General features: G+C 41.3%; 3 protein-coding genes and 1 pseudogene across 4 annotated transcripts in view; 2 read left to right on the plus strand and 2 right to left on the minus strand.

Moving 5' to 3' along the window:
- The first annotated feature begins 41,263 nt into the window (after positions 1-41,263).
- LOC124884013 lies at positions 41,264-65,351 on the plus strand (annotated as a pseudogene).
- akap1b (A kinase (PRKA) anchor protein 1b) lies at positions 55,784-115,363 on the plus strand. Of its 2 annotated transcripts, XM_047391661.1 has the most exons (11): positions 55,784-55,915; positions 69,539-71,054; positions 72,415-72,539; positions 78,918-79,044; positions 79,186-79,304; positions 79,458-79,635; positions 79,969-80,119; positions 101,966-102,033; positions 113,792-113,865; positions 113,943-114,008; positions 114,935-115,363. In XM_047391661.1, the coding sequence occupies exons 2-11, from the start codon at positions 69,560-69,562 to the stop codon at positions 114,995-114,997; spliced, it is 2,466 nt and encodes an 821-aa protein (XP_047247617.1). In that variant the 5' UTR covers positions 55,784-55,915; positions 69,539-69,559; the 3' UTR covers positions 114,998-115,363. The 2 variants fall into 2 exon arrangements, 1 of the variants encoding a protein (XP_047247617.1); XR_007042381.1 differs by lacking the exons at positions 113,943-114,008; positions 114,935-115,363 and adding an exon at positions 88,791-88,917 and having other exon boundaries at positions 113,792-113,842.
- A 14,937-nt stretch (positions 115,364-130,300) lies between these two features.
- Positions 130,301-134,533, minus strand: LOC124884063. The gene is made up of 3 exons (XM_047391662.1): positions 134,440-134,533; positions 134,073-134,345; positions 130,301-133,991 (listed from the first exon to the last, which is right to left on the minus strand). The coding sequence occupies exon 3, from the start codon at positions 133,226-133,228 to the stop codon at positions 131,219-131,221; it is 2,010 nt and encodes a 669-aa protein (XP_047247618.1). The 5' UTR covers positions 133,229-133,991; positions 134,073-134,345; positions 134,440-134,533; the 3' UTR covers positions 130,301-131,218.
- A 6,797-nt stretch (positions 134,534-141,330) lies between these two features.
- LOC124884419 overlaps positions 141,331-144,179 on the minus strand; it is a 4,233-nt gene continuing 1,384 nt past the window's right edge. The window contains exon 3 of the mRNA XM_047392341.1: positions 141,331-144,179. This exon is cut by the window's right edge and continues 842 nt beyond it. Within this exon, the coding sequence (XP_047248297.1) occupies positions 142,249-144,179 (1,931 nt within the window). The 3' untranslated portion in view covers positions 141,331-142,248.

Genomic DNA, 144,179 nt, shown 5'->3' on the forward strand with positions numbered 1-144,179 from the left:
GCCGATTCACACTCGGCTGCAAACCGCCCCAGCGCATGCTGTAGGCCAGAGGGGGCCAGCAGGACCACGTCATCTGCAAAAAGAAGAGATGAAATTCACTGGTCCCAAAACCAGACCCCCTCCGGCCCTTGGCTGCGTCTAGAAATCCTGTCCATAAAAGTTATGAACAGGACCGGTGACAAAGGACAGACGTGCCAGAGTCCAACATGCACCGGGAACAGGTCCGACTTAGTGCCGGCAATGCGTACCAAACTCCTGCTCCGCTTGTACAGGGACCGGATGGCCCCTAATAAAGGGCCCCCGATTCCATACTCCTGCAGCACCCCCCACAGGGCATCACGAGGGACACAGTCGAATGCTTTCTCCAGGTCCAGAAAACACATGTGGACCGGTTGGGTAAACTCCCATGAACCCTCAAGTACCCTATAGAGGGTATAGAGCTGGTCCAGTGTTCCACGGCCGGGACGAAAATCACTGCTCCTCCTGAAGCCGAGGTTTGACTATCGGCCAGACTCTCCTCTCTAATACCCTGGCATAGGCCTTACCAGGGAGGCTCAGGAGTGTGATCCCCCTGTAGTTGGAACACATCCTCTGGTCACCCTTCTTATGTAGGGGGACCACCACCCCAGTCTGCCAGTCCAGAGGCACTGTCCCCGACCGCCACGCAATGTTGAAGAGGCGTGTCAACCATGACAGCCCCACAACATCCAAAGACTTGAGGTATTCAGGGTGGATATAATCCACCCCCGAAGCCCTGCCACCACGGAGCTTTTTAACCACCTCGGTGACTTCAGCCTGGGTGATGAAAGAGTCCAACCCCAAGTACCCAGCCTCTGTTTCCACCAGGGAATGCTTGATGGCAGGATTGAGGAGATCCTCGAAGTACTCCTTCCACTGCCCGATAGTGTCCCCAGTCGAGGTCAGCATCTACGCACCTCCACTGTAAACAGTGTTGGTGAAGCACTGCTTCCCCCTGCTGAGACGCCAGACTGTTCAAGTGGAATGTCATGCCATTTCGGTTGCTTCCGCCTCTCTGCCTGCTCAGACGCTTTTCTCCTAAGCTCCCTGCTGGCTTGCATTCTTTTACGCCTAACTTTTTATCTCTTAGCCAAAATTACAGAAATATTGGACTAAAACAACTTCTTACCAGCGACTCCCAAGGATTATTATTATTATTATTATTGTTGTTTTTTTTAAAGGACTTTGATGTTTTTATAATCGAACTCGAAAGCAGGACAAGTTGATGCCAGCTAATCAGCACAAAATGCCTCCCTTCACCACAGAGAACTTCGACAAACATTTACAGAAATTGGCTGTTTTGGAGATGAAAATCCACTGACTAGAAGTGAATGTGGAGGTGAATATGGGGTACAACGATGATTCAACTCTGCCTGTGATCCCAAACAGTGACAGCCAGCTCAACAACTCAGCCGGCAATCAGAACACTGAGAATAAACCTACCGGCAGACCCCCTGGTATGTTTTAGGGGCATGCCCAAAAAATCAAGGTGGACGACTCACTGGAAGATCTCAGCAATTAAATAAATTAGAATGGCCAGAATTACAGAGAAATGTCACTGTTTCCCCTGGGAAACGCCCCACCAGACCAAGAACCCTAATAGTGGGCAACACAGCTGTGGATGGGATTAAAAACTTCTGCAACAAGAAAAACACAGAAGTTATGATTGGTACCAGTAACGTGGTCTCTGATATCTCAGAGAATATTCTTACAAACACAGAAAAGCGCCCGTCTATAGAAAACCTTATTATACACTGTGGAGCCATGGATGACATGGGTAAGAAAAAATCAAAAAGACTGAAGGAGGATTTCACTCGTATTCTGAATATTGTTGGAGGTCTCTATATCAAGGTGTTTCTCAGCGGACCCTTTTGCACTGATTTTCTGTGGAGATTAGATTTTTTCCAGACTTCTGATGATTCATAAGTGGTTGGAAAAAACATGTGCCACCACACCTGTGAACTTCATCAACAATGATATCAACAACAATGATAACGCTGCCTCCAACAGCTCCAGCAGAAACAATCAGCCAGTTGGCTGAGAAAGAGAGGTAATCACAAAAGGTCTCCCCGTCGAAATCCACAGGAGAAGTGGACCCCCCCATTATACCCCCATCCCCCCAAACCCAGACCCAGACCGACAACCCCGGTAAACCCCCTCACCCCAGACCCCGACCCAGACCGCACAGAACTTTCCCATCTCCCCACTGAGCCCGCTTTTTGCTTTACTGTATTGGAAATATGAATCTGAAAATATTATTAATATTTAATATTAATATTTTTAATATTAATATTTTACCAAATAATATTCCGGTCTGTTAAGGATTGTCCTGTGAATACCAGCCCCATTAAGGCGATAGTATTAGGACAGAATAGAAAGGTGTGAGACGAGCTCTGGCATTATTGAACAGCATAAACTCTGCACACATATGGAATGAATTCACACAATTTCTTAAAATACAAGAATTTATTAACAAAAATAAGTCAACTCGAAGTCAAACATATTTCAATCAACAAACTCTTTACTATGCTAAAACAATCCAACTAAACTACCAAGCAGAATTAAAGAATAATGAAGACTAATGGGCTATGTACAATATAAACAAGTTAGCTTCCCGCTAACTTCCTCAGTTTCTTCCGATCAGAAGGTGCGTTCGTTCTGTGAACAAAGGTTAGCTTCCCGCTAACCTCCAGCTGGGGATGAAGAACGAACGTTGTCCGCTGCGGTCTCTGCCGTCTTCGGGGCTTCTCTTGAACAGTTTTGCTTCTGTGGGGCCTCGAAGAGAAAATGTAATCAACTCTTACACCTTAATTTCCCCGTTCATGAATGAAAATACCGGATACACAGATAGTATTTCATTCTACTTAACTTTGCATATGATCGGTGATCGGTCCTTGGATCCAGTTGAATTTATGTCTTTTTACCAGCAAAAGACATCAGCGCGCTGTGTTTCTCTCCTATCCGGTACCTCTGGAAGGCCGTGTGGAAGAGAAAGTCTTGTGGAAAGGTGGGGCCTTTTATTTGGGTATTGGCGCCACAGGAAGTCCGCAGTTACCCCCTTTCCTGGCTGTGCTGGAAGAAGGTTAATGCACTTTATTTTGAAATGTTCCAGGAAAGTATGTACCGGAGTTTTAGTGTTGAAACCCTTGGCTGTATGGTCCCAACAACTGGATTCTGATAACATGAAAGGAGCTCTTAAAATCGAGACCCAAATGGCTCTGACATCTTTTCCATTCAACACCCCCCGTGGCCGAGGTCCTGCTACTAAACCAACATCTTCCAAATGCCGCAGACCTCCACCACTTCCTAATGTATCTCCTCCTAATCAGGACCTTCAAATCACTTCTCTGTGATACAGTCTGGGCCCCAGTGGTAACTCTATCAGAAATGAGCATGTCCAGGAAAAACTTGGGCCCCTAAAAGGAGATAGTTGTAAAATGTCTGTGCTTTTACGTGACAGAAAGAACAAAGCCAAAAGGATAAGAGACAATAATAAACAACCAACAAAAGCCATAAACTGTCAGGTACAACCAGACACAGAGTTAATATCATTAACTAAGTCATATAAACTGGCTTTACAGAACATTAGATCTCTGTCAGGAAAATCATTTTTAATCAATGACTTCATTACTGACCGCGATCTTGATGTTATGTTTTTAACAGAAACATGGTTACATGAATTTAATGAAGCTCCCATTCTGATAGAGGCGATGCCTCTGAACTACAATTTTCTTTGTTAGAGCAGACGGCAAAGAAAAGGTGGAGGCGTGGCCACTTTGTTTAAAGATTTATTAGGGTGTAAAAAAGTATTTCTGGGCAAATTTGACTGTTTTGAATATTTGGCTCTCCAGGTAAAGAGCCCAGTCCGAACCATGTTCTTGAATATTTACAGGCCTCCTAAGTCCAAAACAAACTTTATCAGGGATTTTAATGACTTTTTATCTGTGATTTGTGTTGATTATGACTGTTTAATTATTGTGAGAGACTTCAACATTCACATGGACAATCCTGAAGACAGAAGTGCAATAGATCTATATGACACTCTTAGAAATGTTGATTTGACTCAACATGTTAAACAGCAAACGCACAAACAGGGACATATTTTGGACTTGATCATCACTAAGGGTCTAAACATTTCCAAGGTGTCTGTAACTGATGTTGATCTATCTGACCACTTTTCTGTTATTTTTGAAAGCATAATCTGCAATGACTCAGTTTGCCAAAGAGACATGATAAGAAAACGCATCTTTAAGGATGGTGCTGCTGAAACCTTTAACCAGATTTACTCTTCTACCTCCACTTTGCCCTGTAACACTGTAGATGAGCTGGTAGATAACTTCTTTACTAAAAAAACCCAAAAGATCAGAGGGTCAGTCAGCACATCCACATCAACTCCAGTACCATTGTTGTCTCCAACGAGAACTGATTTTGACTACATTTCCCAATTTCACCAAATAAACTGCAAAATCTTAGAATAAATAGTACAGCAACTAAGCTCTTCTCTCTGCTGTCTCGATCTTTTACCCACAGCTTTCCTTAAGAAAGCTTTGCCTGTAATAACATCTGATTTAACACAAATAATAAACATGTCCCTTTTGTCAGGTGTTTTCCCCCAGGCCCTAAAAACAGCAATTATCAAACCTCAATTGAAAAAGAGCAACTTGGACAAGCTGCTACTACAGAACTACAGGCCTATATCAAACCTCCCCTTCATCAGTAAGATAATTGAAAAAGCTGCGTTTCAGCAGTTAAACAACTTCCTAACAATGACCAACCGCTTCGATGTCTTCCAGTCAGGCTTCCGTGCTCACCACAGTACAGAGACTGCTCTTGTCAAGGTGTTCAATGACATCCCTATAAATGCAGACTGTGGAAGAACCACAGTGCTGGTATTATTGGACCTTAGTGCAGCATTCGACACTGTTGATCACTCCATTTTATTAGAGCGCCTGGAAAACTGGGTCGGCCTTTCTGGTACAGCACTCAACTGGTTTAAATCCTACTTGAAGGACGGGGACTTTTTTGTGTCAGTAGGTAACTTTACATCAGAGAGCACAAAAATCACATGTGGCGTTCCCCAAGGGTCCATCTTAGGGCCCCTCCTATTCAATATCTACATGCTCCCCCTAACTCAGATTTTAATAAACAACAACGTAAGTTATCATAACTATGCAGACGACACACAGCTATAAGTTACAATGTCACCAGGTGGCCATGAACCCATTCAAGCGCTGGGTAAATGCTTAGAAGAAATCAATGCATGGATGGGCCTAAATTTTCTTCAGCTGAATCAAAACAAAACTGAAGTAATAATCTTTGGACCAAAGGAAGAGCGTTTAAAAGTTAGCACGCAGCTTCAGTTAATACAGATAGAAGCCACCAGTCAGGCTCAAAACCTGGGTGTAGTGATGTAGCCAGACCTGAACCTTCAGAGGCACATAGAGGTAGTAACTAGGTCGGCCTTCTATCACCTAAAGAACATCTCCAGGATTAAAGGACTAATGTCTCAGCAGGACCTTGAAAAACTAATTCATGCGTTCATCTTTAGTAGAATTGATTGCTGCAATGGTGTCTTCACAGGCCTGCCTAGAAAGTCGATCAGACAGCTGCAGTTGATCCAGAATGCTGCTGCCCGCGTCCTCACTAGAACTAAGAAAGCCATCATCATGGATCAATGCTGAACATGTTGCCACAGTCAATTGACGACATTATTGTAGCCCCTCCCACTAACTAGCTAGTGAGTGCAGCTTTCATTGGGAAGGTTGTATTTCAACCAAATTTTGAACAGTTCTTGCCAGAGCAGAATTGAACATTATCAAATAAGGTATAAAAGGTGGCTCGCAGCGCCACCTAGTGGGAACATGCGGAATTGATCGGCGGGCTCCTCGGTGGCGTGGAGGAGGCGGTGCAAGGCTCCCGCGGTGGCTGCACAGGCCAAGTGGCGCTTGGCTGCGAGGGCCGCACAATGCTGCTTGCAGCTTTCATTAGGCCCGAGCAGGAAAACTGCAAGGGCCTATTGTAATCGCTCGAATTCTTATTAGGCCCAAGCAGCAAAGCGCTGCGAAGGCCTATTGTAATCGCTCCGTTTCTTATTATTATTATTCATCCGGGAAATGAATTGCCTTTTTGCAGGCCTTAACATATTCAAAAACTCACCAAACTTCACAGAAAGTTGTCCCCCAATGGAAATTTTCGTATTCTAATGGATTTGAAAATGGGCGTGGCCAAACGCCTCTACAGCGCCCCCTAAAGTGAGATAGGCCAACTGGTAAGTTCTACAGAGTTGAAATTTGCGACATAGGTAGATCCCCTCAAATCATGAAAAAAAAAGTCTCTTAAAGTCTCTAAAACCAACAGGAAGTCGGCTATTTTGGGTCAAAGAGTCATTTTTAGCCCTTTTTCACTTTTCATACATGTCGAACTTTAACGAACTCCTAGGGATTTTAAGCTACCGGCTTCATATTTGCCCAATATGCAGTTACGGCATGCGGGATTAAAAGTTATCAAAATTGTGACTTTTCGTGTATGTTGAAGGGGCGAGACCAGGCCTCAAAGTTCGCCTTCATACCACAAATTTCAAACAGCAATAACTTTCACATAAATTGCCTGAAATACACCAAACCTGGTATTATTGATCCCTCTCAGATGAACAATAATCATATGTGCTCAAATGATAACATCATCAAAGCCACGAGCCCCTCAGAACAGGAAGTCACTTCTTTCACTTGGAAAGGTGCCTCTCTGACCCTCTTGACCCAATCAACTTGAAAGTGTGTCAAAAGACAGATAACTGGTGGGTCTAACTTTGTTTGAAGCACAGTGACTTTTCATAAAAGGGCGTGGCAGTGGCGGCGTGGCGAAGTCCGACGTCACGCCATGGCCATACGTTTGGCTCTAAATTCCACATATATTGTCTGATCACCACCAAAATCAATATGATTCATCCTTGTCCAGTCCCCAACAGAGATCTGATGACATATTTGGTGGGCGTGACTTAAATTCTCCACAGCGCCCCCTACAAAACTTTAAAAAATCCGCCCCAAGCCATGCTTTGACCGAGGATTGTGAAATTTGGTACACATATGTAACTTCTCAGGACCTACAGAAAAGTCTCTTGGAGCACTGTTCAAACCCCACAGGAAGTTGGCCATTTTGGATTTAAGTTGCCATTTTGACCCTCTTCTGGGCGTTTCTAGCCCGCATATCTGAGCGAACTCCTCCTACAGCTTTTGACTTAGAGACTTCAAAATCTCTCAGTATACTCTTAAGGCATTGGGGATTAAAAGTTATCAAAAGCTTTTTGATACATGAAAGCGTGTGGGACTGGCCACGCCTCAAAATATGACTTCTCGGCATAAAACACTAAATTGACATAGCTCCTACAAGGAAAGTCACAGACACATGAAACCTTCTGGGATTGATCTGCCTCTAGGCCTGAACAATATTCACTGATGACATGGTGACATCATCGAAGTCCCGCCCCCGGAGAACAGGAAGTGTCCCGTTTTCCTTTAGACGGTCAGCGTTTGATGTTCTTCACCTTATCAATGTTAAACTGTCCCAAGTAACAGATAACATGATGGTCTTAGACAGTCGCCAGTACTGACTGCTTTAGCTGGAGAGTGTGGCAAAGAGGGAGTGGCGAATTCTGATGTCACGCCACGGCCATACGTTTGCCTCTAAATTACACATGCATGGTCCGATTCACTCCAAACTGAATATTCTTGATCTTTGTCAGCCCCTACACAGCTCTATTACATTACATTGGAATTTGGATCAACAGCGCCACCTAGGACATTTCAACTATTCTATCTCCCTCATACATCATCGGATCCACTTCAAATGTAGTATACATGATCATGTGTTAATGATGGACATTTTGACACAGTCAATAGATGACATCACGTTAGCCCCGCCCACTAATAACTAAATGACTGTAGCTTCCATATGGAAGGTCTGATTCACTCCAAACTGAATATGGTTGATCTTTCTCACCCCCTAAACAGCTCTATTGGATTACATTTAAATTTGGATCAACAGCGCCCCCTAGGACACTTCAAGGGCTATATCTCCCTCACACATCATCGGATCCACTTGAAATGTAGTATACATGATCATGACTTAATGATGGACATGTTGACACAGTCAATTGATGATGTCGTTTCAGCCCCACCCACAAACAAACAAGTGAGGGCAGCTTCCATCTGGAAGGTCCGATTTACTCGAAATTTTGAATGCTTTTTGCCAGACTGAAACTTTGCATGACCGAAGATCATATGACATGTTGCTCAAAGTGCCACCTAGTGGCGACGTGTTGAAGTGACGCGGTGTCATCGTATGTGGCATGTAGGAGGCGATGCCAGGCTCCCGCGGTCGCTGCGCTGAGGTGCGAGGGCCTTCAACGCTGCTTGCAGCTTTAATTATTATTATTATTATTCTCCTTCTGACTCCTTGGGATACATTATTTCGCTTTCTGCACCTTCCAACGTTATGAATCATGTCATTTGATGACAACATGTTCTGCGCATCTTCTGGTCTTGTGTTTTTGGCATAATTTTCTACAGGACTGTTCCGTAGATACCGTCTCTTATTGTACATATACTGTCTGTCCATAAGACAGTTCTTTATTGCAGTGTTCACAAATTCGCTGAGGTCTTTGCTTCTTAGTCAACTTAGGGACTTCCATCTTCTCCTCTCTTATTGCTACTTGTGTGGGGGTTTAATTTTAACTTCACCTAGCCTCCACAAGACCTTTTCCGTGTGGCAAAACGTCGCCTGTGATTGGACAAAAGCGTTCACATTCAAGGCCATGGTGACTCGAAGAATTCACAAGACAAGAACATATAAATACAGATGGTCTCCTTCCATCTACGTATTTCATCTTGTGTCTGCATCGTTTATAGATAATAAGATGGCTGGACGTCGTATGCAGTTCACCCCTGAAACTCGTCAGGGAAATGTGCCTCTCCAACCAGCTTCAGCCAGTCCCGCTATTGACGAAAAGACACTGATTACTGTGATGAATGGGTTGTCTCGTCAGATGACTCAGTTTTCTACCAAGGTCAACCAGCAGTTGGTGCGGATCCGCGACGATTTGGCGACTTGTAATGAGAGACTGAGTCATTTAGACTCCCAGGCCTCGTGCTCCAAAGAGCTGTAGAGGAAAAGGCGACAAAACCCGAAAATTGCGGTAAGACTTGGTCATTTCTAAATCGAAAACGCAAAGAGTCACAGTGAGATTACAATAAATTCACCGAGCAACTTTATTTTTTTTCCACCTTTTCTCACAGGAGGCTGTCTGCCACACTTCTAATTCAAATTTCAGCCGCTATGACCCACGACAAGGGTAAGAATAACAAACTGTGTTGGCAGGGGCTCTATTTTATTTTCACTCTCATTTTATTATGCGATTGTTTTTACAGACTTTGTTCGCCTTACAACATGGGGGTCACATCTGCATTGGCTGGGGTTCTGAAGTCAAGTCCAGAGTTACATGGAGTGGATTATGCTTCCATTGTGTGTAAGTATCTATCAGTGTGGTGTGTGTGTGTGTATGTGTGGTTCTGTTTTTTTTTTGCTTGAATATAGTTATTGGTCACACTATGTATTTACAACGTAAAATGTTTTCCAGCTGGATGTAAGACGCAATGCGAAACGTGTGCCAGAACTTCCAGTACAGCCAGCCAGATCATGCAGAGAAGGTGGCAGCTATTAAGAAGTATGCTCGGTGCCGGTCAAGAAGGAAGCGGGTAAGATTATTTGGATGATATTTCTGTCATAAAAAAATTGACTCGTCATTGCATAACGAGGTTCGATTACATAGTTACCACGTCGTCACACATCATGTACTCTATGGAGGCTCTCTCAATGTATTTCTAAAGAAAGCAATGTTTATTATACTATTACAACTACTTATTATTATTATTACATTTTTATATATTTGTAATGCACCATTTCTGTTTAAGCTTTATTTATGCAGTTGATCTCAATTTTTAAACTCGATAACAATAAAAGTAATTCAAATAATTGTACCGGGTAAATAAACGAATAAAGTATGAGCTAAAACTTACATCTTTATAATTACATTAAAATTACTTAATAATTACAAAATGGCATTGGAACATTTATCTACCCATTTCAGGGACTGCTCTGGCACAACCTCAAACATAAATATATTTTATAGGAATTTAATGTGAAAGGCCAAAAAACAAAGTGGTATACAATTGTGAAGTAGAAAGAAAATTATACATGATTTGAAAGATTTTACATAATTGTACAAATATATATGTGCTGCTACTTTTTACTTTTACTGTTACAAGGGTCTTTTTTTATTTCTGTCTGCATATTATGTGCATTCTAACCGAAGTGTCTTCCAAAAAAGTTAATAATGGTTTACACTGACAAAGATTCGTTATTCTTTGATGCATAGATAATGACTGTCTGTTCTGTGTTTTCAGCTGCTGGAGGCGAGGTAGAGTGTGCTTGAAGCAGAGGAGCTTGCATTTTGGAAAGGGGTCACCATTGATTTCATGTCAGATGAGGAAGATGGCAGCTTTGAGGAGGCGTCTGGTTGGATTGTGCGGCCCCCAAGTTTCTGCAGCCAGGAGCTCAGTGACCCAGGGGAACCACCCAGCAGCGACAGTGCAGAAGCCCCAGGGAGCCGCAGCGACGAGTCCACAGGCCCCGCCGGCAGCCGTCCACGCCCGAGCAGATCCAGCCATGGACCCTGAGGCCCAAGACCCCGGGACACACCACCCCCCAAGCAGAGGCCCGACAGAGCCCAGGGGGCAAGCAGCCACCGGGAGTGAGCCAGCCCCCACCAAAGCACCCAGCAGCGGACACTGAGAACCACAAGTACACCAGCGGGCAGAGACTCCAACCACCGGCAGGCGGTGTGGCGGGGAGGAAGCTGATCCAGGAGAGGGAGCAGATCAAGACCCAACCTGTCGCAAAAACAAAAAACAGGCACACACCGTCACAATCACCCACTCCCACCCTCATGCATACACATAAAATCACTCACACCCAATGTAAGCTTAGATAAACAACAATGGACGTCATACACTCACTCACACTCCCCATGCATACTCTATACTCCCGGGTCCAGGCGCCGGTACCCCCTCGGGGCAACCAGCCCCTGGACCCAGGAGGTGGTCCCCTTCCCTCCTGGGGCAGAGGCAGGCAGACAGCACCGGTACTGCCCAGACCCAGGTGACCCCGGCCCAGCCCCCGCCCCCGCCCCCCTGCCCCGAACCCAGTCCCCAACAACCCCCATCCACCTCCAGAAAGGCGGCTATGTACAAAAGAGGGGTCCTCATGGCCCAAAGCAACCCGCCAACCGGAGCTGCCCCAGGACAGAGCAGTCCCGACCCCCCAACGAGCTCCGATCCCAACCCCATGAGTCTCCCACCCCCAGTGAACCCCAACAAGAACCTCCCCACAGGGCCACCCCCAACAAGGACACCGATATCGGACACATCCCCACGAACCCAAACGCCACATCATCAAAGTTGCCCAACAAGCAAAGTGAAGGGGAAGGTGAAATATTACATCTCAGACACTTTGATAAGTCTTCACATATCAGGCACCAGAACCTCTGAATGGGTGTACATAACCATAGTGCATAATTATCTGGTATATTGCTTGTGCAGTGTAAGCAAGTATTAGAAGGTGCCAAGCCCATCCTGAACATTCGTTGACCTATAGTATACTCTATGAAGGATTTTATATTGTATTAATTGCAAACTTGTCAGTTTAAAAGTTCTGGAACATATCTGAGACCAGAATGTTTGGTCAAAGTTAAGTGATAAGTCCACCTCCCATTTTGTAATAGGAAGGGAAATTGATTCATCTATATTAGACAGTGTCCTGTATATTTTAGGCATTCATTTGGGGGGGTTGAGTTTTAGGAACTCTAGTACACTTGATGGCATTTGTAACCCAATGTTAAGTCTAAATTTATTTTTTATTATAGATGTAATTTGTTGATATTCTAAAAATGTATTCTTGTCCATCCCGTATTGTACAATTAATCTGTTAAATGGGATGAACTGAATTCCTTCAAATATATGTTCCAGGTATTCAATTCCTTTACTCTTCCAATATGGAAAATTTATCATATTATTTTTTTGTAGGATGTCAGGTTTGTTCCAGATGGGTGTACGTCTGCATGGGATTAGTGAAGACCCTGTCATTTTTAGATATTCCCACCATGCTGTCAGAGAGGTGCTGACGTTGAGGCTTTTGAAGCATACATGCCATTTTATATTTGAGCTAATAAATGGTAGATCGGAAATCTTTATATTATTGCATAATGTCTGTTCTACGTCTAGCCAGGGTTCATCTAGAGGACTGTGTTTAAACCATTTTGAGATGTAATGTAGCCTGTTAGCTAAGAAGTAAAGATGAAAGTTAGGCAGATCTAGTCCTCCTTTATCTTTGGTCATTTGTAGTGTTTTTAGGCTAATACGTGGGGGCTTATCTTTCCAGAGAAATTTAGTGATTGAGGAGTCCAGAGCTCATCACCCTCTCCCAGCCGCCTCACCCTCTGCCACCTTTCTACAGACCAAACAAATCGATCCAGACTAATCCAGAAATTAGTTTTGAGTAAGGGCTGTATTTTTTATATATTATGTTATTATAATTCATATGGGAGGGGTTAACCGAGTCCTGTAAAAAGGCTCAGGGTGTCCAATAGGGACAGATCTACCTACAATATGACAGCCAATCACATGTGATTAGTGATCGATGATGTCAGCTGATTCATCCAATGACTGAGTAGCCATGTGGGTTGATCAATTACTTGTTAGCACAAATAGCACAAACATAACAATTGCTTGTTATTTTTAATAAAGTGGTTGTAAAGTATAATTTAGAGTTTATCTTGTCCTTTACTTCTGTTTGGCTCAAGACATTCACTACATTCCCACATGAAGTTTACCCAGACCTGTTGTCTCATTTCATTAGGGACTTGAAAAGCTCTGTGCGTCTCCTGTTAGCATGGTTACTCTTTGCAGCTTGTTAAAAGGGAAATACAGCAGACATTATTTGAGGAATGCAATGAAAGCTGAGTAATAAGTATTTGAAAAGCAGTCTATTTCACAAGAAAAATGTACAGCATAAAGACAGTGTACAATATTCCATGGGAGCTATTCCCACTAGCTGCTCACTTGTGCACAGTATTCTACAATGCAATTCTTTTCTAATCATAGTGAGAATTCTATGAACACAACATCCTGCTCATAAATTGTAAATCTCTAAATGATTTAGGTGCTGTCTCTTCAGAAGAGTGAGTGAAGAAACAGCTAAATGGAAAGACCATGTCTTACTGACAGGCGATCAAAAAAATGGACTATCCTCAAAATAAAATCATACAGAAAGGCAATATTGCTGTGGGCATCTGGGCTTACACAAGCAGCACTCAATATGGCTAAAGCTTTTGCAGAGAACAATAGCAGCCCCCCTTTCACAATAATGGATCATTCCAGCACAAACAGGCAAGGAAAGAGCCTTGATGTAGAAGTGAATCCATAGAAACCCCCACACTCTTTCTCTTAAACAAACAGAGAGCAAGAAGGAGGGAGGAGCCTGCAGGGTGATGGAACTTGGAACAAACATGCAAAGAAAACCCTGGGGACTTGAGAAATGGGGGGGCTGACATCTATGGACGATTGCCTTCAGTGCAGCAGCTCTTCTGCAAAAACTCCTGCATGTAATGTGCAGCCAAGTGGTCACAATCCAGAATTCAACCTCGTGAAGGTCAAACCACAAAGCTAAGGAATTTATCAGACAAAAATAAAACTGACATAAAAATCTGTGTTATAAGTGCATAAATGATGTAACTGGAATCATACCTGTCGTTTTCATAAATCTTCTAATGATCATAAATAAATATAGAGATTATTAGAACTATCATTAAAATGAAGTACACCACCTACTACTTCTAGGATTTTTCACATTGTGTGTGCATCTAGAGTTTTAAATGGTTTTCCCACAAGCTTACCATTTTGTCTTCTTCTTAGATTAAAAAGTAATTGCATGCTGGAATCTGTGGTATGTGGTTTGGTACATTTAAGATTAGATTGAATTAGTTTTTGGTACTTTTAATTATAACATTTTAACAATGTGAGCCCATAATATTTTGTGTGATGTTATCATACTGTAAGAATTTAATACCAGCCCATGCCTATTTCTCATCTTTTTCTCCCTAAACAAGAACCAGAATGGTGTTGTTCAACTCAAAACCCAGAGACAAACATGAACACTTTCCCATTCAACTACTCATTTTCATTGTAGTGGGAGCATTCTATAGGTGCACTTGCCTAATGCACTTTGCAGTAGGCAAATACAAGACTAGCACTGTAGTAAGACAGAGTAATGCTTGCACAAGTAGAGGTAAATCTAAGTACTATTGTCCAATAGTTTACTCTCTAAAAAACTAGATAGTAGATAGTAATTCAATTGCAAGAAGTCATTCATGTTACTACATTGGTATGTTGCTGATATTTCAAAATGACTGAAACAGAGAAGAGACAAGTGAAGTAAAAATACTGTTACTCAAGTTGTTTAACTATCCCAGGGTTAGTAACTGCAAAACAAACAAATAACCAACAGCAAGAACATCACCCTCCAACCCTTGTATGGATGTTCAAAAAACATCAACTTAAATAAACCAGCTTCTCTTACACAAGTGCCGGTAAGTGTCTACTGAAGAAAGTTCAAGAAAGGGACATTTTACAGTAGTCCATTATTTATTCAGTTCCCAGGAACATCTTTATACATTGCAGCTTCATCTGACACAAGGTTTCTGGAGGTATTGTTGTTAAAATCAATGATGTCAATCTGTACTCTGTTCTCTCAAGTTTTTGTCAGTTTGTTGACCCCTGAACCCTAGACTCTCTGCAGTCAAATAATAAACAGAAGATGGTCCACATTTTTAAGGCTCATTGTTGATGTCAGATTTACAAATGGAAAGAGGAAGACAGTGTTCCTTCCGAGAACACTTAACATTCTCTGAGGCTTGAAACCCTAATCATCTAGGAAATCGAGTATGTGTTGAAATGTATCTAAATAGACCTCAAGTTTATGATGTTATGTTTTCATTGTTTGTTTTCTGCACTCCCATATATATATTGCATTTATACAAAGCTAATGATGCTAGATTCCACAGTCGTCTTTCACTACTTGCTAGACCTAAAGAAAGTACCAAATTGCCTGTTCAGAACAGTGTAAAGAAAAGTGTTGGAAGACAAACAATATGAAAAAGTGATACATCATTCAAGATGGCGCCGACGACGGCAGCCTCGGAGCTTCGCTCTCTTTGTTTTTGTATTTTGTGTGTTTTTATGTTTTTCGAGCCACAGTTCTGTGGTGTCGGGCCACAATCCTGTGGTCTCATTCAGTAGAGAGGAACTTCTCAACATCAGAAAGTCCTCTCTTGGGTTTTTTTCACCATCTTTCATTGATCCGAGGTTCACCGAGCTCCTGGCGAGTGGAGCTGCGGCTCTATATGGGATTCTGCGCCGAAAGCGTCGAAGGGGAAAGCGTGCTGGTAAAGCTCTGCAAAAGAGGTCTTCGCACACCACTGCCTTCAATCCACCTGGCAAATGTCCGCTCTCTCAACAACAAGATAGACGAGCTGCTTCTTCTCACTGGTAAAAACACGGACCTCCGCAGATCAGCGGTTCTCTGCTTTACCGAGACATGGCTGAGTGAAAACATCACGGACCGCGCACTGCTGATGTCGGACTTCCAGTTGTTCAGAGCGGATTGCAGCGTGGAGCTATCGGGGAAGAAGCGAGGTGGCGGAATCTGCTTTTATATAAATGAAAGTTGGTGCAGAGACGTAAAGTTGCTGGGAAAAACATGTAGCCCGGATCTGGAGTCATTTTCCATTATCTGTAAGCCGTTTTATTCACCGAGAGAGTTTTCCTCGTTTATAATAATCGGCTCATATTTTCCACCGCATGGCTGCACTTCTGCCGCGGAAAAACATCTTGCTGAGCTGATTACAGACGTGGAGAAAAAATACACGGACTCTTTCATCATAATACTGGGAGATTTTAACAGCGCAAACCTCTCAAATGAACTCCCCAAATACAGACAGCATATTAAGTGTCCAACCACAGACAAAAACACACTGGACCATTGTTACACAGCTTTAAAGGACTCATATCATGCTGTTACCAGGGCTGCTCTGGGTTTTTCGGGTCATTATCTAATCCACCTCATCCCAACCTACAGACAGAGACTAAGAGCTTCCAAACCCAAGGTTCACACTGTTAAGAAGTGGACTGAGGAATCAAAGCAGATGCTACAGGCCTGCTTTGAATGCACAGACTGGACTGTTTTTGAAACCTCAGCCACTGACTTAAACCAACTAACTGATGTGGTGACGTCATACATCAGTTTCTGTGAAGACATGTGTGTGCAGACCAAGACCTTCTGCATCTTTGGGAACAATAAGCCATGGTTTACTCCACACCTCAGGAATCTGCGCAGGGAAAAGGAAGAAGCTCACAGCAGTGGAGATTGGGCGCGGTACAGGCAGGCCAGGAACAAACTAACAAAAGAGATCAAAGCAGCCAAGAGAAGCTACAGTGAGAAGCTTAAGAACAGCCTTTCTACTGGTGATGCTTCGGCTGTATGGACTGGTCTGAGAAACCTGACTGCCTACAAGAGCCCCTCCATCCATCCTGAACAGAGTCGTCTCCTGGCCAACCGTCTGAATGGCTTCTACTGCAGACATGACAAGAAGCCATTCACACCTCAAATCATCCCTCTACATCCCATTCAGGAACAAATTCCTCCCATAAAGCAACCAATCCCCCACCATCAAATCCTCTGCCTGCACTAAAGATCTCCGAGGAAGAGGTAAACAGGCTCTTTCAGTGCATGAAAACAAAGAAAGCTGGAGGACCTGATAACGTCTCCCCATCATGCCTGAAAGCCTTCACAAGGATCTTCAACAAGTCACTGGAGAAATGTGAGGTCCCCTCCTGCCTCAAACGATCCACCATCATACCGGTTCCCAAGAAACCTACCATCGTAGGATTAAATGACTACAGGCCTGTAGCCCTGACGTCTGTGGTCATGAAATCCTTTGAGCGGCTGGTGCTGAAGCACCTGAAAGACATCACAGGCCCCCTGCTGGACCCCCTGAAATTTGTTTACCGAGCAAACAGGTCGGCAGATGATGCTGTTAACTTAGGTCTACACTTCATCCTGCAACACCTCGACCACCCAGGGATGTATGCCAGGATCCTGTTTGTAGACTTCAGCTCAGCCTTCGCACATAGACAATGTTCGAAAGAAGGCCCAGCAGAGACTGTACTTCCTGAGGCAACTCAAGAACTTCAACCTTCCACAGGAGCTTTTGGTCATATTCTACACTGCCATCATTCAGTCTGTCCTGTCTTCATCCATCTCAGTGTGGTTTGGCTCATCCACAAAACAGGACAGGTCCAGACAGCAACGAATAATCAGGACTGCAGAGAGAATAATCAGAGCTGACCTTCCCTCCATCCAGGACTTATACAGGTCTAGGGTCAAGAAAAGAGCTGCCAAAATCTCCGCAGACCCCACACACCCTGCACATAAACTGTTTAGAGTTTTACCTTCAGTCCGTCGCTACAGAGCACTGTTTACTAAAACCAGCCGCCACAAAGACAGTTTCTTCCCCCAGGCTGTTTCTCTGATGAACATTCAATAGAGTACAGAACAACAGCATACAGATGTTGCAAATGCACCTTTTCTATTAGATATGTGTATATTGTACATTGTAAATTGTATATTCTGTAATGCAGAATATTGCATTGTACATTGTATATTGTACATTGTAAATTGTAAATTTGTATATTCTGTAATGCAAAAACAGAACAAAACAGCAAAGTGTACCGGAGTCAAATTCCTTGTTTGTATGCACGAACTTAAATAATAATAAAGCTGATTCTGATTCTGATAAAGGAGAGGCAGATGTGTTGGATAATTGTGTGCGGGAGCACAGGCCCCTACAGTAAGTGAAAGGACAGCTGTATGGTGTTTGGCTGGCTGTCTGCCGCTGAAAGGTGGGAGCAGAAGGCTCTCCTTTACTCTCTTACAAAAGCACACAAGTAGCAGCATATATTTTGAGAGCTGTTTTTTGTCTTCTTTGCCTAGGAGTACACAGAGTTAGGCCTTAGAATGCTGCCTGCACCCCTAATGGCTTTTGCAGATATCTCACAATGGGAAAATAAATGCAGTCATTTCTGATCAAATCAGTGCTATCATCTGAGGTGCATCTCCCTTATAACCCATCTCCATGCAAAGTTATGTTTCACATTCATGTATCGTCACCAAAGTCCGTTTGGACCACTGCCTGATATTTCTTCCATCTCTCACAACAAGCATCTGATCTGTGATTTACAACATGACTCAACAGACACTGCTACCACATTAAGCCAGTGACTCTTCAGTAACATGATAAATCAATCAAGCAATAAATGAAGCATTTATAGTAAGTGATTACTGGCCCTGAATAGGACTGGATTTCACTAGAGTGTATAATTGTACTGAGCTACAATTCCAGCTCTGACAGGGAGATGTCCTCCACTAGGCCAATGTGATGGAGATTAACAGAAAGGCGCAGTAGGGGATATGCCTGCTTTTGCCCCTTCTTTTCCTTCTTTTACAGCAAATAATAAAGCAGCTTTATCTCTGTCTACTGTATTGTCAATATCAAAAGGATGTACCAGACCCCATCAAAAATAAACAATAAAAGAATGAAGCATCACATTTTTGTGCACTTGATAACTTACCTGTTTGTCTCCAGTAGCCTTGTGTGAGAATTTAAGAAAAAGCCAGATTCGGTCCGAGTGGAATTTTGGCTTGTCCGAAGCAGCTCAATATAGCCCAATATTCTTTAGCTGTGGTCGCCCTTCACACTATTTCTCGCGGTTTCCCACAGCTAGCGCAGAGAACAAGTCCATAGTATTAGCCAGCAGAATATGCTTCATGGCTCACGTCTGACTCTTATTTTTGAAAAAAGGCTTGTTCGCATTATCGCGTAAGCAGAGGCACGCCTCTTAATATACAGTTGGTTTGTAACTAGGTCTCCGAAAGTCTACCGAATTTACTCGACCATGCAGCCGAAAAGCATGATAAAGTTGTCCGCAGGAATCGGTACCGTCCACACTAATAAAGAAGTATTGGGAGACGTTTGCAGGATCCCCTCAATGCTTCCCTGCTCCGCCTCTGATGTTGCTCAGAAAATGGTCGTAAATATGCATAAAGGCGCAAACAGCGCAGCCTGCCGGAATGTTTTTCATGAAGTTCAGATATTTTTTTTTTAAGGTGCTGTTACATTGGCGCTCAAGAGCTCACAGTGCTCTAAGAAAACCATTTCCAACACCTTGTAGGCTTGCATCAAGCAAAACCGGGTTGACTGAAGAGTCATGACAGTGTCCTTCAAATGGCCATTTATGTATCCACCCAGATTCAGTTATCACTCAGTCACACTTGTGTCTATTTACCAGCGGTGGAACAAGTCATTGTTTTTTAAGTCACAATTCATATGAAGTTTTTCTATCCAAGCATCAAGTGAAGTTATTCGATCAAATAACCAATTTAATTACAAACTAATAATACATTTCTAAACAAAATTATACATTCTTCTAAAAAAGTGTATTTGTTTGCCAGAACATCAAGAGGAAATTAACTTAAAAAGACTTGAGCTGATGTTGCTTTTTGCATTATTTTAACTATTAATATAAAACAGTTGAAACCAAGTCTTTAAATTGACAAAATAACAAGCAAAAACTGAATTTCTTTATAAAATTAAATTAACTGTATAAAAGTGAACTTGATAAAGTTTATTTCATTAGACATGATTATAGTCCATCTGCCAGCGCTTGGATGCACTGACTGTTTGTGGTTCAGGCTGAAAGCAGAGAGACTGGATGCGCAAACATAATAAGAGGAAATCTTTCAATTTGAATGTTGGAAATACTTGTAATGTTACCATGCAGCTTCACTATTACAAGGTTAACAGACTGGACTGCTAAATGTTTTGACTAATAGCCAATTTGTTGTCTTTTTCGGTTTATATCTGAGTCAGAACCTGCAACACTTATACGTTTTACATGTAGTGCAAAGTATTTTAAAGGGCTGAAACTGAACAAAAAAGATTTGAAATAATCTTTCAGTAGTGTTTGAATTGTCTAATGTTATCTTGTACTCGTCGTCTTCTGCTTATCCGGGACCGGGTCGCAGGGGTAGCAGACTCAGCAGAGACACCCAGATGTCCCTCTCCCCAGACACCTCCTCCAGCTCCTCCGGGGGGAGCCCAAGGGGTTCCCAGGCCAGCTGAGAGACATAGTCCCTCCAGCGTGTCCTGGGCCGTCCCCTGGGCCTCCTCCTGGTGGAACGTGCCTGGAACACCTCCCAAGTAATGCGTCCAGGAGGCATCCGGTATAGATGCCTGAGTCACCTCAAATGGCTCCTCTCAACGTGGAGGAGCAGCGGCTCTACTCCGAGCCCCTCCCGGATGGCCGAGCTCCTCACCCTATCTCTAAGGGAGTGCCCGGCCACCCTACAGAGAAAGCTCATTTCAGTCGCGTGTATCCGGGATCTCGTTCTTTCGGTCATGACCCAAAGTTCATGGCCATAGGTGAGGGTAGGAACGTAGACCGACCGGTAAATTGAGAGCTTCACTTTTCGGCTCAGCTCTCTCTTCAACACAACGGACCGGCACAGTGCCCCCATTACTGTGGCAGCTGCACCCAACCGTCTCTCGATCTCCCGCTCCATTCTTCCCTCACTCGTGAACAAGACCCCGAGATACTTGAATTCCTCCACTTGAGTCAGGAACTCCCATGCAACCTGAAGAGGACAAGCCACCCTTTCCCGGTCAAGTACCATGACCTCTGACTTGGAGGAGCTGACCTTCATCCCAGCCGATTCACACTCGGCTGCAAACCGCCCCAGCGCATGCTGTAGGCCAGAGGGGGCCAGCAGGACCACGTCATCTGCAAAAAGAAGAGATGAAATTCACTGGTCCCAAAACCAGACCCCCTCCGGCCCTTGGCTGCGTCTAGAAATCCTGTCCATAAAAGTTATGAACAGGACCGGTGACAAAGGACAGACATGCCAGAGTCCAACATGCACCGGGAACAGGTCCGACTTAGTGCCGGCAATGCGTACCAAACTCCTGCTCCGCTTGTACAGGGACCGGATGGCCCCTAATAAAGGGCCCCCGATTCCATACTCCTGCAGCACCCCCCACAGGGCATCACGAGGGACACAGTCGAATGCTTTCTCCAGGTCCACAAAACACATGCGGACCGGTTGGGTAAACTCCCATGAACCCTCAAGTACCCTATAGAGGGTATAGAGCTGGTCCAGTGTTCCACGGCCGGGACGAAAATCACTGCTCCTCCTGAAGCCGAGGTTTGACTATCGGCCGGACTCTCCTCTCTAATACCCTGGCATAGGCCTTACCAGGGAGGCTCAGGAGTGTGATCCCCCTGTAGTTGGAACACATCCTCTGGTCACCCTTCTTATGTAGGGGGACCACCACCCCAGTCTGCCAGTCCAGAGGCACTGTCCCCGACCGCCACGCAATGTTGAAGAGGCGTGTCAACCATGACAGCCCCACAACATCCAAAGACTTGAGGTATTCAGGGTGGATATAATCCACCCCCGAAGCCCTGCCACCACGGAGCTTTTTAACCACCTCGGTGACTTCAGCCTGGGTGATGAAAGAGTCCAACCCCAAGTACCCAGCCTCTGTTTCCACTAGGGAATGCGTGATGGCAGGATTGAGGAGATCCTCGAAGTACTCCTTCCACTGCCCGATAGTGTCCCCAGTCGAGGTCAGCATCTACGCACCCCCACTGTAAACAGTGTTGGTGAAGCACTGCTTCCCCCTGCTGAGACGCCAGACTGTTCAAGTGGAATGTCATGCCATTTCGGTTGCTTCCGCCTCTCTGCCTGCTCAGACGCTTTTCTCCTAAGCTCCCTGCTGGCTTGCATTCTTTTACGCCTAACTTTTTATCTCTTAGCCAAAATTACAGAAATATTGGACTAAAACAACTTCTTACCAGCGACTCCCAAGGATTATTATTATTATTATTATTGTTGTTTTTTTTAAAGGACTTTGATGTTTTTATAATCGAACTCGAAAGCAGGACAAGTTGATGCCAGCTAATCAGCACAAAATGCCTCCCTTCACCACAGAGAACTTCGACAAACGTTTACAGAAATTGGCTGTTTTGGAGATGAAAATCCACTGACTAGAAGTGAATGTGGAGGTGAATATGGGGTACAACGATGATTCAACTCTGCCTGTGATCCCAAACAGTGACAGCCAGCTCAACAACTCAGCCGGCAATCAGAACACTGAGAATAAACCTACCGGCAGACCCCCTGGTATGTTTTAGGGGCATGCCCAAAAAATCAAGGTGGACGACTCACTGGAAGATCTCAGCAATTAAATAAATTAGAATGGCCAGAATTACAGAGAAATGTCACTGTTTCCCCTGGGAAACGCCCCACCAGACCAAGAACCTTAATAGTGGGCAACACAGCTGTGGATGGGATTAAAAACTTCTGCAACAAGAAAAACACAGAAGTTATGATTGGTACCAGTAACGTGGTCTCTGATATCTCAGAGAATATTCTTACAAACACAGAAAAGCGCCCGTCTATAGAAAACCTTATTATACACTGTGGAGCCATGGATGACATGGGTAAGAAAAAATCAAAAAGACTGAAGGAGGATTTCACTCGTATTCTGAATATTGTTGGAGGTCTCTATATCAAGGTGTTTCTCAGCGGACCCTTTTGCACTGATTTTCTGTGGAGATTAGATTTTTTCCAGACTTCTGATGATTCATAAGTGGTTGGAAAAAACATGTGCCACCACACCTGTGAACTTCATCAACAATGATATCAACAACAATGATAACGCTGCCTCCAACAGCTCCAGCAGAAACAATCAGCCAGTTGGCTGAGAAAGAGAGGTAATCACAAAAGGTCTCCCCGTCGAAATCCACAGGAGAAGTGGACCCCCCCATTATACCCCCATCCCCCCAAACCCAGACCCAGACCGACAACCCCAGTAAACCCCCTCACCCCAGACCCCGACCCAGACCGCACAGAACTTTCCCATCTCCCCACTGAGCCCACTTTTTGCTTTACTGTATTGGAAATATGAATCTGAGAATAATATTAATATTTTTAATATTAATATTTTACCAAATCCACAGGAAAAGTGGACCTCCCCATTATACCCCCATCCCCCCAAACCCAGACCCAGACCGACACCCCCGGTAAATCCCTGGTAAACCCCCTCACCCCAGACCCTGACCCAGACCGCACAGAACTCTCCCATCTCCCCACTGAGCCCGCTTTTTGCTTTACTGGATTCTAATAACATGAAAGGAGTTCTTAAAATCGAGACCCAAATGGCTCTGACATCTTTTCCATTCAACACCCCCCGTGGCCGAGGTCCTGCTACTAAACCAACATCTTCCAAATGCCGCAGACCTCCACCACCTCCTAATGTATCTCCTCCTAATCAGGACCTTCAAATCACTTCTCTGTGATACAGTCTGGGCCCCAGTGGTAACTCTATCAGAAATGAGCTTGTCCAGGAAAAACTTGGGCCCCTAAAAGGAGATAGTTGTAAAATGTCTGTGCTTTTACGTGACAGAAAGAACAAAGCCAAAAGGATAAGAGACAATAATAAACAACCAACAAAAGCCATAAACTGTCAGGTACAACCAGACACAGAGTTAATATCATTAACTAAGTCATATAAACTGGCTTTACAGAACATTAGATCTCTGTCAGGAAAATCATTTTTAATCAATGACTTCATTACTGACCGCGACCTTGATGTTATGTTTTTAACAGAAACATGGTTACATGAATTTAATGAAGCTCCCATTCTGATAGAGGCGATGCCTCTGAACTACAATTTTCTTTGTTAGAGCAGACAGCAAAGAAAAGGTGGAGGCGTGGCCACTTTGTTTAAAGATTTATTAAAGTGTAAAAAAGTATTTCTGGGCAAATGTGACTGTTTTGAATATTTGGCTCTCCTGGTAAAGAGCCCAGTCCGAACCATGTTCTTGAATATTTACAGGCCTCCTAAGTCCAAAACAAACTTTATCAGTGATTTTAATGACTTTTTATCTGTGATTTGTGTTGATTATGACTGTTTAATTATTGTGAGAGACTTCAACATTCACATGGACAATCCTGAAGACAGAAGTGCAATAGATCTGTATGACACTCTTAGAAATGTTGGTTTGACTCAACATGTTAAACAGCAAATGCACAAACAGGGACATATTTTGGACATGATCATCACTAAGGGTCTAAACATTTCCAAGGTGTCTGTAACTGATGTTGATCTATCTGACCACTTTTCTTTTGTTTTTGAAAGCATCATCTGCAATGACTCAGTTTGCCAAAGAGACATGATAAGAAAACGCATCTTTAAGGATGGTGCTGCTGAAACCTTTAACCAGATTTACTCTTCTACCTCCACTTTGCCCTGTAACACTGTAGATGAGCTGGTAGATAACTTCTTTACTAAAAAAACCCAAAAGATCAGAGGGTCAATCAGCACATCCACATCAACTCCAGTACCATTGTTGTCTCCAACGAGAACTGATTTTGACTACATTTCCCAATTTCACCAAATAAACTGCAAAATCTTAGAAGAAATCGTACAGCAACTAAGCTCTTCTTTCTGCTGTCTCAATCTTTTACCCACAGCTTTCCTTAAGAAAGCTTTGCCTGTAATAACATCTGATTTAACACAAATAATAAACATGTCCCTTTTTTCAGGTGTTTTCCCCCAGGCCCTAAAAACAGCAATTATCAAACCTCAATTGAAAAAGAGCAACTTGGACAAGCTGCTACTACAGAACTACAGGCCTATATCAAACCTCCCCTTCATCAGTAAGATAATTGAAAAAGCTGCATTTCAGCAGTTAAACAACTTCCTAACAATGACCAACCGCTTCGATGTATTTCAGTCAGGCTTCCGTGCTCACCACAGTACAGAGACTGCTCTTGTCAAGGTGTTCAATGACATCCCTATAAATGCAGACTGTGGAAGAACCACAGTGCTGGTATTATTGGACCTTAGTGCAGCATTCGACACTGTTGATCACTCCATTTTATTAGAGCGCCTGGAAAACTGGGTCGGCCTTTCTGGTACAGCACTCAACTGGTTTAAATCCTACTTGAAGGACGGGGACTTTTTTGTCTCAGTAGGTAACTTTACATCAGAGAGCACAAAAATCACATGTGGCGTTCCCCAAGGGTCCATCTTAGGGCCCCTCCTATTCAATATCTACATGCTCCTCCTAACTCAGATTTTAATAAACAACAACGTAAGTTATCATAACTATGCAGACGACACACAGCTATCCAGAATGCTGCTGCCCGCGTCCTCACTAGAACTAAGAAAGCCATCATCATGGATCAATGCTGAACATGTTGCCACAGTCAATTGACGACATTATTGTAGCCCCGCCCACTAACTAGCTAGTGAGTGCAGCTTTCATTGGGAAGGTTGTATTTCACCCAAATTTTGAACATTTCTTGCCAGAGCAGAATTTAACATTATCAAAGAAGGTATAAAAGGTGGCTCGCAGCGCCACCTAGTGGGAACATGCGGAATTGATCGGCGGGCTCCTCGGTGGCGTGGAGGAGGCGGTGCAAGGCTCACTTTTTTCACTTGGAAAGGTGCCTCTCTGACCCTCTTGACCCAATCAACTTGAAAGTGTGTCACAAGACAGATAACTACTGGGTCTAACTTCGTTTGAAGCACAGTGACTTTTCATAAAAGGGCGTGGGAGTGGCGGCGCGGCGAAGTCCGACGTCACGCCGTGGCCATACGTTTGGCTCTAAATTCCACATATATTGTCTGATCGCCACCAAAATCAATATGATTCATCCTTGTCCAGTCCCCAACAGAGATCTGATGACATATTTGGTCTATGGGCTATATCTCCTTCATACATCATCGGATCCACTTGAAATGTAGTATACATGATCATGACCTAATGATGGACATGGATATGACATGTTGCTCAAAGTGTAACCTACTGGCGACGTGTTGAAGTGACGCGGTGTCATCCTATGTGACATGTAGGAGGCCCCACGGTCGCTGCGCTGAGGTGCGAGGGCCTCCAACTCTGCTTGCAGCTGTAATTAGGCCTGAGCAGCAAAGCAGCTGCAAAGGCCTATTGTAATTCGAATGTTTCTTATTAGGCCCGAGCAGGAAAACTGCAGGGGCCTATTGTAATCGCTCGAATTCTTCTTATTATTATTCCGTTACGTCTTTGCGGGGCAATATGGGGACTTTGCCATGCCCCAAAACTCACCAAACTTCACCCAAAATTCTCCCCCGCGTGAAATTCTTGATCCTTAATGTTGTCGTCAGTGGGCGTGGCCAAACCACTTAGCCACGCCCCCAAACGTGAGATAGCCCAAACCATAAGTCGTAGAGATCTGAAATTATCGGTTTCATATTTGGCCAATATGCTGATAAGGCATGAGGGATTAAAAGTTATCAAAATCCTGAGTTTTCGGCCATGTTTAGGGGGCGTGGCCGGGACACGAACTTCGTGATCGTGCCTAAACTAAAAAAATGCAATAACTTTGCCAGACAAATTCCAAATCACACCAAAGTTGGCATGAAGGAGGACCATCGGGTTCCCGACGATCCTATGGGGTCATATGCTGACATCATCAAAGCCACGCCCCCTCAAAACAGGAACTCACTTTTTTCACTTGGAAAGGTGCCTCTCTGACCCTCTTCACCCAATCAACTTGAAAGTGTGTCAGAAGACAGATAACTACTGGGTCTAACTTCGTTTGAAGCACAGTAACTTTTCATAAAAGGACGTGGCCATGGTGGCGCGGCAAAGTTGGACATCACGCCATGTCCATACGTTTGGCTTTAATTTCCACATACATCATCTGATCTACACCAAATTCTATGTGATTGATTCTAGTCCAGTCCCCAAAAGAGAACTGATGCCATATTTGGTGGGCTAATGCGTCAACAGCGCCCCCTAGAAAATTTTAAAAAATCAGCCCCAAGCCATGCTTTGACCGAGGATTCTGAAATATGGGGCACATATGTAACTTCTCAGAACCTACAAAAAACTCTAATGGAGCATTGGTCCAAACCCAACAGGAAGTCATCGGATCCACTTGAAATGTAGTATACATGATCATGACTTCATGATGGACATGTTGAAACAGTCAATTGATTATGTCGTTTTAGCCCCACCCACAAACAAACAAGTGAGTGCAGCTTCCTTCTGGAAGGTCCGATTTACTCCAAATTTTGAATGCTTTTTGTCAGACCGAAACTCTGCATGACCGAAGATCATATGACATGTTGCTCAAAGTGCCACCTACTGGCGACGTGTTGAAGTGACGCGGTGTCATCGTATGTGGCGTGTATGAGGTGATGCCAGGTTCCTGCGGTCGCTCAACAGCCCAAGTTGCGCTGAGGGGTGCGAGGGCCTTCAAAGCTGCTTGCAGGTTTCTAGTTATTATTAGGTCCGAGCAGCAAAGCAGCTGCGAAGGCCTATTGTAATTCGAATGTTTCTTATTAGGCCTGAGCAAGAAAACTGCAAGGGCCTATTGTAATTGCCCGAATTCTTATTAGGCCCGAGCAGGAAAACTGCAAGGGCCTATTGTAATCGCTCGAATTCTTATTCTTTTTTCCGTTTCGTCTTTGCGGGGCAATATGTGGACTTTGCCAAGCACCTAGATGCACACGCTTTTACCCAAAATTGTCCCCCAATGAAAATTCTTGATCCTTAATGATGTTGTCAGTGAGATAGCCCGAACCGTAAGTCGTAGAGATCTGAAATCTGGCACAATGCTAGAGCACCTCAAAACAATAAAAAAAAGTCTCTTGGGGGTATGCCCTAAAATGCACAGGAAGTCGGCCATTTTGGGTCAAAGGCCCATTTTTGCCCGTTTTTCACTTTTACTCACCTCGAACTTTAACGAACTCCTCCTAGGGATTTTGAGCTATCGGGTTCATATTTGGTCAACATGCAGTTAAGGGATGGGGGATTAAAAGTTATCAAAATCGTGAGTTTTTGGCCATGTTTAGGGGCCGGGCCACGAACTTGGCTTTCGCGCCGAAAGTGAACAATTGCAATAACTTTCCCAAAAAAATTCCAAATCACACCAAAGTTGGCATGAAGGAGGACATTTGAGTTCCCGACAATCCTATGGAGTCATATGCTGACATCATCAAAGCCACGCCCCCTCAGAACCGGAAGTCACTTTTTTCACTTGGAAAGGTGCCTCTCTGACCCTCTTGACCCAATCAACTTGAAAGTGTGTCAGAACACAGATAACTAGTGGGTCTAACTTCGTTTGAAGCACAGTAACTTTTCATAAAAGGGCGTGGCCGTGGCGGTGCCGCGAAGTCAGACGTCACGCAATGGCCATACGTTTGGCTCTAATTTCCACATAGATCATCTGATCTGCACCAAATTCAATGTGATTGATCCTTGTCCAGTCCCCAACAGAGATCTGATGACATATTCGGTCTAATTCCTACACAGCCCCCCCTACAAAAGTTAAACAAATCAGCCCCAAGCCATGCTTTCACCAAGGAATCTGAAATTCGGTACACATATCTAACTTCACAGGACCTACAAAAAAGTCTCTTGGAGCATTGGTCCAAACTCCACAGGAAGTCGGCCATTTTGGATTGAAGTTGCCATTTTGACCTTGTTTTGCCCGTTTCTAACCCGCATATCTGAGCGAACTCCTCCTACAGCTTTTGACTTAGAGACTTGAAAATCACTCACTATACTCTTAAGGGATTGGGGATCAAAAGTTATCAAAATCTTTTTCATACATGAAAGCGTGTGGGCGAGGCCACGCCTCAAAATATGACTTCTCGCCATAAAACACTAAATTGATATAGCTCCTACAAGGAAAGTCACAGACAAATGAAACCTTCTGGGATTGATCTGCCTCTAGGCCTCAACAATATTCACTGATCAGATGCTGACATCATCGAAGCCCCAATCCCTGAGAACAGGAAGTATCACGTTTTCCTGTACAGAGTCAATGTTTGATGTTCTTCACCTAATCAATGTGAAATTGTCCCAAGTAACAGATAACATGATGGTCTTAGACAGTCGCCAGTACGGACTGCTACGCCACGGCCATACGTTTGCCTCTAAATTACACATGCATGGTCCCATTCACTCCAAACTGAATATGCTTGATCTTTGTCAGCCCCTAAACAGCTCTATTGGATTACATTTAAATTTGGATCAATAGCGCCCCCTAGGACACTTCAAGGGCTATATCTCCCTCATTCATCATCGGATCCACTTGAAATGTAGTATACATGATCATGAGTTAATGATGGACATTTTGACACAGTCAATTGATGATGTTGTTTTAGCCCCGCCCACAAACAAACAAGCGACTGCAGCGTCCTTCTGGAAGGTCCGAATTACTCGAAATTTTGAATGCTTTTTGCCAGACCGAAACTCTGCATGACCGAAGATCATATGACATGTTGCTCACAGTACCACTTAGTGACGACGTGTTGAAGTGAAGCGGTGTCATCGTCGGTGGCGTGTATGAGGTGATGCCAGGCTCCTGCAGTCGCTCAACAGCCCGAGTTGCGCTGAGGGGTGCAAGGGCTTTCAAAGCTGCTTGCAGGTTTTTAGTTATTATTATTCCGTTGCCTGTTTGCGGGGCAATATGGCGACTTTGCCATACCCCAAAACTCACCAAACTTCACCCAAAATTGTCCCCCGCATGAAATTCTTGATCCTTAATGTCGTCATCAGTGGGCGTGACCAAACCACTTAGCCACGCACCCAAATGTGAGATAGCCCGAATCGTAAGTCGTAGAGATCTGAAATTCGACACAATGCTAGAACACCTCAAAACAAGAAAAAAAGTCTCTTGGGGTATGCCCTAAAATGCACAGGAAGTCGGCCATTTTGGGTCAAAGGCCGATTTGTGCCTGTTTTTCACTTTTACTCACCTCGAACTTTAACGAACTCCTCCTAGGGATTTTGAGCTATCGGGTTCATATTTGGTCTACATGCAGATAAGGGATGGGGGATTAAAAGTTATCAAAATCGTGAGTTTTTGGCCATGTTTAGGGGGCGTGGCCGGGTCACGAACTTGGCATTCGCGCCAAAAGTGAAAAATTGCAATAACTTTCCCAAAAAAATTCCAAATCACACCAAACTTGGCATGAAGGAGGACCTTCGGGATCCCGACAATCGTATGGGGTCATATGCTGACATCATCAAAGCCACGCCCCCTCAGAACAGGAAGTCACTTTTTTCTCTTGGAAAGGTGCCTCTCTGACCCTCTTGACCCAATCAACTTGAAAGTGTGTCAGAAGACAGATAACTAGTGGGTCTAACTTCGTTTGAGGCACAGTGACTTTTCATAAAAGGGCGTGGCCATGGCGGCACGGCGAAGTCAGACGTCACGCCATGTCCATACATTTACCTCTAATTTCCACATAGATCATCTGATCTGCACCAAATTCAATGTGATTGATCCTAGTCTAGTCCCCAACAGAAAACTGATGCCATATTTGGTGTGCGTGGCCTCATTCATACACAGCGCCCCCTAGAACATTTCAAAAAATCAGCACCAAGCCATGCTTTCACCGAGGAATCTGAAATTCGGTACACATATCTAACTTCGCAGTACCTACAAAAAAGTCTCTTGGAGCATTGGTCCAAACCCCACAGGAAGTCGGCCATTTTGGATTTAAGTTGCCATTTTGACCCTGTTTTGGCCGTTTTTAACCCGCATATCTGAGCAAACTCCTCCTACAGCTTTTGACTTAGAGACTTGAAAATCACTCAATATACTCTTAAGGGATTGGGGATCAAAAGTTATCAAAAGCTTTTTGATACATGAAAGCGTGTGGGCGTGGCCACGCATCAAAATATGACTTCTCGCCATAAAACACTAAATTGATATAGCTCCTACAAGGAAAGTCACAGACAACTGAAATCTTCTGGGATTGATCTGCCTCTAGGCCTCAACAATATTCACTGATCAGATGCTGACATAATCGAAGTCCCGCCCCCTGACAACAGGAAGTATCACGTTTTCCTTTACAGAGTCAATGTTTGATGTTCTTCACCTAATCAATGTGAAACTGTCCCAAGTAACAGATAACATGATGCTCTTAGACAGTCGACAGTACTTACTGCTTTAGCTGGAGGGTGTGAATATGATGGCGTGGCGAATTCTGATGTCACGCCATGGCCATACGTTTGGCTCTAAATTACACATGCATTTACTCAAAACTGAATATGCTTGATCTTTGTCAGCCCCCAAAGAGCTCTATTGGATTACATTTAAATTTGGATCAACAGCGCCCCCTAGGACACTTCAAGGGCTATATCTCCCTCATACATCCTCGGATCCATTTGTGATGTAGTATACATGATCATGTGTTAATGATGGACATTTTGACACAGTCAATAGATGACATCACTTTAGCCCCGCCCACTAATAACTAAATGACTGTAGCTTCCATATGGACAGTCTGATTCACTCCAAACTGATTATGGTTGATCTTTGTCAGCCCCCAAACAGCTCTATTGGATTACATTGGAATTTGGATCAACAGTGCCCCCTAGGACGCTTCAAGGGCTATATCTCCCTCATACGTCATTGGATCCACTTGAAATATAATATAATACATCATGGATTAATTCTGAACATGTTAACAAAAACTCAGTTGATGAGATCACTTTAGCTCACTCACTAATAGCCAAGTGAGAGCAGCTTCCTTCAGGAAGGTTGGATTTCATCCACATTTTCAATGCTTTCCGCTGGAGAGGATCCCTGCATGACTCAAGATGGTATGAAAGGTTGCTCACTGTGCAGTCTACTCTTACTCTTACCCGCTATAAAACTTTGATTGGTCTGTCTTTAACATAGAATGCCAGATTCAAAACAAACTTGCTGTTAATGCTCCATGTTGGGTTGCTTACCATATTATTTGATTATATGCTTGGATCCAAAAAGCTCAACCCCCCAGCAATAGGAAGAATGATGTTTCTATGTTTTATGTACTTTAAACAGTATTACAAGTTCAAAAGACTGCCTCATTACACAAAAGACAGGTCCTTCACACAGTTCACTTCAAGTCATACAAATGATACTTTTAAGTATTTCACTGACCTCTCACATGTGAATGGCCTTTCAAACTTTGTCATACATAATTTTGCTTAACTCTGTCCTTGTTCTTTTCACTTATTTTCAATGTTAATTGAGTTTACTTGTGAAGCAATTTGTGGTTTAATCTCATAAATAACAGAATTAGTACTTTCAAATACTCTTTGTTGATACATAACATGATCAGGAAGCCTACTGATAACTTTTGCCAGGAGCAACTTCTGATTCCTATACAATGTGTACAATTCAAAGTGTGTTTATTTACATAACACTAATTCACAACCTATGTAATTTCAGGTTAATTTATTCCAATCATAAAAATTTAAGTCGAGGACAAATTTTCCACTTGATCATACATACATTACATCCCACAATGAGGTCAAGTTCAGTTTTTTATTCTACTTCTTCAGATGTTTTCTATGTAAAAGACCCCAGCAGCTTGCATCGAATCATTGACTTGCAGTGTTCACTCTTCCTGGATCAGCATGTAGCCAATGGATGGTTGATCGCAGTGTCCTTGACTTGGCAGTCATCCCTCATACTGGGCACGCATGTAGCCACAGTGGACAGGATAAAGTCTTCTTTAGCATGAACACAAACATCTACTGTAACCAGTACCAGACTCCCTGAGAGGCCATCTGACATGACTGACTGGGGGTTTGACAACACAGAGTACACACAAAAGAACACAGAAGCACAGTACCTTCAACAGAGACAAAAATTACACAGGTTAAAAAGGTGTTAACAGCAATTACAATATTTTAGGGTTTGTCATTTATTTTATAATATAGTCATTGTCAACACAACCAGCAAGGCACCACAGGGAGTTGAACCCTGTCCCAAAATTGAGAGTACCACTACCAGTGCCTTTTGCTTTTTTGGGTACCATGACAAGGTAAAGCAAAACCTCCATCAAGGACAGCATATTCAATGTTACATTTCCAATTACATTCAAAACATTTTTATAACCCAGTACAATTATTAATAAAGCATGTCGGATTCATAACATGCTCAACTTTTGTCAATTTGTTTGGCAATAAATGCTGTCTTAATGGAGGAAACGAAACCTTAATAAATTACAAACATTTTCTACTCGTACTCGTACTCGTCGTCTTCCGCTTATCCGGGACCGGGTCGCGGGGGCAGCAGACTCAACAGAGACGCCCAGACGTCCCTCTCTCCAGACACCTCCTCCAGTTCCTCCAGGGGGAGCCCAAGGCGTTCCCAGGCCAGCCGAGAGACATAGTCCCTCCAGCGTGTCCTGGGCCGTCCCCTGGGCCTCCTCCCGGTGGGACGTGCCATGAATACCTCCCGAGGAAGGCGTCCAGGAGGCATCCGGTATAGATGCCCGAGCCACCTCAACTGGCTCCTCTCGATGTGGAGGAGCAGCGACTCTACTCCGAGCCCCTCCCGGATGGCCGAGCTCCTCACCCTATCTCTAAGGGAGTGCCCAGCCACCCTACGGAGGAAGCTCATTTCAGCCGCTTGTATCCGGGATCTCGTTCTTTCGGTCATGACCCAAAGTTCATGGCCATAGGTGAGGGTAGGAAGGTAGACCGACCAGTAAATTGAGAGCTTTGCTTTTCGGCTCAGCTCTCTCTTCACCACAATGGACCGGCACAGCGCCCCCATTACTGTGGCAGCCGCACCAATCCGTCTGTCGATCTCCCGCTCCATTCTTCCCTCACTCGTGAACAAGACCCCGAGATACTTAAACTCCTCCACTTGAGTCAGGAACTCCCCTCCAACCTGAAGAGGACAAGCCACCCTTTTCCGGTCGAGTACCATGGCCTCGGACTTGGAGGAGCTGATCCTCATCCCAGCCGCTTCACACTCGGCTGCGAACCGCCACAGCGCATGCTGTAGGTCTTGGCTAGAGGGGGCCAGCAGGACCACGTCATCTGCAAAAAGAAGAGACGAAATCCACTGGTCCCCAAACCCAACCCCCTCCGGCCCTTGGCTACGTCTAGAAATCCTGTCCATAAAAGTTATGAACAGGACCGATGACAAAGGGCAGCCCTGCCGGAGTCCAACATGCACTGGGAACAGGTCCGACTTAGTGCCGGCAATGCGGACCAAACTCCTGCTCTGCTCGTACAGGGACCGGATGGCCCCTAGTAAAGGGCCCCCGATTCCATACTCCTGGAGCACCCCCCACAGGGCATCACGAGGGACACAGTCGAATGCCTTCTCCAGGTCCACAAAACACATGTGAACCGGTTGGGCAAACTCCCATGAACCCTCGAGCACCCTGTAGAGGGTATAGAGCTGGTCCAGTGTTCCACGGCCGGGACGAAAACCACACTGCTCCTCCTGAAGCCGAGGTTTGACTATCGGTTGGACTCTCCTCTCCAATACCCTGGCGTAGGCCTTACCAGGGAGGCTGAGGAGTGTGATCCCCCTGTAGTTGGAACACACCCTCCGGTCCCCCCTTTCACCACCCCAGTCTGCCAGTCCAGAGGCACTGTCCCCGACCGCCATGCAATGTTGAAGAGACGTGTCAACCATGACAGCCCTACAACATCCAAAGACTTGAGGTACTCAGGGCGGATCTCATCCAACCCCGAAGCCTTGCCATCGCGGAGCTTTTTAACCACCTCGGTGACTTTAGCCTGGGTGATGAAAGAGTCCAACCCTGAGTCCCCAGCCTCTGTTTCCACCAGGGAATGCGTGATGGCAGGATTGAGGAGATCCTCGAAGTACTCCTTCCACCACACAAACACTTTCTATTGCATGCAAAATGTAAATCTTTATCAAAAAATGATTTTACATTTTAAACTATCCATCAAAATACATAAAAAAATTGTTCACTATTATCTCACGATACTACACTTAAAAATTGAAATTATGGCCTCATGATCACTAAAATATGTAGGCACAACAATGGCCTCTACGTCATACACTGAAGATTTCACATAAACATGATCAATTAAAGTGCCACTGTCGGTTGTTGGCTCTCTCACAATCTGATCATAGCCTCTCTCTGTCACAAATTTGGAGAGATTAGATGATTTCAAAAAATCATCATTGAAATCTCCAATCACTGCAGCTGTGTCACTTAGTGGCTCAAGCCAATCAAGTAATTTGCCCAAGTTCTTCTTAAACAGTGACAAAGGATACGACGGTGGGCGATAAACAACAGCGACCACAAAGCTGAAGCTCTGAAAGTGATAAACCAGACACTCCAAATTAACATCTGGTACACTCAAAACTTCATATGCCACACCATCAGCGCAATACATGCCAACTCCACCGTGCTGTTGGCCCTGCAATTCCACTAATGCTGGAATATTGCTGTTATACGATAAACTTCGTGGACAGTTCTGAAAACTGTAGCCAGCAATCTTTACCGCATCAGCTGAAAAAGCTGCAGGCAGCCATGTTTCTGTCACAGCAATGCAACTAGGCTGAACCTGCTTTATACAAGAGGCAAAATCAGCCACATGTCCAGGCAAACTTTGCACATTCATCAAAAATATACTAAAATCTTTGAAATTTAAACTACCCAACACATTTTCCATGATTAAAGGTGACATGGCCTTAAGGGCAACCTTTATGTCTTCCTTACAATAAATCCTCTTCTCATCAAACTCCTGAATCACAAGCCCAGAAAGGTTTCTAACACGACTCAATGCTACATAAGCCTGTCCCGCTGAAAAGATCTTATCCAAATTAACTACGGCTCTGTCAACAGTTACACCTTGTACCTTGTGAACTGTACAGGCCCAAGCCAATTTCAGTGGAAACTGCCTCCGCATTCCACCTTTCTTTGTAGCCCTTTCTTCCGCTGGTTCAATTGCAGTGGCGCCAACAAATTCTGCTGAAGTGGTCTGGCACTGCTTCCTCCTCTGTGACCCAACATGATCTTCATCAAACTTCACATAAACTTTGAGAGGAAAGTCATCCTTTTCCCACAAGCACCATTCACCAAACCATCTGCAACATCAACATTTTTGCACAACATAACACGAGCATCTTTACCCAAACACAAGTCCTCAGATAAACATGTGCTAGAAGCTCTAGCATGATTCCCTTCTAGCAATCTCAGTTTACCCGTCTTTTTATCAGTCACATAATCTCGTGCTCCAATCACTATATGATCAGGACAGCAATTACTGACCTGCTCAATATTGTGCTCATTTACCTGTCGATTTGTGGCAAAAATATGCAAGGCTGAGCTGACCTCACCAGTTTCACATTGCTTTAAGAGCTTAACATCATCTGCCAACATTGGAGTACCTTTACTATGAACTCTAACTCTATTTAGTAACTCTGCAAACACCCTATATTTCTGTCTAACTATTTCTGTTAATTCAACAATCTTAAATAAACTATGCCACAAGTTACTAGTCACACTCTCCACATACAAGGCTTTGCCTTTTACTGGAGGCAACTGGAAAAAATCCCCAACAGCAATGACACTAACATTTCCAAATGAAGAAAAGTCACCAGTCTGCTTTATCTGCCTCAACCTACCGTGGATATATGACAACAAGTTATGGTCTACCATAGATATTTCATCAATTATAAGAAGCTGGAGATCACTATATTTAACTCGCAATGAATTCAGCTTCTCTTCCCCCAATGGTGTACAGGTCCTTCTCAAAATATTAGCATATTGTGATAAAGTTCATTATTGTCCATAATGTCATGATGAAAATTGAACATTCATATATTTTAGATTCATTGCACACTAACTGAAATATTTCAGGTCTTTTATTGTCTTAATACGGATGATTTTGGCATACAGCTCATGAAAACCCCAAATTCCTATCTCACAAAATTAGCATATTTCATCCGACCAATAAAAGAAAAGTGTTTTTAATACAAAAAACGTCAACCTTCAAATAATCATGTACAGTTATGCACTCAATACTTGGTCGGGAATCCTTTTGCAGAAATGACTGCTTCAATGTGGCATGGCATGGAGGCAATCAGCCTGTGGTACTGCTGAGGTCTTATGGAGGCCCAGGATGCTTCGATAGCGGCCTTTAGCTCATCCAGAGTGTTGGGTCTTGAGTCTCTCAACATTTTCTTCACAATACCCCACAGATTCTCTATGGGGTTCAGGTCAGGAGAGTTGGCAGGCCAATTGAGCACAGTGATACCATGGTCAGTAAACCATTTACCAGTGGTTTTGGCACTGTGAGCAGGTGCCAGGTTGTGCTGAAAAATGAAATCTTCATCTCCATAAAGCTTTTCAGCAGATGGAAGCATGAAGTGCTCCAAAATCTCCTGATAGCTAGCTGCATTGACCCTGCCCTTGATAAAACACAGTGGACCAACACCAGCAGCTGACACGGCACCCCAGACCATCACTGACTGTGGGTACTTGACACTGGACTTCTGGCATTTTGGCATTTCCTTCTCCCCAGTCTTTCTCCAGACTCTGGCACCTTGATTTCCAAATGACATGCAGAATTTGCTTTCATCCGAAAAAAGTACTTTGGACCACTGAGCAGCAGTCCAGTGCTGCTTCTCTGTAGCCCAGGTCAGGCGCTTCTGCCGCTGTTTCTGGTTCAAAAGTGACTTGACCTGGGGAATGCGGCACCTGTAGCCCATTTCCTGCACACGCCTGTGCACGGTGGCTCTGGATGTTTCTACTCCAGACTCCAGTCCACTGCTTCCGCAGGTCCCCCAAGGTCTGGAATCGGCCCTTCTCCACAATCTTCCTCAGGGTCCGGTCACCTCTTCTCGTTGTGCAGCGTTTTCTGTCACACCTTTTCCTTCCCACCAACTTCCCACTGAGGTGCCTTGATACAGCACTCTGGGAACAGCCTATTCATTCAGAAATTTCTTTCTGTGTCTTACCCTCTTGCTTGAGGGTGTCAATAGTGGCCTTCTGGACAGGTGTGTCAGAATGCCATTGTTGTTACCAGTACTATTTTTACTTATTTCTACTTATTTTTAGAAGGACATTTTAGATTGTGAACTCTATTATGAGAGTTCAAAAGGGGAATTGTAGAATATAAACTATCTATGTGTGTAATATAAACTATCTATATGTGTAACTGGAATGTGTGGAAATAGGGGGGTCAAGCTTAGGGAGTGAAACATAGAAGGGGCCTAGGGGAGTGAGAAGCATAGAGAGTGCAAGGTCATAAATTAGAAGAGGACAGGGAAGGCCAGAGACAGGGGAGGATAAGTTGCATGTTACAATCAGAAGTATTCCTTATTTGGACTGTTATGTTATGTTATGTTATGTTATGTTATGTTATACATGTGTGACATGATATATGTATATGTTGAACACACCCTTGAGACTGAATAAAACGAGCTAAAAGCAAGAGTTGATTAGAGATGGGTTTGCAGCTGCTTGGCACTCCATCTCTCACTCTGCAGAGGCGAACATAAAGTAGATTGTACTTGTGTTTATTTCACTCTTTGAAACCTGTACCCAAATCAACGGACCCGGGGAAGCAGAGACGGCTTCAACAGGTGTCATCTAATCTTGTAGTCGAGTAATGACATTTCTTCCTTCTGTTAATAAAGCTGTCCCTATGTCTAGGGGTGGCTTGTTTGGAACATTAGAATAGATAGCTCACATGACTGTCCATTGGGATCTCTTATCCAAACTGGTTCAGACTCACATGCTTGTGTCAGTTTCCCACTAGCTGACCTCACTGTTATTTGCTGATCACTAAGTCTGGAATTTGGGATTGTTTCTCTACAGGTGGTCCTGCATGCTCCGGTATCACAAAGAAAAGTAATTGATTTTCCATTCAACAGTAAGGTAACTTCAGGTTTAATGCTATCTAGGGAGAGAAGGTCCTGGAAATTTAGGAGGACATCCTGCCCCTGTGTTTTCAGGAACAATTTCACTTGTTTTCTGTGCTAGTCATGCTGAATCATTATTTCTCCTTTCAGGACAGTCTCTGGCCAGATGTCCTTATATCCCACAACACCAACACCCTGAGGTGTATTGTCTGTAATTTTCTCTGCTCACTCCTCCTCTCTGACCCCTGCGATTTTGTCCTCTGCCTCTAAATCCTCCTCTTCCTCTGTTGTTCTGATAATAAATCTGTTCTTCTTCTTCTTCTTGCTGAAAAAAGGTGCTGGCTATTTTTTTTGTTTTTTATCCTTCATTACTTTCTCTGCATGGAGGGCATGATTAACATAGTCTTCTAGATTTACTGTGGGGAACCCTATAAAATGTCTCCTTACCCAGGTATTAATTGCATCCCTGGAACCAGCATGTAGTGCATTTTTTAACTGCTGTCGATAAGCGCCTTGCTCGTTTTCATCTTCTTGTAGACCACTATGTATTTTAAACACTTTTGTCAGTCTAATCCTATATTCTTCAACAGGTTCTTCCTCTTTTTGTTTCACTCTGGCTATTTCTGCGTAGTCAGCTCTGCGTCTGTATCTAACTGTAAGCCTATCGATTAATCCCCTCACTCTGTTCTGCTGTTAAAAAGAGTAAAATATTTTCTAAGGTTACACAGAGAAAAAAAATGTGTCATGCCATGAACCTCCGTGACACGCTGTATCAACAGCCTTCAGCGTCTCAAAACAATAATAAAAAAAAAAACACAAATAAAACATACAGCCATGGTGGGGATTGATTTATTCACCAAAGGGACTCATTTTAGCCCATCCAATCCTGTCAAACCTCATCAGATCTTTGGTACAAAACAAAAACTTTCCACCTACTCTTTTTACTCACTTTCTTTTGTCCTGCTGTTCTACTTTGCAAGTCCATCAAAAATTACTTCTTAGCCCTCTGACCTTTGCTGCTTTCCACAAAAACGTCCATTCTTATCTCCTGCATCACATCTCTCTCTTTTTAGTTACTTTTAACCAATAATCTACATCATCATAACCTTCTTTGTCCATTTTTCTTAAATCACGTGTACTTTTAATGTACTTTAATTATTGCATCCTATAGATCAACAAATTTTTTAGAGTTTAAACGACCATCATAATGATATGTGGTTATCCATTTATCTAAATATTTTAATTTGATCCTGTGCTTCTATAAATTTCCAATCTTTGCATTGTAATTCAGTCAGTCATTTTCTACCGCTTATTCCATAGTGGGTCACGGGGGAGCTGGTGCCTATCTCCAGCAGTCTATGGGCGAGAGGCAGGGTACACCCTGGACAGGTCGCCAGTCCATCGCAGGGCAACACACAAACAACCACACACACACTCATTCACACACCTAAGGGCAATTTAGAGAGACCAATTAACCTAACAGGCATGTCTTTGGACTGTGGGAGGAAGCCGGAGTACCTGGTGAGAACCCACGCATGCACAGGAAGAACATGCAAACTCCATGCAGAAAGACCCCTGGCCGGGAATTGAACCCAGGACCTTCTTGCTGCAACTGCGCCACCGTGCAGCACATTGTAATTCATTTTTAGTTTATTTTTACTCGCCCCTTTTCCCATTTTGTTTTTTTTATTTGGTCCAGTATATAAATACCTAGGGTATTCTAAATGCTGGATTATTCTGCTCAGTAGGGTGACAGAAAAATCTCCTTTTGTGGTAATTCTCACATAAACTCTTTCGAGTGGAGAATTCTTGCCTTTGCATCCACAAAAGTTAGTCACTTACAATCCCACTGCTTTGGTATGAGGCAAAACCTAGTGGTTTAAATCCTCCATTCATTTCTCACATTCACACTTTTGTAAATGCGGAATTTTCTTAGTATGTTTTGTTTAAATACTTAAACAGGATTCCGCCATCCTTGAAACACGGAATTTTTAGTATTACTTATTAATACTTTTTCAGGACTCCGCCGTCCTTCTTTTACCTGTTAGGGCCTAGGATTCACAGGGTTTTATTTCACGCAATGACCCCCAGTCATTAGTCACACTTTTTTAATCCAAACTCAAACTCACCACTTTGTCTTCTCCTCTCTCTCAGTCATCAAACAGTTTTTAGTTGTACAGTAATTTATGAAAAAATGCACAATGTTGTGATGAACTGTACATCTCGGTAAATGAAGGTGAACATATTCTACTAAAGTTATATTTTTTTAATCATGAATACCTTTAGCATTTATTCCTTTAATGTTAATTTGCAGATGCCTCGAGGAAAGTCCCACCGCCGATCCGAAGCTGCTCGTCGCAGGGTTGAAGCAACTCGGGCTCAGCGTGTCGGGATGCCAGAGCCTTCCAGCGACTTTTTTCCACGTCAGTATTTGTTTTACTATTATTTATGAAGTGATTACAATATTGGTTATGTGTATATAGTGTTAATGTGGACCAATCTGGTTTAAATATTATATGTTAAATAAATAAGAAACAAATCTAAGTACTTAGTTTTGTATGTTTATCCATAGGTTGTGGTACCGGCTGGCGCCACAAGGTGAACGAATGGCCAATGAGTGAGGTCACCCTGCACCTTCACAAGTTGGTCATTCCTGCTGGGAGTCCTGGTGAGAAAGTAAGTGGAAACCCAAAAGTTTTAAATATACTTTTTAGAAATGTTTTGTGTTTTTTCCTTAAATGTTTCTTAATTTTACTTTTGTGTTTTACAGTTCGTCCTTCTCATCGGGGCCTCCCATTTGCGGTCTATCGCTGACGGCATTGTTCCAATGCCAGGTAACCACATTGCTTTTGGGGTCATGTCGACTCCAGGGGCGCCGCGAGGTTCTGCACGCTGTAGTTCCTCGGGAGCCTGATGCTGTTTGCGTCATGGCTCCATCCAACAACCTTACGGCCAGCAAAACACCTGAACAGGCGGGACAAGCTTTTGAGCGGTACCTTTTGGCTGTTCTCAGTCGCTGGCCTAAGGTGAGTTGTCATGCTTCTTCTGTTTAAATGGTTGATATAGTAAATATATTGTTTGTAAATAACTTATTGTGTTTTCTTTAGGTTTTTTGTACCACTATGGTTCCGCGTTTGACGGAGTCCGAGGACAAGATGAGAGCCTTTCAGCAGGAATTTCAACGTCGTTCGAACCGCCTGGGTAGGTAGAACGATCAAAGGTTCTAAACAGCACTATATTGTTTTTCATGTAAAGCATAATCATATAAATTTAGAAATATTTGTATTTTCTTCTGGATTTTCAGGCGTGACTTATCACCCCATCGACGACTATTTCCCTCGGACCCGTCCTCACCTGTGGAGCCGTGATGGTGTAAGTAGCAAATAAGATAACAGTTTTTGGAATTTCATATGTAATAGTTTTTAATCTCTCTATTCTTTGCTGTGTTTTTTCTCATGTGTGCAGATCCACCTCAGCGATCAAGACGGGATGCCACTTCTCGCGGAACTGATGTGGATTGCTGCCTATCAGTTCCTGGAGACTCCAGAACCAAAGCCACTGGTTCAGAGCCAGGTGCCTCGCCCTTACAAGCCGAGATTTGTGCCCCATGTGGTTGTGAAGGGGGTGGAACGAGCTCCACCTCCACCCCCTTCCGAGTGGACGCTGGTGAAATCGGGCAGGAAGGTAAGAGTCTTGACCTGTCATTTAAACTGCATGAAATGTCATTTTATTTAACTTTGTCAGTAAAGTTCCAAATGTGATATTTTCTGCCATTACAGAGGAACCATTCGGGGGATTCTGAGTCCACCTCTGATTCACCCAAGAAAAGAGTGGTTCATCGTGAAGTTAGTAATGCTGCAACTTCTTATTAGGAAATATGACAATATAGATGTTATATTTATTATTCAAATTATTTTTGAACACAGGGATGGCACCCCAGTGGCCTTGAAGGAGTGCTACATCCCACTGAATCCTGTCCGGTTCTCACCCGTCATGCTGGCAGCCATGGAAAAAGTTTCTCCATCGGTTCTTGGCGATGTTCACACAGGCGACGAGGTAATTTGCAAGAGACTGTAACTACCAATAACTTAGACTGTCACTGTTTTATTCTATAACTACTAGCAGAGAGCTGAAATGTTGGTTTTGTTACAGTTACAGACAAAGCCTGTGGGACATCGAAAGAAACCAGCTGGCTTGAAGACTAGGTGTGCAAGACAGCAGGTGTGTATGAGCAAAATCAGTCCATCAGTTCAGGAGTTGATGACTGTATTGTATTTATCTGGATTTTTCTCTTTATTTTTCTTTTAGGTTTCACCCACACCATGCGTAACTTCCCCTGCTGCTGGTGTGGAGCCTGTCACTCCTAAGAAGAATGTAAGTGGCATTTATGTTAAATATATACTTAAAGTTGTAGCTGTAATTTAGCATGGCAAAATTATTATTACTGAAAAAGGTTGAAGTGGCATAAATGAGTATTTTGAAGACTGACTTCAGATGTAGTAATTTTGTGTATTTTATTCCACTGTAGGCCGAGGCAACACAAGACAGGGTGTTAGTCTGTGATATGCCGCGTTCTCCCTGTCCTGGGGAGGCGACCAAGGGTCCTGTGCCGGAGGAGAGGGACGATGGACAGCGCACCCAAACGTTACCCCGAGGTCAGGCTGTTAACCCCATTTCTTGCATGTGTTCACAGGGTGTGCCTATGTCTCTTGTTCCTGGGACAGATTTTCAAAATCATATCTTAGATGTAGATACAATAACTGCAACTAGTGTTGTTGCAGGTATAAAACATTTAATTTCTCCCATTTGTCCCTGGAAGTCGTTAGATGTGGATGAAATTATGTTTTAGTTTAGTGCTGTTTAGTGCTGATTAGTGGTGGGACTGAGCTTCTTTCAGTTCCAGACTTGCCAAAGCACATAGATGTTGATGGGCAGACTTTTGAACTGAACTATGGAGACTTTGTTGCTGGAGATGTACATGTTGTCCAGGGAGAGTTCATAGATGCTGGAATCAACACCACTTTGTGTGAAGGATTGCAGGAGATGTGTCCAAAATATGAGACTTGTTTTCTGACTGTAAAATGAAACACTTGTGCCCTTAACAGTCAAGGAGGACGTTATGCTATGGTAGACTCCCATGCTCGTAACTCACATGGGATGGTAGATGCCAAAGGGAAGAGCATCGTTTTGTATTTTAGCAGTCTTGAGCAGGTCTTTAAGTATATTATCACGTTTGCTGGACAACCAAGTGATGGTCCTGCATTGTTTGAAATTAGTGGGATCTGTGTGAATAAAATGGACAATGAGGAATGTTTCATTGAACTTGGTGATGTTAGTACAGGACGTCAGCCTGGTTGTAGCTCTGTTGAATATGCATGTGTTCAGGAAGAACAGTCTACATGTCATGACAAACCCAGGAAGCGTAAAATGGCTGCACAGTGTTCCAGTTTTAAAAAGACGAAGATGACTGATGTTGATCAAGTCAATTCAGATGTAGTGTTTGTTAGCAGTGTGAGAAGTAGAAGTTTGATGTTTAATCCTCTTTCACAAGTGGTTGCAGAGACTGTGTGCAAACAGTTGAATGTAGATTGTGAAAAGAGTGATTCAGTGTCTTGCTTGGTTGGAGAGCTAGGAGTGCCTTGTATGATGGACAAGATTGTTCCTGATGGAAATTGTTTATTTCGGGCTGTAAGTCAAGCGGTTAGTGTCACACAGAAATGGCATAGGAAAATTAGACTTGCTGTAGTGAAGCACTTGGAGAGGAATCCTAAGTCATATAACAATATTTTGAGAGCTGAGTTTTCCTCTGTTGCTGATTATATTAATCGGTCAAGGATGCGATATGTTGGTAGTTGGGCAACTGAAGTTGAAATTCAAGCTGTGGCGGACTGTTTGGGTGTAAATGTATTTACATATTATATTGATAAATGGCTTGAATATAAATGTAACGGTAGTCAGTTGTCGGATCAGTCTGTTTATTTACAAAATGTTGATGGTAACCATTATGACACCGTTGTTTGTGTTAGACAACCTGAAACACAAACCTGTTATGGTTATTGTAAAGTAAAGCTTTTAAATTTGGAAGGATATAATATTAGAGAGAAGGACATGGATAAACAAACAGTTGGCTTAGAGGACATGAAAACACAGGGCACCAATGCAGTGGATAATGTTTGTATTCCAGATGAAGACTTGTTGACATTTAATCCTTTGTGTGCAAATGTTGCCCAAAGTTTGTGTGACAAATGTAAAATTGACTTTGTCAAATTGGATGTTCAAGGGTCAACAACATCGAGTGGGCCTTTAGGGGATGTGTGTAGAACGGAAAATGTAGTTCAAGATGCAAACAGTTTCTTCAGAGCTGTAGCTCAGGTAATTAGTGGATCTCAGAAAAGTCATCGTAGAATTAGGCTTGCTGTTGTTTCTTATATGGAAAGAAACAAAGTAGAAGGTAAAAGGTTGGTTGGTAGTGGATATGCGTCTGTGTCGCAATATGTTAAAAAATCGCGTATGAAGTATGTTGGACATGAAGCTTCAGAGATTGAAATACATGCAACAGCTAATGCATTAGGCATGAATTTATATGTGCACAATGGCAGCCAGTGGAAAACATATAGTTCAACATCAACTCAAACAAATGGAGTATATTTAAAATGGGACACCTGTCACTTTGATGCAGTTAAATGTGTCATGCAGGGTGACAAGCAAGTTTGCTATAGTTTATGTAAAGTTAATGAATTATTAGGAACACCATCTATGCGACCAAGAAAACCCAAAGATCAACAAACTTCTAGTAAAAAAAACAATTCTTCTGGAATCCCTTATTCTAGGTATATAAAGCAGAAACAATCGTTTAGATTAGTTGCAAAATACTGGCAATACTTACAGTATAGCATAAAGTTGAAATATAGACATATTTATAATCAAAATGTATATTATAAACAGAAGAAGAGTGATGCCAGTAAGACATTATACAAAAAAGATGCATTGCATAAAGGAAAAGTAAAGGCCACCAGTGAGGCTGCATGTAAACAAAAATATAAAGACAATCCGTTGCATAAAGAAAAAGTAAAGGCCATGAGTAAGGCCACGAGTAAACAAAAATATAAAGACAATCCATTGCATAAACAAAAAGTAAAGGCCATGAGTAAGGCCACAAGTAAACAAAATATAAAGAAAATCTATTGCATAAACAGAAAGTAAAGTTAATGAGTACACAAAAATATAAAGAAAATCTATTGCATAAACAGAAAGTAAAGTTAATGAGTAAACAAAAATACAAGTTAAATCAGCAACACAGGCATAAGTTAAAAGATATTAGCATAAGAAAATATCATGGCGATATAGGACATAAGAAGAAGGTTTTGATACGTGGAAAACTAAATAGAAAACAGCATAAAGAAAACTCAAAGCAATTTGATTTTGTGATGAAACAATTTCTAGATAAGGTTAAAGATGGGCCTGATTTTGTCTGTTCAGTCTGTCATAGATTGCTCTTCAGACATCAGGTTTTAGTATGTCAAAAAGATTATTATTTGAAAAGCAAAGCTAGTGCTGACATTGCCGCTAAATGTATTTGTAACGATTATGTGCACAAATGTAACAAAGATTGTGCAATGTCATGTGGATAGATTCGCCAAGAGGTAAACTATTGATTTGTTACTCCTGCCATTTTAAGATTAGCAGAGGTCAAATGCCACCTGAAAGTGCAATAAACAATTTAACCATTGATGTAATTCCTCCACAATTGGCTTGTTTAAATAGTTTAGAGAAACATTTATTAGCCTTACATATACCATTTATGAAAATGTTAGCTTTGCCTAAAGGACGACAAAATAGTGTACATGGACCTGTGACTTGTGTCCCATCCAATATAACAGAAACATGTAATTTATTGCCCCGTAGTAATATGGAAGGATCATTGCTGGCTGTAAAATTAAAGCGTAAATTAACTTATAAAGGCCATTATGAATATCAACTTGTTGATACTTTGCATGTACGGCAAGCTCTTAAGTATTTAAAGCAGTTCAACAAGCACTATAAAGATATTGAGTTTAATGAGAGCTGGATCAATGAGTTTTGTATAGATGACAGTGATGTGTTAGATGAAGATTGTGTTTCTAGTGAAGTGGTTGAGAAATCTACAGATGATGGTGAAGATGAGCTGTTGCATGATAGACAGCAACATTGTATGTTTCAGGATACTTGTCTTATGCCTTTAGATATTGGTCAGGAAGCTCTGGATCAGTATTTTGATAATGTTTTAAATGTAGCTCCTGGTGAGGGCAACAATCCAGTGAGGTTACATTCTGATCCAGAAAATAAAGCTAAATGTTTCCCTGTGTTATTTCCATGTGGAAATAATAGCTAGCATGATAGCAGACCGTATCATTTAACGTTGTCTCGGTATTTTAATAACAGAATTTTACATGCTGATGGTAGATTTTCATCTAATGTAGAATATCTGTTTTATGCCCAGTACATGTCAGAGTTGGAGCAGGTTAAGTCGAATGTGTCGATAGCTTTATGTAAAGGCAGAGGTGGTAAATCCCACAATTTGAGTGACTTGTTGAAAGATGAGGAGTCTTTAAAGAAGTTGTTGGAGTTTGATGATGGTTATCGGTTTCTGAAACCCATAAGAGGGACTCCAGCTTTCTGGCAGTCAGCACAACGTGAGTTGTTGGCTTGTGTTCGACAACTTGGGAAACCATGTTGGTTTGCTTCATTTTCCTCTGCTGATATGCGTTGGACCAATCTGCTTAATAGTGTCTTGAAGCAAGAAGGTTGAACACAGACAGTTGAACAGTTGGAGTGGGCCGACAAGTGTGAACTGTTGCGTAAAAATCCTGTAACTGCTGCCAGGATGTTTGATTTTAGATGGCATGTGTTTTTGAGAGAGGTTCTGATGTCTCCGTCAAAACCAATTGGTAAGATTAAAGATTATTATTATCGAGTTGAGTTTCAGCAGCGTGGCTCGCCACATATTCACGCGTTATTTTGGGTAGAAAATGCTCCTATCTTGGATAAGAGCACAGATGAGGAAGTAGTTGCTTTTATAGATAAATATGTAACGTGTGAACTTCCCTCTGAAGATGATCCATTATTTGAAGTGGTGACGTCTGTGCAGCAGCATTCGAAGCATCACTCTAAAACTTGCAAGAAAAATAAAACAGTTTGTTGGTTTAATTTTCTGGTCCGTTGATTTGGGTACAGGTTTCAAAGAGTGAAATAAACACAAGTACAATCTACTTATGTTCGCCTCTGTAGAGTAAGATATGGAGTGCCAAGCAGCTGCAAACCCATCTCTAATCAACTCTTGCTTTCAGCTCGTTTTATTCAGTCTCAAGGGTGTGTTCAACATATACATATATCATGTCACACATGTATAACATAACATAACAGTCCAAATAAGGAATACTTCTGATTGTAACATGCAACTTATCCTCCCCTGTCTCTGGCCTTCCCTGTCCTCTTCTAATTTATGACCTTGCACTCTATGCTTCTCACTCCCCTAGGCCCCTTCTATGCTTCACTCCCTAAGCTTGACCCCCTTATTTCCACACATTCCAGTTACACACATAGATAGTTTATATTACACACATAGATAGTTTATATTCTACACACCAGATGATCTACATATTACCATGTGGTATAAAAATACTCCTGGACCAGATAAAACATATGAAGAAGCATTAACTAAAGTAACCCCTACCAAAGTCATGGTAACTTATGTTTATGCAGATGGGAACAGTACGTCAGTTGCTGAAGTAGTGTTAGCGGAAGACACTAGGAAGCTCTGCAAAATGTGGACACCTCCACACATATCTTTATTCGAGGATAAAGAACTGAAGTGGCTGGACATGGGAAGAATAGTGCAGAGGGGAAAAGATGCCACAGACTGGTTTGCAACAACAATGAATACAGAAATCAGTGCATCCACAGGATTAACTAGGAAGCCATTATTCTGGACAGTGACAGTGCAGCAAGGGATACATTTGCATACAAAGCAACAATGAGAAATATACCTTACTGAACAGGAGTGAAGTCCCTGATAAGTTATGGTCAAAAGACCCTACTGACATAGGCTTAGTAAAAGTAGCGTTACCTGTCCAAATCAGAGCAAAAACAGAATACAGGCCCAGTGTAAAACAATACCCTTTGAAACATGATGCACGTGAAGGAATAAAACCAGTAATAAAGGATTTAATAACTGCAAGGGACACAAAGTCAGTAAAAGAAACTACAGGTGTGCAAAAATGAGGTTAAATACCTAGGCCACAATCTTAGCGCAGGGGGACGCACAATAGTAGAAGAAAGAAAGACTGCAATATTACAAGTTCCAAAACTAGTAACAAAAAAGCAAATGATGTCCTTCCTTGGACTAACTAATTATTGTAGAAACTGGGTCCCAAATTATGCAGAAATAGTAGCTCCATTAAACAAACTAATGTATGAGGAAGAGCTGAAAATGACGTCTGAACTGAAATGGAGTGTAGAAGCTGAAGAAGTATTTATCAACATAAAACAAGTTCTAGTTTCTAGTACTGCTTTAGCATTACCAGACTATAGTAAACCGTTTGTTCAGATGGTAGATTGTAAGGGACATTTTATGACTTCAGTTCTGGTTCAACAACATGGAGATAAAATGAAACCAATAGTATATTTCTCTACAAAACTAGATAGTTTTGCGTGTGCGCAACCATATTGTGTGAGATCTGTAATTGCAGCCTCAATGGCAGTTGAAGTCAGTGCTACAATAGTGTTGTTTCACCCTTTAACTTTAAGAGTTCCCCATGCAGTTTCAGCATTATTACTGCAAACAAATATGACCTTTCTATCACCTGCCAGACATTTGTCCTGCATGTCAACCTTACTGTGACAACCACACTGAACTATAGAAAGGTGCACCACTTTAAACTCAGCAACATTGTTACCCACACCTGAAGATGGAATTCAACATGATTGTCAAGAATTAGCAGAAAAAGAAGCAAAAACTAGAAGTGATTTGCAGGATCACGAAATAGTTTATGTGAATGACTTCTCCAAAAAAGATGAGAGAGGGAAGATACAAACAGGATATGCATTGGTGACAAAAGATACAGTGTTAAAAGAAATGCAACAACAAAGCCCACTACAGGAGATAGAAATGTGGAAAAAACAGAGGAGCTGCATTAAAAGATTAAATCTATATTTGACCAAATAAGAAACCTGTCCTACCAAAGAACCTATACAAATGGGCGGCAATATTGAGCCATCGTGTTTCACAATGTCTCAACAGGGAGGAATGGTAGGACAGATATATTAATATTATATAACATATGGATTTAACTCTTATTAAAAAAACAAAAAAATTTTTGTAAAACATGTTTAACATGTGCAAAACATAATCCACAAAGGAATTTAAGACCACGAAGGGGACAATTTCCAAAACCAAGATACCCCTTTCAAACAATTCATATGGATTTTATTGAGTTAAACCACAGTGAAGGGAAAAAGTTTTGTTTAGTCATTATAGATGCATTTTCTAAATGGATAGAACTATTTCCAACTAAACATTACAAGCACCTCAGGGCTAACACCCTATGAAACGTTATGTGGAAGACCATACAGATTACCACAGTTAAAAAATAAGTGGGAGTTAGATGAAGAAGCCAACCTAGCTGATTATATGAGGAGTATGTTAGAAGAACAACAGAAACAAATTCAAACTAATGAGGAATGTTCTATTTCCCAGCAGGAAAACCAACTAGTGGAACCAGGAGTGTTAATAAGGAGTGTAAAGAAGAAACATTGGTATTTCACCTAAGTGGGAGGGCCCATATCAGGTATTACTAACCACTCCTACAGCAGTAAACATAGCTGAGAGATCAACCTGGATTCACCTTACACATTGTAAAAAGGTCATTTCGGTTGAAAGCTCCGACAGGGGAAGTGATTTACAGACTGATAATAGGGTGGACCCAGACATTTAGAGGCTGGAGAGACCCGAAAGTCAGTGAAGAAAATTAAGACACTGGAACCACTTAGAGGAGTCAAAATTTCAGCCAAAATGACTCTTAGATGGATTAGCAATGCATTCCATTGCTGGGCATTAATTTTTCCTCATATTGATTTTCTTATTTTTCTGGTACTGTCGGGGAAGGACTGTGGGTCGGACCAAAGCGCAGACAAGAGCTCGGTAGCCGCATCATAATTTATTCCACACTCCAGGTAGTATGGCAAAACGTAGCAAAACGAAGCATGAACAAAACATAGTCATGGTACACGTAGCATAAACGAAGCATAGACATCACCGACATAGAAACAAGGAACCAGCGAGGAACTAAACAAACAGAACAACTAATATACACAGAGCACAGAGAGGGGAACAAAAGGCAGGTAATCAAAGAAACAGGGAACAGGTGTGACAAGGAACAGGTGAAACAAATACAAAGGCTGAGGATGGGTGAAAGGACTAAAACAGAAAACACAAACTAAGCAAGAGAATAAATCAGAGGAGGAAATAAAGAACTAGAATAACTATGAACTAAAGTAAACAGAGAAGGCAAGGGCAGGATTATAGAAGTTATAAATGGTACTTAACTAATGACAGAAGAGACACCTCATGGTCCATGATGGTAGCTGATGAAGGAAAACATTGGACACCAGAGTGGGGCACCACTGCTTATGCTAGTCAATTAAAAGAAGTTGTTTAAGTTCCATAAAGCTGATAATGCAAACCAGGTAACAAAGTGAAGAGAGTAAAAATTATGTTAGGAAACTTAACCACAGATGACTAGTTCCAGGTTATTACTGGAGTATCAGGAACAAATAATAACTGGTTATTGATGGTAGAGCAAGCGGCTAACATGACTAAAAGAGATTGTGTTGTGTGTTTGGGTCCCAGGCTTTTGTTATAAATAATTACAGTTGTGATACCACAACCCTGTGTGATGGAAGTAATGAATCAAACTAATTCTAATGAAATGTGTCAGCACTGGGATTCTGTTTTTCCTGTAATTAGAGCAGATGAGAACAAACCAGTATTCCATAAACGGGTCACCACTGGAAACTACACATGTATAAATATGACAGAGAGAGGCAATAAATTGGGGAATCTCAATGCAGTAAGGTGTACTGCAATTGTAAAAGTAAATAAGTATTTTAAACCAGTCTCTAGAGGAGACATTTGGTGGTGGTGTGGTGACGACAGGTTGTCTGATCGATTACCTTCAAATGTAACAGGACTCTGTGCTCTAGTCACTTTATTGTTACCAGTTTCAGTATATCCTATGTCAGTAGATGAAGTAACAGATGGACTATCTAGTGTAAACCCACATGATTGGCGTGATAGGAAGTGCAGAGCAGTAGCTTGGCAGACTGAGGGAGACTCTACATACATATATGCTATAGATGAAGATAAATTAACTGATCAAGTAGCCGCAAGATTTGAATCAAGTATCTGTTGGTGGTGCACAATGAACAAAAACGTAGACAGGATCAACTATATCCACTACAATGTTCAAAAACTAGGAAATTGGACACAAAGCGGGTTTGAAACTGTCCACGACCAATTAGCTTCAACTTCCCTGATGGCATTCCAGAATAGAATTGCTTTGGACATGTTGTTAGCTGAAAGAGGAGGAGTTTGTGCCATTTTTGGAGAACAATGCTGCACATTCATACCTAACAACACTGCTGCTGATGGCAGCCTCACTAAAGCCATAGGAGGTTTGAGATCTTTAAATGGCAAGTAGACACCTCGATGTGGGACTCCTGGCTGGATGTGTTTGGGAAGTATAAAATTTTAGTATCATCAGTAATAATTTCCTTTGCAGTGTTTGCTGCAATTTTTGACATTGTGTGGATGTTGTTGTATTCCCTGCCTTCGTTCTCTTCTTAACCGTCTCATCACCACAGCTATTTCTCCTATGGAAGAGAGAGTTACCCAACTCTATCCGTTACTTAAGGATGATGATGATACGACGGACCACTTTTCTGACCTGTACCCAGATCCATCTCTATATGATTCTGTGATTTAAATGTCAGTAAGTGCCTCTGAGTATAATTGTCTTTGTACTCATGAAAATGATCTTACAGTTAAAAATCCAAAAGAAGTGGCTGTTTAAGTGATATGAGAATATGAGCAAATATAAGATAAACGGGGAGGAAATGTTGGAATAATTGTATATAGATTTATCTTATATTTTTTCCTTTTCTATTAACTTTACAATTTGATCTTTATAACCTTTCATGATGTATGTGTGAGTAAGGATGTGATGAGTTTGTCTGCAGGCAAGGATTAAAGGTGGAGCTGGAAAGGAAGCAGTCACAGTTGAGGAAGTCATAAAGATGAAGGCTGATTGTGCTGAACAGAAGACACACTGATCTTAAGATGGGGGAGACTGTGGAAATGTGTTGTTACAAGATAATGGTGTTTATGACCTGTTTACGTTGCAGCTGTTTTTCCCATCCTTTAGAGCTGCAACGTTTATTGTAACTAGGGAGCCCCAAAAGATAATAAAAAGAGAGGTGCGGACAGATGGTTTTCAGAGCGGTAGAGAGATTGTAACTGAAAGCACATCTCTGTCCGTTCTCCTCGCAGCGAGTAAAATAACTAATTCTTTGTCTTTCTCTTCTTTTTGTGATGATTATAAGTATTTTGGGTTGTTTGAACCTGACACTCTCTTTCTCAGCCAACTGGCCGCTTGTCTCTGCTGGAGCTGTTGGAGGCAGCATTATCATTGTTGTTGATGCTCCATGTTCTCTGCTGAAGGTCGAAGCTGCTGGCGGATTATTTACTGAATAGAAGAGATTAGATGTGAGACGTCTGGCTCCTGGCTTGTTCAAACAGAAACCATCTTGCTTGAAGAGTTTTCTTTTTCCCAAAAAATATTAAAGTTGTCAAAGAAGTTCACAGATGTAGTAGCACGTTTTTTTCAACCACTAATTAATCATCAGAAGTCTGGAAAAAATCTCATCTCCACAGAAAATTGGTGCAAAGGGTCCGCTGAGAAACACCTTGATATTGAGACCTCCAACAGTATTCAGAAGACGAGTGAAATCCTCCTTCAGTCCTTCTGATTTTTTCTTAGCCACGTCATCCATGGCTCCACAGTGTATAATAAGGTTTTCTAGAGACGCGCGCTTTTCTGTGATTGCAAGAACATTCTCTGAGATATCGGACACCACGTTACTGGAGCCAATCATAACTTCTGTGTTTTTCTTGTTGCAGAAGTTTTTAATCCTATCCACAGCTGTGTTGCCCACTATTAGGGTTCTTGGTCCTGTGGGGCGCTTTTTCTCTGGCAGCTTAGGAGAAGGATGTTTAGAGTGAAGGTTGTTCTCAAACCTTTTATTGTTCTCAGAAGATGGATCATTTTCCTGGTTTTTATTCTGTTGTGGAGCAAATCTGTTCTGGAGGAGAACTCCATTATTTCCAGCTGTCTCACTCCTATCAGTTGTTGTGACAGCCGCTCGCTGTCGAAGTCTCCTTTTCCTAGGGGAAACAGGGGCATTTCTCTGTAATTCTGGCCATTCTCATTTATTTAATTGCTGAGATCTTCCAGTGAGTCGTCCACCTTGATTTTTTGGGCATGCTCCTAAAACATGCCAGGGGGCTCTGCTGGTAGGTTTATTCTCAGTGTTCTGATTGTCGGCTGAGTTGTTGAGCTGGCTGTCACTGTTTGGGATCACAGCCAGAGTTGAATCATTGTTGTACCCCATATTCACCTCCACATTCACTTCTAGTCAGTGGATTTTCATCTCCAAAACAGCCAATTTCTGTAAACGTTTGTCGAAGTTCTCTGTGGTGAAGGGAGGCATCTTGTGCTGATTAGCTGGCGTCAACTGGTCCTTTCGAGTTCGATTATAAAAACATCAAAATCCTTTAGAAAAAATAAATAAATAAATAATCCTTGGGAGTCGCTAGTAAGAAGTAGTTTTAGTCCAATATTTCCGTAATTTTGGTTAAGAGATCAAAAGTTAGGAGTACAAGAATGCAAGCAAGCAGGAAGCTTAGGAGAAAAGAGTCTGAGCAGGCAGAGAGGCGGAAGTAGATTGAAATGACAAAACTAAATGCAAGAGACACACACTGATAAAAATGGGGAAAATTGTGTCAAAATTCTACCTCAGCCCTCGATCTGCCACTTTGGTTTCCATTCTGCCTTGGAAGAATATATACAGTGCCTTGCGAAAGTATTCGGCCCCCTTGAACTAGTCAACCTTTTGCCACATTTCAGGCTTCAAACATAAAAAGATATAAAATTCAAATTTTTTGTGAAGAATCAATAACAAGTGGGACACAATCGTGAAGTGGAATGAAATTTATTAGATGTGTCAAACATTTTTAACAAATAAAAAACTGAACAGTGGGGCGACCCACTATGGAATAAGCGGTAGAAAATGACTGACTGACTGAATTTCATTGTATTTTTAAAGGTTTTAATCAAATTTTTTATTTTTTTGATTGAAATAATTTTTTGTTTGATTGAATAATATTTCTTTGGTTGAAATTACTTTTGGTTTAACCAAATAGCATTGTTTTGGTTGAAAATACTTTTTTGTTTAAATGAATAATAAAAAGACAAACTTCCCTACATATACCACAGAGTCATAAAAAGTCCTGAGTAAAGCAAGAAAAAAATGTTCAAATTCTATCTACGTTCTTTAGGAGAACAAATTTGATTAACACATGTTTATGTACACTACATACACAAAATAAAATAGAAAGGTTGTTCCATGCTCCATAGCATTAGGTGGCGGTAATGCACACCATATGAGTTTTGCCAACCAACAAAACAACTCAAGAAGACGATACATTACCGCTTGACACGAGAGTACATAATCTAGTATCGCGAGATTTGAACAGCTGTTTGTACTGTTTTTACAGACAGATTGGTTAACACGTGGGGAGATCAGGAACGCGATTGAAAACATTCTAACAACATTGTTCCCATCGTACCATCATTGAGGACCTTATAATTCTGTAAGTAAAGGAGACAGTCGCGATTTTTTCCCAGTTCCACGGAACAACTAGCCTGTATCTTTGTTCGTTCTATTGGTTTGACGTTGTTCCATTGAAAACAGAGAGCGCTAGCATGCTGACAGAAATAATTCACTGACATTCCCTGTGAGCTTTGCAAACTACACAAGGCAAACTCTGTAGCAGAATCATAGCAATGATTCCATGTCATTGAACAACCTGCTTGGTTGTCAGCAGTGGGCTTTAGTTGTTTCCCTGTTATTAACCTTAAATAACCGGGCATTGTCTTGTCAGCTCAGGCACATCTTATCCACTGTGTGTATGTCTGCACAGTACTTGTGACGATGTTCAAAATATTAGCAGGCAGCCACTAGATACTGTCTGCTATCGCGCTAGCTTTGACGGCTATGAGCTAACTTAAGGGCATAGGCCTGTTCGGGACAGTGGCTAACCCGCGTGCAGCTGACACGTGCCCTCTACTTAGTTCAACTTGTGGGATGGGTCGTCTGGTTGTACATGGGAAGGTCAAATCGTCTAATTATGATCAGTAAATGTTTATTTCGTGTTACCTTTTCTGATGTCATTTGTTACCGGAATCAATGCACAGTTAACTGCTGGAGCAGAACTGTGGTCTCCTAAGCTGTCATATTACCCCCCCTCCCTACTTTAGGAGCAGATCTTCTAAAGTAAGACATACACTGGTTTAGTGTTTCAGATATTTTTCTTTAATTATTTCTTAAACTATTTATTTACTGCAGTGGGACAGTCACAGAAAGAATAGACTGAAAGAACACACATACCAACACACTTTCAAGCGGGTTTAAGAGGAGGTGAACCCTTGGTCTTGAATTAGTTTTGGTACCCTCTCCACACACATTTCTTTTACAAATGTAAAAAGAAGGTTCCTACACAGAAAAGTTTAGTTATTGCAAGCCTGGAAAAGTATGGAAAAGCCAATAAAAATGACAAATATTTGTATGTCTAGTATTTACTCGTTCTCCTGTTGTCTAAAAAAAAATGTCCTTGCTTTTTGCTTTATTACTCTGTTTGGTTTCTTAACAGCTTGGATCTATCCGTCTGTCCTTTCCTTCTTTCTCTGTCCTTTGTTCCTTTCATGCTAGTGTTCTTCCTTACTGTGTTGTGCCCATTATGTTTTACTGATCTGTCATTCCTTGTGTCCTGCCTCACTCCCTTGTGTCCTTGTGTTTTTAACCTGTCCTTCCTTTCTCCTTTCCTTCATGTCTGCATCATTCTAGCATTGCGTCCTCCTGTCCTACCTCCATTTTCCTTTAGTTTCCAAACTTGGCCTGACCTTGCTTCCTTTTTTTTTTTCTCTTTTGGTCCTCATTCCTCCCTTGCTTCCAGTTTCTCATTTTTGCAGATTACATTATTTAAAGCCTCTCTGCTGTTGAAATATTTGAAATATATTCACAGGGAACTTTGTATTTTAGGGTTATGGCAGGGGACTTGGAACTCTGGAAAGTTGCATTCAGAAACAGATTTGCACACACCCACTACTAAATTATTCTAGATGCCATGCAGCACTTTAGAAATAAACAGACCTGCTGAAGCGTGCGTGCCTGCATCCTGCAAGGACTTACATTTCCAACTTCAACGTGGTATGCAGATGGTTTGAACCATCTGCATAATTTACTGAGAACTGATGAAGTAACTGCTTTGGATGTCATCAGTTACTTGTTGATTTCCACACCACAGTAATCTTTAAAATGGTGGTTCATGAAACATGCAGCTTTGAGATTAAAGCTTGTAACAGAATATCGTTACTGACAGCCAACGGTGAATTAGGGCTGTCACAATTGATAATTTGACATAATCTATAGTAAAAAAAAATGTAAGTTATTCATTTGCATTAAAATTGATACAGACTGATCATAGTTTTTGCCAGCCATGGGTCTGCTTGTGCAGCCAATTTTGAAAATGTCCGGGCCTGTTGTTCATCTGCATGGCTTGCAAAATTGTATTATGCCCCTTTTCCACTGGCTCGTTTTAGGCGGTGTAGCTCTGCTCCACTCGGTTTCACTCTACTCGTTACGATACCAGTTGTGTTTCCACTGAACCACTGACGGCTGGAGGCATGGTGTCTGAAGCTCCGCCTCCAGCCGTCATTGTAGTGTGCTGTGCCGCTATTAATGTTACTGTGTGTGTTTGTTACATTTAAGTAATCTGTGTGAAATGCTAAAAAAAAATTATTAAATGGAAAATAAAAACTATATACTAATAATGTAGTATTTAGTTTAAATGAATGTTTAATAATCAGGATAATTATCTGGACCTCACCCCAAATAAAATAAGGCTCAGGGGTTTTAATGTGAGGTGGGTTTGGCAGGAGGAGTGTAGAAGAGAGACGCTACTGTCTGAACTGGTAATGCGTTAAAGTTTGCCTGAAGAAGTTACAATTTTGAGCAATAAGAAGTAGTTTTTGTTTAAGCCATGGCCATAATGATTACAATGACTTTAAAGTTCAAAACCACGGACCTTAGACCACGGTGAAGTTAGTTTTTGGTTGGATATGGATATTTGCACCTGGAATTCAGCAGATACTTCCTCCCATGTGATCTGATATAAGCAGTCTGATTAGTAAGGCCAAATCAAGCCAGTGGAAAAGGAGCATTATATGCTGTTGAAGTTATTTGGTAGATAAACAAATCTGGGCTCTCACTAACAGTCTATGTGTTTTTCGCTTTTTAAAATGACAGATGGTACACAGGTATATCTAAAAAAGAAATTGAGTATTGTGTAAAATGTAATATTGTTTGCCATTCATTTCAGAAAGTGAAATGGTTATTTTATAGAGATCCATTACACATAGAGTAAAATATTGCAAACCTCTTTTTCTTGTATTTTTGATGATTATGGCTTACAGATAAATAAAACCCCAAATTCAGTGTCTCAGAAAATTAGGATTTCACATTAGAACAATCTAAAAAAGGGTGTTTTAAGCACAAATGTCAGGCTTATGAAAAATATGCCAATTTCATTGCACTCAATACTTGGGTGGGCATCCTCTTGCATGAAAACTGCATCAAATAAAATGGAAAACAAAATTTAATTTTGCTTTAAATGGTACATATTTTAAAGCACATTGTGCTTTAAAATTATGCAGCCCTGAATGAAACATGGGAACTAGTCTCCTATGAATAATTACCTTCTTTTTCAGGGGGGCTGCATTGTCTAATGCACCACGCAGTGATGAAGTAAAACTATGAACAAGAGAATCAATTTGTGAAGGGGAAGAAACAAAATTATTGCCCTCCACTGTGTTTTTCTGTGATAATGAGGAAATTACAAATGGAACAGATTCTTTAAAGGTTGTTACGGCATTGATTATGATCTACTATAATGTAATTTTCTTTTAGGTGTAGAGGACTTGGTTAAATTAAACTCAAAGGTTATTAAAAAATGGTTGGACAGGACAGGGTTATGAGGAAATGTTTCTTTACAGTCAATGTCATATGTCAGCATAAGGTTCAGAGAATAAAGACAAAGGTGGGTAGGTTTATTAATGTTTTGAGCAAAACCAATTGAGTCCAAGATAGCATTAAACGCTATATTTAGACTATCACTTTTAGTGTCAACGTGAATGTTAAAATCCCCCACTATAATGATCAATAATGACATTATAATGAATTTAAATAATTAGGAGCTGACTCATTTATAATAACATTATCCTCTTGCTGCAGCCAGGTTTTTGTGAGACTAAATAAATCAATCCGATTGTCATAAATCAAGTCAAACCTAACAAAGTTGTTTGAAGAGAGATCTTTTGTTCAGTAAGCCACATTTAATTGTTTTATTTAGTCTGAGTTTTATTTATTTTTATTTGATTTTCATGGTTTCCTCCTTTTTTAGATTATTTTTTAAATTCTATTCAATTTTGGCTGTCGGCAAGACACTTTCCTAATAGGGTAATGGTTGGGTAACAGTACAGAAGCTGCAGAGAGGAGTGTTGAACTAGGAGCCAGCTTCTTGGTCTGAACCCTGGGTTGTCAGAGAGCTAATACAGTTGGCCAGATTCCTAGAAAGAAGCTGCTCCATAATGATCTTGTTCACAGTTATCTAATTTTCTATTACATTGAATTTTGGGTTTTCTTTATCTGTAAGCCATAATCATCAAAATTACAAGAAAAAGGCTTGGAATACAGGTCCTTCTCAAAATATTAGCATATTGTGATAAAGTTCATTATTTTCCATAATGTCATGATGAAAATTTAACATTTATATATTTTAGATTCATTGCACACTAACTGAAATATTTCAGGTCTTTTATTGTCTTAATACGGATGATTTTGGCATACTGCTCATGAAAACCCAAAATTCCTATTTCACAAAATTTGCATATTTAATCCGACCAATAAAAGAAAAGTGTTTTTAATACAATAAACGTCAACCTTCAAATAATCATGTACAGTTATGCACTCAATACTTGGTTGGGAATCCTTTTGCCGAAATGACTGCTTCCATGCGGCGTGGCATGGAGGCAGTCAGCCTGTGGCACTGCTGAGGTCTTATGGAGGCCCAGGATGCTTCGATAGCGGCCTTTAGCTCCTCCAGAGTGTTGGGTCTTGAGTCTCTCAACGTTCTCTTCACAATATCCCACAGATTCTCTATGGGGTTCAGGTCAGGAGAGTTGGCAGGCCAATTTAGCACAGTGATACCATGGTCGGTAAACCATTTACCAGTGGTTTTGGCACTGTGAGCGGGTGCCAGGTTGTGCTGAAAAATGAAATCTTCATCTCCATAAAGCTTTTCAGCAGATGGAAGCATGAAGTGCTCCAAAATCTCCTGATAGCTAGCTGCATTGACCCTGCCCTTGATAAAACACAGTGGACCAACAACAGCAGCTGACACGGCACCCCAGACCATCACTGACTGTGGGTACTTGACACTGGACTTCTGGCATTTTGGCATTTCCTTCTACCCAGTCTTTCTCCAGACTCTGGCACCTTGATTTCCGAATGACATGCAGAATTTGCTTTCATCCGAAAAAAGTACTTTGGACCACTGAGCAGCAGTCCAGTGCTGCTTCTCTGTAGCCCAGGTCAGGCACTTCTGCCGCTGTTTCTGGTTCAAAAGTGGCTTGACCTGGGGAATGCGGCACCTGTAGCCCATTTCCTGCACACGCCTGTGCACGGTGGCTCTGGATGTTTCTACTCCAGACTCAGTCCACTGCTTCCGCAGGTCCCCCAAGGTCTGGAATCGGCCCTTCTCCACAATCTTCCTCAGGGTCCGGTCACCTCTTCTCGTTGTGCAGCGTTTTCTGTCACACCTTTTCCTTCCCACCAACTTCCCACTGAGGTGCCTTGATACAGCACTCTGGGAACAGCCTATTCATTCAGAAATTTCTTTCTGTGTCTTACATTCTTGCTTGAGGGTGTCAATAGTGGCCTTCTGGACAGCAGTCAGGTCGGCAGTCTTACCCATGATTGGGGTTTTGAGTGATGAACCAGGCTGGGAGTTTTAAAGGCCTCAGGAATCTTTTTCAGGTGTTTAGAGTTAACTCGTTGATTCAGATGATTAGGTTCATAGCTCGTTTAGAGACCCTTTTAATGATATGCTAATTTTGTGAAATAGGAATTTTGGGTTTTCAGGAGCTGTATGCCAAAATCATCCGTATTAAGACAATAAAAGACCTGAAATATATCTAAAATATATGAATGTTAAATTTTCATCATGACATTATGGAAAATAATGAACTTTATCACAATATGCTAATATTTTGAGAAGGACCTGTATATCACTTGATGTGTTATGATTCTATATAATAGTTTCTGAGATGATTGGCAAAAATATTGCACTTTTACACAATATTAACATTTTTGAGATGTACCTGTAAATGGCAATGAATGCACATGTGTTTGGGTGGCTGAGTGCCGTCCGCTCTTGTGCGTGTCTGCAGTCAGCCTCAGGTCTCCTCTAAACAGCATATCACTGTCTGTGCGGTAAAGAAGTGACAAAAGCAGAGAGAGCAGTATAGTGCAGTAGTCATTAAATGGATGCAATTCAAAGCAATGTTTGAAATATATAAACCAGCAGAATAACAAACTATGTTTTGTTTACACACAATTAACTGTAACCGCACAGAAATGTTACAAGCAGAGTTTGGAGCAAGCAAGATTGCATTAGGCCACCCCTCCCCATTTTTTTAAAATTAGGTTTATTAGAAGGAGCATAACGCATCACAATTAAATTCCATTTGAAATGGTTCATTAATCTTCGATAGCAATGAAATAATGTTGGAACTCAAACTATCTTAGGTTTCTTCAGTCACTGGACTTGATGATGGCTGGGGGCAGGAAGGATCTTCTGCAGTGGTCTGTGTTACAGCGGATCTGAAGAAGCCTCAGATTAACTACACTGTGTTGTTTAACAGTCTTGTGAAGAGTATGCTCAGGGTTATTCATCCAGTTTTTCATTTTATGAAGCGTCCTTCTTTGCACGGTCATCTCTAGAGGCTCCAGAGTAGTCCTCAGAAGAGAACCAAACTTATATACTGACTTGTTCAAGTTCACATCACTGACATTGCTGCTGCTTACTCCATCAAATGATAGCAGAAGACACAGCACTCTCCACAGACTTGTAGAAGATCTGTAGCATCTCGCTGCAAACACTGAAGGGCCAAAGCTTCCTCGGGAAGTACAGTCTGCTTCGTCCCTTCTTGTATACAGCTTCACCATTGTGTTTCCAGTCTGTCTAGGTAAACACCGAAGTATTTGTGTTCCTCCACCACATTTACTCCTATGATGGACATAGTTTTTTACCCATTTCGGTTTCTCCTTAAATTTACAATAATCTCCTTTGTTTTATTCGTGTTCACGATGAGATGATTTTTTTCTACACCATGCCACAAAGCCCACCAGCTCCCTGTGCTCAGCTTCTTGTCGATTTCTTAAACATCCCACAACTGCAGAGTCACCTGCGTATTTCTGCAGATGACAGGACTCTATTGTACTGGAAGTTTGAGGTGTACATGGTAAAAAGTAATGGTGAGAGCACAATCCCCTGTGGTGCTCCTGTGCTGCTGACCACCTGGTTAGACATTGCCACCCTTCAGTCTCACAAACCATGGTTTGTTTGTTGGGTAGTCACTGATCCAGGTGATTATTGAGTTGTCCACCTGTGTCCTCTGGCATGTGTATGGTTTAATAAATCAAGTTAAATTGTGTTATATGCACTGGAGAAATCAAAGAACATGATCCTAACAGTGATGCCTGCTTTGTCCAGATGACAGGGGGCTTGTTGAAGCACGTGTATGATGCCACATTCACAAAGGACAGGAAGAAGTAGAAATGAGGACGTATACCTGCTGTTTCAGTGAATAGTAAGAAATTCAGAGGGAAATTATATTTTGGCCGGAGAACCCAATATCTGTTCAGTAGAAGCGCTGTTTTACCAATTTGCACTGCCTCAAGAATATACAAGTGTTGTCAGGTTTATACACTTTTTGCACTATTGAAGAATTTATTTGTTTTTCAGGTTTAAATCTTTTGTACTGAATGTGTAATAGACTATATAAACGTCTGTGTGGATAACACCATCTCTGACAAAACGGTGAGATGCTTCCCCAATTACAAACTGTGGATCACCAGTGACCTGAAGGTTCTTCAGGAAAAAAGAGCCTTCAGAGAGAGGGAGACAGGGAATAATTAAGGAGGGTACAGAAACAACTTAAAGTCGATAAGAGACGGCAAGGAGATGTAAAAGAAGCTGAAGAGCAAGCTCCAACAAAACAATATCAGAGATGTGTGGTCCGGGATGAAGACGATCACAGGCTTCAAGCAGACAGAAGATTAAACCGGTGGATGTCCAAACAGTCAATGAACTAAACACATTCTTCAATAGGTTCAGTTCAGAAAAGCTCAGTATTCTTCTCTCCTGCTCACAGCCAGACAGACATCCCACCCTTCTTTGACCCACAGCTTTCCTGTCACACCTCAAATGTTTTATCTTCCACCTCAGATCTATAACCTTCTGCTTTTACATGTTTGTCTTCAACCATATCAAAAGATGCTGATGATCCCTTTGCCTCTCCCTTCTATGTGTGTCTCATGAAGTCAGGTGAACTGGAAAGACCGAACTGGAGTACGGCTGCCTGCCCACATTGTGTCAGCCCTAGAGTCCGCCTGTCTTGTTTCAGTACCAAAGAAAACTCACCCAATAGTCCTCAATGAGTACAGACCTGTTGCCCTGACATCCCACATTGTGAAGGTCAATGGGAGCCTGCTGTCGACCCACCTGTGTAAGCAAACAAACTATCAGGACCCCCTTCAGTTTTGCTTATCTCTGTGGAGTTGAAGATGCCATCATACACCTGCCTCACCAAACATCTAGACAAAGCTAGCAACACTGTGAGGATTATGTTCTTTGATTTCTCCAGTGCATTTAACACAATTCAACCTGATTGTGTTTTGTCAAACTCCAGAAAACTTCTGGAGGCTTTTATCCCCTTGTTCAAAGACCTGACAAACAGACCACAGTTTCTGAGACTGAAGGGTTTGACGAGGATCAAGTGGGCTGGTCTCACCAAGCACAGCCAGTTGTGATCGGAGGACCTTTCGGGAAACTGCTTCGAACAAGAAACCTCTGAATTCCCAGATGAAGGAGAATGTTGAGAACAGATGCTATAGTCATGTTGTTCAGTGCATCTGATGTAAAAAGATTGCTAAAGAAAGGGTTGTTGCTGCAACAACAACAGAGCGAATTTCGCTGGAGTTGAAAAATCTGAACTTTTCTGTCAATTCATGTCACGTCAACCACTCAGAAACTGGATGTGGCTGTGACTTAAGATGAAGATTTGATTGAGCTGAGATTTATTTACTCACCGAAGACAGATGGACAGGCATTCTGCAGCGGGGATACAGCGCCTGTACCTGGAGTCTCGGAGGCCGATTCATCCACTAACGCGAGAGGGCAGGTCCTCAAACTGGGTCTTGGATAGACTGAAGTACCGCTGAAAGCGACTGTTATCCAGACACAGCTCCTGGAGTAGGTGATGGTACTCTCCAAACTGGAGAATCTGGTGAACCCAGGGACATCGACTCCGGCGGCGTTGTTTGTCTTTCCATAAATAAATCACTCACTCCATAAAATCCAGGTCTGCTATGTTGAGTTGAAACCGGCAAGCAACAGATAGAAGCTCCTCCTATTTGATAACATGGTGTAGCGAGTGGAGCATTTTTGCCCAATGGCCACATGAATTGCTGGCGAAATGTCAGGCAAGCGACAGCATGCGAATGAGGCAAAATATTTGCCGGATTTGCGTTTGATCTGAACGCACCATAACCCTGGATTTACACTGTCAGCTCTGCTGCGCTCTGTTCTGGCCGCGAACTTCTCCACCCTTCTGATTTACATCTGCACCACTCCGGTCTGCTGCGAAGTCTGGAGGAGGTCCAAGAAACATATCCAGATCGCGCAATAAAAGCCAGTGATAAATGTATTAGCAAGTCCGAAACAACCCATTCTGTGAAAGTTAAACCAGTTAAAACTGCTTCACTTTTCGTTTTATTCATCCAGGTATTTTCCTGTTTTGTTCTAAAATGGGTGAGTACACTGAGTGCAGCAAAGCTAGATTTGTTGCTTAGTTTGGTGCATTTAATGTTTAATTGTTTGGTTTACAATACCTTAATGTATATAGCCCAGTAACTGAACTAATTGATCTAATGTAAACAATTGTTAATATATACACGTGTGTGGGTGTGTGTATATATTTAAATATATGTGTCATTTTTGATATAGTGAGAACTGGTCCCTCTTTAGTGAATTATTTTGAAAACCTGGATGTTGTGCACGTTCTGTTTCCTGTTGGTGTTGTATGATTCATTATTAATTGATTCCGACCATGCTCCGGCATTTGGCAAAAATAGGCTCAAATTGGATGGCCATCCGCACGATGCAGCACTTGTGCCATCTGATGACAGCTGACTCTGTTTATCTCTCTTTGATAGTGACTGAAGTATATCTAAAGACACATCAGATACTTTGATGCTGTCTGTGTTGTTAGTCATTGTAACAGCAGTCAGTTTACAAGTTCCCATCTATGTCATAAAAGGGTGCAAAGAAGTAGTCTAGAAGTGCCTTCTTAGTGAAATTTACGACCATATATCTCAACAACTGTTCATTTCAGCGACATGTATTTACTTTTTCAATATTTTATTAATGTTTTCTTTCCATAAATGTAATTGGATTTATCATAAAAATTTGATGGCACAGGCACTTTAATTAGGAATGGCTGATCGTTTTATGAAAATAAAGTTACTACTTTAATTCTTATGAAAAGACACGATCAGAAGTACAAAATGATGAAAAGTAGTTCCTTTCCTTCTTGACAAAGACAAAATTAATGAAAAATGGGAAATTTAAATAAATACTGTATAATTCAACATTGATTTTCTATCTTTTAACCTAAATGTACTTGTTCCAATTTCTGTTGTCTTGTTGAGAAAGGGGGGCATAGAAAAAGGTTTTCCTCTTAAGGGGGACTGGGCCCAAAATGTTTGGGAATCACTGCTCTATAGTGAAGATAAGAAAACATTTGACTTACAGTTGTGCTCAAAATAATAGCAGTCTAACTAGACTAACCAGATCAATCACTGTTTCTGTTAGAAATCATATTACCACGTTGCAAATAATTTTACTATTAGGTGTAGGTAGAGTAATTGAAAACCAACAAAACCGGTATTCATTATATGAATGAGTGTATGTAATTGAATAATTGATTGAAATAGGCGTGTTCAAAATAAGAGCATTCATGACGTCATTTTGTGAAGAAACAGATGTTGATCAGATGGCTCTTGGTCAGCACATGTAAATGCATTTCTCTCTGAAAACCTGACAAAAATAGGTTTTTCCAGGCATTGTTCAGAAGAACAGCGTACTTTAAGATATTAAGCGGGAAGGGGGAAAACGAAGTGCAAAAAAAGTGATTGGCTGCTCAGCTAAACTCCAATACTACTCATAATACTAATCTCCAATACTTTAAAATGAAAAGCAAAATCAGAGAGACATGCATAAACAAAGGCTACCATTTGAATGGATCGATGAATAGCCACAATTGCAATGACTAAGCTAATTATCAGCTCCAGGGTGATCAAAGAAGATCTGAAGTAAACGTTGAGTACTGTGACAATTAGGAGATGCCTGTGTGAAGCTAATCTATTTTTTACCAAGAAGCCCCCTGCAATCTACCACTTTTAAAAAAATAAAATAAGTAAAATAAAATGTGCTGAAGAGGATACAATTGGCTAAAGAGCACATCAACTAGCTTAAAGAGGAATGGAGAAACAGTTTCCTCCTTTCCACTGGCTCGATTTGGCCTGGCTCCATTCCACTTGCTTTGCAAGTGTTTCCATTACTATTTTTTTCTGTACCAGTCTGACTTTTTTTTATTCAGGAGATGTATAGACTATATGTGACGTGAACAGACTGCTGTTTGATTAGAAATGGGACCAGGAGAAATGAGAAGGTTTCGCTGAAGTAGTGCATGGAGAAGTTAGTAAAACTCAAGAGCGACTACAATAATATTAAGGATGTGAGCGGTTTATACCAAAATATAATTTTACTGTTTACAAATCATAAACCATGCCTGAAGGCTGAAAGAAAAGGGTAAAAAAGGACACATCAGCTTACTGAATTACATGCAGGCAGGGTGCTGTATTCATTAACATCCTAAATCAGCTGATCACACATAAAATCAACTATTAAGACACACATACATTTTTCCCCAGAACACACAAAGCAATACCACCATGAAACGGCATGTTTGGTTCGGAAGTGAACCAGGGTCTGCAGGAAGGGGGAGCAGGCAGAGAGCAGCTGCCCATAATCGAACTGCCTGCATCAGATCAAATGGAAGGAAGGGCCCGCTGAATCTGCGGAGCACGAATATCCAAAATCCAACGTAAAACTAACTTCACTGCGGCTTTGCGCTTTGAAGTCCTTGGTCTCATTATTGCCATGGCTGAGAGGAGAACTTCCTCATAAAGCCCCAAGTGTTAACTTCTTCAGGCAAACTTTAGAGCATTACCTCTCCAGACAGCAGCGTCTCTCCTCTGCTTCTCCTACCACACCCCTTCACATTAAAACCCCTAACCCTTAGTTAGTTCTGGGTGGGTTGTGGGCCAGATTGGTATCCCAGTGAATCATTTTATGCACAAAAAACATTACATTCTTGCATATACCGTAATACAGACATTGTTAGTATTTTGTTTTCTATTTTTTTTATTGCTTCATGCAGATTACTTTATTTAGATTACTCTCTAGAGGCTCGTAACTCTGTACTCAGAACCGGTGCCCTTCAAAAAGAGTGGGATGGCCAAAGCAGACACTTGGCCAACTTTTAAACAGCATGAGATTTGGTTTTCACTTTGAGACATTGATGTTTTTTGTATACCCCCACTGTTGTTGGCTTTTTAAAATTGTTTAATATGAGGGAATCACCATTACACACTTACTTAAATCCCTTGCATTCATAATAGGTCACTGTAACGTGAGCATTTTACGTTTTACATAAATGTCTCCCAAAGTATTCCTTTTTTTGAGTAGTGTATGTGAGCTGTTCTATGTTTAGAGTTACCAGCATGTGCTCACAACCAGATCCACTGTTATCATTTAGTGAAGAAACTTGAGGTTATGGTTACAGAACTAAAAGTGGTGCTGATAGTGGATTTTCATAAATACATTTTAAGTTTTAGAAATGGGAATATGCCTAAATTAGCTAGACATTTTACTAAATAGGTGACCTGAGTTCTGTTTTCTGGGCTTTAGTCAATCAGATTGTCCTCCCTTTGTGATGTTCTCATAAAGGCCTGTGTAGTTAAGGAAATGGTTATAACAGGTTAAATTTAATTCTAAAAAATGTCTTGTTTCTGTGTAAATCTTGACTGAAAAAAGAGCACATTGATTCTGGGTGTTTAACTTCTTCAGTGACCAGGTATTTTTTTAAGAATGGGAGCTGAAATAAAACTAAAGCTGGTAGGCCCCTTTTAAATGTCTCCATAGCCAGATTAATAGTTTTTCAAATATCTACTTTTTCAACTAGCTCACTCCACCTACTATTGCACAGCTTTTATGTGAAAAACAGCAAATTTATGATTGATTTTTGAAAAAAGACAACATCATTTAGGGAAAACCAATATCCTACACATCCACCCTGAATGTGATATATTGGTATCGGCAACTATTATCATGACCGCTAAAATGTTATTGCCCTTATTGCGTCAAAGCAAAGAACCATAACCTTGATCTGCTTTTATTTTGTTTTTGTTTTTTATTACTGAACACAAAGCATCAAACATAGTGCTTTTTGATGCATTTAAACACCACAAGAAGTGAGTTTTCAGTTTTTTGTTGCATTTAATGTACAAATGAAAAAACAGCATTTTCAGTGGCTGACTTACTGCACTTTGAGTGCCATGTTGCTGCAAAGCGCTATATAAATAAATTTGACTTGATCAGTAAGTAAAAAAGTTATGGATTTTGGTCACTAGCCAACTGACTTGTGAATTAATAGCAAAAATAAGTGTAACAGATATTATTAATTAAAAGGCAAATTATTTCAAGATGTCTCTAATGCAAGTAAAATTTCTTTGTCTTTTTTTTTTTTTTTAGGTGAGTTTGGTGTCTTGAGAAATGCCAGTGCGGTTTCGCTCTGTCGTTCCCTACACAATGCCTGGAGTACTTGTACTTATTGGCTGGTGGTGGTACACCTCAAGGAAGAAAGCACATCTCAACAGCCAAAAAAGCACAGAGGTCTCTCCAACTCCCGTGAGTTGTAAAGACTCTCATTTAGAGGGCAGCAACAGTTTGCTGTATGAAGAAGAATCCCCTGTTGTCCCAAATCTCAATAACCAGAATACAGTGAATGAAATTATTTCCCCAACCCGACTCCAAGACACTGAAGCAATATCTTTACTGAAACAAAAATGTGATTATGTTCCTTTCTGTGGCAGAATAGTGCTTGAGGAAGTTGATACACTGTCAAATTTAATTTTGCCAACATTTGGTAATAAGGATTTGGCAGAGGAATCAATGAAACCCTTTATTGACCCTGAGACTAACTCGACTCCTGCTTTTATCGGGAAGCTAGAGAAATGCCCAGCCAAAGAGTTAGACCTTCTTCCTGAAGACTCGGTACCAGAAGTTGCTTTGCCGTCCAATGCCTCCAAAGATACCAGATCCTCCACCATTGCAATACATCTTTCTAATGCAGAGAGGCCAGAGCCAGAGGGTGAAGTCGCAACACATAACTCTGTAAATTCACAAGAGGAGATTATCTGTATATTCACATCTGCCAAAACACACAGGGCGATGACATCAGATGAAGACTCTCTGGAAAATCCCCTGCCAGTACACAAACACATTCTCACCAGCACACCTACCATCCTTTCCTCCAAAGCCCAGGGTACCACCACCTCATTAGTTACCTCGGTGGACATGCATTTTAAAAGAAACACTCAAGAATTGAATGATCTGGAGCTACTGGCAGCTGGACTTATAACTGAGGTCCTCTCCGCAGCTGCCCAGGAAGTGCTTGGTGTCACTAGCTGTGAGGTCAGATCAAACAATGAACCTAATAATAGGAGTTTTGCTCTGGCCAGTGGCACTCGATGCTCACCTGATTCAACAAGATCCTCCCTTGATGATAGTCTATCACAGGGAGACCATGCAAATACAAAGGCAGGAGAGAAAGTCGAAGGAGTGCCAAAAGATGCCTCACTGCCTCCAGAATGGGCAAATGTTGAAACCAGGATTCAGAAAATTAACATTGTGCAGAATGAGGCCTGGCAAACACCATCATACCTAGGAAATCCAGTGCTATTTACTAAATGTAGAGGTGATGAAGCAGCAACGCTGGCTGAAGACTCGGCCTGTAGCACCTGCCACTCTGAGGAAGGCATCAGTTGTGAGGACCTACAGATCTGCATGCTGGATAATCCGGCAGATGTTTTCAAGGTTACAGACTTGTCAGCAAAGGAAGCCAAACATCCTCAATCTGTAGTTGGAACCATCACAAAGGAAAGTGAAAAAAACTCTGATGCTGTATGTGATATAAAGAAAGTTAATGGGGATGGCCTGAGGAATGAAGCTCATGGGACATGCGAGGTGGATACAGATCAGTCTGGAGGTGAGACATGATTTTATTCATGCTGGTTATTAGTTGTTTTTTTGTATAATTTTTCTTCTGATGGGGATTTTTGCTGAAAGCTTGTCTACCCAAGGATCAATGAGATTTCCTTTAAATGTAGATGACCATTGATCATATAAAGAAAAAATACTCTAAGAAGGGATCACTTGGTGTTCACCTTTTAAAAAAAATAAAATAAAACACAAACCTTTGTACCATGGTAAGGATAATACTATAAATGTTGTCCAAAACCGATAAATCCCTACTTCAGAAACATTGCACTCTGTCAGGGCTTGTTTTTAAATTAAGATTTCCTGTGGAGTCTGAAATGTGCACATTTTATTTTTCTCTCGATAATCCTGGATATATTTAGAATATGTGGGCACTTTTTTTTTCAGAGGAGCACTTGCCTTTAACACATTAATGATAAATAAGGTCCACACTATTATTTCCCCCAAAATGGAGAAATTCTTTAATTGTATCATATTTTGTCAAAATAATGTGAATTCCTGGAGATGCAACACTGGGCATATTTGATCAAAGGAGATGCACCAATGTGAACTCTTTGGGCCAATTGTATTTCAAACACAAAAAAAACTTCTTTTTCCACATTGGGTGGTGTGGGTTTCAGAAAGCCTAATTTATGCTTTATCAATGCTTCAATTAATAACTGACATGAGACCAACAAAAAAAATCTTTAATGAATAAAATTAATCTTTTAATGAATGCGCAGCTCACTTCAGCATAGTGCAGCAGGGACATGCATTGTTGATAATTTGTCTTGTAATGTTTTTCTAGTAGTTTGTTATTCATTTGTAGATAAAACAGAGTTTGTCATAAACAGTGGTTTGAATGCTTAATGGCTAATGTTACAGCATTATATAGCACTATGCAGTGGTCTCTCCCACACAGCATTCTGTTAAGCACTAGCTGATCACATCAGACGTTCAGCAGCAGCCAATAGAGTCAGAGTTTTACTGTAACTGTCGGTTAAAAGGGTGAAAACGGTGTCAGCTGTTATTGAAAACTAAGTTCAACCAACTTCAGAATTTCTACAGTATTTCACATTATAGTCAATTCCCTTTCAACTGTCCAAATTCTGTAATTTTGTCTACATTTACTCCATGGAAATCATTGGGCCCCAACCCCTTTTAACAAACCTTCTTGTATTAGGTACTAGTTGCAAATCGGAAGCAAAAGTTTCTAAATAGCACTGTATTATCCTAATTAGTGATGTTATCCATAATGATGGCTCATGGATTATTTTATATAGCAAAGCATAACATTGCACCCAGTAATTGATGTTTCTGAAATTGTGCCCGTAAGCTGAAAACTGATGTCACTGGGTCTCTGTCTATAGGTTCTGATGTTAACAGTATGGACTCTATGGACAGTGGCTGCACTATGGGTGTTTGTGAGAACCAGGGTAACAGCGCTGCCTCATCTACCTCAGAGCTCATCATCTGGGAGATTGAGGTCCCAAAGGTTAGTTAGTCAAACCAACTATTAAGATGCCTAAATGACACACTACCTCCACTCTCTTGCATTAATGCCATTTACTGTTGTCTGATACTTAAGAAACGGCACATACAATTACTTGAGTTATTTATATTTTTTTAATTAAAATTGCATTGTCACACCACTCAAATATGTATAGTTGTTTTTAACTTCAAATGGGCAGCAAATACTCAATAATGGCGATAATCCGGTGTCATTAATAAGGTACTCTAATCTAGCAAGTATGTTAGCAATATGAGACCAAAATAATTTGTGTGGGTGGAAAAAAAGACAGCTACAGTCTTCTTTTTAAAAGCTGAAATTCTGGGATAATTTTTATGCTGCAAGTCATTGACTGGATGCAATCTGCTGGGTTTCCTTAGACAGAAAAACTTTTTATCCAATATTGAATAAATAACTGAATCTGACTGCACTGTTCAATGATTAGGATTAATTGGAATGTATGAACCTGACTTTTGCGAAATGCCTTGATACGACATGTGTTGTGAATTGGTGCTATATAAATAAAACTGAATTGAATTAAATTTTTATACCTCGATTTACATTAAAACCTGCGAAAACTTGAGACCCAAAATAAAGAAAAAATGCTCAATTTCAAGACCTTTTTTTCACATTGCTGTGCTTTGTGGTTTGAAAAGATGTTAGTTAATTGATTGTACCAGCCCCCTTATTCAGTTAAAAGGTCATGTATGTTGCTATTTATTTTTTTTACATTAAAAATTTACTATTTTTGTAAGGGGGACATATGCTTTTAAATCCTTCCTTTTCCTATTTAAATTGCTGCTTCGGCATCCTTCAACTTGTACTACACAAATACTGTGAGAGAAAAAATGCCAGATTTGATGGATTGGTTAACTGGAAGTCCATGACCATCGTTAGAAATTCCACAGAAAATACTGTGATGTAATAGAGAACGAAACATAATAGAAAATGGACAAATCTGAACAGACTGACCAAATATGACCCAAAAACATCTAAATATATCATTGCAGGATCTGGAAGGACTAAATTCAATTTTTCTAGACTTTCAGAGACTCCCAATACACAAAAATGTGTTTAAGAGCTAAAAAAGTGAATTTTGCATGATATATCCCCTTAATACTTAACTTTGATAGTTGTGAAATTATTTCCAAGCTTTTGTGGAAAACTGGACATCACTGGGGCTAAATACCCACTCATCAAATCTGAAAACATAAACTGACAAACTATGCACCATTTATAAAAAACTAGAAATGGTATTTTCATCTTGAATTAAATCAAACATGGTTTTATAGTACCAAAATGTTTATAAGCCCCAGCTGTGCTGTTAACAGGAATCAATGACTGCCACATCAGCGCTTCTTTAAAGCTGCAGTAGGTAACTTTTGTTAGTGTATTTTTTTACATTTATTATTATTATTTTTATTTATTCATTATTATTATTTTTTACATTTATTCATTCTAGAAATGCGCCGCTCAAGGTGGCAGCAGGTTGGAGCTGCTCTGTTACTTTTGATTCTGATTTATTCTTTTTTGGGAACTCTTCCTCTTGTGGTAGATACAGATGATTTTTTTTGGATGACTGTCCTCTCGGGTGTCAGATGCTGTGCAGCTTGGAGGATTTTTCCTAATACTTTCTATTTTTGGACATTTGTTATGATGCATTGCCATGGCAATGGGGTTGTTTCTTACAACCGGGAGCAGCTGATTAATATCTCAAAAGCTCAAATAATACTTCAACTACAACCCCAAATCCCTGATGAGTTGAAAAGGAGACTCCGTGGATGCAGAGCAGGAGCTAAGAGAAGAGAGAGAAGGAGGACGTTCAAACCATCTCTTCCGTCAATTCTGATGGGCAATGTGAGATCATTGGGAAACAAGTTGGATGAACTCCAAGCCCTACAAAGGACCCTGCCAGAGTACCGGGCATGCAGTATTATGTGTTTTACTGAGACATGGCTGCAGGATCATATCCCCGACTCCAGCGTCTCTCTGCCGGGCTTTTTAACCATACGAGCAGACAGAGATTTAAAGAGGAGCAGCAAATGTAAAGGAGGTGGACTGGCAGTACTTGTGAACAACAGATGGTGTAATCCAGGACATGTAACTGTGAAGTGTCGTCTCTGCAGTCCAGATATTGAACTGCTAGCAGTAAGTTTTGGTCCATATTATTTACCCAGAGTTCACCAGTGTTATTTTGGCAACAGTTTACGTTCCACCTTCTGGTGTTGCCGACACTGCATGTGATGTCATCAGCTCAGTTGTTGCTAAGCTACAGACACAAAACCCCAATGCTTTTGTGGCAATTTCTGGTGATTTTAACCATGCTTCACTCTGTGCTACACTTCCAACATTTCAACAGTTTGTCAGCTGCTCTACCAGAGAAAACAAAACATTGGATTTGTTTTATGCAAATGTCAAGGACTCATACATCTCTACAGCAAGACCTCCTCTAGGCAAATCAGATCACAATCTTGTTTTTCTCTGCTCGAAATATAAGCCCCTTGTTCAGAGGCAACCTGTAATAAAGAAGACTGAGAAAATGGTCACAGGAAGCTGAAGAAGCTCTGCAAGGTTGCTTTGAGGCTACAGACTGGGACGCACTGTGCCAGCCACATGGAGAGGACATCAATGCCATGACTGAGTGTGTAACCAACTATATAAACGTCTGTGTGGATAACATCATCCCCACCAGAACCGTAAGATGCTTCCCCAATAACAAACCTTGGATCACCAGTGACCTGCTTAACAAGAAAAAAAGAGCCTTCAGAGAGGGAGACAGAATTATTGAGGAGTATACAGAAGCAACTTAAAGTCAAGATAAGAGTCAGCAAGGAAGAGTACAAGAAGAAGCTGGAGAACAAGCTCCAGCAAAACAATATCAGAGATGTGTGGTCAGGGATGAAGAAAATCACGGGCTTCAGGCAGAGGGATGATCGGACCAATGAAGGTATGGACAGAGTCAATGAACTGAACACATTCTTCGATAGGTTCAGTTCAGAAACAAGCTCAGCATCCTCCTCTCCTGCTCACAGCCAAACAGACATTCCACCCTCCTTTGACCCACAGCTGTCCAGTAACACCTCAAATGTTTTATCTTCCACCTCAGCCCTAGACCCTTCTGCTTCTACATGTTTGCCTTCAACCAAATCAGTAGATGCTGATGCTCCCTTTGCCTCCCCCTTCCACCTGTGTGTCTCAAGAAGTCAAGTGAAGATGCAACTGGAGAGACTGAATCGGAATAAGGCTGCAGGTCCAGAACATGTCAGCCCTAGAGTCCTGAAGGGCTGTGCAGAGCAGCTCTGCGGGATTCTGCAGCACCTCTTCAACCTTAGCTTGGCCCAGAAGAAGGTTCCGGTGTTGTGGAAGACCTGTCTTGTTCCGGTACCAAAGAAAACTCACCCATCGGTCCTCAATGACTATAGACCTGTTGCCCTGACATCCCACATCATGAAGGTCCTAGAGAGACTCCTGTTGGCCCACCTGAGTAAGCAAACAGTACATCAGGACCCCCTTCAGTTTGCTTATCGCTGTGGAGTTGGAGTTGAAGATACCATCATACACCTGCTTTAACAAACCCACTGTCATCTGGACAAAGCCAGCAGCAATGTGAGGATCATTTACTTTTTACTTTGATTTCTCCAGTGCATTTAACACAATCCAACCTGATTTGCTTTGTCAGAAACTCCAGAAGACTCAGGTGGAGGCCTCAACAATCTCCTGGATCAAAGACTACCTGACAAACAGACCACAGACTGAAGGGTTGTGTGTCTAACCAGGTAGTCAGCAGCACAGGAGCACCACAGGGGACTGTACTCTCACCATTCCTTTTCACTCTGTACACCTCAGACTTCCAGTACAAGACAGACTCCTGTCATCTGCAGAAATACTCGGATGATTCTGCAGTCGTGGGGTGGATCAGAGATGGACAAGAAGCTGAGTGCAGGAAGGTGGTGGACCGCTTTGTGGCGTGGTGTAGAATGAAATCATCTCATTTTGAACGTGACTAAAACAAAGGAGATGATTGTAGATTTTAGGAGAAACAGGAATAAGTCAAAAGCTATTTCTATCATGGGAGAAGAAGTGGAGGTGGTGGAGGAGTATAAATACCTTGGTGTTCACCTGGACAACAGACTAGAGTGGAGATGCAACTGTGAAGCCATCTACAAGAATGGACAGAGCAGACTGTACTTCTTGAGGAAGCTTAGGTCCTTTGGTGTTTTTAGCAAGATGCTGCATATCTTCTATAAGTCTGTTGTGGATAGTCTGATCTCTTCTGCCATCATCTGCTGGGGAAGCAGCATCAGAGCCAGGGACTTAAAAAAAGCTCAACAAGCTAATAAAGAAGGCTGGCTCTGTTCTGGGGACTCCTCTGGAACCTCTGGAGATCATTGTGGAAAGACGGATTCTTCATAAAATGAAGAACATTATGGAGAACCCTGATCATCCTCTTCATGAGACTGTCCTACAACAACTGTGTCTTCAGTCAGAGGCTTCTTCAGATGTGCTGTAAGACGGATGCTACAGGAGATCCTTCCTGCCCACAGCCATCAGCATCTACAACGGCTCTTTGAAGAAACCCTCATAATGAGCTACAACAACATTTAATTTCCCTACGGGATTAATAAAGTATTTTTGAAATTGAATTGAATTAAAACTGTCACTGTCCTATCTGTAAAATATGAGCAGGTAATCTGTAAAAAAGAAAAAAAAAAGTCAAGCTACTCTAGCTTGACTTCTCCCAGTGGTCCTACTACCATTTACAGAAATACACCGTTTCCGGTTAGAACCAACCAGAGACAGGAGGAATGGTTTAGCAGTGTCACTCACATTCGTGTATGCAGTGCTCACACCGTCCCCTGCAAACATGCATGTTCAAGCTAGATTGCCGGTGTGCTGCAGCTGTGCTTATGATTTGAGGACCAGGGGCCTCATATACAAAAACCTTGCGGCGCAATGTTTTATTCAGAATTTGGCATGTACTAAAATGATCGTTGTGTAAAAGTATGCAGAAGTCCATGCAAAAAACACACACACACACGTATGTGCGTATATGTACACATATATATACACTGCTCAAGAAAATGAAGGGAACACTAACACATCCTAGATCTGCATGAATGAAATATTCTCAATGAATACTTTGTTCTGTACAAAGTTGAAAATGCTGACAACAAAATCACACAAAAATCATCAATGGAAATCAAACTTATTAACCAATTGAGGCCTGGATTTGGAGTCACACACAAAATTAAAGTGGAAATACACACTACAGGCTGATCCAACTTTGATGTAATGTCCTTAAAACAAGTCACAATGAGGCCGTGCGGCCCTCCAAAGAAATGCCACCCCACACCATTACTGACCCACTGCCAAACCGGTCATGCTGAAGGATGTTGCAGGCAGCAGATCGCTCTCCACTGTGTCTCCAGACTCGGTCACGTCTGTCACATGTGCTCAGTGTGAACCTGCTTTCATCTGTGAAGACCACAGGGCGCCAGTGGTGAATTTGCCAATCCTGGTGTTCTCTGGCAAATGCCAAGCGTCCTGCACGGTGTTGGGCTGTGAGCACAACCCCCGTTTGTGGACGTCGGGCCCTCATACCATCCTCATGGAGTCGGTTTCTAACCGTTTGTGCAGACACATGCACATTTGTGGTCTGCTGGAGGTCATTTTGTAGGGCTCTGGCAGTGCTCCTCCTGTTCCTCCTTGCCCAAAGGTGGAGGTAGCGGTCCTGCTGCTGGGTTGTTGCCCTCCTACGGCCTCCTCCACGTCTCCTGGTGTACTGGCCTGTCTCCTGGTAGCGCCTCCAGGCTCTGGACACTACGCTGACAGACACAGCAAACCTTCTTGCCACAGCTCGCATTGATGTGCCATCCTGGATGAGCTGCACTACCTGAGCCACTTGTGTGGGTTGTAGAGTCCGTCTCATGCTACCACGAGTGTGAAAGCACCACCAACATTCAAAAGTGACCAAAACATCAGCCAGAAAGCATAGGTACTGAGAAGTGGTCTGTGGTCCCCACCTGCAGAACCACTCCTTTATTGAGTGTGTCTTGCTAATCGCCAGAGATTTCCCCCTGTTGTCTATTCCATTTGTACAACAGCATTTGAAATTGATTGTCAGTCAGTGTTGCTTCCTAAGTGGACAGTTTGATTTCACAGAAGTTTGATTTACTTGGAGTTATATTGTGTTGTTTAAGTGTTCCCTTTATTTGTTTTGAGCTGTGTGATATATATATATATATATATATACATTATGTGTGTGACAGAGCAGACACAGAAGTCAGTGTGAATTAGCGGATTTGCCTTCACGTGATCTGAAATGTTTACAATTATCTTGATCCATTTGCTTTCTTGTGTCAGCATCTTGTAGGGCGACTGATTGGAAAGCAAGGGAGATATGTAAGTTTCCTGAAGCAGAACTCCGGTGCAAAAATATACATCTCCACTTTGCCGTATACACAGGAGTTCCAAATCTGCCACATAGAAGGTGAGTGCAAGAAAAACAAATCTTTGCTGAAGAACAAGGTTAATTTTTGTCATAATTTAAGATAGTAAATATGACAAACTCTGCTGTTATACTACTGTTTGGTTGATTTGGTTTAATGTAAATTGCTTAATCTGTCTTCAGGTTTGCAGCAGCAGGTTGAAATGGCTCTATCATTTATTGGCAAGAAATTTAAAGACCTGGACTTAACAAATCTATATGCACCTCCACTCACATTGCCATCACTTCCCATAACCTCCTGGGTAAGGATGAGCTTCCTTATCGTCAAAATATCTCAGCCCTGTAATTTTTTAAATGGTTGGGAGGAATAAAAACCTTGAGGCTTGAGGAACTCTGCATTGATGACTTAACATTTACTCCAGATTGACTCTTTCTCCTGTGACTTTTTTCCTCAGCTCCTTCTGCCTAGCGGTGTGACAGTTGAAGTGATTGTGGTAAACATTGTGTCAGCTGGTCACATCTTTGTCCAGCAGCACACCCATCCCACCTACCATGCTTTAAGAAGTCTTGATCAGCAGATGTTCCTTTGCTATTCCCAGCCGGGTACTCCAGCACTGCCTTCACCTGCTGAAGGTAATCCTGGCAAGAAAATCTATTTTCCCTTATTTTTATGTTTAGAAAGTCATCAGATATGGGCTATTTATATGGGTTCATTTTAAGTTATTAAATGTGAAGATACACCCCACGACATGTTTATACAAATGTTTAAGATGATTCCCCACAGTTTATGGCTTCAAATTGTACATGAATATCTGTTATACTGAAAGTAAAGTTTTTCTTGTAGGTTGGAAAAAAATCTGCATTCTTGTGAGGGGAAAAAAATGCGATGCCACCTTTTTACAGTTTTCTTTTTTTTTTTTTTTTTTTTTTTTTTTGATAAAGGTTGTTTTTTATGCTTCCTTCTAGTTGGTGTCATCTGTGCAGCTCCAGCAATGGATGGTGCATGGTGGAGAGCTCAAGTCATTACTTTCTATAAAGAAACTGAGGAGGTGGAGATTAGATATGTCGATTACGGGGGCTACGACAAAATGAAGATTAATTCACTACGGCAAATCAGGCAAGTGTCAGGGGTTTTACATATAGTGTTTTTATGTGGGAAACATAGATGTGACTGAATTAAAAAAGTTCAGCAACATTTTGTTTTAAATGTAGAGTCTTTTTATAGGTGGATGTAATCTGAAGAATCTGGGTTTTTAATAACAAGCTAGCAAGCTTTTAACCTGAGCAATAATGTTCATATTGAAGGGGCAACCTATGTGTCTGGCAGGCTTTCCCATAGGTTTACATCTTGGGGCATAGGGGTTGCGAAATGACACACACTCAAACAATTAGAGAAATTGTATTCTTGACTGATAAATCATTCTTATTAGCAAAAGGAAAACTAAATCATAACAGTATTTACACAAATATTCAAAACAAAAGTATATTTTCTTTATTTAAAATGGAAAACAGTTATTATGCTGTTGCTTAAATACACTACTCAAAGAAATTAAAGGAACACTTTGAGAAAACATCAGATCTCAACTGGAAAAAATTATGATGGATATCCATATTGATATTTAATGCGGAATGTGTTAAGAACAAAAGGAGGCCCCATCATTTGATGAAAATGATCAACCCACAGAAATTTAAACCGAAAGACTGATGCAGCAGACTTGTCCAATTTGCTGAAACTGCAGCAACTCGAAATGGTATTGAGTTTGTATGGCCCCCACATGTATTTATGCATGCCTGACAACGTTGGAGCATGCTCCTTATGAGATAACGGATGGTGTCTTGGGGTATGTCCTCTCGGATCCTAACCAGGCATCACTGAGCTCCTGGACTGTCTGAGGTACAACCTGGTGGTGTGGGATGGACCTAAAAATAATGTCCCAGATATGTTCAATTGGATTTAGGTCAGGGGAGCTTGGAGGCAGTTTACAACTGTAAACCTACTAGGACCAGGCTGTCCACCTAAACTTACAGGCCGAACAAGAAGAGCACTGATTAGAGATGCAGAAAGACCCGTGGTGACTCTGGAGGAACTGCAGAGATCTACAGCTCAACTGTTAGTGGTGCACTGCACACATGTGGTCTTTATGGATGAGTGGCAAGAAGAAAGCCATTCTTAAAAGAAACCTTAAAAAGTCCCATATGCAGTTTGCCAGAAGCCATGTAATAGACACAGCAAACATGGAAGAAGAAGGTGCTTTGGTCAGACGAGACAAAAATTGAACTTTTTGGCCAAAATGCCAAATGCTATGTGTGGCCGAGAACTAAAACTGCACATCACTTTGAACACACCATCCCCACTGTCACATATGGTGGCAGCATCATGCTCTAGGGCTACTTCTCTTCAGCAGAGACAGGGAAGGTGGTCAGAGTTGATGGAAGATGGATGGAGCCAAATACAGGGCATTCTTGGGAAAAACCCCTTTTGGAAAATACGTGACGCTGGGGCGGAGGTTCATCTTCCAGCAGGACAATGACCCTAAACATAAAGCCAGGCTACAATGGAATGGTTTAAAACAAAACATTTATGTTAGAATGGCCCAGTCAGCAAGATCACCAATGGTCTCCATCTAATCCGACTGAGCTTGAGCTGTTTTGCAAAGAAAAATAGGTAAAAATTTCAGTCACTAGACTTGCAAAGCTAGTAGAGACATACCCTAAAAGACTTTCAGCTGTAATTGCAGCAAAATGTGGTCCACAAAGTATTGACTCAGGGAGACTGGATACTTGTTTTTTTCAGTTTTTTATTTGTTAAAAAAAAATGAAATCATGTATAATTTTTGTTCCACTTCACAATTGTATAATAAAAATGGAGCTATGTCCGTAGCTTCTAACAGGTGAGCTCGATGAATGCAGCGAACGTTTCCTGCTGAGGTTTTGCAGCATCGAGGATGCGTTGTTATTTGCGAAATCCATTTTGCAGTGCATGCACTGTACTGTTTTCTTTTCTGCTGTTTGACGCTTTCAGTCTCTTTCTTGGCGGCGCATCTTTCCCCTCGCCTTCTTCCTCCATACCTGCTAATAACTCTTAGCGGCCATGTGCTAGCTCTGGTCAACAGGTCATTGGTGGAAGTGAGAGAATTGCGCAACATTAATACCTATCTGGGTGAAACACATTGCGCTGAAAAGTAAAACATAATTTAAATAAGCCTCGAGGCAGATAATTGGCTTGAGGAATTTTATAATTTTGCAGGTGGAGGCCTCGAATAACTAAAGTACCTCGAGTTATTTGAGGAATCGTTTCAGCCCTACAAAGCACCAAAGCACATTTCTTTGTACGCCCTGATCAATGTGAATTTGAGCATACATGAGGGATGTGATTCTTGGCTCTGCACAATTAAAATGCATGTCTGCCCGAAGAAAGATGAGCAATGTTAGTTGGAGACACTCATAAATGAGCCATGTAAAAACACACTCAGGTACTCCTTATCTTATGTGCAAAATCAGACGTAAGTTAATGTTACTCCACTTACATGGAGCACACACACTATTGCAAATGTAGAAGTGTGCTGGGGAAAGCATGAAGTTGTACCATTTCAAACGTACAACCCCTGGCAAAAATTATGGAATCACCAGTCTCTGAGGATGTTCCTTCAGTTGTTGAATTTTGTAGAAAAAAACAGATCACAGACATGACAAAAAACTAAAGGCATTTCAAATGGCAACTTTCTGGCTTTAAGAAATACTAAAAGAAATCACGAAAAATAATTGTGGTAGCCAGTAACAGTTACATTTTTAGAACAAGCACAAGGAATAAATTATGGAATCACTCAATTTTGAGGAAAACAATATGGAATCATGAAAAACAAACAAACAAAATAACACTCCAGCACATCCCTAGTACTCTGTTGCACCACCTCTGGCCTTTATAACTGCTTGCAGTCTCTGAGGCATTGACTTAATGAGTGACAAACAGTACTCTTCACCAATCTGACTCCAGCTTTCTCTAATTGCTGTTGCCAGATCAGCTTTGCAGGTTGGAGCCTCGTCATAGACCATTTTCTTTAATTTCCACCTCAGATTTCTAATGGGATTGAGATCCTGACTGTTTTCAGGCCATGACATTGACCTTATGTGTCTTTCTTCAAGGAATGTTTTCACAGTTTTTGCTCTATGGCAAGATGCATTATCATCTTGAAAAAATGATGTCATCATCCCCAAACATCCTTTCGATAGATGGGATAAGAAAAGTGTCCAAAATGTCAGCGTAAACCTGTGCATTTATTGAAGATGTAATGACAGCCATCTCCCCAGTGCTTTTACCTGACATGCAGCCCCATATCATCAATGACTGGAAATTTGCATGTTTTCTTCAGACTCTCTCTCTTTGGAACAGCACCAAGCAAAAGTTCCAGCATCATCACCTTGCCCAATGCAGATTCAAGATTCATCACTGAATATGACTTTCATCCAGTCATCCACAGTCCACGATTGCCTTTCCTTAGCCCATTGTAACCTTGTTTTTTTCAGTTTAGGTGTTAGTGATGGCTACCTTTTAGCTTTTCTGCATGTAAATCCCATTTCCTTTAGGCGGATTCTTACAGTTCGGTCACAGACGTTTACTCCAGTTTCCTCCCATTTGTTCCTCATTTGTTTTGTTGTACATTTTCTGTTTTCAAGGCATATTGCTTTAAGTTTTCTGTCTTGACGCTTTGATGCCTGGCTTGGTCTACCAGTATGCTTGCCATTAACCACCTTCCCATGTTGTTTATACTTGGTCCAGGTTTTAGACACAGCTGACTGTGATCAACCAACATCTTGTGCAACAATGCGTGATGATTTACCCTCTTTAAGGAGTTTGATAATCCTCTCCTTTTTTTCAAGTGACATCTCTGGTGTTGGAGCCATGATTCATGTCAGTACTCTTGTTGCAGCAGCTCTCCAATGTGTGATCACTCCTTTTTACCTGGACACTAACGAGCAGATTTAATCTGATGCAGGTGTTATTGTTTGTAATTCCATATTTCTTTCCTCAAAATTAAGTGATTCCATAATTTATTTCTTGTGCTTGTTCTAAAAATGTAACTGTTACTGGCTACCACAATTATTTTACATGATTTCTTTTAGTATTTCCTAAAGCCAGAAAGTTGCCATTTGTAATGCCTTTAGTTTTTTGTCATGTCTGTGATCTGTTTTTTTTCTACAAAATTCAACAACTGAAGGAACATCCTCAGAGACTGGTGATTCCATAATTTTTGCCAGGGGTTGTAATAAATTTACATAACTTCTGTAATAACACTCAGGGGTTTGATGGAATGCTTACGAAACTCTAGTTAAACCAGCACAAACAGGAAGCCATTTACTTTAACCACTGACGAGAAATTATTCAGGGAATCCAGATGTCTTCACGGCACCCTTGATGCACATTGAGCATGTGCATTCCCACAGATGCACAGGCTTGATACCAATCGGGATTAACAGTGGATCAATTAAATGAATTTACTCACTAAGATGCCACCCATCTTAAGCCACACCATCTCAAGGTCTGTTTCCAATAGTTCTATGCATTGAAATAAACAAAATCGCAGCAGGCCACTGGGCCACAATGTTAATTAAAAGTATTTTGCATATCCCGCAGTAATGGCTGTAGATAGTTGAAATTAAAATCTTTGTTAAACAGAATATTCATCTTGTGATTTTGGCGATATGTGCACAGCTGACAACTCCAGTTAAATCAGAAAAACGTTGTTTCACCTGCAAACTGCGCTTAAATGTTTGACTGCATTTTATGGGAATTTGGTGAACCCAGCTGACATGCAGATAATTCCATCTTGCACAGCTGGCATTGGTCGGCTCAGAATCCACTGGCGTGGTCCCAATAAGTCTGCAAGCTCCGATTGCTATGGCTCTGTTCTTACAACCCAATTGTTGATACAGGTAAAAAATGGGTCCTTACCATGCTGTTATCCAAGAACAGAGAAGGCTCCGAACTCAGTTTGAACAAAATGGCCCGTATAGCAGTTGATTAGCCAGTTTTCATCTTGGGCCAGAAAATCAGTTAAATATCGATATATCTCAACACACTAGGGTGTGCACATTTTTTTTTACATGAGACCTATGGTTTTGCCTTATAAATGTGGTGCACATTTATATCATGATTAAAAATTTAAAGGTGGGCATGCTGATCATCTTTATCGAACATGGCAATGTTGGCTTACAGATTTATCAAAGTCCTTCTCATGCAAACATACTCATATGAAGCCATTGGGTTCTTTCAAATAAAGTGCAGCAATATACAACCAGTAACAGTGTAACAAGTGGTTTCATCTTCTAAATTAAGACACAACAGATGAGTAAAGGCAATTCAGCACCCATTTATTTAAAAAAAAAATGTATGCTTCTTTCCTGTATAGCAAAATCGTAATGGAGCCAAGTTGTGTACATCATCTGTTCATCAAGTGCTGCTAATCACACATTCATTTAAGTTGAGAGTGTGGCTCCAGGAAAACACCTAAAACATGTGGAGTCCTGAGGACCATGATGGAGAACCACTGATGTTATGAGTCAAAAGGTGATGCATGCAGATCACTGTAAGCGCCTTATCAATGTGCTTCCTATTATGTTAGTCTTGAGAATAGAAGAAAAGAAATATTCTTCCCCACAGTGGGAAAATTCAGGTGTGTCAGGAGCAATGTAAAAGTCAAATGGAAGCATACAGGTACAGGAAAGAGGATAAAAAGTTCAACATAAGAAACAAATACTGTACAGCAATTAAAAAAGACACAGAATAAATGAAATGTGCAACTGAGTAGAGTTATTTGAAAAAATAAACTGCAAAAAAGATGTAAACACTAATTGAGCTTGTGTGGAGCAGTGGCAGTTATAAAGTCAATCATCAGCTGGGAGGAAGGATCGGTGTTAACTTCTTTGTGCTCCTAGGGTGCAGCAGTCTTTTACTGAAGGAGCCCTTCAGCGACAGCTTCTTGCATAGTGTGAGAGACATGGTCCAACAGTGATGTTAGTTCAGGTGATGGGAGACAGAAGGACTCTAGCACAAATGTGTCAATGGGGCATCCTAGGACAGAGCTGACCTTCCTGATGAGCTTATCTAACCACTTCCTGTCAACTGTAGATAAGCTGCTGCTCCAACATACAACACCATAGAACAGGGGTCCCCAACTAAAATAGCAGGAGGTCCACTACCTTCACCATCCAAACACTTTTGGGGTCTGAACGTTTTAAATCAAGTAAGAAACATATTTTATTTAATTTTATTTAACATTTAATGAACACTAGAATTTTTGTTTAACTATTGATCAGTTATTCATACACCTATGAAATTATCTGTTGAACAGAAAAGTGCAATCCAATTTAAGTACCGATATTAAACGCACTTTGAATGGCACTGTTGAGCTGTGTCTATACATTTTGGTATAACAATTCTGTTCTCCTTGTTGTGCTTGTGGCAGGAATGGCAATTTGCATAACCCTTTCCTTAAGTTGTTGTCCTTTTCCATATAAATGTGTTTCTGCCACAGCTTCCATGCACTCTTTGATCATTTCCCAGTCAGTTGTAGGAAGTAAAAGGTAGGCATATCACAGTACGCAATGTTCGCTTGTTTGTTTTCCTTGCGTCTCCATCTGTCTACAACAAAGACTGGGCTGCAAAAGGTTTCCCCCTTCCTGTGTCCCTAGCTTATGGGGGAGTGGACTCTTGCGTCAGGTACTTGCCAGGCGCATGGTCTCGTTACGTACCATAGAGTGTAGTATGAGAGGTCCGTGAGGAGTAACAAACCAGAGAAATGCTAGTTGAGCTGCAGTGTGAGAGCACTTTGGATTCAAACCAAATTACTGTGGTGAAACACCAAAACTTGTGCAAGCTGGTATGTCGCATTTGTTGTAAAACAGTAGCAACTAAATGCGGCAATACAACAAACCTGCATCTACACCTTATAATCATCCAATGCAGTTTTCCCAGCTGGGACAAAAAACTACAACTGGGCCGTCTTCATCTTCCCAACAGACCACAATCACTGTAATGTTTAATCATTTAATCTCCCAGACTAAAGTAGCTACAGATACACATGTGACCTGTAGAAGCTCTTATTTAAATGCAGTGCTTTTGTTGTTAGTTTGCACTTTTTGTCTGTAAAACTGGCAGTTTGGCCAGTTTTCCCTGTCTTGAGTCTAATGTTTAAAAGTTTTTCAAGGGCAATTTTGTTTAGAGATTTCATAATCAATTTTATTCATTGTTTTTGTTTATTTTGGACATTTTAAAATGTCTTCCAGTTCCAGTGTTAAATCATCTTTAGAAATTTAAGTTTATTGATCTTTGAATGCTGCAAGTCACTGACTGGATGCAATCTGCTGGGTTTCCTTAGATAGAAAAACTTTTTATCCAATTTGAATAAATAACTGAATCTGACTGCACTGTTCAATGATTAGGATTAATTGGAATGTATGAACCTGACTTTTGTGAAGTGCCTTGAGACATGTGTTGTGAATTGGCGCTATATAAATAAACTGAATTGAATTGAATTGAGAGGGGGTAGCTACTTGCATTAATATGCCATTATCATTATAAGTTTAAAATGGTCTCCAGATGACAGTATTGGTATTTATCGCAATAATTTCGGGGTCAATTTATTGTCCAGCAAAATTTATCATGATAGGCCTAGTAACAGGCAAAACATTTAGTTACCCATTTCAGCCCAGCCCAACTTTTAAGAAAATGCGATCATATGTTTTGTTTTGTTTTTTTCCATGATAATATCTTTACAAATAGAATTCAGCAGGTCTTTATCACATGTATTTAGCTGTAATTTTAAATGTTGGCTCAGGTAGGGCTGTGTCCTCTACTCTTTGATTTTCATTATGAAAACCTTCCCTGTATTGGAAAATTAATTTTCCTTTCTGCCTCCTGGGTGATGCTGTTATGCTTTTACCTCGTTAAAAAAATAGATATGCATATTCTTTAATTCCTTGAGCTAATAAGCTACTGAATGCTGAGGGGAGCTACATTTTGCAGCTGTAAGGGTTTGTTTAAATGACCTACCCTTACGGATTAATAACACGTTATTGAATGAACTGTATATGCCCTGCCATCAGCTGTTGCCTGCTCTGCATGTGAGTTATCAGCTCAGTTATTGCTAACTACAGATACGCCAATGCATTTTTAACAATATTCGGATATTTTAGTGATGTATCATCTGTTACACTTCTAACATTTAAATATTTATTCTTCTACTGCTGCGAGAAAACAAAACATTGCATTAGTTTTAATGGAAATGTCAGATATGTCTATACTTCCTCTGCAAGCCCTGCCAAAGGCAAAGTAGATCGAAATCTTAACTTTCCTTTTTATATGTATAAACCCGTTGTTTAGAGGCAATCTGTCATAAAATGGACAGTGAAAAGACCATCACAGGACACTCAAGAAGATCTGTTAAGTTGTTTTCGAGGCTACAGACAGGCTACAGGAAGAAACTATAGAACTACCTCCTGCCAAAAAAAAAGTGATGTAATGGGTTCAGCTTCACCTTACTATAACTGGCAAGCCCAAATAAACCCATCGATTCTGCATTGTGGTGTTTTTGATGAAGAAAAGAGACTTCTGGGTAATCAGGTGCATTAATTCCCAAATGGAAAAATGTCGTCGGCTCATTGTGAATAGCACACACAGTTCAAGTATAGCTCTCCTGCTGCTTATACAGATTGACTGTGATTACCACCACATTAATATTTTTTTTCAAGTAAAATAAAAGAAACACAATAACTTAAAAAATTTTCTGCAGGCAGCCAGAAGAAACTCTGGATAAGTACAGAAGAGAAAGGGAAGCAGTTTCAACCTAAGTGGAAAGAGCGTCTTCTGGCGTCGCGTTTTTAGCACAACTCAGCATGGTTGGAACCGCATCCACCCAGGTACTAAAAATAGTAATGATTCCACGTAACCGTTGCCAATGGAAAAGCCTAAAGAGTAAGTAGAGCCGTGCGGAACCACACTGAGCAGGCACTAGTGGAAAAGAGGTTATAACGGTGTCAGTGAATGCAAATGAAAGCACAGCACACTACAATGGAGCAACATATTAGCATTTTGTGTTGTACAGTGAGACTCGACTCTCCTGCAGCTTTCACAGACTGGCAGCAATTACCATGGCCAGCACCATATAAATTGGCCACACACAGAGGGGGGGCACTTTTTCCCCATTACATCGATACAAAAGCCATTTAAGCCCAAGTAGAATTATACACAAACACTTTTACAGTCGCACCTCAATTGTTTGCTCTTCAATTCCCAACATGGATCATACTGCTTGTCCTCTCTTGTTGGTTTGAAACAGTTCAGAAGATACTGATGCCCCCTTTGTCTGCTTCTTGTGCTTCTCTGTCAGCAGGAAAGAATGAACAAGAGCAAGTCTGCAAGTGTAGATGGTGTCAGCCACAGAGTCCTAAAGAATGTGCAAACTAGCTTTTTGGAATTCTGCAGCACCTCTTCAACCTTAGCACTGTGAAGAATATATTTGATTTTCCCAATGCTTTTAACAAAATTCAGTCTAATTATGTTTGAAACCTCAGGTGGTTGTCTAGTGCTCTGTATGTTAGTGTGAGAATTTTTAAACGGATTCTAACATCTGTTGGTAGTCAATTTAAAGAATATAAAATGGGGGTCTTGTGAGCTTGCTTGCTGGAAAGTATGTCTGGACACAGCATTTTATATGGCTTGGAGGTGAGAGAGGGATTATTTATCCAAACCAGTAAATAGGGCATTGCAATAATCTACATCCGATGACACAAATGTAAAGATTATTCAGCTGAAGAGAACATGTTGCAGGTTAGAAATGTTCATTAAATGAAATAAATGGGAACAAGACTGAGATTTTGTGTGTCAAGGCCCAAAAACAAATTGAATATTACACCAAGATTTCGATGCTGGACCTAGAAGGTGGACAAAAAGAGGCAAGAGCCTGACTACTGTTTTATATATAGTTCAGGAGGAGCTATAATCATGGTGTCAGCCTTTTTGGTGTTTTAAACATTTGGGTAGAAAGGCAATCACTAGTCTGAGATAATCAGTTGACTAGGGTGGACAGCCCATCTAATTGATGAGTCTTGAGACATATTGAATATCATCTGCCTAAAGTGATAAAGATCATAAAGAAAATTAAAATGACGCCTGCTAAAGGGAGCATATAAAAAGCAAATAATACCCCCGGTGTGTCGAGTGCGGTGTTTGAAAGCCAAATTGAAAAGGTTCAGAAATCTGTAACTTGCATAGTAGAGCTCTGAACAGACTTTCTACAACACTTCCAAAAATTTACTAAGAAAAGGCAAGTACTCACGATGGACAACCAAACCTGTGGACCTCAATTCTCTCTGTTTTTTCGACAGCAGCATAGAAATCCTCAAGTCTGATTCTTTTAAAAAGGGTGAGCAAAAAATAAGGCCACGACTACTTTTGTAAGCAGCAACCTGATTGAGAATGGCAAGGCAGTGTTCATTAAGCGTTAACAAGTAGCTGAACATGATCATCTGAGAAGGATGTAAAATTGAAAAGAGAATAAAACTTTAAAATATAACCGAATCATCAAAGCACCTGTGCTTAATACAGACTTGAGAAGAAGAAACTGAGTAACAATGAACATTAAAAGATACTTGCTTATGGAGACAACTTGATTTATGTGCAAATGATCAAGAGGAAGACCCTAAGTGAAAACCAAGTCCAAAGTGTGCTCTGCCGTATGAGTAGGGCCAGATTCATGTTGAACAAAGTTAAGAGTCTATGATGCCGATAAACTCCTTGGTAGTACTATTCAATGACTCTTCGGCATGAATAATAAAGTTTCCCAGAATGATGATCCGGCCTAATTTAATTGTGGAAGATAAAGTCTTACAGGTCCAACGAAAAAATGCTGCAGTCTGAGAGAGACTATAAATTATATATAGACTGAGCTCGTCCAATTTTGGTCATGGTCATCTCGAAAGAGCTACAAGAGCTTGAAGACTGCATCTGGAAGAAAATGTCTGTTTAAAAATTACAGCTGCTCACCTCCACTGTGAGAAATCCTAGGTATAAAGAAGAATTGGCAGTCTCCAGGACACAGTTCTGAAAGATTTAAGACTTCATTTTCTCAAGTCCGAGATAAACATAAAGTTGAGCTCCTCTCTACTAAACAAGTTATTTAGTATGAGACTTTTTAGCAATAGAGCGGACCATCATTTTAATGGAGAATCCCACCAGGGCAGCTGCAGAGGAGTCCAGCTTGTAAAGTAAGCTTTGCACGGTTACTGCTGCATTAAGGTGACTCTTTCCACACGTTCAGATGGCAGTGTTTGCTGTAAACACATAGGACGTAGTCTCAGGTGAATCCGTCTGCAACAGCCCAGGGATGGAGTTTCTACGGATTCCCTCTACGAAGTCGTTGAAGAAGCATAAGGAAGCCAGCTCTCTTACCCCGCTTCCTCAAATGGATTATCCAACATAAAGACAGATTAAATGTCAACACTGCTAGTATTCCAGAAGCTGTACCACATTCAAGCAGCGGTGGAAAAAAAACTATGATGTTTTGACTCTGGAGGTGACCCGTTAAAGATTTGATTGCGATCATATGTTCGAACTGAGATGACACTGCACAAAAATATAAAAAAAACACTGATCAAACGGACAGTGGTACGGACAGAGGAGGAGGCACTAACAAACACAGGCATTATCTTACTCTCATAAAGCAATACAAAAATCACTGGCTTGCTGTCGCAACAGGAAATCTCTATACAAGATGCGATTGGGCATACTGAGAAAGTCTAAGTCCTTCAGTGTTTGCAGCAATATGCTGTAGATCTTCTATTTGTCTGTCATCTATACATCTAATTATGTATAATCCATTCTATCATCTGTTGAGCAGTAGCATCATAGCCACTGTCTCATGCTGATGGAGCACTCTTTGCTGGACTTTTTTCTGTATTAGCTGGTAGCTGCGGTAAGACATAGCAGTTGTGCAGTGTATTATTGCTGGGGAGGAAAATCTTGATGGGGAACTCAGACCAACACAACACCTCAATGAGGGTATCAGTAAGCCCCAAATACTTAAACTGATGATGTTTGTTTATGGCTTCCCCTATTTTTTACTACTTTACTGTTGCAGAAATAGTTGTTAGGCCTTTTTAAATCTCTTTAAAACATCAGACCAGAGGTGTCCAAACTTTATGCTATGTGGGCCAACATGGGCAAGTTGAAGGGCCAAAAATTTCTTTGAAATAAAAAATGAAAAAATGTTTTTTTGCATATACATGCAATATTTTTAATGAACTGAACAGCGTAATCTGATTGTTGAAGAAATGGGATCATATTAAATCATATCGATCTGAAAAATAAAAAGGGTTTTGTACTTTGCCTTTCTTTAAATAACAAAATTCAGTTTCCCAAATTTTTCTAATGAATTATTTTCTCCTTTTGCCTAGAAAAAATTGTGCAGCTGAGTAGCACATACTAAATATGGGTGTCTCTTTTTTTCAAGAACAAGATTAATTAAAGCTGCAAGCAGCGTTTAAGGCCCTCGCCCCTCAGCGCAACCCGGCTTGTGCAGCGATGGCGGGAGCCTGGCATCGCCGGCTGCACATCACCAACGAGGCCGCCGCTCAATTCCAAATGTTGCGTCTAGGTGGCGCTGTCAGCTTCATGTCAAATGATCTTCGGTCATACAGAGTTCTGGTCTGGCGAGAAGCATTCAAAATTTGGAGTAAATCGGACCTTCAACATGGAAGCTGCACTCACTTGTATGTTTGTGGGTGGGGCTAAAGCGACATTAGAAATTGATAGGTCCACATGACCATCATTAACTGATGATCGGGTATACTACATTTCAAGTGGATCCGATGATGTATGAGGGAGATATAGCCCTTGAAGTGTCCTAGGGGGCGCTATTGATCCAAATTTAAATGTAATCCAATAGAGCTGTTTGGGTGCTGACAAAGATCAAGGATATTCAGTTTGGAGTGAATCGGACCATGCATGTGTAATTTAGAGCCAAACGTATGGCCGTGGTGTGACATCAGAGTTCGCCATGCCGTCATAGCCACACCTCAGTCAGTACTAGACACAAACTTTGACGATCATGTTATCTGTCACTTGGGACAGTTTCATGTTGATTTTGTAAAGGGCATCCAAAATGGACCACAATAAGTGAAACATAACACTTCCTGTTCTCAGGGGGCGGGGCTTAAATGATGTCAGCAGTTGACCATTGAATATTGTTCCAGTGATCATATGGATCAATCCCAGAAGGTTTCATGTCCCTGTGACTTTCGTTGTAGAAGCTATAACACTTTCGTTTTTCATGGCGAGAAGTCAGATTTTGAGGCTTAGCCACGCCCACATACTTTCATGTAGCTAAAAGTTTTTGATAACCTTTGATTCCCAGTGTCTTAAGACTATACTCATTGATTTTGAAGCCTGTAGGTCAAAAGCTGTAGGAGTTCGCTCAGATTCGACGTGTGTAAATGAGAGAAAATGGCTTTTTTGATCCAAAATGGCCGACTTCCTGTGGAGTTTGGACAATGGGTCCAAGAGACTTTTTTGTAGGTCCTGAGAAGATACATAGGTGTACTGAATTTCATAAACGTCAGACAAAGCATGCCTTGGGGCTGGTTTTTTTAGTGCTTGTAGAGGGCGCTGTGGAGCAATTAGGAAACGCGCACCAATTTTTTCACTGGAAATCTTTAGGGGGCTAGACCAGTATCAATCCTATTGAGTTTTGTGGCGATCGGCTGAGAAATGTGGAAATCAGAGGCAAACGTAAGGCCATGGTGTTACGTCTGTCCTCGCCACGCCACCACGGCCACAACCTCCCGTGTAAAGTGTCTGTATTCCAAACCAACTTAGACCAACTTGTCACTGGGGACAGTTTCGTGTTGATTAGGTGACGGGGGTCAAATTTGGACCTTTCGCAGTAAAACATGACGCTTCCTATTCTCAGGGGGCAGGGCTTAGATGATGTCAGGATCTGCCCATTGAATATTGTTCGGGGCCAGATGTGGATCAATACCAGAATGTTTCGTGTGTCTGCGACTTTCTTTGTAAGAGCTATAACAATTTCAATTTTTTTGGCGAGTCGTCAAAGTTTGAGGCCAGGCTCCGCCCCCTCAGCATGCTCAAAAAGTCACAATTTCACTAACCCTAACCCTCCACTTAAAATGTAGTATACATCATCATGGATCAATGCTGAACATGTTGCCACAATCAATTAACAACATTATTTTTACGCAGCCCACTAACTAACGAGTGCATTTTTCATCGGGAATATTTCGGCCAGATTTGGAACATTGCCAGAGCAGAATTTCACATAACCAAACAATATATGAAAGGTGGCTCGCAGCGCCACCTAGTGGGAACGTGCGTAATTGAGCGGTGGGCTCCTCCTTGGCATGGAGGAGGAGTTGCCAGGCTCCCGCGGTCGCTACACACGCCAAGCGGCACTTGGCTGCGAGGGCTGCCCAATGCTGCTTGCAGCTTTAATTAGGCCCGAGCAGCAAAGCGCTGCGAAGGCCTATTGTAACCGCTCTGTTTATTAGGCAGAGTAGGAAAACTGCAGGCCCAAGTAGGAAAACTGCAACTGCTAGGGCCTATTGTAATCGCTAGAATTCTTATTAGGCCCGAGTAGCAAAGCAGCTGCGAAGGCCTATTGTAATTCGAATGTTTATTATTATTATTCTGGCGACAAATGAATCGCCTTTTTCGCAGCTTTAACATATTCAAAAAGTCTACAAATTTGGTGGAGCTATCAGTCGTGTGTGAAATTTACGTATTTTAAGGATTTAATGAAAGTCGCAATAAAAATGGCTCAACAGCGCCCCCCTGAAATTTTAAAAAAACCATCCGCATTGACCTTACTTTATCCTACAGTTATGAAATTTTGTACACTTGTAGAACTCCCCGAGAACTAACCAAAACTCACTTGCACCCGCATCCTACAACAAACAGGAAGTCGGCCATCTTGGATTGAAGTTTAAATTTTGACCCCATTTTTGCCCTTAATAGCATCCGTATTTGATCGAACTCCTAGAGATTTTGAATGATCACCTTGAAATTTGGTCAGTTTGCTCAGAAGGGATGGGAGATCTAAAGTTATCAAAATTGTGACTTTTTGAGCATGCTGAGGGGGCGGAGCCAGGCCTCAAAGTTTGACGACTCGCCAAAAGAATTGAAATTGTTATAGCTCTTACTAGGAAAGTCGCAGACACACAAAACTTTCTGGTATTGATCCACATCTGGCCCCAAACAATATTCAATGGTCACATCCTGCCATCATCTAAGCCCCGCCCCCTGAGAACAGGAAGTACCATGTTTTACTGTGAAAGGTCCAAATTTCACCCCTGTTACCTAATCAACACGAAACTGTCCCTAGTGACAGATAACAAGATGGTCTAAGTTGGTTTGGAACACAGAGACTATAGGCGGGAGGGTGTGGCCATGGCGGCGTGGCGATGACAGACGTCACGCCATGGCCTAACGTTTGCCTGTTATTTCCACATTTCTCAGCCGATCGCCACCAAACTCAATAGGATTGATACTGGTCCAGCCCCCTAAAGATTTCCAGTGATAAAATTGGTGGGCGTGGCCTAATTGCTCAACAGCGCCCTCTAGGAGCACTAAAACAACCAGCCCCAAGCCATGCTGTGTCCGAGGTGTATGACATTCAGATGATCTATGTGGAAATTAGAGGCAAACGGATGGGCATGGCGTGACGTCTGACTTCGCCATGCCGCCATGGCCACGCCCTTTTATGAAAAGTCACTGTGCCTCAAACGAAGTTAGACCCACTAGTTATCTGTCTTCTGACACACTTTAAAGTTGATCGGGTCAAGAGGGTCACAGAGGCACCTTTCCAAGTGAAAAAAGTGACTTCCTGTTCTGAGGCGGCTTGGCTTTGGTGATGTCAGCATATGACCCCATAGGATTGTCGGGAACCCGAAGGTCCTCCTTCATGCCAACTTTGGTGTGATTTGGAATGTTTTTGGGAAAGTTATTGCAATTTTTCACTTTCCCGGCCATGCCCATGGGCGAAAACTCGGGATTTTGATAACTTTTAATCCTCCATCCCTTACCTGCATGTTGACCAAATATGAACCCGATAGCTCAAAATCCCTAGGAGGAGTTCGTTAAAGTTCGAGGTGAGTAAAAGTGAAAAACGGGCAAAAATCGGCCTTTAATCCACAATGACCGACTTCCTGTGCATTTTAGGACATACCCCCAAGAGACTTTTTTTCTTGGTTTGAGGAGCTCTAGCATTGTGTCGAATTTCATATCTCCACGACTTACTGTTCGGGCTATCTTACGTTTGGGGGCGTGGCTAAGTGGTTAGGCTTCTACACAACAAGATGGCGCCGCAGATGGTCGCCTCGGCGTGTTGGTGCGCATTGTTTTGTTTTGTTTTTTGCTTTAAAACGGTCTTCTGTGATGGTACCCGGAGCTCTCTCACCAGAGAAGAACTCATGAACATCAGGGCTACTACACCAGAGGAGTTATTTCCAACATTTCTACCTACTGCTCTGGAATATTTGGACATTCTGGTCAAAGGTGCGCTCACCTTTGTTCACGCGGTGAAACGCCGGAAGAGAGGGAAACGGGCTGGGGTGCTGGTACGTCTTCGCCAGCGTGGACTACGAACACCGTTACCTGGAATATTTCTCTCTAACGTGCGCTCACTTCCCAACAAAATGGAGGAACTACAACTGTTGTTGGGGAAAAACAGGGACTTTTATTCATCGGCAGTTTTGTGCTTCACGGAGACGTGGCTGTGTGGATTAATACCGGACTCCGCGCTGCAGCTGGCAGGATTCCAGCTCTACAGAGCGGACAGAGACACGGAACTCTCCGGCAAAGCGAAAGGTGGAGGAATCTGTTTTTACCTCAACAGTGGTTGGTGCAACGACGTGACAGTGATTCAGCAGCACTGTTCTCCAGACCTGGAATCCTTCATCTTAAACTGTAAGCCTTTCTATTCCCCCCGTGAGTTCGCTTCGTTCATCCTGGTCGGTGTTTACATCCCACCGCAAGCTAACGTGCAGGTCGCACAGCGCATGCTCGCCGACCAGATACTGAGTGTGGAGCGGACCAACCCGGAATCCTTAGTAATCGTCGCTGGTGACTTTAACAAAGGTAATCTGACCCACGAACTTCCCAAATACAGACAGTTTATAAAATGTCCGACCAGAGAGGACAACATTCTGGATCACTGTTACACCACCATCAGAGACGCTTATCACGCCGTCCCACGTGCTGCACTGGGCCAATCCGACCACATCATGGTCCACCTGATTCCTGCATACAGGCAGAAACTAAAGCTCTGCAAACCTGTTGTGAGGACGACAAGGAAGTGGAGCAGTGAGGCTGTGGAGAATCTCCAGGCGTGTTTAGGCTGTACAGACTGGGATGTGTTCAGGACTACTACCAACAGTCTGGACGAGTACACAGAGGCTGTGACTTCCTACATCAGCTTCTGTGAGGACAGCTGTGTACCATCATGCACCAGGGTGAGTTACAACAACGACAAACCCTGGTTCACAGCTAAACTCAGAAGGTTAAGACTGGATAAGGAAGAGGCCTTCAGGAGTGGGGACAAAGACATATACAGAGAGGCTAAGTACAAGTTTGGCAAGGCAGTGAAAGAGGCCAAACGACTGTACTCTGAGAAGCTCCAAAACCAGTTCTCAGCCAACGACTCTGCGTCTGTCTGGAAAGGGCTCAAGCAAATCACCAACTACAAGCCGAAAGCCCCCCACTCCATCAACGACCGACGCCTCGCCAACGACCTGAACGAGTTCTACTGCCGCTTTGAAAGACAAAGGGACAGTCCTGCAACCATCCCCCACGACGCCCCCCAACAGCTGCAGCCACAATCCACCACCCCCACCTCCCCAACCTCAAGAGGGGCCTTGGCACCTCCAACCCCCACCAGCCCCCTACCCACGCCGAGGACGGCTCTTTCCATCCAGGAGAGGGACGTCAACAAACTCTTCAGGAGACAGAACCCCCGGAAAGCTGCTGGTCCGGATTCTGTCTCACCAGCCAGCCTGAAGCACTGCGCTGATCAGCTGTCTCCAGTCTTCACAGACATTTTTAACACCTCACTGGAGACATGTCATGTGCCAGCCTGCTTCAAGTCCTCCACCTCGTCCCTGTTCCCAAGAAGCCAAGGACCACAGGGCTTAATGACTTCAGACCCGTCGCCCTGACCTCTGTGGTGATGAAGTCCTTTGAGCGCCTTGTGCTCTCACACCTAAAAGACATCACCGACCCCCTCCTGGACCCCCTGCAGTTTGCCTACAGAGCCAACAGGTCTGTAGATGATGCAGTCAACCTAGCCCTTCACTTCATCCTCCGGCACCTGGACTCCACAGGAACCTACGCCAGGATCCTGTTTGTGGATTTCAGCTCTGCCTTCAACACCATCGTCCCAGCTCTGCTCCAGGAGAAGCTCTCCCAGCTGAGCGTGCCCGACTCCACCTGCAGGTGGATCACTGACTTCCTGTCTGACAGGAAGCAGCGCGTGAGGCTGGGGAAGCACGTCTCTGACTCCCTGACCATCAGCACCGGTTCCCCCCAAGGCTGTGTTCTCTCTCCTCTGCTCTTCTCCCTGTACACCAACAGCTGCACCTCCAGTCACCAGTCTGTCAAGCTTCTGAAGTTTGCGGACGACACCACCCTGATCGGACTCATCTCTGATGGTGACGAGTCCGCGTACAGATGGGAAGTGGACCATCTGTTGGACTGGTGCAGCCAGAACAGCCTTGAGCTCAACGCTCTAAAGACAGTGGAGATGGTTGTGAACTTCAGGCAGAACCCAGCCCCACCTGCCCCCATCACCCTCTGTGACTCCACAATTGACACTGTGGAATCTTTCCGCTTCCTGGGAACCATCATCTCCCAGGATCTCAAGTGGGAGCCAAACATCAGCTCCCTCATCAAGAAAGCCCAGCAGAGGATGTTCTTCCTGCGGCAGCTGAAGAAATTCAACCTGCCAAAGACTATGATGGTGCACTTCTACACAGCCATCATTGAGTCCATCCTCACCTCCTCCATCACCATCTGGTACGCCGCTGCTACAGCCAAGGATAAGGGCAGGCTGCAGCGTGTCATTCGGTCTGCTGAGAAGGTGATTGGCTGCAGTCTACTGTCGCTCCAGGAACTGTACACCTCCAGGACCCTGAAGCGGGCAGGGAAGATTCTGGCTGATCCCTCCCACCCCGGTCACAGACTCTTTGAGACTCTCCCCTCTGGCAGGAGGCTGCGGTCCATCCGGACCAAAACCTCACGCCACAAGAACAGTTTTTTCCCATCTGCCACCAGCCTGGTTAACAAAGCCCGGAAACCACCCTGACATTCCCCCTTTCCCCCACACCCCCCCTTTTTTTGCTGACAGGACACCTGTAACCTGTAACTCTATGCGTTACATTAACGCTCAGCTTGGACTCCTGCTTACTTGCACTGCTTTACTTGCACAATGATCACCTGCACTGTTGTATTGCTCTTGCATCTTATACTGCTCTATATTTACTCTCACTCACTTAAAACTGTGCACTTATATTTATATTATATTGTAGATATGTTTGTACTGTTTAATTTGTACTGTATTGCACCGACTACGCCAAAACAAATTCCTTGTATGTCCAAAAACGTACTTGGCAATAAAGCTTTTCTGATTCTGATTCTGATTCTGATGACGACATTAAGGATCAAGAATTTTCGTTGGGGGACAATTTTGGGTAAAAGCGTGTGCACCTAGGGGCTTGACAAAGTCCCCATATTGCCCCGCAAAGACGCAACGGAAAAAACAAAGAATAATAAGAATTCTAGCGATTACAATAGGCCCTTGCAGTTTTCCTGCTTGGGCCTAATTAATTGGTTAATAAATTATGAACCAAGATCACCAAAACGTTTGAATATAAAATTTTAGCAAAACATGAATATCAGCCCAAGGCGACTGTATTATCTGGGTGAAAGAGGTGGAACGAGCATCGATGTTCAGAATGCAATCACTGTACACCTTACGCAAAAATAAACACAAATAACTTCTCTCATATATATATGACTGAAACTAAAACAGTTCAACCTTACAGTTAAAATAGGAGCCAATAATCTCTACCAAAGTTAGTAACACTCACTAAACTACTAAATGAGGAATAAGATTATAAACCAATATTAAATTGAAAGATCAATTATTTAATGAATAAATAACTCCTGGATTAAGTGATACTAAGAAAAATAAAAATAAATCATCAATGCAGCAATGACACTTTAGCATAGACAATTATATCAGTAAATACCAGAGCATACTATGAGGAAATGAGATAAGATTAGCTCAAAGCTAACACCAATAGATATGTATGTGTGACCAGCAGCCAGACTCACTTAGTAAGCTAGTTAGCAATTTATTTAGTCAGTCAGTCAGATTCTTCTTACTGGGACTGCAGGATGCTAATCTCAGTGTTCAATCGGAAATAATGTCAAGATCTGCTGGATACGGCAAAGCGATCTTAAAGTTTTTCAAAGCTTCTACAAAGGTTTTAAAAAGAAAAGAATAAGCCACTTGACCAGCAAGCTTCAAGTGTCCACTCGTGAATGAATGCTCCCTGTCCACGAAAATTAAAATTAAGTTATACTGTTTGTAATTCTAGCAGAAAACCACTGCTTATTTTAGACTGCAGAATATATCTTGCTCGATTGAATTAAGTTCCCTTTAAACCATGTTTGAATTAATCTTTTGCTCAAGATACAGTAGGGAGAACAAGTATTAGATACACTGCCAATTTTGCATGTTCCACTTGCAAAGACATTAATTTTTATCATAGATATTCTTCAACTGTGATTGACGCAATCTAAAACAAATATCCAGAAAATCACATTTTGTAATTGGATCTAATTGCTGTGGTCATGAGCCATATTTTATCAACATAGGTGAAGGTCCTAACATAGATGGACAGGTAAATTGAGAGCTTTGTTTTTGCCTCCATTCTATCTTCACTTTGACAGATGGCATCAGCACCCATGTTACTGCAAATAAAGCCTGAATCAGTCTCTCCATGTCCCACTTTCTTCCTACCACATCCCACCACCTCTCGTGAACCAAATGCCAAGAAATCAGAACTCCTCTGTTTAAACAAAAATCTGACCCCCAACTCAGAGGAAGCAATACGTCTTTTGCCATTTGAGAACCATGCCCCAGACCTAAAGGGAACTGGCCTTTGTTCTGACCACTTGCCACTACAACTGTGAATGACTCCAGTACTCGCTGGACGTCAGGGCCCGAAAAAGCCAACAGAACTATATCATGTACAAAAAGCTTTCCCAAACCACACACCCTCCACTTCACAACTATGCCTTAAGATCCTGTTCATGAACACCACAAACAGGATTGGGGATAAAGGGCAGTCCTGGTGGAGTCTTAACTGCACTAACGACCTTAACTCTGTTCCATCAGCTTTGGCCCTAATTCAATAGGGGCAACGCCATAGGGCTTTATTGGCATTTATGGCAATCAAATGCATTTTTAAATGCTGACCAGCTTTTTGCATGTCTGCACTGGTGTTTTTGACCACTCATCTTCTTCAATGAGTACCAAGTCTTGAGGTTATTTCTCCTTGCAATCATCTCAATCTTCAGCTCCCTCCAAATTCAAATAATCTGAACCACAGCAAAACATTAGTTTGAGTCAGAAGAAACATGTTGGTGAAATTAAGATGTATTTTATATCTGCAAGGGGTATAAATTATTTTTGAGCCTAACTGTGCATGACACTGCCAGGTTAAATTGCTAATAGATCATTGGGTAGGATGGAGGCAAGCAAACCCCCATGTGAAACATCTGAAAACAAACGGTCCAGTTTTATCATTATTTATCATAACACTGATAGTGTGTGTGTTCTGTGGATGAATTGAATGTCTTTATATTTCTAAATACTTGGGTCCTTTTTTCCAGATCGGATTTTGTAACACTACCCTTTCAAGGTGCAGAAGTACTTCTTGACAGCATTGCCCCACTACCAGGTTTGTGCTCCTAATTATTCCTGCTTTTACAAAAGTGGTTGACTATTTACTACACAGTATATGTTAAGAGTTTTGGATGAGTTTAAATTCTTTCTTTAAGGAAATTTAGTTTTGAAAATGTTTGATGTTCTTATACAGAGGTTCTCATGTATTGTGCTCCTGTATCGTGCTATTTTTCTCAATGTATATTTTATTGTTTTTGGCTCATCTTATTTTTTCTGTGAAATCATCTCTTTTAGCTCCTTATTAACAAATCAATGGCCTGATCTTCAAAGATCCCACATAAGGGGTGCTAAATTGCTTGTACAAAATACAATTTCCTTGTGCAATAAGTGGGCATGTTGCGTGCGATTTTCAAAGATTGCGTGTGCAATGGGTGCAAAAGAGGTGCAAACATCTCTGTTTAAATAAGGAAATTGCGTGTGCTACTGGCTGGCTGATACCGTATGGAGCTAAATAAAGTTTGTCCAAAAACATTCTGTTTGAAACTGGAAAAAAAAGAGTTAAAACTGAAAAGAAAACTACTTCTCAGATTCAAGTTTTTTTTTTTTTCAGTTTCAAACTGCTGCTCCCTCAGTGTGGGGGCAGGACATAGATGATATAGGGTGTGCAATGATGACTGACAGCTTTGGCCCCTAAAGGAAATATTCCCAGGTGCTGCATTCAGGAACCGTGGGAACTGAAAATGTCTTTAAAACATCATTGATAATTCTATGATTATGTGATTGGTTTTGAAAATAATGTGATTCACTGATCCCAGCTGTTTATGTTAGCACACAACGCAAATATCATTTGAGAAATTTTGATCTTGACAAATTTGCGCAGCATTCTCAGTCCGCATTAGATATTTTCTATGCTCTCAAAGTGAGTTTTCAGACGAGCTTTATGGCCCCTAATTTATGGCTCCCTCAGAGGAACAAGAGGAAAAGCAAACAAAAGCTGCTTGAAACATGCAGGGGTTGGTGCGCTGCATCGTCATAAATGATCCAGTTGCTGATATTTTCCTTCTGTTCCATTCTGTTCCTGCTTTTCTGGACTGGTACAGTTAACTTTTGTTGTCGCTATTCACAGCAGCAGGTTTGTCCTCACATCCTCTGCCCTGACATGATTATCTCTCTTCTCTTGCCCCTTTTTCACTGGCTTGTTTTAGTCGGCACAGCTCTGCACCACTCTGTTTCGCTCTACTCAGTGCGGTAACGGTTGTTTCCACTGACCTGCCGACGGCTGAAGCTATGGTGGCTGAAGCCCCGCCTCCAGCCATGAGTGTTGTGTGCTGTGCTGCTATTAACGTTACTGTGTTACATTATCACATTAAAGTAATCTGCGAGAAATAATAACAAATAGACAATAAAAACATAAATAAACTAAATACTAATAACGTTTGTATTAATGTATATGCAAGAATGTCTTATGTTTTTTATGTCTAAAATGATCCACTTGGATAATTATCCGGACCACAGCCCAGCCAGAACTTATAAAATAAGGCTCAGGGGTTCTGATGTGAGGGGGTGTGGCAGGAGAAGCAGAGAATAGAGACGCTGCTGTCTGGACTGGTAAGCTGAAAGTTTGCCTGAAGTTGTTGGGCTTTATGAAGAAGTTTTTGTCTCATCCATGGCAATAAATAGGACAAAGACTAAAAAGCGCAAAACCACAAACTTTTGACCTTTTGAAGTTAGTTTTAGGTTGGATATTGCATATTCGTGCTCCGCAGATTCAGCGTACTCGTCCTTCCATTTGGTCCGATGCAAGCAGTCTGATGATGGGCAGCTGCTCTCTGTCTGCTCCCTCCTCTTGCAGACGCTGGTTCACTAAAGGACAGTCAATTAAGGTCCGAACCAATCATGTTGTTTCATGGTGGTATTGTTTTGTGTGTTTTGGTGGAATTGCTTGTGCCTCTGAACAGCTGATTTTATGTGATAAGCTGATATAGGATGTTATTAAATACGGCACTCGGCCTGTATGTAATTCGGAAAGCTGAATTGTCCTTTTTCTTTTCTGTCAGCCTTCAGGCATGGTTTAAGGACTGTAAATGGTAAAATTTTATGTATGACCTGCTCGGGTCACTGTTGTCCTTAATATTATTGTAGCTGCTCTTGAGTTTTATTAACTTTTCCCTGCACTGTCTAAACAAAAACCTTCTCATTTCTCCTCCTCCCATGGTCAATCAGTGAACAGGAGTCTGTTCACATCACATGTAGTTCCCACTCAGCCCCGGTCGTACATGCTCAGGGGCAGGGACCAAAAAAGTAGGTACCGGTACGGAAAAAACAGTAATGGAAATGCTCGCAAAGCAAGCCGAGTAGAGTCGAGTAGGGCCAAATCAAGCCACTGTTCATATCCACTGAGTGCTTCTGAATGCGTAAGTAATTTTGCATGCAGAATGTTGAGTTTGAAGTTGTCTTGTGAACAGATGCTGTATGTTTTTGGTTCGGTCATACCCACTAAGGCCAATACTACATTCTGATTAAACTTTAATCAAAATATTGGATTACCGGCTGTTGCGCAGGAGGGCAGAGCCGTGTCCAAAGTAGCATGTGCCCTACGCACATTGATGCTGTTCAGTGTTGTTTCTAGGCTGACATTGCCATAGAAATGTGCACAGCTTGTTTACTGTGTTTCTGTATCTGACTCGCAACAAATTTAATATTAACAATACAAAAGACAAACATGTCTGTCAATTAATTTATTAGAGGTTTGCCTCCCTTGATCGTTGAATTATTTTTCATAGACTCGCCGTGTTCCTTTTTTTGAGTAATATATGTTTGAAGAGCTCGGCATCGATGATAAACAGCCACAATATTAAGCCTGAACATAATATTAGCAACATAAATATAGTTTGTTGTGAGAGTTGGCAATCTGTATGTTATAGCTTTGCTAATTTAAAACATTTCATCACATCACTGTCCTGCAAAGAATTTAAATCAGCTCTCTCTTCACCACAACAGCACAGTGTCCTGCAAATTGATTTTTGACAATCGGATTGATTTATTTTGCCTCACAGAAACCTGGCTGCAGCAAGAGGATTATGTTACAATAAATGACTCAACTCTTACTAATTATTTAAATTCTCACATACCTCGAAATAGTGGGCGAGGAGGAGGACTAGCAACCATCTTTCAATCCGATTTATTGATTAGTCCCAGACCAATCAATAGCTACAACTCTTTTGAATATTTAATTCTTAGTTTTCCTCATCCAAATTGCAAAGCACTAAAACCACTTCTGTTTGTTGTTTTGTATTGTCCACCAGGCCCTTACTCTCAATTTTTCAGATAAGGTTTTATAGTGGGGGATTTTGACATTCATGTTGACACTGAAAGTGATAGCCTAAATACAGGTCCTTCTCAAAAAATTAGCATATTGTGATAAAGTTCATTATTTTCCATAATGTCATGATGAAAATGTAACATTCATATATTTTAGATTCATTGCACACTAACTGAAATATTTCAGGTCTTTTATTGTCTTAATACGGATGATTTTGGCATACAGCTCATGAAAACCCCAAATTCCTATCTCACAAAATTAGCATATAATTAAAAGGGTCTCTAAACAAGCTATGAACCTAATCATCTGAATCAACGAGTTAACTCTAAACACCTGCAAAAGATTCCTGAGGCCTTTAAAACTCCCAGCCTGGTTCATCACTCAAAACCCCAATCATGGATAAGACTGCCGACCTGACTGCTGTCCAGAAGGCCACTATTGACACCCTCAAGCAAGAGGGTAAGACACAGAAAGAAATTTCTGAACGAATAGGCTGTTCCCAGAGTGCTGTATCAAGGCACCTCAGTGGGAAGTCTGTGGGAAGGAAAAAGTGTGGCAGAAAACGCTGCACAACGAGAAGAGGTGACTGGACCCTGAGGAAGATTGTGGAGAAGGGCCGATTCCAGACCTTGGGGGACCTGCGGAAGCAGCGGACTGAGTCTGGAGTAGAAACATCCAGAGCCACCGTGCACAGGCGTGTGCAGGAAATGGGCTATAGGTGCTGCATTCTCCAGACCTGGGCTACAGAGAAGCAGCAGTGGACTGTTGCTCAGTGGTCCAAAGTACTTTTTTCGGATGAAAGCAAATTCTGCATGTCATTCGGAAATCAAGGTGCCAGAGTCTGGAGGAAGACTGGGGAGGAGGAAATGCCAAAATGCCAGAAGTCCAGTGTCAAGTACCCACAGTCAGTGATGGTCTGGGGTGCCGTGTCAGCTGCTGGTGTTGGTCCACTGTGTTTTATCAAGGGGGCAGGGTCAATGCAGCTAGCTATCAGGAGATTTTGGAGCACTTCATGCTTCCATCTGCTGAAAAGCTTTACGGAGATGAAGATTTCATTTTTCAGCACGATCTGGCACCTGCTCACAATGCCAAAACCACTGGTAAATGGTTTACTGACCATGGTATCACTGTGCTCAATTGGCCTGCCAACTCTCCTGACCTGAACCCCATAGAGAATCTGTGGGATATTGTGAAGAGAACGTTGAGAGACTCAAGACCCAACACTCTGGATGAGCTAAAGGCCGCTATCGAAGCATCCTGGGCCTCCATAAGACCTCAGCAGTGCCACAGGCTGATTGTCTCCATGCCATGCCGCCTTGAAGCAGTCATTTCTGCAAAAGGATTCCCGACCAAGTATTGAGTGCATAACTGTACATGATTATTTGAAGGTTGACGTTTTTTGTATTAAAAACACTTTTCTTTTATTGGTCGGATGAAATATGCTAATTTTGTGAGATAGGAATTTTGGGTTTTCATGAGCTGTATGCCACAATCATCCGTATTAAGACAATAAAGGACCTGAAATATTTCAGTTAGTGTGCAATGAATCTAAAATATATGAATATTAAATTTTCATCATTACATTATAGAAAATAATGAACTTTATCACAATATGCTCATTTTTTGAGAAGGACCTGTATAGCGTTTAATGCTATCTTAGACTCAATTGGTTTTGCTCAAAACATGAACAAACCTACCCACCTTTGTCTTCATTCTCTGGACCTTGTGCTGACATATTGCATTGAGTGTAAAGACATAACAATATTTTCTCATAAACTTGTCCTGTCTGACCATTTTTTAATAACCTTTGAGTTTAATTTAACAAAGTACTCCAGACCTGAAAGAAAATTTCATGACAGTAGATTATTATCAGGCGGTGCTGTAACAACCTTTAAAGAATCTGTTCCACTTTTAATTTCCTCATTATCACAGAAAAACACAGTGGAGGGCAATAATTTTGTTTCTTCCCCTTCTCTTGTTCATAGTGTTACTTCATCATTGCGTGATGCATTAGACAATGCAGCCCCCTTGAAAAAGAAGGTAATTATTAATAGGAGGCTAGCTCCTTGGTTTAATTCAGAGCTGCATACTTTAAAGGACAATGTTAGAGAATTGGAGAGAAAATGGCACTCTGCACACCTAGAGGATTCCTACTTAATCTGGAAAAATAGCCTACTGTTGTATAAAAAGACACTTCGCCAAGCTAGAACAGCTTATATCTCATCATTAATAGAAGAGAACAAGAATAATCCTAGGTTTATCTTTAGGACAGTTGCTAAACATACACAGAGTCATAGCTCTGTTGAGTCATCCATTCCCTTAGCTCTCAGCAGTCATAACTTTATGGGATTCTTCCTAAATAAAATTGATTCTATTAATAAATAAAATCTTTGACATACTCCCGAAGATGATTACTTCATCCTCAGCAAGTGAGACAACATTGGAAGTAACTGTAGAACCTGATTTGTGTTTAGACTGTTTTGATCCTGATCCAGTTATCAAAAATATCAGCTTCATCTAAACCTTCAACTTGTATGTTAGACCCAATCCCAACTAAATTATTTAAGGAAGTGTTCCCTCTGATTACCAGCCTCATTTTAGATATGATTAATCTATCTTTAGTAAATGGATATGTACCACAGGCTTTTAAGTTAGCTGTAATTAAACCTTTGCTTAAGAAACCTTCGCTTGATCGAGATGACTTGAAAAATTACAGACCTATATCCAATCTTCTGTTCTTATCTAAAATTCTTGAAAAAATAATTGCTAATCAAATGTGTGAGCATTTACACAGCAATGACCTGTTTGAAGAGTTTCAGTCAGGCTTCAGAGCTCATCATAGCACTGAAACAGCTCTGCTGAAAGTCACTAATGATATTCTTATGGCCTCAGATAATGGACTTGTGTCTGTACTGGTTCTGTTAGATCTCAGTGCTGCATTTGATCCAGTCGATCACAATATTCTCTTAGAAAGGGGCTGGAATATGCTGTAGGGATCAGGGGAACAGCGCTAGGCTGGTTTAAATCTTATTTGTCTGACAGATTCCAGTTTGTTCATGTAAATGATAAATCATCTTTAAACTCCAGGGTTAATTGTGGAGTACCACAGGGTCCAGTGCTTGGGCCAATTCTCTTTACTATATACAGGTCCTTCTCAAACGTTTAGCATATTGTGATAACGTTCATTATTTTCCATAATGTAATGATGAAAATGTAACATTCATATATTTTAGATTCATTGCACACTAACTGAAATATTTCAGGTCTTTTATTGTCTTAATACGGATGATTTTGGCATATAGCTCATGAAAACCCAAAATTCCTATCTCACAAAATTAGCATATTTCATCCGACCAATAAAAGAAAAGTGTTTTTAATACAAAAAACGTCAACCTTCAAATAATCATGTACATTTATGCACTCAATACTTGGTCGGGAATCCTTTTGCAGAAATGACTGCTTCAATGCGCCGTGGCATGGAGGCAATCAGCCTGTGGCACTGCTGAGGTCTTATGGAGGCCCAGGATGCTTCGATAGCGGCCTTTAGCTCATCCAGAGTGTTGGGTCTTGAGTCTCTCAACGTTCTCTTCACAATATCCCACAGATTCTCTATGGGGTTCAGGTCAGGAGAGTTGGCAGGCCAATTGAGCACAGTGATACCATGGTCAGTAAACCATTTACCAGTGGTTTTGGCACTGTGAGCAGGTGCCAGGTCGTGCTGAAAAATGAAATCTTCATCTCCATAAAGCTTTTCAGCAGATGGAAGCATGAAGTGCTCCAAAATCTCCTGATAGCTAGCTGCATTGACCCTGCCCTTGATAAAACACAGTGGACCAACACCAGCAGCTGACACGGCACCCCAGACCATCACTGACTGTGGGTACTTGACACTGGACTTCTGGCATTTTGGCATTTCCTTCTCCCCAGTCTTCCTCCAGACTCTGGCACCTTGATTTCTGAATGACATGCAGAATTCGCTTTCATCCGAAAAAAGTACTTTGGACCACTGAGCAACAGTCCAGTGCTGCTTCTCTGTAGCCCAGGTCAGGCGCTTCTGCCGCTGTTTCTGATTCAAAAGTGGCTTGACCTGGAGAATGCGGCACCTGTAGCCCATTTCCTGCACACGCCTGTGCACGGTGGCTCTGGATGTTTCTACTCCAGACTCAGTCCACTGCTTCCGCAGGTCCCCCAAGGTCTGGAATCGGCCCTTCTCCACAATCTTCCTCAGGGTCCGGTCACCTCTTCTCATTGTGCAGCGTTTTCTGCCACACTTTTTCCTTCCCACAGACTTCCCACTGAGGTGCCTTGATACAGCACTCTGGGAACAGCCTATTCGTTCAGAAATTTCTTTCTGTGTCTTACCCTCTTGCTTGAGGGTGTCAATAGTGGCCTTCTGGACAGCAGTCAGGTCGGCAGTCTTACCCATGATTGGGGTTTTGAGTGATGAACCAGGCTGGGAGTTTTAAAGGCCACAGGAATCTTTTGCAGGTGTTTAGAGTTAACTCGTTGATTCAGATGATTAGGTTCATAGCTTGTTTAGAGACCCTTTTTATGATATGCTAATTTTGTGAGATAGGAATTTTGGGTTTTCATGAGCTGTATGCCAAAATCATCCGTATTAAGACAATAAAAGACCTGAAACATTTCAGTTAGTGTGTAATGAATCTAAAATATATGAATGTAAAATTTTCATCCTGACATTATGGAAAATAATGAACTTCATCACAATATGCTAATATTTTGAGAAGGACCTGTATATGCTTCCAATAGGTAAAATTATCAGGCAGCATGGGATATGCTGATGATACTCAACTTTACTTATCCATGAATCCTGATGAACCCAACCAGTTAGATAGACTACAAGCATGTCTTGAAGATCTAAAAACTTGGATGACTTTAAATTTTCTGCTTCTAAATTCAGACAAGACAGATGTTGTCGTCTTTGGACCGGAGTCTTTGAAACAGAAACTGCTTTGTCAGTTGTCAAAAAATCGTCATAAACCTTGGTGTTATTTTTGACCAGGACATGTCATTTCAATCCCATATTAAACAGGTTTCTAGGATTTCCTTCTTTCACCTCCGGAACATTGCCAAAATTAGAAATATCCTATCCAGGAGTGACGCTGAAAAACTAGTCCATGCATTTGTTACTTCAAGGCTGGACTATTGTAATTCTTTACTATCAGGATGTCCACAAAATGCAGTTAAAAACCTTCAGCTGATTCAAAATGCTGCAGCAAGAGTTCTGATGAAAATTAAAAAGAGAGATCATATTTCTCCTATTTTAGCTTCCCTTCATTGGCTCCTTATTAAATCCAGAATAGAATTTAAAATTCTCCTCCTCACATATAAAGCCCTTAATGATCTAGCTCCATCATACATCAGAGACCTGATTGGTCCATATGTTCCTAACAGGGGACTTTGTTCTCAGACTGCAGGTTTACTGGTGGTTCCTAGAGTCTCTAGAAGTAGAATGGGAGACAGATCTTTTAGTTATCAGGCTCCTGTCCTGTGGAACCAGCTCCCAGTTTTAGTCCGTGAGGCCCTGTCTACTTTTAAGGCTAGGCTTAAAACTTTCCTTTTTGATAAAGCTTGTAGTTAGAGTGGCTAAGGTTATCCTGAGCTATCTCTGTAGTTATGCTGCTATAGGCTTAGGCTGATGGAGGACATAATGACCACTTTCACTCCCTCTGCTACATTCTCATACTACTCTCTAATTTAGCATTATTTACTGTTATTTCAGCTTCTAACTTTATGTTCTCTCTCTTTTCTCTTCCTAGAAGCTACACCTGGCCTGACTCTGTATCTATCTGTGACAACTTCCTGGAGGGGGGGCTTTTTCCAAGCTTCTGCTGCCAACAGCTTAATGCTCTGCTTCTACCGATGATCCACATTGCCCTGTCTTTTAGTGTTTAACCCTTTCTCTCTCCTAGACATGGTGATTGACTGAGCTTTTACTGTGACTAATTATATGTGCTCTCTTTCAGACTCTAACCTTGAAAACTGGCTCAGAGTTTATCTGTTCTTTCTTTCTAGATGAAGCGACTAAAGGAGCTACATCCATTAACATTTACTTTTCCTTCCCATAGGAAGTACTCCTTGATCAGTGCTTCTGTATTCTTTGTGTGTTTCTGCTCTGTTCTCTCAAACACCCAATCGGTCGTGGCTGATGGCCGCTCACACTGAGCCTGGTTCTGCTGGAGGTTACATGCATGCTCAGTATGAGGAATTGCTGCAAAGTCAATGCCAGTGACTGTCCACTGTCTCTACATGCTCATCCAGGAGGAGTGAATGCTGCAAGTCTCTGACTCGATGCAGTCTGCTGGGTTTCCTTAGACAGAAAAACGTTTTATCCAATTTGAATAAATAACTGAATCTGACTTCACTGTTCAATGGTTGGGATTAACTGGAATGTATGTACCTAACTTGAAATCTATATGATTTGATTGAATTGACTCAGCCCATTTTAAAGTTACCCACCTTTCACACAATACGACAGGAAACAACACTCTCCAATTAGTTTTACCTCCATCTTCTTCCCTCCCTGTTGGATGGAGTAAGGGGTAGTCAGGTTTACCCTAAACCGGCTCAGTTATGGTTGAGGTGCAAACACACCCTCCATTTCTGCTATCTGTATGACCCCTTCTCTTTTCCAATAGTTATAATCAGTCTGACAGAGACGGGTACCCTCAATCCTTGTGGTTTTAAGTATAACAATGACCACCAGTTGGCTCTACATGGACAAACTTTATCAGTTTATTATTTTACTTAGTACCACTACACATAGCCCATTCTAAAATGTCCAAACTCTCACACTCAGTAGTTTAATTTAACATCCCCAACAACCCTATACCATTCCAAACCCTTTAAGTGCCTTGAGACGACATGTGTTGTGAATTGGCGTTATATAAATAAAACTGAATTGAATTGAATTAATCCGTTCAGCTTCAGTAGAATTGGTTACTGCAACGGTGTCTTCACAGGTTTGCCTAAAAAGTCGATCAGACAGCTGCAGTTGATCCAGAACACTGCTGCCCGCGTCCTCGCTAGAACTAAGAAAGTGGAGCACATCACCCCAGTTCTGAAGTCCCTACACTGGCTCCCTGTAGTTCTAAAAATCAGTCTAAAAATCACTGAATAGCTTAGCACCAAAATACATTACAGACTTGTTGTCGGTGTATCAACCACCCAGACCTCTCAGATCTTCTGGCTCAAATCTACTTTGCAGAACCAGAACCAAACATGGAGAAGCAGCTTTTAGTTCTTATGCTCCACTAATCTCGAATAAACTCCTGGAAAACTGAAACACTAAGTTGCTTTAAATCGAGATTAAAAACGTATTTGTTTAGATTGGCCTTTGACTGTGCTATCAAAACATTAGTAGTTTTCAGTTCACCTTTCCTTCATTTCTCATCGATCCTTTTGTCATTAATTTTTAATTTTTATCTTTTTATTATCTTATTTTAATTTTTATTAATTTATTTTCCTTTTAATTATTTGTGTTCATTAATTATTTAATTACCATTATGACACTAATGTACTTATCCTATTGCCTCTTTTTCTTCTTTCTTCATGTATAGCACTTTGAATTGTCTTGCTACTGAAATGTGTTATATAAATAAACTTGCCTTGGCTTAAATAATGGAAATGGGCAGTGCTACTTTAATCTACATGCCTTGAGTTTCGAAACAATTTTCTTTCTTGTAAACCGGAGACACATATGGTGGTATGCCAAACAGGCCAGGAAGGAGCTCCATAACACCCAAAGTAAACTCTGCTCTCTCCATAACTTACGTTTATAACTGTAACTGTTCGAGGACCAGAATGGAAAGGGAAATCTCAGTATTTTTTCCTTTAAATAATACTAGGCATGCAGATGGAAAGTTTATCTGAGAAGTGGAGGTGTTGGAGAAGTTTAAATGCCCCTTTCACCTAGACCACAGACTTGAAATGTGATGTAGCAGTAATGCTGTCTAAAAGGACAACAGAGCACACTTCAATTCCTGAAGCTTCTTCCTCCAGTGTTTGTTGCAAGATGTCACATACTTCTAAAGGTCTGTAGTAAAGAGAGCAGTCTCTTCCACCATCATATGTTAGGGAAGCACCATCAGAGCTTGTGACTAAAAAAAGCTGAACAGGCTAATTAAGAGGATTAGATGAGAGGAATAAGTGGATATTGTAGATGCTTTAAAGTTTTTTTTTTCCCTGGTCTACCTCCTTGAAAACCTTTTAATTTCTGCTGGTCCCATGGCCAATTAGTCAACAGCACTATGTTCACCTCACATGTAGTCCCTACTCAGCCCTGAAAAGTAGATACTGGTATGGAAAATACACTAATGGAAATGCTCATGAAGTAGGTTGAGTGGAGTGGAGCCAGTGGTATATGGGCATAGTTTTTTAAACCTATCACACCACATTCCTGTATTGAGAAAGCAGATGCTTTGTTGTTTTCCTCTGATGTTGACTCAATGAATTGTCATTCATTTAACAGGGGAGGATTGTTTCTCAACGGATGCTACAACGGTATTGGAAGAAATGACCAGAGGTGTTGCCTTGCTAGCACAGGTCTGACTGTCTTTATCACTAAATCCCCTTAAAGTAACAGAATCATTAAAGCTAACTATTTCTGTTTTTCTGTAAAGGTCTCAAACTATGATAACAACACAGGCCTCCCTCTTGTCCACCTATGGAACTTGGTTGGAGATGAGGTATGTCCGATTTCAACACGTTGGGATCGCTTGAATAGTTTGAATAGTTCCTAGTAATCAATGGAGATAAATTAACTGCTGATGGAATTTAGACTGGATTCAGAAATGTGTAAATCATGATAAAACTTAGCAAAATTAAATTGTCACACAGCATCAATGTTTGAATGTAGCTTATTTACATGCTCATTATTTTGATTAGCTTTTTTAATATTTACTAATATATTTACTTTACTATTTATATTTACGCCATGCTGGTCGTTTACATACTGCATATATTTCATATATTTTCATATACATTTTTTCCTATTTGTTTTTTTATTTTTGTTATAAAGCATTTTAGTCTGTAAATATTGAAATAATTCTGTACTATATTGTTTGTAATTTTGTTCACTTTTTAATGGTTATTTATTTATTTATCCTTCCTAAGATGACCTTACTAGAAGTGCACCTTTAATCTGTTCTGCCTCTTAAACTATTTAATTTCACCCTAGGTGGATGATAAGGTTAATCTTATCTCTATATTAACAATTGTATAATTGTTACAGAAGTTTATGTTCTCTTTATTCGACTGTTTAGGAGGTGGACCTGTGCGATGTAGCTGGTAGCATTTTATTCAATGTTCAGAGAATATTGCTCCTTTCTATTGGTCTGTCCACCATCTTCTCTGCTTAAGACAGTCTTTGGCTCACTAAAAGTCCTTCTCACTATTAACATTTCCTCACGTTAGCTCTCTTAAGTCCCAAGGTGCTTCGTAAATCACTTTTATCTTAACAAGGTAAAAATTCTGCAACCTTAGAATTTGAGAAATTCTAATATTTTAGTCTTAGGATTCTTTGTGAGTACAGTCCCTGATACCTAAGACCTGAGGATGTCCTAAAATGTACACCGTAATGTTGGCTTTTTTTTTATGTTGGCTTGTTTTGCAGGTCATTTCAGTGAGCCGCACTCTTGCAGAGAGAGGCCTGGCTGTTTGGGTGGATGGATTTTGAATTCTCCATTACCCTAGCAGTTAAGAAACCTGCCTACAAAGAAGTGAAGGAAAGTGAATTTCCTTGTGGACAGCAATATCTCACCCAGCTCATCCTGGGAATTCAAACTCCAACAGGCACACAACTGAGAAAGTTTTTTTGTTTTTGTTTCTTTTTTCCCCTCTGTCAAATCTGCTCTTCCAGTTTTCAGTTGAACAGAAACCAGAGAGACTTTATTCTCAGGCATAGTTAACAGGGAATCTTGTATTCAGATGGCTCAATCTTGAATTCTTGATGAATTTCTGTTATTGTCCAGAAAATACAGAACAAATGTACATGTACTTTTAAAAAAAAATGTATTGTAACAATAAAGGCTCAATAATGATACTTTTCTGCTCCCATTCTACCTTAAAATCCTGGGTACTTGCACAAAAACTGTGGCTCACCACGCAAGCAAAGTTAGAGGAGCGGGGAACTTGCCTCTTCTCTTTTTATATAGCGCGCGCACGAAATACTAATTTGTGCCCGTGTAGTAAGATGCACTGTTGTAGAGTGCATCTTACTTCATTCAGTACTTGGAATTAGTATTTCGTTCCCACGCAGTAGGAATCTTATTTTTGGCAGCTACTTTATATTATGTTTCAGTGTTTAAATATTCCTTGCATTGCCAGGCTTTTCAGAATCTCTTTGTAGGTCATCCCCAACCTAAAATAAAACTCGATCAGACTATCCCTGTCCATCCTGTTTTGTTTCTCCGTATGTTTAGAAAATGCGCTGTACATTCAGATTATGTTTTTGTATTTCGTGCGCACGTTATACCTATGTTGTGGTCACAAGTAAGTACTTTGTGTGAACAAATTAATATTTCGTGCACACGAATTAGTGTTTCATGCGCACGCTATATATTTTATTCCTCCCACGTCAGTTCCCGGGTCCGCGTAAAAAACAACAAATGGGACAAAATAAAACCCTAACCCCACCCCCACAAAAGGTTTGTAGGGCAACCTTTTGTGGCAACTACAGCTGCAATTCGCTTTGAATAAGTCTCTAAGAGGTTTCCACTTCTTGCCAATTGGATTTTTGTGGGAGAGGCAAGTTTAAAAATGAAGAGACAACTGGTTTCCTCTCAAAGCCGACCCAGGGGACCTTTTATTCAGAACACATCTCTGAATACATCTTCATACAAAATCCCAAAGAATCCCAAATCAATGACACGAGTCAGGATATATATATATATATATAGATATATTTTAACCAATCAGGTGTATCATTTACACTTATGCACATTTTCTTGGCACACACAACATTGATTCTCAGGTGCAGTTACGGGAATACAAGACTAGCATCACATCTGCAAGAAATCAAACCGGAGTACGTGTCAGTTGTACCATAACAGTTTCATTACTCTTATCAACTCCTCATTCCAGAGCCAAACTGGACCGCTGTTTCCCTTTTTTGGGCCCAACAAGACTCAAAACAGGCTTGCTAAGAATGACTTTTTTCTTATGTCCAGAGCAATTTATGCAGAATTCACTTTCCCATATAGTAAAGACAATAGTTACACTTTTAATCTACCAAACAAAGCTTTAAGGTTCCACATTTTCCCCCCATTCTTTAAGGCAAAACTGCTGCAGCGCCTTCATGTTGGATGATTTTTGCTTGTGAACAGCGATCTTCCAGTCAAACCACTAATTCTAAATTGGTTTGAGGTCAGCACTTTGACTAGGCCATTCCAACATGTAAATGTTTCCACTTAAACCACTTACGTGTTGATTTAGCAGTATGCTTCAGGTCACTGTCCTCCTGGACCCCGTTTCAGGAAGCTGGGTGTTATGGAAATCATCAATAGAGTGAGATACTGCTTCAATAAATCGATTTCTCCCAAAGACTAGTCTTCAGAGTGTTTTATTTGAACGGCTTTTAGTCCCTTCCTCTACAAATCTCAAAACAGATTCAGCATGACTCGTACTCGTCGTCTTCCGCTTTATCTGGGACGGGTCGCGGGGGCAGCAGACTCAGCAGAGACACCCAGACGTCCCTCTCCCCAGACACCTCCTCCGGGGGGAGCCCAAGGCGTTACCAGGCCAGCCGAGAGACATAGTCCCTCCAGTGTGTCCTGGGCCTCCTCCCGGTGGGACGTGCCTGGAACACCTCCCGAGGAAGGCGTCCAGGAGGCATCCGGTATAGATGCCCGAGCCACCTCAACTGGCTCCTCTCGATGTGGAGGAGCAATGGCTTTATTCCGAGCCCCTCCCGGATGGCCGAGCTCCTCACCCTATCTCTAAGGTCTCCACGTCGAAACCCACAGGAGAAGAGAACCCCCCCCATTATATCCCCCAGACCCAGATAGACACCCCCGGTAAACCCCCCTCACCCTAGACCCCGACCCAGACCGCACAGAACTCTCCCATCTCCCCACTGAGCCTGCTTTTTGCTTTACTGGATTCTGATAACATGAAAGGAGCTAAGATCGGGACCCAAATGGCTCTGACATCTTCTCCATTCAACACCCCCAGTGGCCGAGGCCCTGCTACTAAACCAACATCTTCCAAATGCCGCAGACCTCCACCACCTCCTAATCTATCTCCTCCTAATCAGGACCTTCAAATCACTTCTCTGTGATACAGTCTGGGCCCCAGTGGTAACTCTATCAGAAATGAGCATGTCCAGGAAAAACTTGGGCCCCTAAAAGGAGATAGTTGTAAAATGTCTGTGCTTTTACGTGACAGAAAGAACAAAGCCAAAAGGATAAGAGACAATAATAAACAATCAAAAAAAGCCATAAACTGTCAGGTACAACCAGAAACAGAGTTAATATCAACAACTAAGTCATATAAACTGGCTTTATTGAACATAAGATCTTTGTCAGGAAAATAATTTTTAATCAATGACTTCATTACTGACTACGATCTTGATGTTCTGTTTTTAACAGAAACATGGTTACATGATGCCTCCGAACTACAATTTTCTAAGAAAAGGTGGAGGGGCGGACACTTTGTTTAAAGATTTATTAGAGTGTAAAAAAGTATTTCTGGGCAAATTTGACTCTTTTGAATATTTGGCTCTCCAGGTAAAGAGTCCGGTCTGAACAATGTCTTGAATATTTACAGGCCTCCTAAGTTCAAAACAAACTTTATCAGTGATTTTAATGAGCTTTTATCTGTGATATGTGTTGACTGTTTACTTATTGTGGGAGACTTCAACATTCACATGGACAATCCTGAAGACAGAAGTACAATAGATCTATGTGACACTCTTAGAAATGTTGGTTTGACTCAACATGTTAAACAGCAAACGCACAAACAGGGACATATTTTGGACTTGATCATCACTAAGGGTCTAAACATTTCCAAGGTGTCTGTAACTGATGTTGCCCTATCTGACCACTTTTCTGTTATTTTTGAAAGCATCATCTGCAATGACTGTTTGCCAAAGAGACATGATAAGAAAACGCATCTTTAAGGACGGTGCTGCTGAAACCTTTAACTAGATTTACTCTTCTACCTCCACTTTGCCCTGTAACACTGTAGATGAGCTGGTAGATAACTTTCATTCTAAAATCTCAGACATCATTGATTCAATTGCTCCAATTAAAGTAAAAGTCGTTTCTGGGAAGAAAACGTCTCCATGGAGAAGTGCTCCACCAGTCGGAAGTGAAAAAAAGGAGTGTCGGAAAAGCTGAACGCAGGTGGCGAAAGACTGGACTCCAGGTTCACTATATTATCTATAACGAGAGACTATACAGATATAACCTACAACAGAAAAATGTGAGAGAATCTTTCTTTTCTGAGATCATCAGCAAAAACATTAACAATGCTCGTGCATTGTTTGCCACGGTCGACAGGTTAACAAACCCTCCTGTAACTGTAGTATCTGAACTCCACTCTACCAGGGCTTGCAATGAATTTGCTAAATTCTTCACTGAAAAAACCCACAAGATCAGAGGGGCAGTCAGCACATCCACATCAACTCCAGTACCAATGTTGTCTCCAACTAGAACTGATTTTGACAAAATTTCCCAATTTCACCAAATAAACTACAAAAACTTAGAAGAAATTATACAGCAACTAAGCTCTTCTTCCTGCTGTCTTGATGTTTTACCCACAGCTTTCCTTAAGAAAGCTTTGCCTGTAATAACATCTGATTTAACAAATAAACACGTCCCTTTTGTCAGGTGTTTTCCCCCAGGCCCTGAAAACAGTAATTATCAAACCTCTATTGAAAAAGAGCAACTTGGACAAGCTGCTACTACAGAACTACAGGCCTATCTCAAAGAATAAGCTGTGTTTCAGCAGTTAAACAACTTCCTAACAACGACCAACCGCTTCGATGTCTTTCAGTCAGGCTTCCGTGCTCACCACAGTACAGAGACTGCTCTTGTCAAGGTGTTCAATGACATCCGTATAAATGCAGACTGTGAAAGAACCACAGTGCTGGCATTATTGGACCTTAGTGCAGCATTCGACACTGTTGATCACTCCATTTTATTAGAGCGCCTGGAAAACTGGGTCGGCCTTTATGGTACAGCACTAAACTGGTTTAAATCCTATTTGAAGGACAGGGACTTTTTTGTGTCAGTAGGTAACTTTACATCAGAGAGCACAAAAATCACATGTGGTGTTTCCCAAGGATCCATCTTAGGGCCCCTCCTATTCAATATCTACATGCTCCCCCTAACTCAGATTCTAATAAACAACAACGTAAGATATAACTATGCAGACGACACACAGCTATATGTTACGATGTCACCAGGTGACCATGAACCCATTCAAGAGCTGGGTAAATGCTTAGAAGAAATCAATGAGAATTCCCTAAGACTTAGCTAAAACTCTCTTGCACCCACGTCCTACAATAAACAGGAAGTCGGCCATCTTGGATTGAGTTTTGGATTTTGACCCCATTTTTGCCGTTTATAGCATCCGTATTTGATCGAACTCCTCCTACAGATTTTGATCGATCGCCTTGTCTTTTCATAAAAGTTGGCCGTCACGCCATGGCCATACGTTTGGCTCTAATTTCCACATAGATCATCTAATCTGCAACAAATTCAATGTGATTGATCCTTGTCCAGTCCCCAACAGAGATCTGATGACATATTTGGTGGGCGTGGCCTAATTCGTCCACAGCGCCCCCTAGAAAACTTTAAAAAATCAGCCCCAAGCCATGCTTTGACTGAGGATTGTGAAATTTGGTACACATATGTAACCTCGCTGGACCTACAAAGAAGTGGCGGTGGCGTGTATGAGGTGATGCCAGGCTCCTGCGGTCGCTCAACAGCACGAGTTGCGCTGAGGGGTGCGAGGGCCTTCAAAGCTGCTTGCAGGTTTCTAGTTATTATTATTATCATGCCTGAGCAGGACAACTGCAAGGGCCTATTGTAATCGCAAGACTTATTAGGCTCGAGCAGCAAAGCGCTGCGAAGGCCTATTGTAATTCAGATGTTTATTATTATTAGGCCCCAGCAGGAAAACTGCAAGGGCCTATTGTAATCGTAGGAATTCTTATTATTATTCAGTTGCCTCTTTGCGGGACAATATGGGGACTTTGCCAAGCCCCTAGATGCACATGCTTTTACCCAAAATTGTCCCCCGCGTAAAATTCTTGATCCTTAATGTTGTTGTCAGTGGGCGTGGCCAGCCCACTTAGCCACGCCCCCAAATGTGAGATAGGCCGAACCTTAAGTTGTACACATCTGAAATTTGGCACACCGATAGAGCTCCTCAAACCAAGAAAAAAAGTATCTTGGGGATATTCCCTAAAACGCACAGGAAGTCGGCCATTTTGGGTCAAAGGCCGATTTTGGCCCGTTTTTCACTTTTACTCACCTCGAACTTTAACGAACTCCTAGGAATTTTGAGTTATCGGTTTCATATTTGGCCAATATGCTGATAAGGCATGGGGGATTAAAAGTTATCAAAATCCTGAGTTTTCAGCCATGTTTAGGGGGCGTGGCCGGGACACGAACTTTGTGTATGCGCCCAAACAAAAAAATCCAATAACTTTCCCAAACAAATTCCAAATCACACCAAAGTTGGCATGAAGGAGGACCATCGGGTTCCGGACGATCCTATGGGGTCATATGCTGACATCATCAAAGCCATGCCCCCTCAGAACAGGAACTCACTTTTTTCACTTGGAAAGGTACCTCTCTGACCCTCTTGACCCAATCAACTTGAAAGTGTGTTAGAAGACAGATAACTAGTGGGTCTAACTTCGTTTGAGGCACAGTGACTTTTCATAAAAGGGCGTGGCCGTGGTGGCACGGCGAATTTGGACGTCACGCCATGCCCATACGTTTGGCTTTAATTTCCACATACATCATCTGATCTGCACCAAATTCAATGTGCTTGAACCTAGTCCAGCCCCTAACAGAGATCTGATGACATATTTGGTGGGCGTGGCCTAATTCATCCACAGCGCCCCCTAGAAAATTTTAATAAATACAGCCCCAAGCCATGCTTTGACCGAGGAATCTGAAATTTGGTATAGACATGTAACTTGTCAGGACCTACAAAAAAGTCTCTTGGAGCATTGGTCCAAACCCAACAGGAAGTCGACCATTTTGGATTGAAGTTCCCATTTTGACCCTGTTTTTGGCCATTTCTAGCCCGCATATCTGAGCGAACTCCTCCTACAGCTTTTGACTTACAGACTTGAAAATCACTCAGTATACTCTTAAGGGATTGGGGATCAAAAGTTATCAAAAGCTTTTTGATACATGAAAACGTGTGGGCGTGGCCACGCCTCAAAATATGACTTCTCGCCATAAAACACTAAATTGACTTAGCTCCTGCTCCTACAAAGAAAGTCACAGACACATAAAACCTTCTGGGATTGATCTGCCTCTAGGCCTGAACAATACAGGTCCTTCTCAAAAAATTAGCATATTGTGATAAAGTTCATCATTTTCCATAATGTCATGATGAAAATTTAACATTAATATATTTTAGATTCATTGCACACTAACTGAAATATTTCAGGTCTTTTATTGTCTTAATACAGATGATTTTGGCATACAGCTCATGAAAACCCAAAATTCCTATCTCACAAAATTAGCATATTATTAAAAGGGTCTCTAAACGAGCTATGAACCTAATCATCTGAATCAACGAGTTAACTCTAAACACCTGCAAAAGATTCCTGAGGCCTTTAAAACTCCCAGCCTGGTTTATCACTCAAAACCCCAATCATGGGTAAGACTGCCGACCTGACTGCTGTCCAGAAGGCCACTATTGACACCCTCAAGCAAGAGGGTAAGACACAGAAAGAAATTTCTGAACAAATAGGCTGTTCCCAGAGTGCTGTATCAAGGCACCTCAGTGGGAAGTCTGTGGGAAGGAAAAAGTGTGGCAGAAAACGCTGCACAACGAGAAGAGGTGACTGGACCCTGAGGAAGATTGTGGAGAAGGGCCGATTCCAGACCTTGGGGGACCTGCGGAAGCAGTGGACTGAGTCTGGAGTAGAAACATCCAGAGCCACCGTGCACAGGCGTGTGCAGGAAATGGGCTACAGGTACCACATTCCCCAGACCTGGGCTACAGAGAAGCAGCACTGGACTGTTGCTCAGTGGTCCAAAGTACTTTTTTCGGATGAAAGCAAATTCTGCATGTCATTCGGAAATCAAGGTGCCAGAGTCTGGAGGAAGACTGGGGAGAAGGAAATGCCAAAATGCCAGAAGTCCAGTGTCAAGTACCCACAGTCAGTGATGGTCTGGGGTGCCGTGTCAGCTGCTGGTGTTGGTCCACTGTGTTTTATCAAGGGCAGGGTCAATGCAGCTAGCTATCAGGAGGTTTTGGAGCACTTCATGCTTCCATCTGCTGAAAAGCTTTATGGAGATGAAGATTTCGTTTTTCAGCACAACCTGGCACCTGCTCACAGTGCCAAAACCACTGGTAAATGGTTTACTGACCATGGTATCACTGTGCTCAATTGGCCTGCCAACTCTCCTGACCTGAACCCGTTGAGAATCTGTGGGATATTGTGAAGAGAACGTTGAGAGACTCAAGACCCAACACTCTGGATGAGCTAAAGGCCGCTATCGAAGCATCCTGGGCCTCCATAAGACCTCAGCAGTGCCACAGGCTGATTGCCTCCATGCCACGGCGCATTGAAGCAGTCATTTCTGCCAAAGGATTCCCGACCAAGTATTGAGTGCATAACTGAACATGATTATTTGAAGGTTGACGTTGTTTGTATTAAAAACACTTTTCTTTTATTGGTCGGATGAAATATGCTAATTTTGTGAGATAGGAATTTTGGGTTTTCATGAGCTGTATGCCAAAATCATCCGTATTAAGACAATAAAAGACCTGAAATATTTCAGTTAGTGTGCAATGAATCTAAAATATATGAATGTTAAATTTTCATCATTACATTGTGGAAAATAATGAACTTTATCACAATATGCTAATATTTTGAGAAGGACCTGTATTCACTGGTCAGATGCTGACATCATCAAAGCCCCGCCCCCTGAGAACAGGAAGTGTCCCGTTTTCCTTTAGAGACTCAATGTTTGATGTTCTTCACCTAATCAATGTGAAACTGTCCCAAGTAACAGATAACATGATGGTGTTACACAGTCGCCAGTACTGACTGCTTTAGCTGGAGGGTGTGGCTATGAATGCGTAACGAATTATGATGTCACGCCACGGCCATACGTTTGCCTCTAAATTACACATGGATGGTCTGATTCACTCCAAAATAAATATGGCTGATCTTTGTCAGTCCCCAAACACCTCTATTGGATTACATTGGAATTTGGATCAACAGCGCCCCCTAGGACATTTCAAGGCCTATCTCTCCCTCATACATCATCAGATCCACTTGAAATATAATATAATTCATCATGGATTAATAATGAACATGTTAACAAAAACTCAGTGATCTCATCAACTAACAGCCAAGTGAGTGCAGCTTCCTTCGGGAAGGTTGGATTTCACCCACATTTTGAATGCTTTCCGCTGGAGAACAACCCTGCATGAGTCAAGATGCTATGAAAGGTTGCTCACTGTGCAGTCTACTGTTTTTACTTAATCGCTATAAAAATGTTATTGGTCTGTCTTTAACATAGAATGCCAGATTTTAAACAAACTTACTGTTAATGCTCCATATTGGATTGCTTACCATATTATTTGATTATATGCTTGGATCAAAAAACCACAACCCCCATGCTATAGGAAGACTGATGTTTCAATGTTTTATGTTCTTTAAGCAGTCAAAATACTGCCTCATTACACAAAATACAGGTCCTTCACAGTTCTCTTCAAATCGTACAGATGATACTTTTAAGTCTTTCACTCTCCTTTCACATGTGAATGTCCTTTCAAACTTTGTCATACATAATTTTGCTTAACTCTGTCTTTTTTCTTTTCACTTGCTTTCAATGTTAATTGATTTTACTTGAAAAGCAATTTGTGCTTTAAACTCATATACAACAGAATTACTACTTTCAAATACTCATTGATCGACACATAACATGATCATGAAGCCTACTGATAACTTTTGCCAGGAGCAAATTTCTATACAATGTGTAAAATTCAAATCAAAGTGTTTATTTACGTAACACTAATTCACAACACATGTACTCTCAGGTTACTTTATTCCAATCATAAACATTGAAGTTAAGTACAAATATTCCACTTGATCATACATACATTACATCCCACAATGAGGTCATGTCCAGTTTATTATTGTACTTCTTTAGATGTTTTCTACGTAAAGGAAGCCCAGCAGCTTCCATCGAATCATTGACTTGCAGTGTTCACTCTTCCTGGATGAGCATGTAGCCAATGGATGGTTGATAGTAGTGTCCTTGACTTGCCAGTAATCCCTTTTACTGAGCATGCATGTAGCCACAGTGGACAGAATAAACTCCTCTTTAGCATGAACAAAAACATCTAACGCAACCAGTACCAGGCTCCCTGAGAGGCCATCTGCCATGACTGACTGGGGGTTTGAGAAGACAGAGCATACACAAAAGATCACAGAAGCGCTGATCCAGGAGTACTTTCACAGACAAAATTTACACAGGTTAAAAAAGGTCAGTCAGTCATTTTCTACCGCTTATTCCATAGTTGGTCGCGGGGGAGCTGGTGCCTATCTCCAGCAGTCTATGGGCAAGAGGCAGGGTACAACCTGGACAGGTCGCCAGTCCATCGCAGGGCAACACACAAACAACCATGCACACACTCATTCATACACCTAAGGGCAATTTTAGAGTTATCAATTAACCTAACAGGCATGTCGTTGGACTGTGCTAGGAAGCCAGAGTACCCAGTGAGAACACATGCATGCACAGGGAGAACATGCAAACTCCATGCAGAAAGACCCCCGGCCGGGAATTGAACCCAGGACCTTCTTGCTGCAAGGCAACAGTGCTACCAACTGCACCACCGTGCAGACCTTAAAAAAGGTCTTAACAGTAATTATAATATTTAAGGATTAGTCATTTCTTTTATAATGTAGAAAATTTCACATGTCATTGTCAACACAACCAGCAAGGCACCACAGGGAGTTGAACCCTGTCCCAAAATTGAGAGTACCTCTACCAGTGCCTTTTGCTTTTTTTGTGTAACATGACAAGGTAAAGCAAAACCTCCATCAAGAACAGCATACTCAATGTTACATTTCCAATTACAATAAAAAGACTTTTATAGGCCAGCATAATTATTAATAAAGCATGTCAGATTCATAACATGCTCAACTTTTGTCAATTTGTTTGCCAATAAATGCTGTCTTAATGGAGGAAACGAAACCTTAATAAATTACAAACACTTTCTATTGCATACAAAATGTCAATCTCTATCAAAAACTGATTTTTACATTTAAAAGTATCCATCCAAATACATTAAAAAATTGTTCACTATTATCTCCTGATACTACAGTTAAAAATTTAAATTATGGCCTCATGATCACTCAAATATGCACAACAATTGCCTCTATGTCATACACTGAAGATTTCACATAAAGATGATCAATTAAAGTGCCACTGTCAGTTGTTGGCTCTCTCTGTCACAAATTTGGAGACATTGGATGACTTCAAAAAATCATCATTGAAATCTCCAATCACTGTAGCTGTGTCACTTAGTGGCTCAAGCCAATGAAGTAACTTGCCCAAGTTCTTCTTAAACAGTGACAAAGGATACGATGGTGGGCGATAAACAACAGCGACCACAAAGCTGAAGCTCTGAAAGTGATAAACCAGACACTCCAAATTAACATCTGGTACACTCAAAACTTCATATGCCACACCATCAGCGCAATACATGCCAACTCCACCGTGCTGTTGGCCCTGCAATTCCACTAATGCTGGAATATTGCTGTTATAAGATAAACAGTTCTTAAAACTGTAGCCAGCAATCTTTACCGTATCAGCTGAAAAAGCTGCAGGCAGCCATGTATCTGTCACAGCAATGCAACTAGGCTGAACCTGCTTTATACAATAGGCCAAATCAGCCACATGTCCAGGCAAACTTTGCAGGTTCATCAAAAATATACTAAAATCTTTGAAATGTAAACTACCCAACACATTTTCCATGATTAAAGGTGACATGGCCTTAAGGGCAACCTTTATGTCTTCCTTACAATAAATCCTCTTCTCATCAAACTCCTGAATCACAAGCCCAGACAGGTTTCTAACACGACTCAATGCTACATAAGCTTGTCCCGCTGAAAAGATCTTATCCAAATTAACTACGGCTCTGTCAACAGTTACACCTTGTGAACTGTACAGGCCCAAGCCGATTTCAGTGGAAACTGCCTCCGCATTCCACCTTTCTTTGTAGCCCGTTCTTCTGCTGGTTCAATTGCAGTGGCGCCAACTAATTCAGCTGAAGTGGTCTGGCACTGCTTCCTCCTCTGTGACCCAACATGATCTTCATCAAACTTCACATAAACTTTGAGAGGAAAGTCATCCTTTTCCGACCGCAAAATTCCCACGACTGTCCCACAAGCACCATTCACCAAACCATCTGCAACATCAACATTTTTGCACAACATAACACGAGCACCTTTACCCAAACACAAGTCCTCAGATAAACTTGTGCTAGAAGCTCTAGCATGATTCCCTTCTAGCAATCTCAGTTTACCCGTCTTTTTATCATTGGCATAATCTCGTGCTCCAATCACTATATAATCAGGACAGCACTTACTGACCTGTTCAATATTGTGCTCATTTACCTGTCGATTTGTGGCAAAAATATGCAAGGCTGAGCTGACCTCACCAGTTTCACATTGCTTTAAGAGCTTAACATCATCTGCCAACATTGAAGCACCTTTACTATGAACTCTCACTATATTTAGCAACTCTGCAAACACCCTATATTTCTGTCTAACTATTTCTGTTAATTCAACAATCTTAAATAAACTATGCCACAAGTTACTAGTCACACTCTCCACATACAAGGCTTTGCCTTTTACTGGAGGTAACTGGAAAAAATCCCCAACAGCAATGACACTAACATTTCTAAATGAAGAAAAGTCACCAGCCTGCTTTATCTTCCTCAACCTACTGTGGATATATGACAACAAGCTATGGTCTACCATAGATATTTAATCAATTATAAGAAGCTGGAGATCACTGTATTTAATTCGCAATGAATTCAGCTTCTCTTCCCCCAATGGTGTATATGGCAGCCTTACATCCATTCCAATGCTAAAAGTGTTATGAATCGTCATTGCTTGCAAATTATGAGCCGCTATACCAGTAGGAGCCGTTAACAACACCCGACACATCATCTGGATTACGGCATGCTTGCGATAACAACCTCACTGACTCATACTGAATAGCTTTAATCAAATGACTCTTTCCAGTCCCTGCACCACCAGTAATGAAAACATGCAATGGTTTAGGACTTTTACCAGAAATCCTATCCAAACACCACCGTCTAATTTCATTAAACACAGACAACTGTTTCTCATTTAGAGACCTAATTAAAGCCAAACCTTCACTTCTGCTCAAGTTATTTCTTCTCTCCAAACGTGCAATCTCATTCTTACGAAGCGACAAATCTGGAATAGGTTCTGGTACACCTTCCAATACTTCTTCCCGTTGTTTTACTTCCTCAATACACTCCAAATGTTCCAACTCCGCCTCTGGACACAGCTCAAACCACACATCTTCCAAGAGTACGTAACTATCTAAATGATGAGGAATCTCTAACTGCTCACAGTCCGGTTCAAACGCAGATTTATTTAAATCCACAACAGACTTCACGGAACGATAAGGACCATCTACAAGCCTTACAGAACCACTATTATTGAACTCATCAAAAGTTTCATAATTCCCAGGTTTAAGTTCTGCATCTGCTCTGTAGGGCAGAAACAGCTGCAGATTTGTTTTATGAAACTTTTCAGGGTCCTTCGTTTCTGAAAAGCGAACATAACGCACAACAGCCGGTTGGGTCCGAGTTCTTTTCACTATTGAACCAAAGCCCTTCTTCAACTGGATTGCATTTCTGCATCTCTCATTTTTACTTACAGTTCGATACTCCGAAGCAAAAGTTGCAAGACACATGTCTGCAAAGACATCATTGTTTGGCCTGTTTTTGTACCGATCAACTGTACTAGTCATCCACATGTCGTCAGTGGCACCTTCCTCTGATGCAGCTCTCTGCCTTAAAACACTAATGGGTAAACTCATCCTAACAAATTGTCACCTGTGGGAACAAAAACAACTTTCCTAGAACACTCCTTTAAATGTAAATTTGTTATCCTGTACACCGCTTCCTGAGCACAAACATCTCGATTATGGAGATAAACGCTACCTAAACTTTTCAGTGCCTGTTTGGCACTTAAATTATTGTCTTTGGCAGCTTCTCTTTGAGCATTTCCCAACAACAGACCCATTTCCCGTTCACTTTTAGACATATCTGACACAATATAAACGCAACACGCATATGCATCGACACAATACTGGATATCAAGATTAGCATTCCAAGCTTTTAACAGCTGTCTGCTATATGGGTTAATCCAGACCTCATTGAGTTGCCTTTTCAGAACTACATGAGTATTACGACTACAATGTCTATATGCCGTTTCAAATATATGCTGATTTATGCCTAAACCTCTAAACAATTCCTCAATAGTACCATATGGACTATTTGCATCCAAAATAGTCTCTTTTACTTTACTGAAAATACGACTTGCCAATTCCCCACCCATTTTATCCTTATCCAAGCCCTCTTTATTTACACATGAACACTGTGCATTTGGATCAGTTTTATCCTTCTGACAGTTCTTACAACTAACGCTATCCTGATATTTCTCTCCACGACAAATGAATGTTCATGTGGAGGCCGGGCGGGGAAAATTAAACCAACAAACTGTTTTATTTTTCTTGCAAGTTTTAGAGTGATGCTTCGAATGCTGCTGCACAGACGTCACCACTTCAAATAATGGATCATCTTCAGAGGGAAGTTCACACGTTACATATTTATCTATAAAAGCAACTACTTCCTCATCTGTGCTCTTATCCAAGATAGGAGCATTTTCTACCCAAAATAACGCGTGAATATGTGGCGAGCCACGCTGCTGAAACTCAACTCGATAATAATAATCTTTAATCTTACCAATTGGATTTGACGGAGACATCAGAACCTCTCTCAAAAACACATGCCATCTAAAATCAAACATCCTGGCAGCAGTTACAGGATTTTTACGCAACAGTTCACACTTGTCGGCCAACTCCAACTGTTCAACTGTCTGTGTTCAACCTTCTTGCTTCAAGACACTATTAAGCAGATTGGTCCAACGCATATCAGCAGAGGAAAATGAAGCAAACCAACATGGTTTCCCAAGTTGTCGAACACAAGCCAACAACTCACGTTGTGCTGACTGCCAGAAAGCTGGAGTCCCTCTTATGGGTTTCAGAAACCGATAACCATCATCAAACTCCAACAACTCCTTGAAAGACTCCTCATCTTTCAACAAGTCACTCAAATTGTGGGATTTACCACCTCTGCCTTTACGTAAAGCTATCGACACATTTGACTTAACCTGCTCCAACTCTGACATGTACTGGGCATAAAACAGATATTCTACATGAGATGAAAATCTACCATCAGCATGTAAAATCCTGTTATTAAAAATACCGAGACAACGTTAAATGATACGGTCTGCTATCATGCTAGGTATTATTTCCACATGGAAATAACACAGGGAAACATTTAGCTTCATTTTCTGGATCAGAAAGTAACCTCACTGGATTGTTACCCTCACCAGGAGCTACATTTAAAACATTATCAAAATACTGATCCAGAGCTTCTTGACCAATATCTAAAGGCATAAGACAAGTATCCTGAAACATACAATGTTGCTGTCTATCATGCAACAGCTCATCTTCACCATCATCTGTAGATTTCTCAACCACTTCACTAGAAACACAATCTTCATCCAACACATCACTGTCATCTATACAAAACTCAATGATCCAGCTCTCATTAAACTCAATATCTTTATAGTGCTTGTTGAACTGCTTTAAATACTTAAGAGCTTGCCGTACATGCAAAGTATCAACAAGTTGATATTAATAATGGCCTTTATAAGTTAATTTACGCTTTAATTTTACAGCCAGCAATGATCCTTCCATATTACTACGGGGCAATAAATTACATGTTTCTGTTATATTGGATGGGACACAAGTCACAGGTCCATGTACACTATTTTGTCGTCCTTTAGGCAAAGCTAACATTTTCATAAATGGTATATGTAAGGCTAATAAATGTTGCTCTAAACTATTTAAACAAGCCAATTGTGGAGGAATTACATCAATGGTTAAATTGTTTATTGCACTTTCAGGTGGCATTTGACCTCTGCTAATCTTAAAATGGCAGGAGTAACAAATCATTAGTTTACCTCTTGGCGAATCTATCCATTCACATGGCATTGCACAATCTTTGTTACATTTGTGCACATAATCGTTACAAATACATTTAGTGGCAATGTCAGCACTAGCTTTGCTTTTCAAATAATAATCTTTTTGACATACTAAAACCTGATGTCTGAAGAGCAATCTATGACAGACTGAACAGACAAAATCAGGCCCATCTTTAACCTTATCTAGAAATTGTTTCATCACAAAATCAAATTGCTTTGAGTTTTCTTTATGCTGTTTTCTATTTAGTTTTCCACGTACCAAAACCTTCTTCTTATGTCCTATATCGCCATGATATTTTCTTATGCTAATATCTTTTAACTTCTGCCTGTGTTGCTGATTTAACTTGTATTTTTGTTTACTCATTAACTTTACTTTCTGTTTATGCAATAGATTTTCTTTATATTTTGTTTACTTGTGGCCTTACTCATGGCCTTTACTTTTTCTTTATGCAACGGATTGTCTTTATATTTTTGTTTACTTGCAGCCTCACTGGTGGCCTTTACTTTTCCTTTATGCAATGCATCTTTTTTGTATAATGTCTTACTGGCATCACTCTTCTTCTGTTTATAATATACATTTTGATTATAAATATGTCTATATTTCAGCTTTATGCTATACTGTAAGTATTGCCAGTATTTTGCAACTAATCTAAACGATTGTTTCTGCTTTACATACCTAGAATAAGGGATTCCAGAAGAATTGTTTTTTTTACTAGAAGTTTGTTGATTTTTGGGTTTTCTTGGTCGCATAGATGGTGTTCCTGATAATTCATTAACTTTACATAAACTATAGCAAACTTGCTTGTCACCCTGCATGACACATTTAACTGCATCAAAGTGACAGGTGTCCCATTTTAAATATACTCCATTTGTTTGAGTTGATGTTGAACTATATGTTTTCCACTGGCTGCCATTGTGCACATATAAATTCATGCCTAATGCATTAGCTGTTGCATGTATTTCAATCTCTGAAGCTTCATGTCCAACATACTTCATACGCGATTTTTTAACATATTGCGACACAGACGCATATCCACTACCAACCAACCTTTTACCTTCTACTTTGTTTCTTTCCATATAAGAAACAACAGCAAGCCTAATTCTACGATGGGTTTTCTGAGATCCACTAATTACCTGAGCTACAGCTCTGAAGAAACTGTTTGCATCTTGAACTACATTTTCCGTTCTACACACATCCCCTAAAGGCCCACTCGATGTTGACCCTTGAACATCCAATTTGACAAAGTCAATTTTACATTTGTCACACAAACCTTGGGCAACATTTGCACACAAAGGATTAAATGTCAACAAGTCTTCATCTGGAATACAAACATTATCCACTGCATTGGTGCCCTGTGTTTTCATGTCCTCTAAGCCAAATGTTTGTTTATCCATGTCCTTCTCTCTAATATTATATCCTTCCAAATTTAAAAGCTTTACTTTACAATAACCATAACAGGTTTGTGTTTCAGGTTGTCTAACACAAACAACGGTGTCATAATGGTTACCATCAACATTTTGTAAATAAACAGACTGATCCGACAACTGACTACCGTTACATTTATATTCAAGCCATTTATCAATATAATATGTAAATACATTTACACCCAAACAGTCCGCCACAGCTTGAATTTCAACTTCAGTTGCCCAACTACCAACATATCGCATCCTTGACCGATTAATATAATCAGCAACAGAGGAAAACTCAGCTCTCAAAATATTGTTATATGACTTAGGATTCCTCTCCAAGTGCTTCACTACAGCAAGTCTAATTTTCCTATGCCATTTCTGTGTGACACTAACCGCTTGACTTACAGCCCGAAAGAAACAATTTCCATCAGGAATAATCTTGTCCATCATGCAAGGCACTCCTAGCTCTCCAACCAAGCAAGACACTGAATCACTCTTTAAACAATCTACATTCAACTGTTTGCACACAGTCTCTGCAACCACTTGTGAAAGAGGATTAAACATCAAACTTCTACTTCTCACACTGCTAACAAACACTACATCTGAATTGACTTGATCAACATCAGTCATCTTCGTCTTTTTAAAACTGGAACACTGTGCAGCCATTTTACGCTTCCTGGGTTTGTCATGACATGTAGACTGTTCTTCCTGAACACAGGCATATTCAAAAGAGCTACAACCACGCTGACTTCCTGTACTAACATCACCAAGTTCAATGAAACATTCCTCATTGTCCATTTTATTCACACAGATCCCACTAATTTCAAACAATGCAGGACCATCACTTGGTTGTCCAGCAAACGTGATAATATACTTAAAGACCTGCTCAAGACTGCTAAAATACAAAACGATGCTCTTCCCTTTGGCATCTACCATCCCATGTGAGTTACGAGCATGGGAGTCTACCATAGCATAACGTCCTCCTTGACTGTTAAGGGCACAAGTGTTTCATTTTACAGTCAGAAAACAAGTCTCATATTTTGGACACATCTCCTGCATTAAATCATTTAAACACGTATTAAAAACCACTACAGATGTACCAACCTCTGATGCCAACCCCTGTGAATTTCGTATTCCACAGTCCACAACTACAAAGTACTCGTTATGCTGGATAATCAACATGATTGCATCCTGAAGATCAAGGATACACATCCCATCTTGCAACAAATACTCCTTCAGCACTTTACCTAATTCTGCATCCTGCCCAAAATCTAAATTTCCACCAGCAAACGTACCCATCCTTACTTTCCACTTCCTACCAAAGATGCTCTGCTCCTCCACCAACTCACACAACTTCTGCTTTCTGCCTGTCTCCACTCTTTCAGAAGCTATATATGCACCTAACTTCCAACCTTCAACCACAATTTCATCCACATCTAACGACTTCCAGGTACAAATGGGAGAAATTAAATGTCTTATACCTGCAACAACACTAGTTGCAGTTATAGTATCTACATCTAAGGTATGATTTTGAACAATTGTCCCAGGAACAAAAGACATAGGCACCCCCTGTGAACACATGCAAGAAATGGTGTTAACAGCCTGACCTCGGGGTAACGTTTGGGTGCGCTGTCCATCGTCCCTCTCCTCCGGCACAGGACCCTCGGTCGCCTCCCCAGGACAGGGAGAACGCGGCACATTACAGACGCTGAACCATAGCGGTACAAAAAACCTAAATAAAACACAATACGTTATTTACAAACACTATATTTACTATATCAACCATTTAAGCAGAAGAAGCATGACAACTCACCTTAGGCCAGCGACTGAGAACAGCCAAAAGGTACCGCTCAAAAACTTGTCCCGCCTGTTCAGGTATTTTGCTGGCCGTAAGGTTGTTGGATGGAGCCATGACGCAAACAGCATCAGGCTCCCGAGGAACTACAGCATGCAGAACCTCGCGGTGCAGGTCATCTGCGCACGCCCCTGAAGTCGACATGACCCCAAAAGCAATGCGGTTACCTGGCATTGGAACAATGCCGTCCGCGATAGACCGCAAATGGGAGGCCCCGATAAGAAGGACGAACTGTAAAACACAAAAGTAAAATAAACAAACATTTAAGGAAAAAACACAAAACATTTCTACAAAATATATTTAAAACTTTAGGGATTCCACTTACTTTCTCACCAGGACTCCCAGCAGCAATGACAAACTTGTGACTGTGCAGGGTGACCTCACTCATTGGCCATTCGTTCACCTTGTGGCGCCTGCCGGTACCACAACCTATGGATAAACATACAAAAGCAAGTACTTAGATTTTTTTCTTATTTATTTAACATATAATATTTAAATCAGATTGGTCCACATTAACACTATATACACATAACCAATATTTTAATCACTTCATAAAACATAGTAAAACAAATAGTGACGTGGAACAAAGTCACTGGAAGGCTCCGGCATCCCGACACGCTGAGCCCAAGTTGCTTCAAACCTGCGAGCAGCTTCGGATCGGCGGTGGGACTTTCCTCGAGGCATCTGCAAATTACCATTAAAGGAATAAATGCTAAAGGTATTCATGATTAAAAAAATATAACTTTTGTAGAATATGTTCACATTAATTTACCAAGATGTACAGTTCATCACAACATTGTGCATTTTTTCATAAATTACTGTACAACTAAAAACTGTTTGAAAAACATCAATTCAAACATTTATCAGCTTAAATAAAGTTGTACAAATTTTTTGAAAGGCAAATGAGTCAATAACACAATAAAAAATTTTAAATTTATATTAGGTACATGTTATACAGTTGCTGTTCTAATGCATATCAGTAAAGTCCCCACAGTTTTATAAATAAACTGCAAACAAAAAAGTCACAAAGTTACCCTGTGATGGACACATTTAAAGTATATTAAGTAAATGACAATTACATTGCAGTTATAAGATCTACATTGTATACCTTGACCTCAACAAGGAGGATCTCTAATGAAATGATTTTGAAAACAGTCTTAACTAAACGTTAAAAAAAAACAGCATATGGTTGTGCAGGTTGTATGGGGGGCACATCAACAAGTATTCACACCAGGAAAATACTTTGGACCGTTTAGTTTGTTGCTTCACATTTTACTCTTTGCAAGTGAACTACTACCTGTAAACAAAGCCACGCGGGTGACGATCATTGCTCCCATTGGACAGAAATGACGTGGGCAAGACAGAGCACAGACCCGGAAATGTAGGAAAACAGCTGCATGAGACATGCTGCGTGCAGCTCTTCTGTTCTGCATATTTGTGCTGTTATTAAAGCTGCAATATTATTGTGAGGTTGAAGAGCAGCTCATTCAACACAGACTTTGAGACATTCTATTTATAAGTGTGGAACAGCGTTGGAAGAATACGGGCTGAACGCAGAAGAAGACGTTGTGCTCTGCGCGCACTCAAACATGGCCGGTGTTACAACAATCAGCTGCCCAGGTATGATTTCAGTATAACTTACATCTTAGCTATCGGTGGATTGTTAAGTCAAAAGAGATGTACGTTTTCTGTATTTGGTTCGGATCGGAACCGTCTCATATTCAGACCATAGGCGAACCACACCAGAGTCCGTTTGGAAGCGGATACCGGTCCTTCTTGAGCTTCAATCTCAACAAATGCACATTTAACTATTCTCTGTTTATGATGTTCTAGCCTCATTAATTAACTTTACTTGTTACTGACTAATTTATTTTAAATGATGAATTTTCATACGCTTCAATTCGTTACGTGCAAGCAACTCTGTCGTCATGTTAATTGATGAGAACAGATCCACAACGTCACCTTCAACGGACCCGCTCTCTGTAGTTCTACCTAACGTCTCCTACCACGAAACTAAGCTTCACAGCAAGAGCAGCCAAACTCCTCAAACTCTGTCTGCTTCACAAACGGTTTAAGGCTAACACTGCAAACTCCGGTATTTAAATAGCATATTTTACAATATAATTTCGAAGTGAAACAAAGCATAATTTTACTGATTTATAACAAATAAATGCACATGCTAGCTTCAGAGTAATATTGCTTATTCATATGCCAAAAAAATAAGTATTAAAAATTCTTACCTCGATGGAAAAGGCTTGGTACAGTCGACAAAAATCACTGAGGGTGGAGAGGAAAAACAGCAAGATTGCTCTTTCTTCTCTGAAGGGCTTTTGGAATAAAGGGTTTAGGGAATACTTTGAGCTCACCAGAAGTTTACTCAAAGCTAGTCTGTAAAAGACTAATGGTGCGTTCACACCAAATGCGATTTCTGCAAATTTTTCGCCTCATTTGTGCGCTTTTGCCCGCTTCACATTCCGTGTGACCTCCGCGTTGGCATTTGGCAACAAGCGGCAACGCTTCGCCGCGTCATTAAATAGGAGGAGTTTCCATCTGCTGCTTGCTGGTTTCAACTGAACATGCTGGACATGGATTTCACGGATAATCACGGTGTTTTACCTGTGGAGAGCCGAAAACGCAGCCGACGTCAACGTCCCTGGGTTCACCAGATTCTTCAGGGACGGGAACAGTTCGGAGATTACCACCACCTACTCCAGGAGCTGCGTCTGGATGACGGTCGATTTCAGCGGTACGTCCGTCTATCCAGGACCCAGTTCGACTATCTGCAGCCCCACGTTGGGAGACGAATCGGTCTCCGGGACGCCAACTACTGGCGACCGCAGTGAAGCCGGCCTGAAGCCGGACACCGGACACTCAAGCTCCGCGGAGCCAGCGGCATCCAGCCCACGGCCGATCCGAGTCAGGCACCCAGATTTCGGCTAGCTGCTCTTTGTTGCTCCCTCTTCTGACGCGCGGTGGTTCACTAGGGACCGTCAATAGGTTTCCGAACCAAACAATCGTGGAAAATCTGAGTGCCTGAATCGGATCAACCGTGAGCTAGATGCCGCTAACTCCGCAGAGCTTGAACATCCAACTTCAAACTAATTTCACCGCGGTTTACCGGCACTGTATCCCCGCTGCTGAACGCCTGTCCATCTGTCTTCAGTGAGTAAATAAATCTCAGCTCAGTAAAAAAACAACCGATTTTTAATGTCCACATCTCGTAAATATAAGATATTTGTGCCTAAACATAACCAGGCCAGGTCCTTTCTGTACTTGTCTCAGTAAAAGTAATTAGTTGAGTCATACAACTCTGGCTTGCCGCACACCGCCACTATGATCTGGTCCTCCATCTTCACTGACAACCGCTTCTTCTCCGCTTTGGTCCTTCACCCTACGTCACAGCCACATCCAGTCCCTGATTGGTTGACACGACGCGAATTTAGGAAAAAGTTAAGATTTTTCAACTCGTCCATCGCACCGCTCCGCTCCCGCTTCGCTCCTGCTTCACTTGCCGTGCATTCCGCACCGCGTCTTTCGCACCGCGCCGCTCCGCTCCTGAACGCGCCTCTACATAGGGATAACATGTAAATTGGCCGCTCCTTTCGCAGAAATCACGTTTGGTGTGAACGCACCATAAGGATTATCCAGCTGGAAAAACGTAACAACCCCTCAGCCAACCAATAGTTTTCAAAGAAAACATCACATGTTTCCATGCAACCTATAAACTTACAGAACCTTCATTCAAATTTGAAATGGACCAATCATCTTCATCAAACTTCACATAAACTTTGAGAGGAAAGTCATCCTTTTCCGACCGCAAAATTCCCACGACTGTCCCACAAGCACCATTCACCAAACCATCTGCAACATCAACATTTTTGCACAACATAACACGAGCACCTTTACCCAAACACAAGTCCTCAGATAAACTTGTGCTAGAAGCTCTAGCATGATTCCCTTCTAGCAATCTCAGTTTACCCGTCTTTTTATCATTGGCATAATCTCGTGCTCCAATCACTATATAATCAGGACAGCACTTACTGACCTGTTCAATATTGTGCTCATTTACCTGTCGATTTGTGGCAAAAATATGCAAGGCTGAGCTGACCTCACCAGTTTCACATTGCTTTAAGAGCTTAACATCATCTGCCAACATTGAAGCACCTTTACTATGAACTCTCACTATATTTAGCAACTCTGCAAACACCCTATATTTCTGTCTAACTATTTCTGTTAATTCAACAATCTTAAATAAACTATGCCACAAGTTACTAGTCACACTCTCCACATACAAGGCTTTGCCTTTTACTGGAGGTAACTGGAAAAAATCCCCAACAGCAATGACACTAACATTTCTAAATGAAGAAAAGTCACCAGCCTGCTTTATCTTCCTCAACCTACTGTGGATATATGACAACAAGCTATGGTCTACCATAGATATTTAATCAATTATAAGAAGCTGGAGATCACTGTATTTAATTCGCAATGAATTCAGCTTCTCTTCCCCCAATGGTGTATATGGCAGCCTTACATCCATTCCAATGCTAAAAGTGTTATGAATCGTCATTGCTTGCAAATTATGAGCCGCTATACCAGTAGGAGCCGTTAACAACACCCGACACATCATCTGGATTACGGCATGCTTGCGATAACAACCTCACTGACTCATACTGAATAGCTTTAATCAAATGACTCTTTCCAGTCCCTGCACCACCAGTAATGAAAACATGCAATGGTTTAGGACTTTTACCAGAAATCCTATCCAAACACCACCGTCTAATTTCATTAAACACAGACAACTGTTTCTCATTTAGAGACCTAATTAAAGCCAAACCTTCACTTCTGCTCAAGTTATTTCTTCTCTCCAAACGTGCAATCTCATTCTTACGAAGCGACAAATCTGGAATAGGTTCTGGTACACCTTCCAATACTTCTTCCCGTTGTTTTACTTCCTCAATACACTCCAAATGTTCCAACTCCGCCTCTGGACACAGCTCAAACCACACATCTTCCAAGAGTACGTAACTATCTAAATGATGAGGAATCTCTAACTGCTCACAGTCCGGTTCAAACGCAGATTTATTTAAATCCACAACAGACTTCACGGAACGATAAGGACCATCTACAAGCCTTACAGAACCACTATTATTGAACTCATCAAAAGTTTCATAATTCCCAGGTTTAAGTTCTGCATCTGCTCTGTAGGGCAGAAACAGCTGCAGATTTGTTTTATGAAACTTTTCAGGGTCCTTCGTTTCTGAAAAGCGAACATAACGCACAACAGCCGGTTGGGTCCGAGTTCTTTTCACTATTGAACCAAAGCCCTTCTTCAACTGGATTGCATTTCTGCATCTCTCATTTTTACTTACAGTTCGATACTCCGAAGCAAAAGTTGCAAGACACATGTCTGCAAAGACATCATTGTTTGGCCTGTTTTTGTACCGATCAACTGTACTAGTCATCCACATGTCGTCAGTGGCACCTTCCTCTGATGCAGCTCTCTGCCTTAAAACACTAATGGGTAAACTCATCCTAACAAATTGTCACCTGTGGGAACAAAAACAACTTTCCTAGAACACTCCTTTAAATGTAAATTTGTTATCCTGTACACCGCTTCCTGAGCACAAACATCTCGATTATGGAGATAAACGCTACCTAAACTTTTCAGTGCCTGTTTGGCACTTAAATTATTGTCTTTGGCAGCTTCTCTTTGAGCATTTCCCAACAACAGACCCATTTCCCGTTCACTTTTAGACATATCTGACACAATATAAACGCAACACGCATATGCATCGACACAATACTGGATATCAAGATTAGCATTCCAAGCTTTTAACAGCTGTCTGCTATATGGGTTAATCCAGACCTCATTGAGTTGCCTTTTCAGAACTACATGAGTATTACGACTACAATGTCTATATGCCGTTTCAAATATATGCTGATTTATGCCTAAACCTCTAAACAATTCCTCAATAGTACCATATGGACTATTTGCATCCAAAATAGTCTCTTTTACTTTACTGAAAATACGACTTGCCAATTCCCCACCCATTTTATCCTTATCCAAGCCCTCTTTATTTACACATGAACACTGTGCATTTGGATCAGTTTTATCCTTCTGACAGTTCTTACAACTAACGCTATCCTGATATTTCTCTCCACGACAAATGAATGTTCATGTGGAGGCCGGGCGGGGAAAATTAAACCAACAAACTGTTTTATTTTTCTTGCAAGTTTTAGAGTGATGCTTCGAATGCTGCTACACAGACGTCACCACTTCAAATAATGGATCATCTTCAGAGGGAAGTTCACACGTTACATATTTATCTATAAAAGCAACTACTTCCTCATCTGTGCTCTTATCCAAGATAGGAGCATTTTCTACCCAAAATAACGCGTGAATATGTGGCGAGCCACGCTGCTGAAACTCAACTCGATAATAATAATCTTTAATCTTACCAATTGGATTTGACGGAGACATCAGAACCTCTCTCAAAAACACATGCCATCTAAAATCAAACATCCTGGCAGCAGTTACAGGATTTTTACGCAACAGTTCACACTTGTCGGCCAACTCCAACTGTTCAACTGTCTGTGTTCAACCTTCTTGCTTCAAGACACTATTAAGCAGATTGGTCCAACGCATATCAGCAGAGGAAAATGAAGCAAACCAACATGGTTTCCCAAGTTGTCGAACACAAGCCAACAACTCACGTTGTGCTGACTGCCAGAAAGCTGGAGTCCCTCTTATGGGTTTCAGAAACCGATAACCATCATCAAACTCCAACAACTCCTTGAAAGACTCCTCATCTTTCAACAAGTCACTCAAATTGTGGGATTTACCACCTCTGCCTTTACGTAAAGCTATCGACACATTTGACTTAACCTGCTCCAACTCTGACATGTACTGGGCATAAAACAGATATTCTACATGAGATGAAAATCTACCATCAGCATGTAAAATCCTGTTATTAAAAATACCGAGACAACGTTAAATGATACGGTCTGCTATCATGCTAGGTATTATTTCCACATGGAAATAACACAGGGAAACATTTAGCTTCATTTTCTGGATCAGAAAGTAACCTCACTGGATTGTTACCCTCACCAGGAGCTACATTTAAAACATTATCAAAATACTGATCCAGAGCTTCTTGACCAATATCTAAAGGCATAAGACAAGTATCCTGAAACATACAATGTTGCTGTCTATCATGCAACAGCTCATCTTCACCATCATCTGTAGATTTCTCAACCACTTCACTAGAAACACAATCTTCATCCAACACATCACTGTCATCTATACAAAACTCAATGATCCAGCTCTCATTAAACTCAATATCTTTATAGTGCTTGTTGAACTGCTTTAAATACTTAAGAGCTTGCCGTACATGCAAAGTATCAACAAGTTGATATTAATAATGGCCTTTATAAGTTAATTTACGCTTTAATTTTACAGCCAGCAATGATCCTTCCATATTACTACGGGGCAATAAATTACATGTTTCTGTTATATTGGATGGGACACAAGTCACAGGTCCATGTACACTATTTTGTCGTCCTTTAGGCAAAGCTAACATTTTCATAAATGGTATATGTAAGGCTAATAAATGTTGCTCTAAACTATTTAAACAAGCCAATTGTGGAGGAATTACATCAATGGTTAAATTGTTTATTGCACTTTCAGGTGGCATTTGACCTCTGCTAATCTTAAAATGGCAGGAGTAACAAATCATTAGTTTACCTCTTGGCGAATCTATCCATTCACATGGCATTGCACAATCTTTGTTACATTTGTGCACATAATCGTTACAAATACATTTAGTGGCAATGTCAGCACTAGCTTTGCTTTTCAAATAATAATCTTTTTGACATACTAAAACCTGATGTCTGAAGAGCAATCTATGACAGACTGAACAGACAAAATCAGGCCCATCTTTAACCTTATCTAGAAATTGTTTCATCACAAAATCAAATTGCTTTGAGTTTTCTTTATGCTGTTTTCTATTTAGTTTTCCACGTACCAAAACCTTCTTCTTATGTCCTATATCGCCATGATATTTTCTTATGCTAATATCTTTTAACTTCTGCCTGTGTTGCTGATTTAACTTGTATTTTTGTTTACTCATTAACTTTACTTTCTGTTTATGCAATAGATTTTCTTTATATTTTGTTTACTTGTGGCCTTACTCATGGCCTTTACTTTTTCTTTATGCAACGGATTGTCTTTATATTTTTGTTTACTTGCAGCCTCACTGGTGGCCTTTACTTTTCCTTTATGCAATGCATCTTTTTTGTATAATGTCTTACTGGCATCACTCTTCTTCTGTTTATAATATACATTTTGATTATAAATATGTCTATATTTCAGCTTTATGCTATACTGTAAGTATTGCCAGTATTTTGCAACTAATCTAAACGATTGTTTCTGCTTTACATACCTAGAATAAGGGATTCCAGAAGAATTGTTTTTTTTACTAGAAGTTTGTTGATTTTTGGGTTTTCTTGGTCGCATAGATGGTGTTCCTGATAATTCATTAACTTTACATAAACTATAGCAAACTTGCTTGTCACCCTGCATGACACATTTAACTGCATCAAAGTGACAGGTGTCCCATTTTAAATATACTCCATTTGTTTGAGTTGATGTTGAACTATATGTTTTCCACTGGCTGCCATTGTGCACATATAAATTCATGCCTAATGCATTAGCTGTTGCATGTATTTCAATCTCTGAAGCTTCATGTCCAACATACTTCATACGCGATTTTTTAACATATTGCGACACAGACGCATATCCACTACCAACCAACCTTTTACCTTCTACTTTGTTTCTTTCCATATAAGAAACAACAGCAAGCCTAATTCTACGATGGGTTTTCTGAGATCCACTAATTACCTGAGCTACAGCTCTGAAGAAACTGTTTGCATCTTGAACTACATTTTCCGTTCTACACACATCCCCTAAAGGCCCACTCGATGTTGACCCTTGAACATCCAATTTGACAAAGTCAATTTTACATTTGTCACACAAACCTTGGGCAACATTTGCACACAAAGGATTAAATGTCAACAAGTCTTCATCTGGAATACAAACATTATCCACTGCATTGGTGCCCTGTGTTTTCATGTCCTCTAAGCCAAATGTTTGTTTATCCATGTCCTTCTCTCTAATATTATATCCTTCCAAATTTAAAAGCTTTACTTTACAATAACCATAACAGGTTTGTGTTTCAGGTTGTCTAACACAAACAACGGTGTCATAATGGTTACCATCAACATTTTGTAAATAAACAGACTGATCCGACAACTGACTACCGTTACATTTATATTCAAGCCATTTATCAATATAATATGTAAATACATTTACACCCAAACAGTCCGCCACAGCTTGAATTTCAACTTCAGTTGCCCAACTACCAACATATCGCATCCTTGACCGATTAATATAATCAGCAACAGAGGAAAACTCAGCTCTCAAAATATTGTTATATGACTTAGGATTCCTCTCCAAGTGCTTCACTACAGCAAGTCTAATTTTCCTATGCCATTTCTGTGTGACACTAACCGCTTGACTTACAGCCCGAAAGAAACAATTTCCATCAGGAATAATCTTGTCCATCATGCAAGGCACTCCTAGCTCTCCAACCAAGCAAGACACTGAATCACTCTTTAAACAATCTACATTCAACTGTTTGCACACAGTCTCTGCAACCACTTGTGAAAGAGGATTAAACATCAAACTTCTACTTCTCACACTGCTAACAAACACTACATCTGAATTGACTTGATCAACATCAGTCATCTTCGTCTTTTTAAAACTGGAACACTGTGCAGCCATTTTACGCTTCCTGGGTTTGTCATGACATGTAGACTGTTCTTCCTGAACACAGGCATATTCAAAAGAGCTACAACCACGCTGACTTCCTGTACTAACATCACCAAGTTCAATGAAACATTCCTCATTGTCCATTTTATTCACACAGATCCCACTAATTTCAAACAATGCAGGACCATCACTTGGTTGTCCAGCAAACGTGATAATATACTTAAAGACCTGCTCAA

The sequence above is a fragment of the Girardinichthys multiradiatus genome, chromosome 18, assembly GCF_021462225.1.
Source record: "Girardinichthys multiradiatus isolate DD_20200921_A chromosome 18, DD_fGirMul_XY1, whole genome shotgun sequence".
Taxonomy (NCBI): Eukaryota; Metazoa; Chordata; class Actinopteri; order Cyprinodontiformes; family Goodeidae; genus Girardinichthys; species Girardinichthys multiradiatus.

Coding starts and splice junctions, on each gene's coding strand:
- akap1b (XM_047391661.1), top strand. CDS start 69,560: ATGCCAGTGCGGTTTCGCTCTGTCGTTCCCTACACAATGCCTGGAGTA. Junction 80,120..101,965: donor AATTCACTACGGCAAATCAG/GCAAGTGTCAGG, acceptor CCTTTTTTCCAG/ATCGGATTTTGTAACACTAC. Junction 113,866..113,942: donor GTGTTGCCTTGCTAGCACAG/GTCTGACTGTCT, acceptor TTTTCTGTAAAG/GTCTCAAACTATGATAACAA.
- LOC124884063 (XM_047391662.1), bottom strand. CDS start 133,228: ATGGTAGACTCCCATGCTCGTAACTCACATGGGATGGTAGATGCCAAA.